We start from the raw sequence: 144,179 nt of genomic DNA, 5'->3' as shown, positions 1-144,179 counted from the left end.
GTTCAGTGGAAAATGTCAATCCTTTATTTGAAAATATGGGCTGCTGTCTTAAAACCTGGAAGGTTTTAGCAGATAAATTGTTGCAGCAAAATAGAAATTAATTTAGGTGAAATCAACAATCTATCAGAAATGTCAAAAGATTTCTTACCCTGACTGGATGTAGACTTTTTGGATTTCTTCTTCCTAAAGTGTATTGTACAGTCCTAAATCAACACACTTAAATACTGGCAAGCATTACCAACACTACATATGCTTTCATTTTACTATTAATGGCATTAATGCTAGAAAGAGCAAACTGTGCTCTTTTACATGTATCTGATTACTTCCACTTACAAATACGGATTTACTTTAATAGTATTCTTCTAGAACAGGACACACCCTTGAATGCTTCACACTTCCCCCCCCCCCCATAAATCATGTGTAAACTCTTTTCTCTGGCCAAAACCGTCTCTGTGCAATGCTGTTCCTGATCACTTCCACTATTTCTGATTTTTATCCACTCACTTGATACTATAGTGTCTGCAGACTATGAACGTCCTAGTGGTGTCAATCCAAAACAAAGCAATTGTGGATGAGTGAAAAAAAGCTCTGAGTCCACAGGGCCACAGATAATACTCTAAATACAACTGTGCAGCAGGCCAGTGGAATAGCTGAAAACTCTTTTTAGGTCAGTGAAGTTTGGGTAAAATTGGAGGCAAGCAAAGGCAGGCAAACAGTCTTTGGATTAAGCACATGGGTTTTTTCTCTATGATTTTGCCTCAGGTTCATTTTGAAGTTTACATGATTTTTTTAATTATAGCTCCAGTGTTTGAGGTTTCGTTGGGATTTGGGGGGTTTCTCTTACTTTTTTTTTTTTTTTTTTTTTTTTTTTTTTCCCTGGGTAAAAAGAATATTGGAATAGGATAAATGCTCAGGGAAACTGGGAGAAAATATTTCCTGAAACCAAGAGAAACAAAGATGAAGATAAAAGTACAACTCAAGTTGTGACTTAAGTCACTCCAGTGCTGAGGGTAACTGTTTTTTCATGAGGAACAAGAAGGAATGCAACATCTCTGAGGGACCAAGGACTAGCAATTGTACTGCCCAGTACATGAACTCCCATTAGCTCACTGCTAAATAGATGCATGGTGGGATGTATTTGAGTATCACACAACATCAAGAGAGCAACGAGTGCTTCAGAGATTGACTGTTGTGGAGTCTCCATCCTTGCAGAAACTCCAGACTCAGCTACATATGACCCTGAGCAACCTGATCTGACTTTGAAGTTGCATCTGACTTTGAAGTTGACTGTGCTGTGAGTGGGAGTTGGACCAGGTGACATTGAGAGGTCCCATCCATTCCAAGGTATTCTCTGATTCTCTCTAAAGCTTCTTAAATTAGTTACCCGTGCAGCTAGAGTGACACAAAGAAAGACAGAGAGAATGCTTTAGCACTGAAGTTAAAGGCATCAAAATGGGTAATATCTCTCTTTCCAAAGGTGAAGATGAGATGTGAGAGTTGCTAAAGTAATGATGATCCAACGATATAAACAAGACAGTTGTTTGGAAGGTAAGATAGTATCTTTTTATTAAGCCAACTGATAAGAGTGGAAAAACAGTGATAAGGTTTGGGGCATGTAAGCCTTTTTCAGGTCTGCTTTTTTCATGTCAGGTCATCTTCAGTTGATCTTGTAAATAATCATAATTACTGCAGTGCTCAACTATGGAGAGATAGTGACTCTATGCATATAATTACTCAAGAAAATGAAGAATGTGAGATTAAGTTTTAAAATGTGTGTTAAGAAGACATACAGCCTGTGGCAAAAGGAACATTGAGTTTGTTTTGAAATAAAATATAGTGTAAAGGGAAATTCTAGAAGTTGGATTTCAAAAGTAATTTTAATTTTCAGGGGGTTGTTTCATTTCCTTGGGATACTTCAGACTGCAAAACTACTGTTCAATTCACTGGAAATGGTGGTGTCTAATGAAGAGAAGCCCTCGCCTGGGACAGCAGAGGACGTTTTAGGTCAGAACTAAAAAAGTCCTTTGCTAGCAGTGATGGCCTTCAAAGAGCTTCCAAGAGCTGTGCTTGCCTCATGTCAGCCCTGTGAGTCACTCTTTTACACAAGCAATAAATGTATCCAGATTATATACACTTAATGCAAGAAACCTTGTTTTGTTAGAGATGTCTTATTTCCTCACCTGTTCAACATGAAGACATCACAAGCCTGTGTGGCAGCTGTGTATATCCTGCATTCAGAGAGCTGCCTGACTCGGTCAGGGCAGGTCTGTAGTTTAGGCAGATCCAAACCTCCCATATTTTTACCCTTAGATTACCCTCTAGATTATTAAAAAGTCCCTGCTGTTCCCCTGGTTCATGACTGTCTCCAGCTCCCTGCAGCTCAGTGCCCCTCTTCTGCTCCCTCTCACTCTGTGTGGATTAATGAAGGATGATATTATCTTGGCAGGGGGCTGGGGACTCTCCTGGGACTTGTTTCCCAGTGTTGGTATTTTTAAAGAATCCAAGGTTATATGAGGAGTGGGCTATACATGTCCAAAATAAGGTAGCAATTCTGAGAAAGTCAAGATGTGCTGTTTGGAAAAGGCACAAAGGACCCACATCCAAAGACCACCAGCTCAATGGAAGGATGTGAAACAAGCTAATCTGATGAAGCACAGGGCCATGAGACTCTCAGAACCTGAAGCCTTTGATACGTGAGCCCTGTAGCAAAGATTCCCTGGATGCCATGAAGGTGAATTGAGGTTAGCAGGGAGCAGATAAATACGGGAGGGCGCAGACTTCCATCCACCTGATGAGGGAGCACAGTTTTCTTTCATCTGAGCAGGGCCCTGTGTTTGCTAAACATTTCAGATGCTGCGTTCTTGTTTTGGTTTGGTTTTCATTATTAAAAACGCAGCAAATGAAGCCCCCAGAAAAGAAGCAGGAGGGAGAGCTGCTCCCACATTCTCACCTCTGGGTGGATTGCTTGACCCTGCCCACAGTCCCACCTCGAGTGACTACCAACAACATAAATCCCTGTGGGACACGGGAAGGTTCTGGTTTTACGTACCAGCAGAGCGTGCCTCAGGAAAAGGTATGAAATCATTGCCAAGGAATTTCAGCATTTATCTGCAGCTCCGAAGTAATCATCTTCTGTTTATTGCCTGGGTAAAACCCTTTATTTCTTGGGTGCTGCATATTTGAGTTTCTACCTATCACAGACAAAATAGACATTTTGTTCTTGCAGCTGCATCCTGTATACTCAGAGGTGCCCCGTGCTTTCTCAGATTTCCCCTCATTTTCTTTTTATTGGCATAATTTTCCTCATTGAAGAACCACAGTTACATTTTTTATGCCGGGGCTACCATGAACATCCTGTTATCTGTAAGAAATGCTCCCTATGCTTATTTTTGACAAAGACTATTTCAAAGTTTTCAGATCAAAATGGCTTGAAAACTCATTAGTTTAGATGAAGCTGTCCAGTCTTATCAGGCCTGATATTTCTCTGAGTATAAGCCTCTGAAATCCATCCTCAGTGAATTATGTCTGCACGGCATCAAGGGCCCTGTAGGGAGGGATGAAAGTTCCCCATAACTGGCAGCTCATGATTTAGGCAGGGACACCTGTACCAGGTACCCTGTCTGGAGAGCAGAGGCCAGTCAGGCAGCATAAACCACTCCATTCCTGTGTACATTTATCCCAAGTTTCATTGATGCACCAGGTTTAGCATGTTTTCTGCAAAACAACAGCTGATGGAGAACATCTTTTTGACACCTACACAGATTCCAAATCTTTACAAACATGGTATTTTCAGTATGAGATGACAAGCAGCATCTCAACTGACATGACTTGTGCCTAACTTGTGACTATCAGTCCTTGGATGCCAAGGCAAGAAGCACTCAGTCTGGGAAGATTGTCCATGTCCAAACCTATAAACACCTTCAGTCATGGCAATGGCAAATTAACTGAGTTGAGAATGTTACAGACAGAGACTCTATTCCTGGGAGCCACAGCAGACCTGAGCAGAGGTCAGGACTAAGCACAGTCGACTGGAGAGGTTTACTTGACCAACAAACCTGGTATTTTTTTATCACAAACAAGTTTTGCCCCAGATACTGCTTTAAAAAATCCAGATCCATCTGTGCGGATGATCTGGACAGCCATGGTGTAGTCCATCCACACATGGGTTTGTGCACCCCACTGTCACAGCTCAAGCTGTCCATGAAGTTTGTTGATTAATTTCTGCATGTCAGCCACTGGCTGGGTGAAGGTGGGGAGTGCAATTTGCAGAGACCACAGCACTCAGAGTGATTTGGGTCACCCTTTCAGCAGCGTGCTATGATGGGAATACTGTCAGACACTTTGTCAAACACAAGTGTGCACCGTGTGAATGTTACAACCACCAAATGTGTTCTGGGTCCCTGTGACTAACCAGAGCTCTAAGATTTAAATAGGTATTAAATTTTGTAGTATGTCCCAGGGGTATGTGGGAAAAGCATCCTTGGTATGATTCCTTAGACCTTAGGGGGAACTGAGATCTGTGTAAGTATTAATCCCAGGTAACTATTTTATAGGATTTTTCTAGAAGAAGGTACAGAGGTTTCATAGTTGAGCACTCTAAGACTAAGCAGAGCTGAGTTAAATGACCAATCTTCCCCAGACCCAGACTCATGGGTCCTATACATGGGCTGGGGACTGCCATCTCTTCCCTGTTTATACCCCAGCAGACTGGCAGGAATGACATGTCTGTCTGACCTCTGATTCTTCTGCTCCATCATCCACCTTCCCAGTCCAGTGCTCGCTGCCTGCAGCTGGAAATCCCAGGAGCTGTGGAAAAGCCTGCATACTTCATGGCTGTGCTCCTGGACATACTCCTGGTTTTAGGGGGCACAGTTGCAAAACACTGCTCTACCAAATTCATGAGGGTTGCAGTCTCACCCTCTGGCCGTGCCGTTTCCAAGGCACAAGGATAGGTTTGTTAACACTGCTCTAGCTACTATGATTTTAAAAAAATCACACCTTTTGCCTTGTGCTGGGAAATCTGTGGGCGTTGGAGCGAGATATATATATATATATGCACACATATGTTTGTGTGTATGTATGTGATAGAGATACTACATATCTATTATATATGTATCTGTATGGACTTACATATATGTGAACATGAACAGGTTAAGCCTTATCTGTAGAACAGGCTAATATGCCCCCTTTTTTCGAAAAACAAACATTTATTGCTGACTTGTCAGGCATATTCCTTTTTGTTGTTTTTTTAACTTGGCCAGTTCTTAGAGTACAATAGTACATTGGCCATCTGTGCAGAGGAGAAGAGGGGTTTAATGAATAGACAAAGCAGGGAATGATTGACTGATTGGGACTGTTTCCCAGTCTCATTCATACCAGCCATACAATGGAATCACTCCCCATTTACACCGCCAGAAGTGAAAGGAGAATCATGTCTGTTTTGAGTTCATTCCTCAGAAGCTCAGATCATCCTCCTGGGCGAAAGACATTAAAGCACGTGCTGCTGAAGCCAGGCTATCTAGTTTATTCAGAACATGCCCAAGCCTTTTATACGTGCTAGTAAAATTAGCTTCTCCTCTGCCCCTCTGATGGTGTCACGCAGCAGACGTGGCCTTTGTATAGGGCTAGGACAGTTTGTGTCCGGACAAACTTGTTTATGCAACCCAGAATGCCCCTTCCTTTTTTTGTCCCCATGTATAATGACAAAGTTCTAGGCATGTGGGCAGATCACTTACTTTCCCCTTTTGTCACAGTACAAATTTACAACAGCCTGTTTGCATACCGTGCGCTGGATTTTAATCAAGTTCACTGTAAGGAGAGATAATAAAAATGAGAACCATGATTACTTCACAGTTGATTTCATTTGAATAAAGAGCTGCTCAATGACAGATGGTTTCTAGAGCTGCTCTATATGTGAGCTGCCATGATGTTGAATAGTAAGGAGAACAAGAAAGTATGCTGCTGTGGTCTTTGGGTCCTTACTTTGTCTTATCTATATTCATGTTTTATTCAGAGAGGAAATTAGATTCCACACCATTTTTTATTCAGAAGAGAAGGTTGGAAAGGGATAATACACAGTATGCAAACCTGCCAGCTTCTCTCAGATCAGGTCCACATCCCTCTACTCTGCCAATACAGCTTTATAACAGTATTCTCCACCAGCAAAATGCCTTATTGTGAGTGTAGCTTATATCAGGGAAACTGCGCTTTTGGCAGTGTGACTTGTTTCACCTCCACCCTCAGCCCAGAGGCAAATGTGTTATCCCAGAAGAGCAGAGCAGGGGGGGGTTGCTTGTAAGACCTGTGTGAGGAAGGGATGTCTCTGTGCACTGCCGATGTGGCTACATCAGCAACTCTGCAGTGCAGACATGAGCTGTGAGTCTGTTTCCACTGGCTTTGCATTTGGTCACTTCTATAGGTTACTTTTGCCATGTCTAGTACAGTACTACACAAATTTTGAGGACTTTCTTCTCGGAGTTTTAGTCTGCAGCAGAAATGCCCCTCTGGCATATAATGAGGGAGAATATAACCTGTACAAAACAAAGATGCTTGGTGACGTATCCTTCTATGAATGAGTGGTCTTTCCTCAGCAACTCATAGTAATTTTAATGTTTTTAAAGAGAATATTGCTTGTCCTCCCCCACCTTTTCAGATCTCTCCCTGATTGCTTACCTGATCCCATCTGCATTATCCTGATTGACTCTTCTGAGCTGCAATGGAAAATCATTGACTTGATGAATTAAAATGCTGGGCTTGCTTTGCATTTGGAACAAGTTTTCCAGAAAATGCAAAAATCCACAATTTCTGAGCATCCAATAAATAGTTAGAAATGTCAAAATTTCTCAGGAGAAGGAATAGCTTTTATTAGACTACCTGTTGTTCTTGCAAGGGTTAGACAAGTTTTTAAGCACACCACCAAACTTCAGTTCAGAAAGTACCAATCTTCAAAAATAGGTACAGTTTGAAAACAGTTGCTTTGAAATCAGTTAATACATCAGGAAAAGATATGGCTTGAGATGAAAGGTAGTTGGTGCCTGTGGCTTGTTGGTGTCAGAAGGGACTGCTACTAAAAGCGGAGTCCTGAAGGGCATTAGCCCATGTGGTTCAGAGGGAGACAGGTAGTTTATCACCTCAGGAACACAGAGGTATTTGCTGAGAATAGTTACTGAGGGATTAGAACATACCATAAAACCACTGTCTTTATTGCATCCACAAATTTTGCATCCAATAGTGATTAAAGCCAAGAGGTAAATATTTCAGCTCCTCGGGCCTCATTAACGGGAGTCTTTCCAGTGGCTTTAAAATGCTTTGAATTGTGCTCACATAGAGCACATTCATCTTGTAAGCTTTTGGACTAAACTTTTTTGGCTGTTGAATCATGGGTTCAGCTAGTGGCCACCTGTGACTCTTGAGATCACTGTGATTATTAGCTTAGGCAAATGCACTTGCCTTCCATTCCTCCTTCCTGTCTCCATTTATCCTACCAGGGTATTCACCTGTTGTGTACTGTCTAAATCCTTGATTAGGAGGTCTCCGGGTCAGGGCTTGTCTTTGTGTCCTTTGTTAGATCTCTTCAGTATTAATCCCTTTCACATTGGCAGTATATGAAAGGTGGATTCCTCACAAATTCTTATTAAGTACCCAATTATTAAGAGCAAGAGCGTGTTAAGAGCACAGAACAGAGACAATGCTCCATTCAGATGCTGCATGAAATCTTGATGCTGATACTCTTATTCATGTGAAGTCTGCCTAGGGCTGGGGAAGAATCTCATGATAGCACTAGGAAAGGATTATTAACAGGACTGATCATTATTTATTTATTTATTTGTAATTCAGTGTGTATATAATGAAATAAAAATTACAACTCTTTCACTTGTTTTTCACTATGCACCATTTATATGGATTTTATTTTAGAAATTCAGACACAATTTGATCCTGAGAAAACAAGAAAAATTGGCTTAAACATTAGCCCCTGGACCTGAGCATAATCTGAGGCTTCATTCTGCTTTACGCCTTCTCTCAAAGTATACCACAACTCAGAGACTTTTATGGTCATTCAGAGGAACAGGCATCCTCTCCTGGGATATCTCTGTGTTTCTAAGGGACTCATCAGTTCCCATGTGCTGAAGGATTAGCAAAGTCCAGACATCAGACCCAAAATTCAAGTAGGGCAGAATACCTAAGAGCATCTAGGTATGCTTGTACCTAAGTGATCTAGTGAATTGCATCAACCTAGTAAATGGCATCCCTGCCCATGGCAGGGGGGTTGGAACTAGATGATCTTTAGGGTGCCTCCCAATTCAAACCATTCCATGATTCTGTGATCAGGAGGAACCTTGTGGCAGACAGGCACTGAATAAAAGTGGGTTGTATTAGTCTGAGAGACGATCTGGGAGCAAGATGACTCTTTGGGGTCAGTGACGACAGGGAATTGGCAAGGGCCAGCTGACCACGAGGGCAAGTAAGATGAAGGAAAAGATTCTGGCCCTACTGGTTGAGAAAAACTCCCGGATTTTACCTGAAATGCCAAATTAAATAAGATGCCAAGCTACAATATTTGCTTTCAGAATAGATGGCTACAAATTTCTGGAGGGAGGGTCACATCTAAGGTGGTTCCATACCAAGAGGTGCCAAGCTGTGAAACCTGGCTCTGCTTCCAGGCTCCTTCCCCTTGCAGGGCTCCGAGCTTCCTTCTTCCCTGGCTCCACGTCTCCACACACACAGACATCAGAAAGCACATGCAGTGCCCTGAGTTTCTGACTCTACCATGGCAGTGCCTTCAAAAAATATTCCCACGGTGCACCTCCGGCTGTGGATGTGAGGTGATGAAGGAAGGCCTCTGTGTGCTCCCAAAAGAGCTCCCAAAGATACTGGGTGCTCGTTTTGCCATTCATTGCCCTATAGAGCAGCCTTTAGGCTGCTCTGAATGGTAACAGGTGCTTTCTGGCCCCATTGTGCCGTCCCAGCTGTCAGGGATTTCTGGGGACCAGTGAGTGAGATTGTGTAGGAGTTGCTTTAGTGGCTCTTTGCCATTCAGGAATTCTTTTGCGCCAAGGGAATCCTCCAACAGCTGTTTGGGCTGGCTTGGTGACAGCTTTGTGCTGCCGGAGCTGGGCAAAGCAGCCCCAGCTGGGCCAAGTATCTGGCTCCTTGCGTGTAACTTGCTTATTTAGGCCTGTCGCCCTGTTTTGTAGGTAATCTCTGCTACTGTTGGTGAATGCAGCAAGCTGCTGAAGTCGGTGGCCTTTGCCAAAGAGCAAAATACCAACTGATGTAATTGGAATGTGAGATCTGCAACGCTTGAAAATTCTGCCAGAAACTGGCTAAATGGAGATGGCATCTCATTAAAGGGAAGAATGGGGTCTCTGTGCATGTGTTCTGTCCTTAGACAGGGCAATGGATCTCCAGCAAGTTTCCTCTGCAAAAGACAAGCATTTGAAAGAAAAGGATGAGGAAGAGCTGGATCTGTAGGTGCAGTGCACAGATTCAGACCTACTATATCCCAGGATGTGACATCCAGGTGCAGCCAATTAAGACCTGGCCGAAGGCTCCACATCCCTTATAAACAAAGATGTGCTTTGGCCATGCCACACTTTTGGTTGTGCATGTGACCTGAATGTCTGTCCTCATCCCTTTGTGCTATTGCCTATTCAGTGGCCACGAGGAACAAATCATAAGGCCAGCTAGAGACAGTGTCTCCATATCTACTGAGTCACGATTGGCAGTGCACGCCTCGAGCATCAGCTGTTTGATTATCCAGAGAGCATGTGGCTTCACTCAGCTGCTCCAAGCAAAAAAAGCCAAGAAGGACAACTGACTGATTGTCAAGAAGTGTGGACAATGAGGCAGGAGCGGGAATCCATGTGACTGGTTTCTGAGTACGGCCCTTCAGTACCCAGTCAAAACAGAATGGGCCTGAGCTAACTGATGACCTGCATATGTAAAAATATTTGTCCCTATTCAAAAGAGAGTGGGACAACATACACTGTGAATGGAACAATGCATGCAAGCATTTGGAAATCCAAGATGTGCCTTGTAGTTAAATCATATGAAATGACATTATCTCCCCCAGTGCGTTGTTGATGGGTAATCAGGTCCCAACAAAGCTGTGAGGAAAATGAAAATAGCACAAAACAAACTCCTTGCTAATGAGCAAGCCCATTATTTGTCTGCTGATAAATATGTAAATACTGAAGCAGATAAAGTAAGAAGCTTAAAAATAGATATTTTTCTGTTCATTTATCTATAGTTTGTAGCCTAATGGATTAAAGTGCAAAGCTGACAGGCTGCTTTAAAGAGATGTTCCTTGTGGGACATTAAAAAGTCTTCATGCATGGCACTAGACAAAACAACCACATCACTGTCTTTGCTCCAAGTGAAAAATTAGCTTTTTTGTCTCCTTTTTGTATTCAGCACTATTAAAGGATATGCTTTATTTTGCTAAGTAGACAAAGGAAGGATATGCAATAGAGTTAGATATCACCTAGAAATTACAGTATTTGCCATTAATTGAAATACATCTCCCTCAGGACCATTCACTTCCTTCACCTATGTTACAAACACAGTTACAGAATTATTTGGCCTAGATTCATCCACAAAAATAATGCCTTGAAGGGACCTTCCCAAGGGAGGAACAGTGATGCCAGGCTGCCCAACTATTTCCTTCTGGACCTTAGTGAAGACACTACCTGTAGATGGTGCACCTGCCAGGCTGGATGGGCCAAGGCAGGGCCACCAAGCAGGTTTGTCCCAGGACAGCCTTCCAAAGCTTATCAAGAAAAGACTGGAGCCCCACCACATCTCCAGGCTGGGGAGCAGAGGGGGGCATGTGGTGCCCAGCCCTTGTGGATGGGCCTGAATTTCCGTGGATCCCCTAGGATTTGTAAGATCCCTGGAAAGCCCTTGGTTGTGAATGGCCCACGTGTCTTCTTTCTCCAGTCCCAGTTGAGAGACTTCACCACATCAGTTCCATGATGGGTGGGAGGGCCCTGGGCTTGGATGATGGGCATGCTCCAGATGCTCCCTCGCCCAGGGCCTTTGGCATCCCCTTTTCCCTCTGCGGGGGAAGCCAGTGCCCACATCCGGGGAGCCAAGCTGGGGGGCAGTTTCCCACAGGAGGGGAGAGAGGCTGGGTTTGCAGCCAGGGCTTGCAGCCCAGAGCCAGCATGTGGAGGGGTTGGAGGGAGGGATGGACTCTCCCTGAGGTGATACCCTCCCTGCGAGGGACTCTCCAGGGTTTTTAAACGTAGGCTGCAGAAATCTTTTTGATTAGTAGATACATGTTGCTCTTCTTTGAAAGAAAACAACTGCCTTTTTTTTTTTCCCCTCTCCCTCCCTGGGCTTCTTTAAAATCTTCTTCTCCCATGAAGATTTCATCCAAAGATAAAAGATTCCTCATTTTATTAAAAAGAGCCCTTCTGGGTATGATCCAATGCACCAAATTCAAAATAAACCTGGAAAATATTGACAAAAATAATAATAATAATAAAGAACCTGTATGGTGTGAGCAAATTAAAATAGATCAATCCCACTGCCCCCACATGAGGAAATATGACAGCCCTGTGTGTGAAGGTTGGTGTGGATTTACCCTGCTCCAAAGTTAGAGCACAGCACAGATTAGAAAGAACAACTCCACGCTCCTCTGAGAGTCTGTGTCATCACAAGCTGCTACCCCAGGAAGAGGGACAGCTATTTATTATCTTTTTGTGCGGTGCTTTTTGTCAGCTTGAGTGTGAGTAATGTCAGCTCACTGATATTTTTCATGCTTTAATAAAATGCAACCAACACTTCAGGAACAGCATGCATCTACGTTTTTTTTTCCCCTCAGTCTCAAGCACCTTAAAAATCAGCAGTACCAAATGTTAGGCAGTTACCACGACTGACTTACAGTCACCGGTGATGATGGACCAGATAGGAGAGAGAGAGAATACTGTTTTCTCAACACCACTTTTATCTCATGCTTGAAACCCCCATCAAAGAATTTCATACATATTTCTCTACATATTGCAACTTGTTGCAGGGGCTGGACTTGGATTGTCTTTTTAGTTAATTGCTACTTCATGTTTTATTTAAAATACAGCAGTTCTAAGAAGTTCTACTAGGAGGTCATTCTCTCAGGTACTGCATAAATGTCAGCTACGTTTGCATTTACTCCTTTATTTCCTTTTTTTTTTGTTGTTAGGATTTTCCTCCAGGCCATTCCCCCTTTAGGTTCAGAGTTCTTGAACCTGTGTTTCAGCTCGTCTACTTTCCAGCTCGGCGCCCTACTATCATTAATGATGTAGTTCCAAAATCCACACATTCCTTGCAGCTAAGAATCATTCGGGTTTTCTATGAGTAGTTGCTCTACCTTTATCTTCATATGAAAACGTTGCCCTTCATGGGAAATAAATTTGCACCACTTTGATTCACAAATTCATCTCCCCTGTCCTTGTGGACTTAATTCTGTAACTGAATCCAGACACAGAAGCTACATGTACCCTGGTAAATTAAACATGGCCAGCAGTGTTCCCGGGCACTGTGGCCAGTTGGCATGGAAAAGGCAGTGTCTGTGCTAGGAAACTGCCTAGTTAAAACTGCTCACATGGTAACCACTTACTGGAAATAGTCCCTGGACTGGCCTAAGTTCTGTGCCTGAGAAGAGAGTTAGAATGGGCAAATGCCCAGAGAAGTTGTGGATGCCCCATCCCTGGAAGTGTTCAAGGCCAGGCTGGATGGGGCTTTGAGCAACCTGGTCTAGTGAAAGATGTCCCTCCCACAGCAAAGGGGTGGAAACTAGATGATCTTTATGGGCCCTTCCAACCCAAACCATTCTATGATTCTATAAGATTCGTGTCAGGGGTGGTCTAACAGTGTGCCAGTACAGGCACAGCTCAGCATCCAGGGATGCTACTGACACGCCTGAATTTCCTGGCATAGCCATCGCTGCCTGAGCCTCTTGCTACAGAGCCAGTGCTGTGGGAGCAGGATGCAGGGACCAGCCCACTACTTTATCTGGGTGAGCTGTAGTACCATGGTGCAAACCACATCTGCTGTGCATGACAGCACGCCACTGGTGGCTCAATTGCATGTGAAAGTGGATTTGTCTTTTATTACTGTAAGATACACCGTGAAGCTTAAGCCATTGCAAAATGACACATATTATCTGGATGCATAGGTGGGTAAGGTAGGTAGGTAGGTAGATAAATAGATAGATAGATAGATCAGGATTCTTCATCCTTGGCTCTCCTCCAATGTCTAATTAGAGGAAATGAGGTGGAAGGGACCTCAAAGGGATGTCAGTCCTCACTGCAGAGCATAGACATAAAAATCCTTACACAAGACCACCCATGAGTCCAGGTGCCCCAGGACCCTCTCTCTGGCAGTGACCTGCAGCAGATTTGTAGAGTCCAAAGCAGGGCATGATGCAATAATCCTCCTGTGGGCACAGCCTCCTCACAGCTTTTGGCAATCAACAACTTCCTCAACTTAGTAAGTTCTAAATTCCTCTAAAGGAATTTTTCATCATGAATGTTTCTGTTCCTTTCCTGAAACCAGTTATATTCTTGGCCTTCATAATACCCTGGCAAGGAGTTCCACCAACCCATTAGATGTGGTATGAAGCAGTATTTCTTCTTGTTTGACTTTGCTGCTTGATCATTTCTTTGCATGTGTCTCAGTTCTTCTATTGTAAGAACAGCTGTCTTTATTTACCTTTTCTGTGCCATTTGGGATGTAAAACATTTTTTTCTCAGATGTTGCCTTTCATCATCACTTTTTCTCTCATAAGGTAGATTCCATTCTACTTGTTCAGTCTTTCCATAGAAGTTGTTCCTCCATAAATATCACACCGTATTCTGTCACAGTTACAGGTCTACTGTAGTTCTGCTATGTGCTTTTGAGATGGGGTGACCAGACCATTTGAATGTACTTGGATTGAAGTAATGGCTTAATAATGTTATCTTTTTTTTTTTCCTGTATTGTCTTTCCAGTAATTACTAACATCCCATTTGCCTTTTTGATCGCTACTGAGCACTCACTGGTGGTGTGATAGTTTCATAGTACTGTCCCCAGCGACCCCAGTTTTCCTTTCCTGATTGGTAATTGGTATATTAGAAGCCCTCATTACCTATGTAATATTCAGACTGTTTTTCTCCGAAGTGCATTACTTTGCACTTTTCAACACTGAATTCCATTTTCTGCTTTATCATCTGATCACTCAGTAATGCCAACCTCTTCTGCAACTCTTTGCTGCCAGCTGTAGTTTTGACAGGCAGGAAAACATCCAAAGCTGACTCTTTATGGCACCTTTGATTCCTCTTTTTCAAAAAAAAAGTCAATTCCCAGAGGAGCCCATCCATCTCTTTGCAGATTTTCTTCAACCTACACGCTATTGCTGCTGTCCAGACAGCAAAGTCTTGTCATGGACCTGCCATTCTGCTCCAATTGAGGTTGAACTAATGAGTTAAATCTCTTATGCAAGTTGTTGGGAATAGGCCTGGGCTTCTCCTACTCTACAAGCAACACACTGTGCTCCATTGGCCCCCTGCAGCAGTTTTCATCTCCACACATCAAAGTACTTGCAAAGATGGGGGAGTATCAATGTCTCCAGGTGACAGCCAGGGAAACTGATACCCCTTTTAGCAGTAACAGTATGCACTGTTCTAGAGTGGCCTGAATGCTATTTGTTGAATAAATTAGTTAATGAGTAACAGCAATAGTTGCTAATTAACATACCCAATGAATATTTATGCTGGCATCTTGCCAGTTGTACATCTTATACAATGTGTCTTTCACTCTCACTTTCCCCTTATTTATTTCATACCATGAGCTCCCATCGGAAACGACCTATCCTGGCTCTGCCTCCCCAGCATCTGTCACAAGGAAAGCTGACTTCTTCTTCCCACCCTGCAATGGCCAATCATAATCAAATGTAAACCTCAAAAACCATCCCCAGTCTCACTGTGTCCCTACTTCACAATGTAGCAGTCAATCAATAGCTCCTCCACAGCACCCTTACGATTTACAGAGTCAAACTGTATTGGGGAAATAAGACCCCGGCTTATGGGATGAGGCAGAATCGACAAGTAACCTGCGGGATTCAAGGTCACACCTGCACATTTTTTGCCACTGCAAAAGACCAGCTTCAGAAGAGTTATGTCCTCAAAATGTAACTGCCCTGGGATATTTAAAGCTTCATAAAGAAAATCAATAGCTTAATTTCAACCTGGAATCCAATCTGCAGCCTGCCTAGCTCCAGGCTCATTGCTGTACCCCACAGCCTGAACTAACTCCAGTGCCTGGAATAGCCCCGAAGCGTGTGCATTACACTCAGCTCACTAATCAGGCATCTCAACTCTGTAGTACGATGAGGCAAGAACTGGTGTTTGTAATTCAAGAAATGAGGGAGTCTGTTGGTGTCATCTCTCCTTTTGAGATGTCCAACACGCCTTTGTTCCAGCAAAGAGCATCGTACAGGCACAAAACCTAAAGCCTGATGGCTTGTATCCAATACTACTCTCAGGGATGAGACTCTAAGCATTAGCCCTGTTTTGATCTTGCCCAGTTACTAAAAAGTTAAGGCTGACTTAAAACAGTAGAACAACTAGTGCTGGTTGTGAAGAGTCACAGGAAATCCCACTTTACCAGTGACTGCAATCTCACATTAGCAAATGAAATAGAAAATAAAAATTTCATGATAACAAATGCAAACTCATGCTTACAGAGAAAAATGCTCACCCTAACAATGTCTACACAGTAATGGACATTACATTAGTTATTTCCACTCAGGAAAGACATCCTGCAATCAGTGTGGATAGTGCTGGTAAGTACATAACTCAGGGTCCAGCAGCACTCAGAAAGAAAAATGAACATCAGCATTAGGAAAGAAACAGAGAAAAGAAAAAGACACCTGTTCTCATCCCTGTGTTGCTGTGTACATTGATGGTGTGTGCTCCTGCAGGCAGGACTGCTAGCTATGCCTCAGAAAAACAGAGCAGGACCAGAAAGGTTCACAGAAAATCGACAGGGGTGATCAAAGCTACGGAAAGGCTCCAAAATAAAGAAGCATCATATGGGCTGGGACTGCTCAGCTGAAAAAGAGACTACTGGGACAGCAGAGAGAGAGGTATGTGAAATCAGAAATGGCCTGGAGAATGTGATAAAAATGTGTCTCTCGTAGTGTGAGAACTGGGGAAACTTTATGTGATTAACTGTCAGGTTTAAAGCAAACACACCCAATGCATAAGCACATTGTGACACCCGCAGGATGTCATGGAGGCCAAAAGTATAAATGAGTTCAAAAAGCAATTAGAAAATTCTTGAAAGAAAAGTCCATCAAAGGCTCCTAGACTGCAGAGATGAAGATACTGCCCTGGCTCAGGAAGTCCCTAAACTCCAGATTGCCAGAAGCTGGAAGGATGAAGTGGAGGAAATATTGCTGTACTTGCCCTGCTCCTGTGCTCCTGTTGCTGAGCATCCGCTATGGGCTGGTCAGAGACAGGATATGGTCTAGGTGACCCCTCAGCCTGACTCAGCACTGCTGTTCCTGCAGCCTGGCTCCTCTCCAGCTGGGCTAATTCACATGATGGCTGCTCAGAGGCTGTATTTCTTCATGCCCTGCTGGCCTGTGTTATTCGGGTTATCCAGAAGACATAATTGTCTCTGCCAGCGGGGACAGACCCTCACTGGGATCAGAGCAACGGGCATAAATTTTTGGACACAATGATCAGAGCTGAGAAACTTGGTATTATGAGGTCAAGGGTCCTGGTGGAGCTGAAAAAGAAAAGCAATGACAAGGACAAGAGCTAAAACAGGCCCTGGGCCTGCCATGACTGGCTACGTCACTCTGGCAGGACCTCATTGAGGTGTAGGAAACTCATTTCTTTTGCGACAGGCCCAATCTCAAACCAGTACCATACAGAGTGGGAATATGGACATGTAAGGGATTTTGAGTCCACGCCATGCCCAGCACTTAAACAGTTTCTGACAACTTCATGTTCTACTGGGGCAGAGCAGTTCTGGGTTTTGCACTGGAGTTCCTCACTAAACAAAAGAGGGGGCAAGTGTTGCTCCAGGCTCCTACAGGCTCTTCTCCGAGAACTCCCAGCCTTCCCATGGCAGATACACAGAGCTGCAGGAGGTTCAGATAAGGCCTCACTCCAAAATGAAATAAAAAAGAAAGAAAAAAAAAAAAAAAAAAAAAAAGAAAAACCAGAAAACCAAACCACTTGAGCACCCAGGTAATGAGCAGCACCTGTGCACCTCAAGGCACACAGTGCTTCCCAGCCAAGCCCACAGAGCTGCTCCACGTGCCGGAGATGATGCCTGCACTTCAGCATTTTGCAGTATCAGGGTGTAAAACAGTGCAGAAAAGCTCTCCTTTGCCTCGCTTTGCAAAGCTGCAGCGTTTGTGAACAGCGTGCTGCAGATACGCAGTTTAGCTGCGTTGTAGCAGTCCGGCTCTTTTTGAATTACTAAAAATCTCATCACACAAGCTTTGTCTGTGATAAGCCTAATCTTCCCTTCTCATCATTATCGTGCTAGAAATCATGCTGGAGGCCTCTATAATCTGACTTTATTTTGCATTAACCATAATTGTGAGAACTTGCTTTCTGCATGCGTGTTTGGGCAGAGATTGTTTGCCAATGACTTTATACAATTATTTTACTCCCAGAAGTATGCCAGAATTAATTTCTTTTCCTTCATTTGGAAAGTAAAAAATGAATTATCACAGAGAAAAAAGAAAAGGAGAAGAAAAGAAAGTCCCTGTTGTACAGCATGACTCTGAAGTGTACAGTAACGGCCTTGGTGGCACGAGTTATGAAGTTAGAGATACTGAATAACCAGGCTTCACCAGTCAGCTTGGTCTGCACTGCTTCAGTGCACATTGCTGTGACAGTCCCAACACACCAGCTCTCAGTGGGGGACATATGCAATGACTTGCATTGCAGATGTATGGTCACCTTTGTTACTCTCTAATTAATACAGATACAATGTTGTGCTTGGACATTCTTTTCTTTTTCTTCCACTTCCACCAAAATCCACGCTGACTGTTCACTCATAACATTTTCCTTTACAGTGTGTCAGGAGTTTTCTTTACCTCTAGGGACTGATCCTTTTGAACCAACATGAGACTTTATGGGGGGGGGGGGGGGGGGACCACAGGCAGGGGTTGGGGGGGGGGCTGCAGAGGAAGCTCTGCACTGCACAGGGTGTGGAGCCTGAGCACAGGATAACAGCTCTCCAGAGTCAGTCAGGAGCTACAGGGCTCAAAGAGCAGAGCCAATATTTGCAGCTGCAAAGCAGACCTGATGCTGATCCCAACCCATTTAGATCCCAGTCTGATACGAGAAAAGAAATTTTCATAGTCTTTCCATTAAACACCTTATCAGTGATGTTAAGGCACCTGGAGTGACTGAGTGCTAAGGAGGAGACACTCATCATGAGACGTTTATAAAGAGGAACACCTAAGAACATGAAACAAAGATATTATTATGGCTAATGAAACAAAGGCATTTGATTAATTACTGACATTGCAGAAGTACATTTTTAAAAGTGATTACTATAACTAGAGATGTCGAACATGATAAGATGCACTAAACAACATACAGTAGGGCAGGAGAAGATTTATGGGATTCCCCTGCACCTTGACTGCAACAAAGTTCATCAAATCCCAGGAGTTCACAGGAAGAGACCTGAAGAGTTGTGAGTCGTCTCTGAACCCCTGGAGAGCCACATTAACTAGCCAGGACAGTCAGTGATACAGATAACATGATGGGAGTCACCCAGGAGGGGGAGAAGGCAGCAAGGCTGCTGGGCTGATAGCCTTTTCCCAGTACAGGGTTACGGGGGTTTGGCCTTGACCAGAATGTCCAAGGAATTGTCTAGAGGGGGTCATGGGAGCAATCGTGGTGCTCAGGCTCTGATGTGCCACTTTTTTCTGGCAGCCCTCATGGAGCAGTTTGGAGGTGGCAGGACATTGGGCCACCGAGGGGTAAAACTGAGTTTTCCTGAAGGGCTTCACCGTGGGAAGAATTCCAGTAGACATGAATCAAGCTGTCTGCTGGTGCTTTCCACCATCCTGGCCATGATAGTCCTATGGCCTCCCGCTCCTTTTACTTTGCATTCCAGCAGTTGGCCCTGGACAGTTTCCTTGGGGAATGCAATTATGCAGGAGCTTCCATTCGCTGCAGGGAAGGGAATGTATTCCACCTCCATTTGCTGCTACAACCACAAGGAGATGGGGACAAACTGGCCTAAGGAGGGGAAACCTCTGAAGATGGGCTCTTGTAGCCTCCTGCTTCTAGATCAGGATGTCTCCAAAAGCTGAGGACTGTTACGCGTAATATAGAAATAAGTATTGGGAAGTGGGTAATTTTTCATCACCACCTTATACATTACCACTCCTGGGTCAGATTAGTCACTGGTGGTTGGCAGAGCAGGCTGGAGACTATCAGCTATCTGCTGCCCTGCTATTATCCCCTTCCACAGACACCAGTCTCTGGCTGCTGTCAGAGAGCAGCAACATGTAGCCAAAACTCGGGTTACACATTGCATGTTAATTTGTAAGCTAATTTTGCTCTCTTGGCTCTGTTCGTGCTCTGGCTCTGAGTTCCTGCTCACAGTTAGAACTAGCCACGCATATTTAGACAGTGACGGTAAGGAGGGAGAGCTCAGGACAGGCAGGCAGCCGAGTCTTCAACATATCCACCTGCATTCAAGTTGAGGACATTACCTAGAAACACTGCTCCTCTCTGCATTCTGCATGGAAATATGGCTGTATTGATTACAGGGGGGCATATAAAGCGTTTATGAAATGGCAAAAAAATGGTGATCACAGAAAGAAAAACAAGTTACATAAAAATAAAGAATCAGATATAAGAAGGCAAGTTGCAACAGTGAACACTGGGGATTTGTCCAAGGGCCAAGAACTAACCCAGTGTTCGTAGGTGCTCTTGGACAACTGTAATGTAAAGGTTTGGAGCCAGATTCTCTGTCAGGATAAGTAAGTAGTGCAGTAAATTGCACTAATCTGATTTACAGCAACAGAGACTCTCTGCCATTAAAAGCACAGGTCCCTCCAGAAGAGCAAGGGCCGTCTTTGATGTGTTGCTGCATGACAGCAACTCCTTACACACTGGAGAAATATCTCAGTGATTTCACTGGCAGACACATGCCCGCAGGGGTGTTTCAAAAGGTGAAAAAAAAAATAACAATATCCTTAAGCTACCTATAACAATTGCTAATTTCCAGCTACTTTCTTTTTTAATCATTGACACTGGCATATGTTGACACTCCCCTATCATTGCTATTAATCAGATTTGGCTATCTCTGTTTAACTACCACCTTCATATGCCCTGTGGCATTTTTTTTGCATTTGTATGACAGCTCCATAACCTTAACTGTGTTGCCCTGCACTGACACCGAGTGTAATGCAACACCTTCAGACAGAGGTGCTAATAAAACCTGCTTGCAGATGCCCCGAACGCAGCGGTGTGGGAGGGAAATCACGCGTCCTGCCCTTGCCAGCAGAGGTCACTGCAGAATGGATGTGTGAGCACTCACCCGGAAACCATTTTAAATCAAATATCCAAAAAGAGTTTCCCTCTTCTCAGATAACTCACAAACAGTAAGTATTAAAAAAAAAAAAAAAATAAAAATTTAGACTTGAGGAGTTCCGAATCCAAACGGAGCCAAAACCTCCAGGTAGCACAGCACATCTCCTCAGAGCTCAAGTAACCAGACATGACATTCTTCTAACACTCACCTCTCCCACTAGGCCAGATCGCACTGGTTTTAGATGAGGGCACCCACTATAACCAAAATGATAAATTTTCTGAAAATAGCAATGCATTTTAACATAATTGCTAGCAGATTGGCTACTGTTGATAGCAGATCTATTGTGTGAAAGAAAAAGGAGGCTATTTCTTTTACTTATTCTTGTTCTTTATCTCAGTTTCAGAGGCACTGATGTTGAATGCTGTAATCTCAGTGAGATTTAATTCTGATTACCTAGTATGGAAACATTTCTCCCATTCATCTCTCTGGGGTATATAAACAGACTGTGAATATGGACTGTATGGATTTCCCAGTGCACCAGGGTCACACAGGGGTTGTCAGAGTAAGGACTAGAGGGGCTTGGCATGGAAGATCAACTCTGCTGTACATTCAGTTTTGCCATGGGAGCTTTCATGATGGTCATCTGACCTGCTGTGTAACCTTGATATAAAATCCTCTCCCATGAGCTCTTCTCCATCATCAGATGTTGCAGAGGAGATTTCAGGAAGCCATTCACCTTTGATTTGGAGGAGAAACTGAGAATCCAACTTTACTCCAGTAAGCAGTGGTTAATTACCTTCAATTTTTTTTACTTGCCTTCTTTTCTGGATGTATCCAGCATCAACAACCAACCACTAGATTTTATTATGGGTTTATTTTCTGCTTGGAACATCTGTTGTATTTTCCCCATGCTCATACTTGTAGACCACAAACAAGTCACCCCTCAGCCTTCCTTCAAACAGACAAATTCCACCGACTTCTCAGTCTCCTACCATAAAGTTTTCCAGATCTCAGACTGCTCGTGTACCTTTCCCTGATGCCTTTCCAACCTGTCAACATCTTTTTTTTTGAAGTGTGGACTTGAAAACAGGACAGAGAGTTCCTGTGGTTGCCCCATGCTGTTGTGCACAGAAATAAATCCAGGTCATGGCTCCCCTTGTGCGTGTTCAGGACATTCTGCACGGCAGCATCACACGAGGAGATGACATTCATCTGGTTACTTCCCATCACCCCTACATCCTTACAGATACCCTACAGCACATGGAATGGAGTCCTCTTCTTTTCCAGGGGATTTTTGACCCCCCAGCTCCATACACTGACGGTAATGAAAGGCCAGCCCTGAGCTCGGGGAAGAAAATGGCTCCCCCCTGATCCTTGGACCATTTGGCTTAGCACCAACCCCAGGTTTAAGTTAGAGCCTCAAGGGAGACTCCCCAGCTGCAGCAGCACAAAAAGGATGGAGCTGGGAGCAAGGGTGGAGCCTGCATTCCTCAATCTAAAAGGAGACTTTTAGTCTATTCCTCACCGGTTCTTTGAAACGTCTCTCAAGAGATGGTTAGAGAACAAAGCGAGGAATGAATAAAACACATATTATCAGTACTTTGCATGAGTCCTGCAGGGAAAGGTGGCAAGCTCCCTCTGTTTCTCCTCCCTTTCTTGTTCCTTCCTTGCCACAGTGACTCTCCCAGCCCCAGCTGGCTTGGCATCCTCCTTGCAATTCTTTGCAGATCTCCCCTTGGAGTCACCGGAGATCCTGACTCCCTTCTCAGATCTCTTTGCTGCTGCTAATTGGCATCCCAGCTAAAAATGCCTCAATTGGAATGACACAAATGGCAGGAGAGGAGGAAAACACACAAGAATGGGGACAAAATGCTGCACAATGATAAATGAAAAGCCAAAGACGTTGGGGGTGGTGCACACCACTGATTCACTGGGGAGCAAAACAGAGCCCTATCACTCACTGCTACCAGGAAAACCTGGAAGGACTAAAGTTACATCCTAGAACAATGATATTATTAAAATTAGTATATTCTTTCTTTTCTGTCTCTAGAAGCATACTTCTGAAAACTACATTGTCCAGTGCTGGATTACACACCATTTTTTTCCCATGGGATTTTAATTGAAATTGCTTCCTTCCCAACCCACAGTTTCTCCAAGTGTTGCACCATTACTGCCATGCAATGGAAAACCAGGCCCTACGGCTTGGACACATTGGTCAGAGTCATTTGTATAGGCCAGAAAATCTTTTGAATGCATTCTTTTATTAGCTGTTAGGGGGTTGTGCCTTTTCCAAGCAAGTCATGCAGAAGATGAGCATTTGCCAGCCTGGAATATGTCAGCATAGCTCCATGAAAGATGTAAAGCCAAATTTGTATAATGCCATTGGTGTTAATTTGCATCATTACTTAATATCATCCCAGAAAAGTTGGATAGGGATGGATTGTCAGTTGTCTTTTGCTGTACATGAACTGGGTTCAAAACAAGAAGCGGTCGTTTTGCATGTAATAGATAGTAGATCTGTGGAATTGTTTGCCAAAGGATATTGTGGGTGATACAAGTTTATAAAGGTTCAGTCAGTGACTGGACAAGTTCACAGTATAGAAATGCACTGAGGTTACCAAACAGACAAACCACACCTTGCTCAGGGAGTCCCTGACCTGAGAACAGCTGGATGCTGGAAGGGGAATGTATCTTAGAGATTTGCTTGTTCCTTACTCTTCCCAAGACATCTGCTTATGATTACAGTCCAAAACTAGATGCCAGGCTAGATGGACCTTGATGTGACCTGGTATGGCTGCTGTTCTGGTTTTATGTTTGTGGTACAGATAGTTGGGATAAGGATTCTATGATTTTATAGAAACATAGAATGGTTTGGGTTGGCAAAGACCTTAAGGATCATCTAGTTCCAGCTCCTCTGCCATGGGCAGGGACACATTCCACTAGACCAGGCTGCTCAATCCCATTTCCTGAAGTGTTTAGTTAAGAGAAAAATGACCTAGATATTTGTATTTATTTCTACCATTACAGTATGCTTTGGGTTATGCATGGCTTTCAAGAAGCAGTGTTGCTTAATGGTAATATTACTTATATTTTCTGTAGATAAGTTGTGTCTTCTTTATTCACATTCTCACAAGAAAATCAAGACAGTAAAAAAAAAAAAAAAGGAAAATGAAAAACAAAGAAATCAAGTACACGTGTTATTTTGACCCAAAACAAGTCCATGACAGCTTAGTACACACAGACATTTCAACAGGCATGTTGGCTTTATAATCCCTTTTTTGGCTTCAGCATAAGTGATGAAAGGTAGCCATGTGTCCAGATAACTCCAAATGAGTGATTAGAAAACCTGGTCATTTTTCCCATGGCACAGGCCCCTACCTGCCTTTTTAAAGACAGCCTTCATCCCAGATGCCTGATGAATGCCAGCTTGTTGCAGTGTCATATACCTGTGAACGTGCAGCCCAGCCTGGCAAGAAGCAAGTGCCAGGGAAGAGGATGAAAAGCAGACCTTAAAATACTCCAGATGGGCAGGCTGTCCCCAGGGAATAGCTCTCCTCTTGTTTCTATCAGCAAGCAGAGGGAAATATTTAAAAGAAACAGGCCTTGTTTGCATTAATATTTAGAGTGTTTTGCCCAAAATGTAGCTAAATAATGAATCTGAAGGTACTAAACACTGTTGTGTGAAGCTGGAGATCAGACCAAACAGAGGCAGAGAGGTGGCAGGAAGGCATCTTAGGCAGGCAGAGACTCTGCTTGGCCCTGTGTGCCATCAAGATCTTTCTGGAGGACTCCACAGAGATCAGATTGTGAGACCATGATGAACCTGACAGTGACCTCCAGAGGAAATGTTGGTGCCACATTAATGGCCACTGGAGAACTTCAGTGAAGCACCTAAGGACTGCAGCTTAGCTGAGAAAATCCAGTGAGGGCTTGTCTATCCAGCAGTCCAGAATCACCTTGGCTGAATTAACCAGTGAAAGCAGGAAAAGCATCGCTTCCCTGAAGGGATGGAGTTCATTTGGACTTCCCTAATGCTGGTCAACCGGGCAGTGAGGGAGGGACAGGAACTAAATGAAGGCTCCTATATGGGATGTTTCAACTACAGGTGGAGAACTGAGCTCAAAAACTACTGCCAAGATGCTGCTGGGGGTGGGAAACAGCGAATCTCACTTAGCAGCCATAGATTAGATCTAGATGCAGACACAGATATTGTTGGTTTATTAATGCCCCTGTTCTCGAGCTGGGTGGCAAGTCCCCCGGGGGGCTGGAGTGCACAGGGTTGAATAGTTTATTTCTGCGAGGGAGAAAGCAAGTCTGAAGAAAATCCCCCGCACTGCTTCCCTCTGTGTTCCTGCTGGGATCAACCAGAGTTGCTCCTCCAGGAAGCCAAGACCCACAGGCCACATCCGGCGTCCACGTGGATCCCCCGCCTCTGCATCGCCTGTCCTTCCCTGGCCAGGGACATACCCAACTGCTCTCACCATGGCCTTGGCTTTGGCCTGGCTGTGCTCCCAACCCTGCACCAAACAATCCCTGCTCGCTCAAATTAGGATATTTTCCCCGGGGACTGCTGTCTGACTGTCAGTTTTTCCAAGTTGGGTCTATGCCAGCTTGTATTTCCTTTTTCTTTCCTGATATGCTAACTCCAGCTTTGTCTGTGGGAAGCTTTCTCTCACAAAAGTACTCGGTGAAGATCCTAGTTTTCCTAGGCTTCCAGGCTAGGGCTTGGGCTGGTAGCCATTGCATCTGATGGAATAACTGGGCTTTTAAACCCATCTCTGCTGCTGCCAGGGGCAGCTGACAGAGGGGTTGCAATATCAGGGTATATGCTAGCAATTTATAACAAATGAATAATGTATAAAAACTGACCAAAGATTGAGCTTCCACATCTGATGCACTGCCAAGAAAGGTTGTCCACACTGATTAGCAATTCTGACCTTCTCCATTCACTGCCACCTATTTTATTTCTGTTCACACAAGTATTTAAGTTCGTTCGTCTGGTGCAAGAGGTCAGTCCTGCCTCTTGCTCAGGAGCGTGGTGCTGCCACAGTGATCTGTGCCCAGGGTAGAGGCAGAGAGCTCGTCCTCACCACCTGGGCACCTCAGCCTTGTATGAAGAGCATGGACACCCATCTGCCTGTGCTGCTTTAGTCATTGGTGTTCAAATTCTCCGTCAGTTCCTGCGTCATCTGGGTGCACTACCAGTGCAGAAAAGGTGTGAGGGTGGGTCAGAAGAAAGTTTTTTGGTATCTAGTGACTGGGTGCCAGCTGAGGTCCTATCAGAGCCCAGGGGTCTTCTATCACAGCCAAATGGTTGGGCAGGAGGTGCCACTGGGATTATCTGATGGGAAACTGAGGCCAGAGGTGGGTTTAGCGACCAACGAACAGATCAGTTCACCAGGGGCACATTACTGGAAGAGCATAAGTCATATAATAAGAAAGATCACCCAATGATGGGTGAAAGGGAGGAAGATATTCTGCCTCAACCTCTCCTGAGGATCACCACAGGTTTGACTCATGAGTGTAGGTTGGAAGAAGGCTCTTAATTTTGTGATGAGAAATGCAGAGATTGGATTTAATGCTGGAGAACTCACCACTGGAGAGCTGGTGACTTTCCATAAACAACCCCTGTAGGCAGAGCCTGACACGGCTTCACAAAGAGCTGAATTTCATTCTAACAGATATATTTGTTTTGGAAAGGTGTCTGTAAAGCTGAATGTGGTGCAAGTATGCTGCTGGCGGTGAATTTTCTGGCAGAGTCCCTCTTGGCATGCAGCAAAGTTACCAGTCCAGCCCCGTCATTCACGCCGGGCCTGAATCACCAGCGTGTTGCTGCAGCTTTGTGCTGGTACCATTCCAGAAAAACGGGTGAGAGGCTCCAGAGAGTTCCTGAGCCATGCCATGTCCTGCCTGTATGGCAAGGTCAGTGGCAAAGCTGCCTGCCAGAGGCTGGCTCTGTGCAGGAATGTCACTCCAGGCATGTCAGGATGCTCTTGGCGTCAGTTGCCATCTACCTGCCTGGGCCTTGTTTTCTCTCCTGGTCCTACACCAGGCTGGATGGGCAGGGAACAGCCAGTGAAAGGGATAAGAGGATGCTGTGTCTCCTGCGAACAGTAAGATCTGTGTCCCAGCTCTGCTGCAGAGTGGTGATGACAGGGAGACTACGGTGGAAATTGAGGAGAGGCACAGAACCCTGATGAAGTTTGCATGGGACCTGTGCTCAAGGTGAGTAGAGCCCTGCCTTACTGGAGGAAAGAGTCAAGTGGCTTAGAGATGTGCCTTAAACATACACAGAAAAAGTCATTTTGAAGCTAAGACGCTCAACAAAGGCTTGAAATAATGTGATTTAGTTCTCACCACTGTCACAATCTCGTGTGTCACCAAACAGTGTTATTTCTCTGTGTTTCAGTTCCTTCCCTCTGGAATGGGGAAATCTTCCTTCTCCTGTCCTTTGCTGCTCCTGGCTACTAGAACTGCAAGTTGTTTAGGCCAAGTGTAGTTTCCTACAAGGTGTACATACAGCACATACTCTATATATGCAGGAATAGAAATGAAAACTTAGGACTCCTCTAAAACTGACAGGTCCTGATAAGGACGTGCTCACCCTGCAGGCTGTGTCTACCAAGTGGCTGCATATGTGGTCAGCACTTTGAGAGGCTTTAATCTGATGTTTCCTCGTGCTCTCAGTCTCTTTGACTCCATGTGCTGCCAGACATCCGTGGCTACAGCAAGTCTCCCTCATCACTGGCTGCTGGCAAATACACAATCAGTCACCAGCCACTTTTGAAGCGTGCCAGACACATAGTGGAATATGTGCTCTTCTCAACCCATCTGCACAACAGGCTACAGATGCCAGCTGCTTTTCTTGGAGTGACATGGACGAGAGAGAAAGAAGGGAAAAGGAGAAAACAGGGTAACTGAAAATCACATTCCCCATGCTTCTTTTAACCCATTTGCCCCTTGCTTACCTATTGCTGTCTTGCTGTTGCCCCAGTTTTTCTGTCTTTTTCATTTTTCCACTGACTAATTAGGTTATCATAGGGTTAGTGAGGGTTTAATCTCATGACAATAAAATATGAGACGTTCCTAAAGTGTCTCCATACTGGTCTTTCAAAATAGAGGACTTTGATTCAACATGTCCTCTACTTGATGGTTTAGATCACTTGAATAGACTGACAAGAGCAGCCAGTTCAGAGAATCCCTCGGTGCAACTTACTCATCCTTCTCAGAGAAAATTGACATTCCAGTTTTCTTTAGGAATATCCCCAATTTAAACAAGGTTAAGATAGAAAAGACCACTGGGGATAATAAGCTTAACCTTGTTCTCCCTTATACTTTCCTGACACTGCTCTGACTTCACTTACCATGGTGAGAGTACTCCTGGTTGACGCTGGCCAGCAGCAATTCAGATGGAATTTGGGTAGGCTGGGATGAAATTTAGCTGGTCTACAGCTGGTCCATGTGAAAATGCAAATCTGCAAGTCCTGAGGCATGTTGGTATGGCAAACTGTTGGGAACAAGGTAAGTAGCCACTAGGTAAGTAGCTGATCACTATGTTGCAGCACTATTCACCGGGTGATCATTTCTCTGGGATTCTTGTGCAGGATCATACATATTTTGTGCCAATATTTTAGGAAGAAAATATACTTAAAACTCTTATCCTGCCAGTGAAAATCTACATGCAAATCCTCTTCCAAAAATAAACTGGGGTATGATTTTGCATATGAAGGCACTTGAGCCTGGATGAATCACCTGAATGAATTCCAGTTCAATGGGATTAAACTAGTAATACAAAACAAAGTGCATTGGAACACTTGGAAAAAAAAGGAAAGAGACTCTCACTGTGTGCAACTTTTCCTTTTTGAAAACAAAATGAATGAAAGCAAGCATTCCATGTGCCTTCAGATGAAAGGTGCTTGATGAACACAAGTCATTCTGGGAGTTTGTGTTGTTTTAGAGCATAACTTTTTGTGAAATTCTCAATTCCATCAGCATCTTCCACATCAAGCTCCCCAGCTTATCTAGGAGCCCTGCAGACCCTTCCCCCATGTGTAATGAATAAATAAAGATTGTGAACAGCAGAAGCCACGTTTCTTCTGAGTAAAGTCTGTCTGCACAGACACACCATATGAATGAAACCATTTTCAATTCACAACTCTTATTAATTTGGTGACAGAGGGGGAGAACTCAAGACTGGTGGGTACAATGAGCTAATTGGATAAAAGGCATGTGAAAACACCATACCTATAACGTACCTTGTTAGCATATGCAAATTAGATAATTATACAGGCTGATAGCAGTTAGGCACAGTAATACATGGTCCATGTGAACTGTCCACAAATACTTTTGAGATCAAGAAATGAAAGTAAATTCTTTAAACATCCTAATTGGTTGCCAAAAGGAAATTCATTCCAGCTAGAACTTAATTCAGTGTAAAGTAACGTAACTCATTTGATCTCAATGAAGATCAAAAAAACACAGCCATATCCAGACAATCTTGGATTAGAATGCATTGTTTGTATATATTTACTACATAAAGTTATTATGCAAAAAAAATCCAAACGAGATGAAAGGTCTGTGAAATCATTCATTACTATTTCTCATGTTATTAGTGAGTTGAACGCTGTCCTGTTCGTGCAAGGAGACAACAGGTCTTCCTAAAATCTGGGTTTGCATGCAGGATTTCTACAAGCCAAATGGATAGTCAGATGTTTCTCATTCCCTCAATTGCACTCAGTGATTTTGCACTTCAAATCCAGGCCAGCCTCTCACCTTTCAAACTATTAAGGTACCTCAGAGACATTTTCTAGGGAATTATTCAGGTAGACAACATTTTTTCTACTTGATTTGCTATGAAATGACAAGCACTGTTAAACCAAAGGTTAATCATTGATTAAGTTTAATAACACTAAAAGAAACAGGTCATGTGAGAAAGCAATTGCACTTTCATTTTTGCTGTCACAGGTCATTTATAGCTTTTGATTCAAATTCCACCCCACGCAAAGAGTTGCTAACAACATCCTACTTCAAATTCTAATGTACTACAACTGCAGAGCAAGCATGTGAGCTGGCAGTAATCAGGTCATTTGTAAAGCATACACAGATTCTTTCATTCATCATGGCCATTAAACTGTTTGAAAAGATTATTTTATTGTTCCGCATTAAGAGGCAGTGCTTTTGACAACTTGTTTTACAGAGAAGTGCCCCATTTTATTTGTATGCAAGACTTCTGCCATTTTCGTGCACCTTGTACTCATTATCACCTGCAGTTTTTCCCAGTTTGGTACGGACTCAGAACAAAAACCACCTACAAAAAAGGAAACGAGCTTGAAAATAGATAATTTTTTTTTTCTCTGTGACCAATAGCTCTTGTGCCCAAAAGTATATGAGGAGCTGAAAAGTCAACGGTAAGACTCTACAATTCTTTCAAGGGTGGCTACATCAGCAAGGAGCTGCTCAGAGCAGTAACAGAGATTGCTTCTGATCTCATCCTCCTTTGTACCCTCTCATATCCATTTGGTCCCACGACATGACTCTTCCTTTACTCCAGCACCAAGCAGATCGGAATCAAATCTTCCACCTGCTGAGGGAGAGTTAATGGGCATTGTTAATCCAATATGCCTCTATGCTTTGGCCTACTAGCCAAAATAATTAGCCCTCTAACAAAGAAAGGACCTTTTAAAAACTTAGACATGGGCAGGAAATAAGCAATAGAAGTAGACCATGAGGCTTACAAGGCTATATAAAGCCTCTATAAGCTTTCTTTTCTTCCTTTTCATCCATGTATAATATAAAAAAGAAGGGCCTACTGCTTTAAGCTTTTGGGCACTCACATCAGGACCCACATATTTTATGCAAAAATGTCAAAGAATTTTCAAAACTGACCTTGTCTGAAAGAAAAAACAATATAAAGTCAGTGCTATTGGCTTGACTTAAAAAGGCAGAGTTTCTGTTACCAAGAGCACTTACAGGCAAAGGAGACCCATGTTTCAAAAAAACTAATGGTAGGGGAAAAGAGAAGAGATTGTCTTTATTTGTAGATTTCTACATGAATTCAGGGGTGAGTCTGGCTCTTGGGAACCAGACTGTTGCCAGATGCAAAGCTGCAGAGAACAGTTTGTCTCTGAAGGGTAGCACTGAAGAATCTTCATGCAACGGGCAAACCACTCCAGGTGTGATTTGATGAAAATGGGCTGTTGTTATAGACCAGCTCCAGAGTATCACCAGAGCTCATATAAAAAATTGGCTTTAAAATGGTAGTAGAACCGATGCAACAAAAGGAATGCCTTGAAGTGTTAAAATATTTCTCTTTTGAAAGAATGCAGCAAGCATTGCTCAGATCTATAAAACATGAGAAGACTGCTCATTCTGCAATATCTACATGGTTTTTTTTTTCACTTTAAATCCAATTCAGGAATGGTCATAAAAAGTCAGCATTAGAAATTCTCATTTTCAGCAGAGTTGGACCATTGCCATCTCAGGCTTCTTGAAGAGTCAGTCGACATCCACGTCTATTTTCACCCTTTCAACCCAATTCTACATTGTTACTGCTGAGTGGTGGAGCTGCCTTTGAAAACATACAAAGCAGGTGATTTTCAATTGTGTAAAGCCGTGTTTGACTTCAGGCATTTGAGTTCATGGGAATAGCCTTTCAAAGTGCCTGGTCCAAAGCATAGTGGAGTCAACGGAAAATCTCCAGGTGACTTCACTGGGCCTTGGATCTGGTCCAAACTGTGGAGCCTCGAAGTCTGGAAGTCTCAGCTGGGCTTGAAGTTAGATTGTTCAAAAACAGAATAAGAATTTTGCAAGGTCAACCTCCTCACATGCTGTGCCCTATTTTGCAATGACGTGAGAGTCTCCTCCAGGGCTGCAGGTATTCAGCACCTTGCAAAATGACCTCCCATCTTAGGATAAACCTTCTCACAAAAGGCACTGCAGTAGATATCCAGTGGATTCATTACATTGTCTCAATCTGTCTCTGTCAAAATTCGTCCAGCTGTGCAATCTAGTCATTGTTAGCCACAAGTTGTGGTTGCAGCTCATCTGCTGAACTTAAAAAGCCACATGGAAATTCACTTCTAGGAGACTATTCCCTCCAGGGGTTGGCTAGGAAAAATAAATAAATAACCCCCCCCAAAAATACGAAAATTTAAATTAGAAGTGTGATCTGATCTCCAAAACAATTCTTTATCCATAAAGTTCCCACCCAAGGAACCAGTTACATGCATGTTTCAAGGAACTATATTGTTTAAAGAAACCGTAAATGTCACACAGTTAAAAGAGAGAGATGCAGCTAGATTTAGTTAAACAATTGACTAATAACTCAGTCAACATTATTCTTACCCTAGGTAGTAGTTATCAGCTTAGACAGCTGTTACAGTCTTTCACTGCAATACTTAAAAGGCAAACCACCAAATTCAATACCATATTGTTTGCGTAGTAGTGTTTGTTTAAAGGTAAATCACTCATAAAAGTGTAATTTCCTGCTGATACATAATGGCGGATAGCGGCAGGAAGCCGGGCCGAGCAGACAGACCCTGAGATATGCGCTGCTAAACCACCAGCAGTAGCTACCCCAGCTCTAAAATGATTGTGTTTTTACACCCAGTAACACCTAAATTAGCACCAGCATATTAGGCCTTCTTGCAGACGCCTCTTGTCTCTTTGTGCAACAGCACAAGATAAGAAAAACTGCTACAACCGACACAATGAAGTCATTTTTCTCCAAATAAAGATTCCTTCCCTGATGGGGAGACCCTGCTGGGCAAAATTCCCTCCCTAGTCTGTTTCTCTTACTGATTTGTTACAGAATCATGCTCATATTTTGGGTTTCCTTCTGCCTGCTTTCGGCTGACACACCACCTCATAGGATTTCATCATTTTTGGAACAGCTAATTGGAGCTCCCAAATTCACAGCATTTTGTTCTCTGGTTTCTGAGAGTCAGTGGCACAGAGAACAACTGCTGTTGGCTCTGGGAGACCTGCTCTAGATTCATGTCATTATAACCAAAACCCTAATTAACTTGCCAGCATGTACTAACTCCTCACCCAATAGCCCTTCAACCTGTGTAGGGCCTGGCAGCACAGGGGGATGCTCCTGGGGATCAAGCCTGAGACATGGACAGGGATAAAACCTGCCCCAAGAGGAATCACCTGTTGTTTCCATCTTGATCTTTGGAGCTGAACGCTCTTTGCCCAGCTTCACCTGACTAAATGACAGGTTGCTGAGTCCAAGCCAAATCACTACACAATTAAACTATAATCAGTGAGAAGAGAGGCAGAAGGCAATTCATGCTGTGCACTCCGTGTACCTTTCCTGGGCAGAATGAATCAGCACCCATCTCTCAGATGGTCCCTGGTGCCCAGGGCTGGTGGATACGTATTTTACTTTCCTGCATTTCTCTATGAGATTTCCTAGGATGCCATCACTATGCCTTGGTGGCCTGATGCCAGAGCACTCCCCATGTGCCATAAGAATGCACTGGATAAAATCTCACAGCCTGTAGCTCAAGCCCACGCAGAGTGGAGAGGAAAGGACTCTCACTGCATCTCTCGCCCTTTCTCTGCCAATGCCTAATTGCTCAGCCAGATTAGGAGAGGAAGAACAACTTGTGTCCTCTGCTCTCTCTTACCCGTCTGTACCTGAAAAGCTGGACCCAGGCAGACCTGGATCTAAGCCACAGCGTTCAGAGGAAGTTTTGACAGAGTGAGGATGTTGAGCCTCATTTGGTAGGAAGGGCAGTTCATGTGGAATTTGAACTGGGAGTCTCTCATTCCTTTGGACAGGAGAGACTTTTGATATGTGTATACACAGATATTTTTACAGAATTCCATTTAGCAGTCCATAGAAAGGAAATAGAAGTCCTACACAGATTTCAGAAAAGTGAATTACTATGCTAAATTTAAATTCATAAAACATTAATAGAAGGCTAAATTGGAAATCAGTTCCATCTTCCTCCATCTGCCAAGCTCTACTTTCTCAGCAGCAAAGCATGTAGCTCAGGGAAATTCTCCCATCTCTCTCCATAAGGGTTTGATGTAATCAGCTTTTTCCTGTCACATACAAAAAAATTACCTTTAATTAGCTCAGTTTACATCTACGCTACCCAGACTTGGAAACTTGTTTTGGGATATGAGGAATCAGTTGTCTTCTCAAGTGTCTTATGAATCATCATGAGCAATAAATACATCAAAGTCCTGTAGTTCAGGAGTATTGTCTGGCATAACTGAGGCCAGTGCTTATCCATGGAGATGGAGCTCCATTGCACATGCCATTCCTTTTGCACAGTCCCTCATCCAGTCCAGTTCTTCCATCCCTGCCCCTGGGCTATCTTAGCACTGAGAGGAACAAGAGCAAAAAGCTACCTTGCCTTCCTATGTCAGCAAGTGTATCCCAAATGATGACCTAGATAGAAGAATTGCTTGCCTAAAAATGCTTTATCTTTGGCCTAGTTTTGGTTGGTTTGGAGGTCTGTTTGTTTGGGTTTTTTGGGTGGGGGTTTTCTTGTTTGTTTTTTTCCTTAAACACAAATGCATTTAAGAACAAAAGTTTCCAGTGCAGTGTGAGCTGCTCACATTCCCTGAAGTTCAAGTTGTTAGAAATGAAGGGGAATTCATTTCCTGATAAGTTGAATAAAATCCTTTTGCACGTTGCATAGTTCACAACTAAATATAGTACTTGTCAATGCTTTCTTCACCCAGAGGAAGAGAAGATTGTCTATTGGTTTCCTCTTCATTAAGCAGTTGCTAAAATAAAATGTCTTTGTTTAATTGAATGCCTCTGCAGACCTAGTCAGGTGCAACTCCTATTTCTTCAAACAAAAAGATAACAAAGGAAACATGGAACTGCCATATAACCTTGTCATTTGCTTTGAGGGGAGGAAGAGTTACATGCCAGTCATACACTTCCCTCAGTGCTTCAAGGACAGAAGGAACAGCTGTCAGTCTGGGGGCAGCAGGATGAAGGAGGATCACACACTATATAAAAGCAGAATAGGATTTGGAGAGAAATTGTAATCAGCAGGGGAATAGTTTGGAAAAGGCTATGAGGGGCACGGTTTTGTCATGGCAATTCTCTCAGCTAGATCATCAGGTTTCTGCTGTGGTAGTTGGTTCCTCACTCAAAAAAATATCTTGAAGCCAAGAGAGAGTTTATAACGACCCTGGTGTTTGTGAAGATGCCATAATCTGGCATCACTTGTGCAAAAAGTACCTTTTTGGTATAAGGATTGAGCTACTGACCTGAGTCATGGATTGGGTAAATGTCTGTCCTTTAAAAAATAAATATTGTTCCTTATTATTGCTTGCACTGCAACCAGGAGCGAGAACAAGACCTCTTCATGCTTACAGAGGCAGATGCTGTCCCTTGCATTTGAAATCAGTGAGAGCTATGTGGTATACCAAAGATAACAGAAATGGAAAGGAAAGGATTAGATTGTCAGAAATCATGCAAGAGGTTAGTGGCTGTGCCTGAATGCTGATTTTAGGATGCTAATGATAGCAGCTAGGAATATGGGGAAATAATTAAGGAAATCTCCCAGATGTTCATTCCATAGTTGATGATAAAATTTAGGGTTTCTGAATAACACTCTGTGTTATTCATAATAACAGAATTCAGAATAACACACTGTCAATAACATACACAGAGCCATGTTTTTACAGTCTGTACTCCAAAAAAGCATAGGAATCTCAGACTTTTATTTTCTTAATTGATCATGAATTTGTTCTCCTTTCTGTTACAGCAGGGTCAACTTTGTGGGAAACCACTGAGTTATTCCAGACTGGAATTTGTCAGAGAGCAGATAAACAGCAGGTCACCTGCCACGCAGTTGCAGCAAGCCTGCCTGCATTGCTGCTGTGAGACACGTTTGCCAGCCTGTAAACTACTTCCACATGAGCCTGAATGTATCCCCTCGTCCCTTTCTCCCCATCTTAAACGGTACAGCACAGGCAAAGCCCCACAGGGATCTCTGGCTCTGGTAGCCCATGCACTCACAGCTCCCCAGGCCTGAATGCCTTCTCCAGCAACAGAAGCATCAATCTGGACAATGATTGCAATTCATGGATTTGTCATCACACAGATTTTGAGGCCAGAGAGGCTGTCATGATCTCGTGATCTGATAGTCTGACTTTTGGATTAACCCAAGGTGGAGAAACTCATGAAAAAGCTCCTGCTCAACCCTGTGGTGTCAATTTGAGGTTGCTGGTGGTTTAAAAACCATGCCTTGCTCCAGTCTCCTGATGATGGAGAACCACCACATCCCTGGTCAGGTATTGCTGTGGTTTGCTACACTCAGTGAGTCACTTCCACACAAATCCTCTTAAGCCTCACAGGCCTCCTATACGGATGCAAATCTGGAAACCAAGACATTTTGTAGATTCTGTTCCAGTACAATACAAATAAAAATCTGTTGGGTCTATTAGTCAGCCTAAAGCATCCACTAGAAATCACAATATATGGAACTTCTCTATAAAGTGCCACCTACTTTCTACCTCCATCACAAATTTATAAGTTGGTGTATTAGCCAACACAGACATTGTTGTTTAAGACACTTTGGTCTTAGAGAGAAGGTCTAACTTTGCCAAGAGGTTCCTAAGGACATGGAAACTGAATTTCTTTTCCTATTTGAAAACATCTCTCACTGAAACACTCTTTGAGGGAAATCACAAATGCAGGAAACAGCAGCTACAGTGCTGCATGTTTGTCTGTATAGAAGGAATGTGATGATATCATTTTGGAATGTGCTTTCTTTCTCAAGTTTTTGTTTTGGTGGTAGGAATGTCACTTTCTTAAAAAGTAAAGCACATTCTTGGCCGTTGTCTCCCTCCCCCTCCTTCCAAATTTTGCCTACAAATCAATATTCCCATCTCCTGCCATGTGTTTTTCCCAACCTGTCAGATACCGTTCTTATGTTACTAGTACAACCATCTGATGTCAGGCATCCCAACAGGCAATTATAAATAGTCATTTACTATTAGCTTAGAAGGTTTATTTCTATAGATATAAGCTTCAAGATGTTCTTTGCTATTTTAACATGAAAGCGTTGTTTATTTGCATTTGGCATAAAGGAATTGACCATTTAAAATTTGTCCTTTTCCACCACGCTGTAGTAAAACCACAAGACAAACCCTAGTCCTCTGAAATGAACTGCAAACACCTCATTCTATCAATTTTCAGAGGAACTCAAGGGCATATGATGTCCTGTTCTCCACAAGTCTGACCGGGTACCTCTTTTTTACAGCTCTGCCTGAGAGTGCTCATTTCCCTGTGGACATACCCTTAGAGCCAGAGTCAGTGCCGATGAAGCTGGCCAAACATGATCTCCTTTGCTACTCTTTTCTGTGGAACTGTCACTTTTTTCCCCGTTTATACCTAATCCACGTGCTATGCACCACTACTACATCCCCTATTTACCTCATGCTTTTACACTTCTACTTCCAGTTGTTATTAAGAATGACTTAAGGATAAGTGAGATCCTAAACCAGTTCCTCAATGCCCCAAAGGGACTGAGATGCTGGAGAACACACCTGCACTTCCAAGAGGCCAACTCTGCCTCATCATGCCAGGTTGTTGTCTCTGGGAGCGCCTTCCATCCCATGGAAGAAAGAAAATTCAAAATTATCCAGGAAACAAACCTTCAGACAGAAGAATCTGAGAGCTTAACAGTATTTTTGTCTTCTGAATTTGTCTCTCCCGGGGGATCTCAGAGTGCTTTGCAGATGATCAGGAAAGGAATTCTCCTTCCTGCAAAGAACATGGGAGAAACTCTCCATGGTTGGAAGGTTCCCTTGTCCACATGGGCATGATGAGCATAGCTTTCCCAAAAGACTACTCTGGTGCCTCAGGAGTTTGTCCTGCAGCAGTTTGGGACCTCTTCAAATGGCAAGTGGATCCTTGTTGGTTGGAAGGACAAAATGAGCTTCTTGTCCACTCCAGCAGGCGACACTGTGTTTAAACTTTGATATTGAGAAGGGCACATTGAAACAATGAGTTTCAAGAATCTTACTGATCCTTAAAAAACCCATGTTTTCAGCAATGAACATCTGGTAAAGAATACCGTGGAAGAAGAGCAGGGCACGGCCAACATGAGGCAATTCAAATGCTAAAATGCTAAACGCTGCGTAAATTAAGCTGACTCCTGAAAGATGCCTTGGAATCTCCTTGTCCTAGTATATCTCATGTCCCAGAGATGACAGGTGTGTTTTCTGGGTCTTTATTCTCAGAGAACAGCAGCATTAACATCAGTCAAACTGCAATTTCTGACCAGGATCATAACGTTGATAGTAATGAAGCAGCACTAGTGAAACCCAATTCACTGATCTAATGTTCTGTCTGATCTCCAGGGTCATTTGTAATGAATTCTACCGTGGTTTTTTATCATAGAAGTCCTCTTACTGAAGAATGTTTGACAAAATGCTAAGGGTCTGTAATTGGCCAGAGAATCAAAATTATCTATACAATCAAGGCCACTGCAAGATCAAATATTGACTTTGCATTAGCAAAGCCGTCACTACAAGTGAATTAAGAAGCCTGGCTGGGCAGATGTAATCATGCAAGCATCAGCCAATACATTTTTTTAAGTCTCTATACTGGCTACAAAATGCTTATGCAAAACCAGAGGCTTCCTACTGACTTAAATCAGGATTGTGTGTGGGTGTAAGGGTGTGCCTTCGCTGGAGCAATTTACATGTCAGGGGCCAGAAGCCCAACTCAACAAGTCTCTGTATTCTTTAACAATTAGATAAAGCAGTAATAAGTTCATAATTGCAATTCCACAAGGTAATTTCATGTGCCTGGGAGATGACAATATGCATACAATTAAAAGAAGAAAGCTTTTCATCCCTTCAAACTGTATTACTGAGTTCTACAGCCTTTTCTATTTGCAGCACTTGGGAGTCACCTTGCTCAGCGTGGAGGTAGCAGGAGGGGAAGAGGGAATCCTCAAGGCTGTAAATGCACTGAGTTCAATAGACAATATGGAAACACAGATCTCTCCTGTGCTACCTCTTAGCAATTTTCAGCTTTTTGGTTGCACGCAAGAGGAAACGTCCCGGAACAAGGTTCTTAGATCTAGTATAACAAATAGAGTATGAAATATCCCTTTTACTCCAGCCATATTTGAAATAACAAAGCAGCTCAATTTCTGAATTATTATATTTAAGCTGTCTTTCAAATTTCCTTTTTCCCCCGACAGCTTTAAATCTCTCTGTGGGTGGAGGTCTAATGTCAGCACATGCAATTCTATACTTTAATCATTTTTTAACTACAAGATCAAAGCAAGTAGGTTTTTATTACTCCAGCGTCCGATACTTCATAATTTAACTATTGAATGTCGAGCAACAGCTCTTTTCAATGAATGGCATTTAAATGAATCTTTCCAGCTACACTCCCCTGTGTATTACAGAATACGTATTAAAGGAAAAAAAAAAGAATATTTTATTAATCATATGAAAATCAGTAGTAGTACAGATGAAACATAACAAACTTGTTTCTACATTTACTCTGGGGCTGTGCAAGCAGCACGCTGCCTAAGAAGAAACCCTGCAGTGGACAACATTAATGTCTTCATCTTATTTTAATTTCTAACACTTTTCTTCACTTTCCCTGCTCCCGCACAGGAACCCAGAGAAATTAATACCTGGCCTGTGGCCAGACTGTCTGGGTGAGCAGTCCACTGGGATATTATTCCTCTGGCCATGGCAGCGCAGAGCCATCACACCAGAAGAATGTAGGAATCTTTTATCCCCCTGGTGTCATTCTCTCCCTGACTGTGCCTAAATCCTGTCTACAGTCTCTCTCCACTGCCCTGTTTATGGGAATTCTTCCCATCCATTTGCTAGTGTCTTACTCTCAAGGCTGGGTATCATGGGAATAAAGTTTTCCAAACTGGCTGCAGACTTGCTCGTTCTTTTGCTGACATCATCGACTTTGTGTTTGGGACAATAATTTCAAAAAACATGATCACTCCTTTATACTTCTGGAGAAAAGGTGTCACTTACAGTTATACATGGCTTATTAACGTTCTTCCTACTGTTCACAGGGAAGTGACATACTCTCGTTTAGTCCAGAGGAATCTTAACAGCGTCTTACTGTGATTACAGCATAAGCCCTGCACATGAATCTTTCTGCACATGAATCACTTTGGGCACCTGGGCAGTCCCACTGACCCTCACCATTCAGCTGCTCTGCTTGGACACGGATTTACCAGGCAGCATTTCCAACAGAGCCGAGCACACACAATGCTTGCACTTTGCTTTCCTCCCAGATACTTCTCTGTCACAAGCCATTCCAATTAAGAAGGCATGCAATAATACCCCTAATTACATTTTACTTTGATGAGAGATCTAGGCATTTTTTAAAAATGCCTGTTGTATAGGGTTAAGAGAATCTTCATTTCAATTCTTTGCATATTTTGGCACGAGCTGTGTCTCCGCCCTTCGTCGGGCTCCAGGCCCTGCGGGGCACGTGCATCTCTCCTCCTACTGCAGCCCAGGCCCCGGGTGCCAGACATGAGCAGAGCAACATGGGGCTAGTTTTTGCTGATTTACCCCAGTGCTAAATCTGTGAGCTCTGATAACTCCAACACAAGAAGACAAAAAGACTCTGAGCAGCCCAGGGGTCTGGATGGAGGGGGTCCCGCTGTAAAAATGCTCCCTCGGAGCCGTCAGGTACAAGCAAGCGCCCAGAATGAGATTTATATTTTGTTGATTACAACGGTAATAAGCCACAAACACAAATTCAAAGAGTAAGAGTGAACCAAACCCATGTTCTCTTTGAGTGAGATAGAATCTCTACCTTTTACACGCCTATCTGTTGATGTGTTCCTGGATAAAATGTGTGATTTTAATTAACTGAAAGTACCTGCCTTTTATATTGGACTTGGTGCTAAAAACAAAGAAAAACAGACAGCAAAAATGCCACGTTGGCTGACTGCATATTTCTTTTGTGCTGAGAAATTGGGACGTGCACTGCTTCCCTCTCAATCAATACACATTAGTGTGTAATTGGGGACTATAAAAATATCTGCATCACTTTGCTAATTCTCTTGCCAATTAGGCATAAGCATTTATGTGTTAAGCTTCTCTGCTGCAGGTTCCACAGATAAATTTCTTTCTATTAGTGAAGCAGCTAAGGGGAATGTAATTATCCCTAAAACAGGGAAGAAAAGAAAAAATCTAAAAACAAATGTGTTAATACAGAAACAAAGCACAAGGAAATTAAATTCTTACTGTAATTGCAAAATACTATACTAGTACGAAATATTTGTCTCTATTATTTAGACTATGTCAAAAGCATCTCCATTTAACACACATATTTGTAAGTATGGAGGTATATAGATTTGTCTTTTTATAACTCAAGAGTGCTGTGTTTTTGTTGGATCTCAGAATTACTTGGTCAGTTCAGATCCCTTGATCATACTAAAGATGAATTTTAGATCAAGAATTTATATTTACAGTGAACCAAATGTCTGAGCAAATGGGTATTTCATTAGAGCCAGCTTTTAATCTCCATCCAGGCCCAAATCTCAAACATTCCTTCCTGGATATCCTCTCTCTGCCCAAGGGTTTTGCCATCGCACTCTCTCTTTCAACACCACCCTGTTGTTTGGCTAGCAAGGCACGTTGTTTCTCTATCTCAACCAAGGATTTTGCCAAGTCCTGTTGCTTCCACTTCTGTAGCATATTTAGAATTCCTCCAGCCCTCTCTATCTTGAAATTCTTGGCCCTGCACAACTGTTTTATTTTGGCTGCTAGAAGCCCACACTAACCTAACCAGATTTTAGCTGGCAACACAGATCTTTTTAACCATGTCTGTTTTTCCATGGGCACATCCTTGTTTACTGAGTCTGGTGGTGGTGGAACCAATACAGCAATACTCAGCACATAAAGACACCAAGGAAAATCCATACTGAGTCTTTAAAACAAATAGAAGTGCCACAAAACAGAGTTGAGGACATGGCTTAGCCTAAGACTCAGGTTTTCTTTGTAGGTTTTTTTTTTTCTGAAGATACCTGTGTCTGTCTACTTAATACAGCTTCTTTTTACTGTTTCCAAAATGCAAGCATATGATGCACAGTTTTAATTTTTCCTGCCCAGTTTGCACGCAGGTGAATGCCCACAAGCAACTCTCTCTGGGTAATGGCAAACATGATGTAGAGACTTTGTGATTCTCCCATTAAATCTGACTGAACTGGGCTATTACAGCTAATAATGTCTGTTAATATGTTAGTAGACTGCTGGTTAATGTACATGGGTAGATAAATGTAGATGTTGGTATTGGTGATAGCAGTGATAAAAATATAACAGTACAAACACAGTCTTCTGCTGCAAATCACTTTTTCCTTTATTACCTTCCCCAAGTAAAATTCAGCTTTGATTCTAGTAGCAAGCCTTTAAGGAAGGCTCAGACAACACTTATCCCAAACCTTTTTTATCAGTATTATCCTCCTTCTCTGGTAGGTTAGACAGAGCACTAACTTCAAGAGTTCTCCTATATACAAGGTGCACAAGATTGTTTTCGTTGAAGAGTTGCTTCAGCGGTTTACTAAAAGACAGAGTTCATTTTTTTCTTTTTTTTTTTTTTTTTTTTTTTTTTTATTTTTTTTTTTTTTTTAGGGCTTTTTATAAAACCCATTTTTACTGCACTTGGAAAATGTGACTATACAATGGGAAAGGGCAGGCCCTCCTTTTTTTTTTTCTTGTCTGAACACAATGGCAGGATAAGGGAGGCACCGCTCATTACAAGGAATACACTTTAATCAAGTTGCCCAGCACCAAGTGTTTGTCTTCCACCACTCTAGATGCCAATGTTTGTTTTCTCTCTGGGACAAGAAACAGAAAACATTTTTTCATTTTAATAAAAATCTTTCAGAATGAAGCAAACAGATGACCTAATTTGGAGGATCCACTTTACTTGGTAAAGATGATTGGAGGTCTCCCATACAGTGTTGCTGGAGGAGATTTAACACTTTCCTGCTCAGTTTGCTAGCTGGGAACTGTGAGATTGATTGCAATGGTGTTTGATTCGACTCTTCCTGCTTCAGCAACATTGCCATTACTATCACATAAAGCTCAGCTTGAGTGGGAACTACAAAATATGCTGCTGTGACTAAAGCTGCAGTTGGAAAAGTGGGAATCTGGCTTTATTAAACACATGTGGGCGCCTGTTAAAATTACTTCTGCAGCTAAACCCAGGATTCACAGCAGTCTCATTCTCTGGTACGACAGCATCCAGCTTTAAAAAAACCAGCTGTTTCCAGATTCAAGGATACCAAAGCAAGTCTTCTGATATGTTTCTTTATCCTACAGGAATGGGTGTCTAAGTATACAAAGACAAGAAATCATAATCGTAAGAAAGACTCATCTTTCACCTAAATAATTCATTTCAAGCCTCCAAGTTTGCACAGAAAAGCTCAAAATCCTTAAAGACTCATAGTGCAGGGAAACTGAAATGCTTATTTATTGTGAAATCTCATTAAATCAACGCCAATTTCCAGGACTTGGAGCTCGAGTGCTACATTTTTTGTGCTGTTGGCTGACAGGAGACACTAACACTCAAGGGCTTCAAACATCTTGTCCTGTCTGGATGTAGCATCTGGTGACAGCAGAGACTGACTGTGTTCCCTGTGACCAGGCAGAAAGAACAGCCTGAAGGCTCCTGTTCTGTTCTAGGATTCATCTCTTTCAAAGCCAGATCTCTCATCCTTGTCTCCCAGCAGCACGGAACTCCCAAAATCAAGGGAGGTGAGGGTAAAAGGAAGGGTGAAGAGGCAGAAACATGAAACCTAAGTCCTCTTTCCCCTACATCACCTTGAATACCAAGGGAGCAGCCCTGTTGTCACCGAGCTGCAGGCACAAAAGGTGCCTGAAGTTTGTCTTCCTGAGACTCCCTGCTGGGAACACAGGAGGGACACCAGGGAAGAGGAGACAGGAGATAGTGGAGGACTGGAACCAATGTGTTTTTTGCCATGCACTTCTCCCCAGATAACCCCCCCACTTGCCTTGCATCACACAGTACATAACAGCTGAGATTTGGTAGAATCTATCAACTTGTCTATGAACTTCCAAAAAATAGCAAGTTAACTATCAGCCACCATGAAATGGTTTACCTTGGAAGTTGTACTCCAGTGGTGAATGAACTTCTCTTTTAAAGTTGCCTTTCTGTAGCTTCCTACTGCTAACTCTGCCTATTGCAATGCCATATGGCATCTCCCTGCAAGGGTGAATCAAGCAAAAATGAGGGACAAAATGATTTTTTGTGAGCACATTCTGGGACCTGCTCTTCTGCCTGCCTGCACTAGAACATAAAGCAGGTATTACTGACAGCCCAGGCTACCTGTGCAATGCAGCTACTGTGCAAAAATAAATGGTTTGTTGTAAGAATCTCATAACATCTGGCAAAACATACACTGGACACTGAACACCTTGAGGAGTGCATTGACTGATGACAAGCATGGCATTCAATCTTTGTCTCGGATCCATCTGTGAATGGATCAGTCCTCATTTTCATAAAATCACTGTTTATTGTACTGGCCCACTAATTGCTACTATTAAAGCAAATGGTACCATGTATGGTCTTGCAGAGTATCAACAACCTAGAGCTGTGAGGCACCTACCTAAGTGTGCTGGAAGGTGCTGCATGCAAATATCTACACTCATCAGATGGGCATTTCTTTGATTATTACTGTTTTACCTTTGCCATCTCTTAGGGCAGTTCCCCTCCATGGCATCCATGGATACCAGCTGCCTACCTGTTTTAGCCAGCAGCTGCTATCAGCTGTGTGCTATTCATTTGGCAGAGCTCTCACTCCTTAGCAGGTTGTTATGGTTATGGGCATTTTCCTGTGTTGGAAGGACCAGGAATGAATGTGCTTTCATGTGCTTTTGGCCCACATCGCCTCTGTGGCACATGGAATATCCAGCTCCCTGAAATCACATCCCCTGTTCATTGCTGACATTGGGGAATCATCTGGATTCAAGAGCACAAGATGTGATTTACTATGTATTTTTCCTCTTAAACACTGTAAACCACCTTGGGATTTATTTTACCATTTATTTTGCTATGACCAGGAGGATGTTGGATTAATATTTCCTCTACCAAAAGCAGCAACACTGTCAGCAGAGAGTTTGTCCCATAAACTGGATTGGAGCTGGACAAGCAGGACTCCTGGTGACATGAACAATGGATTGTTCTGGAGAATTATGTGCAGAAATCCTGCTATATCTCATCTACAGAGAAGTGTCAGAGATCCCAAGCTGGGGCTAAGGAGTAACCACTGGCACCCAGGACAGACTCCTGAAGACTTCACTACACATAAAGCAGGCACCAGGCTTATCCACTCCAACATAAGGGTTTCAGACATGTCAAAACAGTTCAAATCAAACATCTTGCCATTCATTAATCATGTTCTTTGCTCTCTCTTTTTTTTTTTTTCTTTTTGTAAAAAAATGTGCATAAAACAAGGGCAGAAGTATAAATTTATTGTCTATAGACTGGAAATCTTTTTTTTCCGGTCAGCTCTGTTCCTGAGTCAGCTATCATGTGCCAAAGGAAGTTGTCTATACAAAAGAAAGGGAGCACAAATCAACAGGAGAGAAAATTGGGTTTATCTTGAGCCACTGACAAAAACAAAGCTGTCAATGATGTGAAATGAGACAGAGCTCACTGCAGACTTGCATATTCTGTATTGATGATATCTAAGTTGCATGACTGCTTTGCAGCTCTTTTTCCTTCAATCCAAATAATATCAGACTTCAGATTTCTTCTCAGCCTATCTGTCTGCTTGCAAGACACTACTGCATTGATTTCCATCTGCTGCATGTTTTAAAAGTTTTCCTCACAACCCTAAGGATTAACTGCCCTTTTTTTTTACAGAACTTCGGATTCTGAAGCATGCTGAAGAAAACAATCACAGCAAAGAAGCACCAAATCTCTTGCAAACTCTCCCCTCATCACTGGGCATTCAAAGACGCACCAGCAGCTGTTAATGTAACGTTATGGATGATTAGCAGGACTTCCTGTACCTAATGAACATAGCTCTTTCAGAGAGGAGACACAGTGCAATGCTGTCCCAGGAAAATAAAAACGATGTAACGTTCAGTCAGGAATGCATTTACTACACGGCCCGGAATGGTGAATTGATCTCATGCTTCTGTAACAAAGATCTCATCTGTAGTCCCCATGCACTGCCGGCACTGGCACGGCTTCAGAACGAGCCCGACGATCCTGCTCCCAAAAGGAACTGATTAGGAGGGATGTTCCAGGAGCTATTCGATACAGGCAGCACAGTTCAGAATGCCATTTATAGAGTAAAAAAAAAAAAAACCAAAAACCAGCATACAGCAATCTTAAGTATTTTCATGTCTAGGAATGTCAACAGCATCCTCTGACAGTAAAAATGCAGGCTTTTTAAGCACTCCCATAACCACGGTGTTCCTGGACTTGAAGAAAGTAGAGCTGATGGACAGATGTTTTGGTGTGAGCATGGCACAGAAGAGAAAAAGGTTCTGTTTGTTTCCCACTCCTTTCCTCTTGATTTTAACTGGAATTATAAATGTAGATCCATTTAAAATCCCGCTGCTCATATCTCCATGTCTTGTTGCACACAACAAGGGTATCCAGGGATATGTGAAACAAAATGTAGAGTTGTCAGACGACCTAATGGTGATGGGAACAAGGATAACGTAAGTAACACAGGCAACTTGTATGAAAGGCTTTCAGCATCTTTTGCCGAATACCCAACTTATGGCAACAGCGCAAAAGTAAGGGAGTGAAAATGTACTTGGGAGTTTAGCTTCGTCAATACTATAAAATAAACTCAAGTTAAAATGGGTGTTGCCCAACCCAGTTGTCAAACATCGCTGCTGCAATACAAAGACAAATGTTTATTGGCTTAACTTTGAAACTGCAGTAAATGCTCTTCTATTCAATTAGATAAACAAATACAGGACTGAGTATATAATAGGGTCCTTTCAAGTAAATTATGCTTCCTAACACGTGTAAAAGAAAAATTACTTTAATGTTTATATTTCTGTAAAATAAAAAGCCATCAAGGCTCTCCTTCTGTTATATTCCAAATATAAAAAATAAAGAATGTTTAAATGATGTCCATTTTATGACAGTGTCAGCAAAGAAAAGCAAAGAAGTATAGTCAGGCTGACAATCTAGCTTTCCTTCTCACTATTAGGAGAGAGAGGGAGAAAAAAATTTACCATTCTGTTCTCATTTACAGTAGCACAAATTCCTAGGAACTGCACACACTTTGGTTAGTTATTTTGGATTTATGGCACACTGAAAGAGATTAGAATTTAGACATACATGAATGAAGAACAGAACATCCACGTTCACTCTAAACGCATTTCCCTTTCCCATGTACACAGAACAGCAATGCTGCCCTTAGCAGTGACAGATTATGTGCTGTTGGTTTACCTGCTTGCCTAGAGATATTTAAACAGGTACCAAGCAGGAAGCCTCAGTGAAGGAAGTGCTTAGTTACCCTCTCCAGCAAATACATCCCAATCTATGTCCAGGGAAAATTGCCTTCTCTACAGCATCAGGGCGCTAGGCAAGGGCTAACATGCATACACACACAGCATTATGCACCCAGTGATGAGAACCACCTGTTTGTGAGTCTGTTCTATTGTCTCTGCCAAAAATTGGCTCTAAGTCAGGACAATCTCTCATCCAGATATGTTAGCTTGCACGGATTTCATATCTTTAAAATACCAAGTAGAAAACTGTAGTTGTTATTATAGAACACTATGGTTAAAACAGTATATAATTCCTGACCTTGATGGAGGAGGGCATTTTGTTCATACAGTCTGCTTAGCTATGAGAATCTAGGATTTAGTCTAGGCAGAAAGGCAATGCACTAAGTAGCTCCCTATCAATTTGAAAGCAACGATATGCCCTGCACAGCACAAACCAACTTCATACACCTAACACCCCATTCCTTGTCTGCCTTGCTCAGCTGGGGTACAACATCCTCACACAAGAGCAGGTGGCCAAACAAACAGTGTCTTTCCTTTGGTTTTGATTCCCATCAACATTAAACACGTCCACCTCTTCCACTCTGCAGGCTTTCTAACGAAGTGGCTGCAGGCAAGGAAGAGGCATTAAGAGAGGGAGCATTGCAAAAATTAAGTGAGAATAGGCTGCTCCAGGAGATCGACAGAGATTAAGGTTGGATATCCCTGGGCTCGGTTTTACTGTGAGCATACTAATGCCCACATCTGCAATTGAAATGCTCTGGAAACCTTCACTGCAGCCTCCAAGAACACAGCGCAAAATAATAAATCCAGAAAGATGGTTCACAAATAGGAAAGAGGAGGAAGGGTTGATTTTTGTGGTTTTATTTTTTTCTGAACTATAACCAAAGAACTGAAAATGTCTAAATATGTAGAACGTTTATTAAAAAAAAATTGTCAAGGTTTCAAAGTCAAGCACTCACAAGTTAGGAAAATGTCAATGGCAACAGTTTTGAGAGTCCAGTATAAAATGCCTAGGATTTTGTTTTTCAGAACTTTGATTTTTATGGAGACCAAATCTCTTGGAGACCCAATCTTTTAAAGACCCAAACACTAACATTCCAGTGAGCTCTCAACAACAGATCAGCTCAACTTCTTGCAGGTTACTTGCTCAATCGCCTCAACTCAATCAGTCCAACCCTTATATTGCTTCCTGACTTCAAGTCACTGATAATGAAATCCTGCTGCTCTGTATCTCCAGCCCATATCCCTCACTGCCATAGCCAAATCATTGTCCATGCTGTCCTTCAATCACATGCTTTTTGATGAAAAGTTACAACCCCCCGAAGTAACTTGTGGAGCTCCTTCCTCTGAGCTCTCCTCCAATTCAGTTCTAACAAATCTCACTAAAGCATTTAGGCTATTTTGTTCTGTGATTTGATACCAATGATGAGCACAATAAAGTTCTGGATTCCTAAGTATTGGTACAACAGAAATAAATACGAAAATAATATAGTATGCCTAATGAAGAGGAAGCAGGAAAATGGCCAGTTGTGTCTCTTTACCTTTCTATCACATAAATCACACATACATATATTTATATTTAAATATATCAAAATAGAAGCCAGATACCTGCTCTCTACATCTGGTGGAATAAAACCCCTCTGACTATACTTTTCCTTTGGAATGTCTCAATTTACCAAACAGAAAGATTTCATCCAGACAAGTATTCAATTAAATTCCTTTGGAAAACAGGCAAGCTTCCACTGGAGCTACGCCAGCCCCAGCTTCTGAGCAGCCCAGCTGGTACTCTCCTGAGGACCAGGGTTTCCAGTTCCCACAGCTCCAACAAAACTGCCTGAAGATTAAGGACGCTTGGACTTTTAATGCCTACAGTCCAGGGCAGGCTACCAGGCACAGCACAGTGTCGTGGTCACTGGGGAGCTCAGAGATACCAGGGTCATGGCTAGAGCCATGGCCAACATTCAAGTATCCCACGGCTCGGGCTCCAGTCCCTTTTACAGGCAATTTCAAACTATTGGAACATCAAGGCTCCCTGAGAAATCAAAATACTTTTCTCCTTCCAGCTCTATTGCATACATATGTGGCAAACAAAAGAAGATTCTTCTTGATCTTTTCCTCTCCTTCAGCTGTTCCTTGTTACTGTATGTTCATCTTGTTTGTTCTTTTGTATGAATTAGTTTGCTGCTTTTTTTTTTTGTGAAAGACACCATTTTTCTACCTGTTTTTGAACAGTTTCCAGCATAATGAGATCCAGATATTAGTTGTGCGTGGTTTTGTAATGCAAGCAACACAGTGTTATCATTTTCTTTTTTCCCTCATTAGAGAGAAGTTAATTGAAAAATCAAAGCCTTCCCTCTAATCATTTTCACTCTGCTAGCTGTAGGCAACATTTGTTGGATAGTAATTAAAATAATATAAAAGTATCTAAATTTTGCATGCATATTGTTTCTTATTTTTTTCACAGGCTGTGTGTTTGTTCTTCCCCCAGCTGAAAAGCTAGAAATGAGAATTGACTTCCCAAGTTCTCACCCACCTCCCTCTATTTTATACCATATTGCAACTTGTCATATTACATTGTGAATATCTTAAGGACTATTTGACATATTAGTTGCATATTTATGTTGAAGAGCTTTTTCCCTCCAGTATTTTTAGATAGATCAATTTTACATGTCATGATATACATATCTATATTTATACTGAATATGTTTAATTTTTTTTTCTTACCATATTTAGTTCAAGGCTTTTAATGATGATATGCACTGAAAAAAGAGCTTTTAATCAGACCTTTATTTCACAAGGCAGATGGATACATGTCAGTTCTTCTGAGAAATCACGCTACTCTACCAGACACAGGTGAGTTTCCTACTACAGTCAGGAGACAGTACTTAACTTCACAAAGACCAAGATGGTTGCTCTCATTAAGAGAGACACACTTTGTGTTTCTCAAAACAAGGAGGAGCTAATGAAAACATCTAAGGCAAACAAACTGAAATATTTCTTTAACTCACTGTGGTGCACATCAGTGATAGATACCACGCCTGTCTTGCTCCTGCTGTCAGTCCTTACAAACCCAGTTCTGCAAATCCATACATGAATAATTGCTCCAGCTTCTTCAGATTGAGGCTATTCATGGGATTAAAGCAGCTCTGGACCAACTGATGGTGAACAAAATTGCTGCAACATAATGTTATGTACTGCAGTGCAGACCTCTAACTTTATATTTGGTAATTGAAATGTAAATAATTTATTAAAAAAAAAAAGGCGTCACTCAGAAAAGTTACTACTAAAATCAAAACAAATTTCTCTAGGGCTCTATTTACAATGCCAAAAGAATTGCATAAGCATGATTCCTGACTTTCATGAATGTAACCAGGGTGGTTATGCCCCAGAACTGAATAATAATTAAAAGTTAGATATTGGCAGCTTCAGGCTTGCTTTTCCACAGGAGCCTAAGGGGTAAACCTTAGAAGGCAAACTTCACAACAGCCACTTCATTATGGAAAGAACAAGCATCTGATACCAAGAAAGGCACTCAAAACTAACATCTCTGTGGCAATGCAAGGATGACCCACATGAAGAGGATAAGATTTCATGCTGTCAACTGTAAGGATTTCCAACATGAGTTTACAAAATATGCTGAATTTTGGACACTTCCACCCACCTTTCTCTCTAAGCATGTGCAGCAAAGGTGTCCAGCCTTCCTGATACCTTATGTGATCTTAACAAAAACTGCACATGGGAGCTGAGGAGGAAGTTCTGGAAGCAGCTTCCAGGCAGAGGGAAATGGTTTTGCTGGCATCCCAAGTCATCTGCAGCTGGACGGGCTGAACTGGGCACACAGCCGGATCCTGGGTCAGCCAGTGCCCCTTGGCTTCAGCAGCCTCTGCTGCCCAGAGCTGGGCATTCATGTTATCTGTCACCCCAACAGCAAAGCCCTTCTACCAAATATGTGGCATCACCTTGGCACAGGACCTGTGCTTAACAGCTCACAAACGACAGGTTCGTCATTGTTTCATTTCCCGCCCTTTTTTTTTTTTTCTGCAACCATGAGGGTTAGAAATTGTCTTTTAAAAATGAAAGCTGAGAATTGCAAGTCAGTGTGCCTCTAGTTCCTGAGGCTTCCATATTTGTAGTATCTTAGTAACTACTGTTACTACTACCATAACAACTCACAACTGTCAAAAGTTGTAAGAAAGTAATGATACTCTGCAATATCTCGAGGAGTCCTCTGGAGATAAGAAACGCTCAGGACCTGATGATTTTTTGTTCATGAGCCATGGCATGTCAAAGAGCAAAGTGATCCTGGCAGGGATTGATGGAGATTAAAAGCACATGCAGATGCTCACACACACAGAAATCGCTAAGGAAAACGTGCTGCCTAACTGTGCATGAATGAACCCAACAGCTCAGGCACCTCACTACGCTCCAGCAGGAAGAGGGAAGTACTGCAAGGGACATTCCTGGTTTTCCACTCACGGTAAACCTGCATGCAGGTGGAGGTGGGAGGGTGTGCTTGGCTCCCGGAGCCACCGCGAGCAGAAGGGCAGTAGCACCAGGCTCTGGACGGGAACGTTCCCGGTTGTGTCCCAAAGCAAACAGCAATAAAACAAACTGCTAATGAGGATGCAACCTGACCCTCTGCAGAGTGTATGCCCAAGGACTGTGTGACTGGAAGGGAAAGGGAAGGACTGTGTCGGTAGAAACTTAAAGCTCAAGGGGATTTTTTTAAAAGTGCAATGCAAAAAAAAAAAAAATATTTGGGTACTTTGCTGGTAATATAAGTTACTCACGAAGTAACACAGGGCAAACACTGCTTTGGAGAGAAGTCTGTTAAACAAAGAACCTTACCTTGCAGAAAGAACTCCTTTTTAACGCTAATGTTAACATTTCATTTCTTGTAAGAAATCCCTGTGAATCTTCCCTTGAGACTCTTCAGCTCCAGACAGGACACTTCTCCTTTTTCTCTCTCTGCCTGCTGACGTACTCTGCTGATCTTCCTTTCCAGGAAAGGAACAAAGTTCTACTCAGCTTTTTGCTTTCTTTATTAGGTTGTTTATTAGACTGTTACACAAACCATTCTCAGAGCCTTCAGAGCCTGTGTGGGTGAAACATCTAGATTTTAGTATTTTACAACAGGAGACCAGCAGCTCCAGGAAATAAAGAACTCATGAGGAAATCACTCACGGCAGCATTCACATCCTTACATCTGTTATTTTAAAATGCAAGAAAACAACATACAGCACAGAAGCCACTGTTAAGGGGGAAAAAGGAATGCATTTAATGTAATGAAATGCAACCTGTCATTCTGACACATTCCTGGTTTCTGGGAGTCAAATTAACAGTGTCACTTAGCAAGGAAGATGTGATGGCATGAGGCAGTTGGTTCGTGGAAGGATATCAGCGGTAGCTATTTCAATTAGGAGTGCAAAGGTAAACCTGGATAGTGCTCTGCAAAGAAGCTGTGACAGCCAAGAGTAATCCAGGATGTAAGAAGTTTGGGAACTGATGATTTAGGGACAGTATCATAGAAATGTAAATGATACTTAATGGAGTGGTGCTAATCAAATCCAAGAGATTTTGCAGGCAGTTAAATGTGAGCTTAAACTTAAGTATCATAATCTTCTCATTGAAGGTAATAGACATGAACAGAGTCATTGGACACTCTGGAATTATGGATGCCTGTTTTCCCAAGTTTCTGGAGGAACACCACTAGTACTGCTACTTTAAAAAGGAGCAGACACACAGGGATGTGAAGTAACACCCAACAGAGAAGCTGGGGCAGCGCTCGGACTGAGCAAACACGCCTGGTCTCTCCATTTCCTTTGGAATTAAGTTACTCCAGAAAAAGTGGTGTGTGCATGGTGGGCACATCCCCTGGTGGGACTTTATGTGGAAACAGAGCTCTCTCAACCCCTGAGTTGAGCTGCTGAGCAGCATCTCTGCATTGTATCATCTCATAATTATTGCTGTGAAGCCAGTGCACTTAGAGCTAGGCTGGAATCACTATTCCAGTCAGCAGAGGCAAGCCACGAAAGCAGTGAAAGGGAACAGGAAAGCAGGAGTGCATTTCACCCATCCAGAAGTTTTTCCCCCTTCGCTACTATCCATCTGAATAAGTGGGAACTTAGGGGAATTTCCTTCTTGGGATTGTTCTTGGACTAGCAAATGTAAAGGCACTTGCTGCACAGGTTAGCTAGGCCTTAATGAAGAACAGTAATGAAAATAAGGTCCAGGTGGTGAATGGTAGTCCCACTATGCAGGACATATTTTTCCTATTTATTTTCTCACTCAGATTTCACCTGTAAAATGGGAACACTAAGTCAGCTCCTCAGTCTCAGCCTGTTAAACCCTCAGTTCAGCTGGCATACTCACAAAGAAGATTTTCCAACAAAAAAATCGACAAGTCTAAGTTGCAACACCAGAGCACCCCAAAATGTGTTTTCCTGTGACAATGCACTCGACTGTTCCAGGTACATTAACAAGATCAGGTCTGTGACACATCACAACCCCAAAAGCTTCCCACCTAAGGCTAGGAATGGAATAAGCAATCCATCACACAGTATGACACGTTCCTCAAAACACACACACACTCAAAACCTGAAAGTGGTGTCAGAATGTTTATTGAAGAGGGCAATCTGAGTGGCTGAACCGACCTGGGTAGCCGGTAACTTTTAACATAAGCAAACAGAGATACTGTAAACCTGCTGTGCATGGAAACTGTGTTTATACTTAAATTGGACTTAGAAGACTGAAATAACTTACTAGAAAAATATAGCTTAAGTTCCCAGGAGCTCTGAATGACCTCAAGATCGTTCTGAAAAAAGCAGAAATATATGGACATATACAGTGATGCAGAGTTACACAAATATTTTCAAAGTCAGCTAATAAAATACATTTCCTTGCCTACTTTTTATGATAGCTTTGCAAACATACTTTTAAAACCACAGTTTTCAGCCCCACCAAACATTTTTTGCCACTTGTGTTATCAGAACTGATGGTAAGCATTCTGCAATGTAAGTGCTGCCTCATTTACTTCTTAGCGAGTTTTGTAATTGCTCGGTCTGTTCCTTTTAGCCAGACTGCTGGGATTCTTACTACCACAGGACAAGACAATAAACCTTCTTAGTGATGACGTGGAAGTACATTAGAAGACAAAAAAAGAAACATATGCAAGAAATTTCAGATTAGTCTCAGTGCAGTCGATACATTGACAAAATAATTTGATTTATACAGCAACCAAAATAGCTGTACACAGGAACATCTGCACGGAAAGTGACCACAAATCAGAGAGATAATGACCACTACAAATAGTGAGCTCTGTTGTTCATGAACCTAAAAAATCATTATTAGAAGCATTAAAACAACAAGGATAATCTAACCTGATGTTGCATAACAATGATCAAACTCCTATGAAAATCAGAAAACTGCTAAATCTAATAGTGATTTATTTAAGACAAAAATGAACTAAAGGGAGAGAGGGTAATTATTTTGTAACTTGGTTGAAAAAAGACAAAAGAATTTAATTGAGCCACATTTATTCTTCTGCCACGCGTTGGGTGTGTGGCCACGACTGGAAGCTGACCCTGAAAGGGAAAGTTGGGAGAAGCACCGAGTGATGCACTGCAGGCTACCAATGAATCTGTATTCACCCCTGCATTTTCCACACCACTCATACAACCCCCATTCTGACATGAAAGCACCACGCAGGCCGGCATAAGTGACTGTGCTTTTAACAGCAAGGTGCTCATCCTGCAAAGCCTCATGTATAATCAGGATCGGGATAACTTGTGGCAAAAAAGGTAGCACGCAGGTGGCATCCAGGCTTTGGAGGTTGGTTTCAGTTCAGTTCAGTGCAGGAACACCCCATCAATTTTGGTGTAATATGTGGAAATAACTGACCCCTAGAGCATGTGCCAACCTTCTGAGCAAACATCATCACCAATCGGTGTTTCTGGAGAACAATGCAACTACCTGAAGGCAGGTTGCAGTGCGGTGGTGGCCGGTCCCTTCTGCCGTGCCTGCAGTGAAAGGACGAGAGGAGATGGGCTTAGGCTGGCACAGGGGACATTCAGATCAGATATCAGAAAAAAAATTTTCATTGTTCGGGTGGTCAGGCACTGGAATAGGTTGCCCAGGGAGGTGATGGGCTCACCATCCCTGGAGGTGTTTAAGAGGCGTCTGGACCTGGCGCTGGGCGATGTGGTTTGGTGCTTTAGGGGTTACAGTGGCAGGGCTCGGTTGACGCTTGACTTGATCTTAAAGGTGTCTTCCAACCTTGACGATTCTACGGCTCTGTGAATAAAGGCGACGGGGCCCCTGTGTCCCCGTTTTGGGGGCGAAACGCAGCACTCACTGACCCCGGCTCTGCCAGAGGGCAGGACAGCGCCGCACCCGCGCCCCGTCAGCGCCCCGGGGCCGCTCCCGGCCCTGCCCGGCCCGGCTGCCGGCGGCTGCGCGCGCCTCCCCCCTTCCTCCCCTTCCTCCTCCCCTTCTCCCCCTCCTCCCCCGGCAGGGATGGAGGCCATCGAGGAGCTGGCGCTCCAGCCCTGCACCTCCTCTCTGTACCTGCGGCCTTTCCGCCTCTCTTACCGGCAGGTGAGTGGCGCCGCCGGCTCCCCCCGCCCCCTCCCGCCGGTGCCTTTCACCCCCCGCCTGCGCCATTTTGGGGCGGTGGCGGTGTCGCCTCATGGCGCCGCCCGCCCCGCTCCGCCCGCGGCGCCCCTGGGGCGGCTGCGCTGCCCCCGGCACCCCCTCGGCCCGCCCTGAGGTGGGGCTGGAGGTGGGCAGCCCGGTGGAGCGTGGGGTCACTGCTGTGCGGTGCCCCCTGTGCCCACTGCTCACCTGGGGCTGGCACTGTCGTCTTCACCCCGTGCTGGTTTTGTGGTTCACCTCACTCTTTGGGCCTTGCCTTGGTGCGGATAGTTCACATCCTGAGCCCGTTGCTGGCCAGCTCGTTGCTGACATCCACAAATCTTTAAGGGTCTGGAGCATCTCTCATAAGCAGAGACTGGGGGAGCTGGGACTGTTCGGCCTAGAGAAGACCGAGAGGGGATCTCATTCATTCATATAAATATCTCAAAGACAGGTGCTGAAATGATGCTGCCAGACTCTTGTTGGTGGTGCCTAGCAACAGGACAAGGAGCAATGGCCATAAACTAAAAGCCAAAAAGTTCCATCTCAACATGAGGAAGAACTTTACGTTGAGGGTGACAGAGCAGTGGAACAGCCTGCCCAGGGAGGTCATGGAGTCTCCCTCTCTGGAGACATTCCGAACCCACCTGGATGTGTTCCTGTGTTTCTGCCTTGGACTGGATGGTCTCCAGAGGTCCTTTCCAGTGCTAACAATTCTGTGATTCTGTGAATTACTCCACTGCTCTACCAGCCCAGCCGCAGCACCTGCAGTTGGGAAGCAGGAGAGGAACTCCTGTCCTTTATCATGTTTATATCAGCGTGAGTCACACAGGATCACAGAGAACTGGTACCTCCAACAGCGCCGGAAATGCAAGGTGTGAAAGGAAGGTTGCTTCTTGGAGTGCAAAGCGCTACATGTTCCTTGAACGCTTTCCTTGGACCTGCACAAAACCAGTTGTTTCTCTGGATGACTGGTCCAGGATGAGCTTTTATCCAGGCAGAGGGGTGGAAGGGGAAATGCATAAAAATTTGGACAGCCCTAGAAATACATGCTACAAAACACATCTCTTATTCTTTCTTTGCTTAGCTTCTGGACACCTCAGTTGGAAAGGCAGAACAGGAATGTATATGGAGGAAGTGTGTTTAAGTCCAACAGTGAGATACGGTACAGAAAAGGAAAAGCAAGGGTTCAAATAGATTGCACCAAAGCAGATGACCTGATTTTTTACCTTTTAAAAATACTTTTTGTATATTATTTTCATAAAGAAAGTTCTCCTTAGTCGGAATAACTAAAGTAATTTGTGAACAGCTGAGAGCTTTACACAGAATTAGTTATTTCTTTTTAGGTATCAGAAGTAAACCTAAGAACATTCTTTCATGTTCTGAATTTTTGCTGTCTTAGTTTACAAGTGACAGGTTTTACTGCTTAATTTCATTTTCGTTTCTGAGTCATACTCGATTTACATGAAAAATGGTATTTAATTAAAATGTACAAAACAGAATTACAAAATTACATTTAATTGAATAGATGTACCTTAAACGTGATGAGTATTGTAAAGAAGGAATAAGGATGTGTTCAGTCATGTGCTTTGACAGAGACCAGCATTGCCACCAAATGAAGTAGACTTGCTCTTCTTGCTGCTTCCTCTCCTTGCACAAGTGTTTGTGCAGCAACAGAGTGAGCTGGACCAGGATCAAACCTAATCTGGCCAAAAAAAAGGAAGTTAGTTTTAACCTAAACAAGATCAGTGATTCAGTTCATTATGCTGGCAGAGGGGAGGTGGTAATGTAGTGGTTAGGGATGAGTGTTTGGGGCCTGTTGAGGGCAGAGATTGTTTCTTTTGGCTGCAGCACTGTCTTAAAATGAACTTGACAATGTAGTTTCCATGGCATCTGTACAGAGTCTGGCTTGTGTCCAGCCTACTGAGAGCATAAGCTCAATGTGAGCACGACTGACTGCACCTGACCTGAGAGACAGGCCCTATGTTTATTAAAAACTCGTTTTGCATTTAAAAACTGACTTGCTAACCAGCGGAAATACAAAATATTTTCAATTATTTAACTAATTGTTTCAAAAGGATTTAGGTCTGCTGAAAACCCCATTAAACAGTCAAGTGTCTAATATCTAAGAGAGTTAGATGCCTGATCTGCTCTTTTAAAAATTCCACCACTCCTCTAAAACTAACAATTATTTCCAAAATCTAGCCCTTGATCTTAATGGTTTTATGGTGAATAGGGCTTCTCCTTGTCCAACATTTTTTAATTCACTAGCTGGAAAAAGAAAAGAAACTTTCCTTCTTCCCACTTTCTAATTGGTGCTGTATCTTACAGTAACATTAGTTTTGCCCTTCCATGAATTCCTTGAACTTGCTCGCTGATCTTAACCCAAATCTAATAAAAAAAGTCTTTCTAAATAACTAAATGCGGAAAACATAAATAATTTGTTTATTATTGCAAAACATTTGTTACACTGCGAAAACTGAACTGGTTTGGACGCTTACATTATGCAATATGGGGCATCATGCTGTAATTGGAAGGCTTGGAGTGGTCTTACAGGTACTTTTTGTGAAGTTGTAACATGCCCCCCACATCCCTACATGCACTGTACTCCAGGGGGGATTCCTTGATGCATTTTTTTGTGTTCATGTAATATTAATGAAGGATAATCTGGGCCTTGAAGACTGAGAATTTGAAATCTATTTTCAAACAGGTATGCTCCTAAAATAAGCATTGATATTTTAACATAAATCCTACGTCCAAGGACGAACATATAGTAAGAGGGTTTTTTATGCATTTGGTTTTTCATAACTACTGCTTTTCTGTACGAATAGGAAATTGAAAGAATTTTTTGATACAACATATGATTAAGTATTCATGAATGCTTAAGTTACAGCATAGATTTATAGGCATTTCATGTCAAAACTATGCTACTTATGTGGAGATAATTTGAATCCCACTGCTAGAGCTAAGACAGTTAAGTCTTCAGCAGTTAGACATAAATTTAGATAAATTTAGATAGATGATTTATATCACAGTTTATCCTGCTGATCTGATTTTATCCATTCAACCTGCACCCCACTGAGTTGTAAACCACTGTTCTAGCAGGTTTACAAACCACTCGAAATCTGCAAGACATCAGAAAGGGATTCATTTGGGGGCTGAAATCTAAACAAAATGCTCAGTAAATATTGTAAACCAACACAGGTTGCACATCTGAAGAAGATGATCACAGAAGAAGGGAGGAGCCACAGACTCCGATGGTCATCTGCCTGTGCTCAGAAGCACTTTACACATTTACAATTGCAGGCCCAAGGATTGGATTAGTGTTTTGGCCAGCTGAGTGTTTTCCTTGGACACATGATTGTTCAAACACGCACAGGAACAGGGTTGTATGTACACAGAATCAAGTCAGGCAGTTACTATCATGTTAGAGAAAACTCCAGCAGTGTCCTTGTAGGTTTGTGCTTGAGTCCAAAGTTCCCCTCTGTTGTAACAGATTCTGGCTACACAGCAGTAGTGAGGATTGTTGTAAGTCATGGCAGTTCCTGAAGTTACAGCAGTTTATGCCCACAGTGGATCAGCCTGTCCCATGGAGGGTCATGAGATTTTTTCATAGGAGGTCTTTCATTGTTCTCTTCCTCTGCCCACTGGTATTTTAAATGGAAGTGATGAGCTCTCAATTTTTCCTATGGAGCATAAAAGTGGGTGTACACCCTTCTGAAGGAATTGTAGGTTTTGAACCATACAGATGGAGGCACTGTGCAGCTTGGTGTTGGGCATCCAAGCTATGGGGAATAGCCTTGTTGGACACATCAGGGTACTAGTCACTTACTGAAATTATTTGTTCTGCTTTTGTATAGTGTAAAGCTAGAAATGGAAGTGCAGCCAAGGAGCTGTGGAATTCAGCAAACTGTTGTCAGATTTGGTTAGGGCCAATGTAGAGGGCCCTATGTTCTTCAAACTATGTTCTTCAAAATAGGCATATGACAGTACCTCAAAAGGGAATTCACTTTCTAGTTGGGATTTTCAGCTGTCAGCCCTGCTCCAGGTGGGGCCCTTGGTCAAATAAGCCATGTTCTTTAAGGTGAGGTAGCCTGGGGTTGAGACATGGATGAGGTACCTCAGCCTGAGGAATATCCTCTTTGTTCTGTCAGGAGGAACTCTATGTATGTATTTTTGTTCTGCTTGGTAGTGAGAGAAGAGAATTCATTTTTCCTCCATACAGGGCAGCATCTGGCTAGCTTTAATGTGTACTTGCCTCCAAAGTGCAAATTGATTTGTTATCTAAATTGGCTTTTTTTTTTTTTTTTTAAACATACATCGCCTTCTGAAGAATTGGCTTTTTTACCAGGAACTCCATGGTAAATCTCTTTTCACTTTTTCCTATTGAAGTTTTTTGCTTTTCATAAATAATTTATTCAAGAGACCAGAGGGATAGCTAATGAGAGATTAACTCAATGCCCAAGGGCTAGGGCATTTCCCTGGGATGTGGTAGAGTCAGCCTGCAAGATCTCACTTCAATTAATATTGCTTCCCACATCACAGGAGAGTGTGCTCACTGCTGGGAAACACATTTGTGTGTAAATCTTCAGCTCCCTTTTGTGTATGCTGGCCAGTCACTGGCCTGTATATTAGAAAAAAAAAATACCAAGTTTAAGAATTCTGCGGAGACTCCAAGTCATAAAGTAGACACACAGTTAAGGAGAGCTGTTAGGATTTTGGGTGGCATTAAGTATCCAAATGGGAAATTGGATTCAATGTATTCTTCTTAATTTGCACCTGAGCAGGGATTTCAGTGGTTCTGCATGTTGTATTTGGACCCTTGCAGGGGGTTTTGACCGAGCTATGGTGGATCTTCTTGTAGTATTTTAAGAAGTTACTGCATGCAATTTTTCCCCATGCTAATGGTTCTTACCCCTTGAGAATCAGCAGAGAATAGGTTTGCTCCAGCTCTTACTCTGCTGTTCCAGTTCAAACCCACCTCCATCAGCCCTCTAAGCCAAACCACTGAGCTTTACACAGAACGAAGTGAATTGCCTTTGCATATTCTTTTTGGTGACCTCTGTGCTAGGGAGAGTACCCTTCAAAGGGGAGGCAGAGCATGAGCTGGGGGGAAGCATCTGTCTCAGGGAATAATACCTTGAGCTGCTACAGAAACTTTTGTGCAGAGCTCACATATCAAAGCCTTTGTGGATCTCACCCAGACTCCTATACCTTTGTTTTTGAGGGTGGTTCTGGCAAGGGAGCTCTTGCCACTGTTTCCTTGCGTTGTATAAACATATATGTGCATTCTGCCCAGCAACTTTTAGAAATTTGCCACCAGACTAGAATCAATTGTCAGTGATTCTCCCAGTGTGTATGTATGTGAGTGAGTTTGTGTTTTGAACCTGTGGAATGGTGGCTGGGCATGTGTTTCAGTGATGTGGGATAACCCTCAAAAACTCCGTGCATATCGACTGAACCATGCAGTCAGTAGTGGTAAATTGGAACTATTTGCTCTTTTCTGAGCTTCACATTCCTTCCACACTTCAGAGTAGGCCAGTGCCTGAGCATCACATTACCTCTGTTGATTTAAGGTTTAGAATAATTCATTTTGAAGTTACACATGAAAAATGCTCCCTTCAAGTTCATACTAATGCACGATGTTTTCATTCACTGTTAAGGGAATTAAATTATTATATCTTTGAGTTTTCTCAGTCATTCTAAAGTAATATTCAAGGCTGCTGTAGATTTTAACTTATCATGACCTTTGTAATGGGTGCAAAATGTACTTCATGATCAGGGTTCAAACCATCAGTGAAGAAGGAATTTCCTATTTCAAACAGAAATTTGCTACTGCTTTCTTTTATGACTATGAGCACTGTTTCTGTGCCTTACAATTCAGCTGTCTTGGAGATGTCATGAAGATGAAAATATGTGTAGAAACAAGTGAGGCCCGATATCATTGATGTCATGAAAACTTTGAAGATGAATAAAGCAAAGCAGGGCAGTGCTACAATAATATTAGCATCTTATTTTGCATTCAGATTTTTTTATATAAGTTAATAGCAACATGAATGTGCCCAGCTGCCTGAAATATTCTCTGGAACTTCCGTCTGCTTTTTTATAAACATAAAACCTTCTTTTCTATTTTGACAGTTAAAAATAATGCTGTTTAGGGAGTAAACAGATTTTTGAGTTACTTGTTCAAACAAGTAAGTCTTCTGTTGAATCTTCAAAAGGTTCCAGTAGTAGGAAATATGTTACCAAGTAGTACATTTATTTGCAGTTCATTTTTTTCAAAGCAGTAGTGCACTGAAAGGAGATGCCATTTTTTGCTGCAAAGTTTGTCTCATTTCCTTCAGCTTGTCAAGTCTGATATGTCAGTATATAGTATTAATCTTAAATGGAAACATACTGCTGCTAGCTCAGGGACTCCCTGAGCTGCAAATTGCAGGAATCTGAGAGTGTTTTAACAATATATTCTTCCTTGGGCATCTTGTCAGAGGTAGGATCCTGGATAAGACTAATTTTTGATCTGACTGATCTGATTGCTGCTGTGTTAACTGGGAATTACAGTTGAAGTGCAGTATAATTCTTTTATATGGGTGAAAGGAAAGAAACATGAAGTTTTTGAAAAGACAGCATTAGGGAGTTAAATACAGAGGGAACATAATTTCCTTTGAGAGAAATGGTGTTCTCTGCAATTAGAGCACAGATTTAAGAAAAGGAATTAAGGAATCTAGGCGTATCTGCTTCTGGCTCTGCCATATGCTTTGAATCCAACTCTGGAAAATTGCACAAGTTATTTTTGTATGAGACATCTATGAATTACTAAAGGGGGAAATGAGAAACATTAGTTAATGAGAGTAGTAGTTGAAAAGAACACTGGTACTTGTTTTTGTTTCAGTGAATATTATGTCGTGTTAGTCTTAATTTCTTTATCCAGCGTGCTTTGACAAGTGAATGTAAGCTTCTTTGAAGTGCATGAAAAGTAGTTGGCAGTGACAAAACTTCATATTTTTAGGTCAATCATATTATAATTTAACACCCCTGACAGCAAATGCCACTGATTGGAAAGAATAAGGCTTTATTGAACATCTTTTGTAGCATCCTTGCAGAGGGGTGAAATGTGTCTGCTCTTGCATAAACGAACAGTAAGATCTCATTTAGTGCCATCAGTAGCCAGACTACTTGGGTTACTGCACAAGTATGAAATTAAGACCAAGTGTCAGGGGGAGGTACGTCAGCTGTAGTTAGTTTAAACCAGTACTTCTCGAGTTCTGATGTGTAGCTCACTAGTGAACCATTGGAATACTTGTAGATCATCCGTGTGAGCCAACTAAGGAAAGCAGATCAATTATCAGCAGATTTTAACGTGCTACCAAGGTCTGCAGCTTCGTTGTAAGATGTTTCCAGGTCTGCAGATGAAGAGGTTGAAAACCATCAGCTCTGACAATACCTCTCCAGTAGCCTCAACTGCAAGGGCTTGTCTACACAGGACTTTCCTGATTAACTCCGTGTCTCATTCTACAACAAAGAGTCTGGTTCTGTTTACGTTAAACCATTTTCAAAGTACGATTGCACTTTGAATTCGTACCCTACCTTAATCCATGTTAACTTTCCAGTGCGTGCCCTAAGGGAGCAGTAAACTAAACTGGATGACTGTGTCCACACTGGGGTTTAATGGAGTTTAAGTAGCAGAATTGAAGTTCATCAAGGTACTTATTTCAGATTCATTTTCTTGATGTCCTGGTATAGACAAGCCCTAAGAATAAAAGTGGTTTAGTTCTAAGCAAATGAACCATGTTATAAAATCCATCACTGAGGTTTTATTATACTTTTGTGTGCGAAATACAGCTACTGGAGGGTATAAAGTGGGCTCTTTTGTCCTGTTTGGTGCCATATTTTTTGCAGTAATTGCAGTTAGATCTAAGAAATAAAATAGTGTTCAGGTTCTTCAACAACTAAGCGCTTTATTTGTTTTTCAGTTTGTATCAAAATGCATGTGTTTGCTTAAACAGCAGAAACTTCTTTTTCCTTACAAAAAATCTGTCATCTGAATCACAGTCTCAGCTATGACATTATGTGTATTTGATGTGTTTTAAAGCAGATGAACACTGTAAAATTTTAAGTGTTTATAGCAAATCTGAATATTATGGAAATTAGACATTTTCTGTAAATGGCGGTATTCTTTAAAATGCCTGAGTTTTGTGGGATGAAACTATCCTGTTGTATTCCTGAAGATATAAGTGCGTTCTAAATAACAGTTTTACCTCAACTACTGCCGTATTTAAAATACATTTGTATTTTCATGTGTAACTCATAAAAAGTCAGCTCCTGTGCTTTGAAAACTCCGCACAAGTTTATACTGCATAAATAAGCATGTTTTACACAGCAGGCATGTAATGTTATCTTCCCCTCTGACTTGCACTCAGATTAATTATTCTTCATAATTTTTAACTAAAACAAGTTAAAGGACTTTGCTTTTTGGTCCTGTCCTTCAGACATTGATCAAAATCTTCTTAATAGAGTAACACTAAAGTTTGCCGAAGTTTAAACAAAGTGAAGCTCAGTTTTTCTTAGTGGTCGGCTCATGTCACACTAAAGCCCTGATCACTGATCAAAACAGCATTAATTATTTGTTTCACATTGCGGTTGCTGTGTCAAAATCCTTTAAATACCTCTTGGAGCAGAGAGGGAATCTTACGGCCTGTGACAGAGCAGCTGGTCTGGACATGGGCTGATGCCCCAGTTGACAGGTTGTTGGATTAGAAAGAATATCAAAGGCAGTGAGTAAGATTAGGGATAAGTGAACATCTGACAGCAGTTTGCAGCAGGGGAGAACAGATGATAAACAATGGGAGCGGGGTGCGTGGGGGGGGCGAGAGGTGAGAAGGCCATGGGAAAAGTGTGGCGGCAATCACTAAAGCTCCAGGTTGCTGAGCCTCATGAATAGAACAGGAAATGGGATTTGCTGGGACAGATGTGCTGAGCAGTGATGAATACATTATAGGGAAATGAGGCTAAACTCCTGAAGGTGAGAGATGTTCTTTCTCTGCAAGTAGAAAATATGGGAAAATAAAAGTTTACCCCCCCTGGAGAAGTAAACATTAATAATTGAAAAATAATATAGAAAAAAAGATGGTGATTTTAATAAATTATTATTCCACAGTAGCATTCACGATGAACTCTAGGTCATGTGCAGTCTTACAGTGCTATTGCATAGGTAGGATTGAAACTATTTATTTTAGTCATAAGATTGCACAAATGCTGGAATAGTTTGAATGATGGAACAGCCTGGGATAGAGGCTCTGACTGGATAATGCTTAGACACATATTCTGTATCTGGCATGTATTATATAGCACTCACATAACATATGTTTGATCCTGCCACCCTTAAGAGACTTGTACTGAGTGATCTTGTGAGGTCCTTCCAGCCTTAACATTTTTTCAATTCTGTAAAGTGATTGAATGCTTGCAGAAAATCATGCATAACTCTTCCTGTTCCTTAGGGTATTGTTTCTGTACTTCATTGACTTCCTTAGTTTATATTCTTGAGGGATCCTTTTCCAGTATTTATGATACATTTACCTCAGAAAGGCAACAGAAACATTTTGTATGTTTACTGATAGGACTGTATGTCAGTTCTCTGACTTAGAATTTCTTCTGTGGTTTTTTTTTTTACAATTTTTTAAAAGAAAAACTCCTTAAAAAACTTCTTGCACTAACATTTTAATAGTGTACTACTTCAGCTGAAGGGGGGAGGTGCAGAAAGGATGATTGTTGGTGTTGTTCTGAGAAGGTATCAATAAGATTTGTTCACAAAACGTATAGAAATTTATTCCACAATGTATTCTCCCAGTTTGAGTTACAAACACGAGCTTGCTAAAAGAATGTAGAAACACAAACTGTGAGAGTCACCAACTGGAAAACATAAAGCTCAACAGTGTAAGGACAAGAGGTGACCATCTGTCCTCCCTGACCTCAAATCCCTCATATGTGCTGCCTCTGTCCTCCAGATAAGGGGACGTTTAGCTGGCCTCCTTTAGTCCCTGTGTGCTCCTAGCCATGTGTACTGTAACTGTAGCTCTGGTTTTTAAAAGTGCAAGGGATTGTAACCAGAATTTGGGATTAATATGTCCTGTAGCCCCTGCTTCATGGAATTAGCTGTTCATGTTCCAGAAATCCTCTGTGTGGTATTTTGACCACAGCGACATCACTTGAATACAGCAGCTGTAGAGCTCAGGAGTTTCTGGAAGTTCCCCGGAATTATTGATCTACAAATTTTGTCCTTCAACTGACTGTAATCAAAGAAACAAATTGGTGGTGAGCACAGCAAACCTAGATTAAAAAATATGCTTTACTGATTCTGATCACCGTAAGTACTGCCCTAATAGTTCTGTTTTCCATAAAACTTTGATTTTGCATTGGCATTAGACTATAACCAAAGAATTTACCATTTGTTACAGCAGTTCCCATTTTTAAAAAGTGGTTGAAAATTATTTGCAGTTGGCTTGAATAGTTCTTTATATCTCAATATTGAAACTGCTGCAGCGTCACTGTCATCATAAAATTTCAGAAATACTGCAGTAACATATGGAACTGTATATAAATCACTAATCAGTTAATCACCAATTAATTCAGTTTATTGAATGCCAGCTGTACATGACTTTCAAGTAACAGGTACATTTCTGTGTAGTAGTGCTCTCTTTAGAGTGGGTGACAAGTTAGATGATGTTCACAAGTTCCCACAAATTACTTGGATCTTTCTGTGTATTATTTTTTTCCCAATGGGAAGATGAGATGACCACCTCTATGGGAATCAGATTTCAGTTGAGTCTATCAAAATGGAGAGGTAAAAGTGAAATTAAGAAAATAACAGAACCTGGAGCTAGTTGCATCTGTCACTTTGAACTGATTTTGGGGGGATGGGGAGAAAGGAGAGGATGAAAAGCCCTGAGGATCTTTGTGAGGAGGGTCTGTGAGAAAGTCTTAGGAGAAAAATCTAAAGATTGTTCCTAAGCTTTGGCTTCTGTTAGCCCCCTGCTGCTGTTCTTCATCAAGTTGTTTTAATGGCTTTCAAAGCAAGTGAGTGGAAAATGGTTTCTCTGGAACTTTAAGGAGCATGAACTGAAAACTGTCATTGCTTTATAAGTGAAACACATCAAAGATTGATGGAAGAATTGCTTGTTAAACACATTGTAGATTTAATTAAAAAAAATAGGACATATCATAAAAGAGACATCATATCATCATAACTACCTAAAGGTGAAAGTTTAATGGCTTGTCATCTGCTCAGGAACCTGTGTTAAGTATCTCTTTCATAGCTTTTTTGACCCTCTCTATGTCTGCAAGATTTTTTTTTTTCTGAGAATGTTTTTTTTCCCCAAAGTACAGAGGGAAAAGTACCCAAACATAAAAATGTACCTGGTGGTTACTGTGCTTTTTAATTTTCTTTCTGTGTTTAGGGATGCCTTCTTCTGGTAGTTTTAATTATCTAGTGCTTCAAATTCTTATCTATTTCTGAAATAGTTGGTTTTCTTTGTGTTGCAGTGCATAATATTTGTTCTGTGTGTTCAGTGTGTGCAAAGTGCATTTGTGTGTCATCTAGTAATTGTGTGTTTCTTCTGGAACCTGGTCCTCTCACTTTCCTGTCCTCTTCCCACCGTCTTTTCCCTCCACGATCCTCCCAGACAGTAAATAGTATGTTCTTGAGAGCTATGTAGTAATTATTTAAAAAAAAAAAAAAGTGTGCCTAGAAAACAGTGTTTCCACTGAAACTCTGAGCTTCATTTTGTTCAGCTAAATGCTTGTTCTGATGTCATGCTGCATGTGACCAAGGTGCACATTTTGGAAGCAAATGCAAACAATTGTTTTAAAAGGCTAGAAGAATTCCTCAGCAAGCTGATAAAGCACACTGTGCACAATTCACTGTCCATCTTCAGATTTCAAAGATATTCAATGTTTTAGTTCTAGTTTTAATTTGCAAGTTTTTTTCTGGAGTTAAACATCTGCATCTATGCATGATTCTGACTCTAGTTCTAATTCTTAATGTAAAAAATTGTTTTTCCCAAGAGCATAATACGTGATGATTGCAATTACTGGATTTTGTGCACGTGATAGGCTTAAAATTGTATTTATCATCAAAAATCATGGCATTATTTGGGTGATTCCGTAAGATTTTCGTGATGTATGAGACCATTTAAATAGGGAGTAAGAATATTGACTATGCAATCAACTACATAGGAATTGATAATTTGGTGTTATTGTTTTAAGGATTCTTTTCAATTATATTTGTCATTTTAGGTGATGTTTTAATTGGCTGTAATGGTTGTTTGTGAATTCAGAATGGAGGTAGCATTTTGATTTGCTGCATAAGGAGATTCGAGACTATAAATGGGCCTGGCCAGACATTAAGATCCTTAGCATGTATTTTTATAACCTCCTCAAACTCCAGCCTTGCTGAATAAATTGACAGTTTTGCTCCTTTTGTTGATGAGGCCAGGCCTTCCCTTGCATTGTTTCTACTCAGTCCTAGTTTAGGCGAATTCTAAAGTAATCTAACTTTTTCCTCTTTTTCTTTTTTTTTTTTTTTTAAACTTAATAAGGAAGGTGATTGGGGTAGCAGCAGTGCAATGCTTTTTGACCAGAAAATTATATGTTCTGACAAACTGAGCTGGAAGTCAAGATGTGGAAAAAATAGGGGAAAACAGTGAATTTGTATATTGACTGTAACATAGTAAATAATTAAAGAAAGTATTTAGGATATGAGCCTACACAGCTCTTGTATATATTCTTACCCAGAACTGCTGAAATAAACTATTACTGTTGTCTTTGTTCAGTTTCATTTTGGCTTTAAGACCTGCCTTTGTTATCATTTGGCTACTTAAACTTGTTGAGCTTTTGAACCAGCAGGCTTAGAAGAAAAAATTACCATCAAATCTTTTGGCAAATCTGTCTTAGAATTTCATGTGTATGTCTGCACTTAGCACTTTGCTTTCTGCATTGTAGTATTTCTGACACTTGAAAATATTGGACTTGGGCAATTTTTGGCTTACTTTGTGTGTAAGGCTTGTGTTGCTCTTCAGAGTGACATTTCCGTAGCACTGCAGTTTGCACAGTGTAAAATTTGATCTGTAACTCATCTGACTTGCACTGCTCATATAACTTAAAAAATAATGTGAGATAGTTTCATGTAATGATAAGACAAGGGAGAATGGCCTTAAACTGGAAGAAGATAGATTTAGATTAGATATTAGGAGGAAACTCTTTACTGTGACAGCAGCAAGGCAGTGGCACAAGGTGCCCAGAGAAGTTGTGGGTGGCTGCCCCATCCCTGGAAGTGTTCAAGGCTAGGTTGGATGGTGCTTTGAGCAACCTGGTCTAGTGTAAGGTGTCCCATGGCAGAGGGTTTGGAACTCAACGATCTTGAAGGTCCCTTCCAGCCCAAATCATTCTGTGATTACTGGCCTTCTATTCTGTGGAACCAGTCACTAATCATTAGTACAGAAATTCCTACTGTAATACTTTATGCGATAGTTCCGCCAAATTTGAAACCTCAATGTCTCCCTGACTGTTTCCGTAAACCATCCTTTTTTCTTGTCAAGGAGAGATGGTTGACCTGTCAGTCTGAAGAACCCTGTTTCTTTTTGTCTCATTACTTTCTCTTTGATCTGTCTAGGAGTTAAAACGTCTTGGCAGAACTCTCACAAGGCTCATGGGAACGTACAAGCCTCCCTAGAGCATTATGGTACACTCCATAGAGAAAGATTAATTTGTAAAAGTAATAATATAAATGTCAAGATTTAAGTGTAAGAATTATGTTGGGGGGTGGGAGAGTAGAGATTTAATCACACCTAGGGGCTGAAAAAAGTTAGTCAGGGAAACTATTTCACTAAACGGAAAAACTGTTGAAATATTTGCTTTTGAAGTGTTTCTCAAAAAAACTAGATGAATGCCGGTTGGCATTGTGTCTTCCCTCCCCTCTGTCTGTACATTCCCCTAGGATAGAGCAGTGTCATGCCTTCCAGTCCTGCATTAAGTGAGATGACAAACCACACCTAACAGTTGTGCCTTGGGGAGATGATGAAAGGGAAAAGAAACAACTTTCGGCTGTGCTATGTTTTGTATACTTTTTTGTCAGAAAAGTGTGTCTTGCTCTTGCAAGGGAAGGTGTGTAATTGTCTGTAACACTTGTGCATGTTAAATTTTCATTCTCAGACCAGCCCTGCTGACCCTGTGGAGTGAACTTGTGACCTTCATTCTTTGTCTAAGATTTTGGTCTCTTCTGTACATGCTGGGTTCATGCCATTGCATGCTCGGGATAAAGTCTTAAACTGTCTTGGTATTCTGTTGAAGGAGCCAACAGCAATGGCCAATAAATAGTTTAAACATGCTCACAGTATTCAGTACTGCTGAGGAGATATGCTCAAAATCCTGGGACCTTGTCTATGAACATCCTTGCAGGAAGCAGTAACCTGGAGTTCCTGTGAGCCACGGTGTGTAGGAGGTGTCCTTCCCTGCTCTTCCTTCACCATGGAGACACAGCAGTGCTGCACCTGCCTTTGTTCCCAAGTTGGATGAAACTTGGGGTCTCCCAAGTGCTGCCTAACTTGGGAGACTAACCTTGGTCAGTCTTGTTAATACTGTTCTTTGTTGGCATGTACCAGCCTGGTGTACTGGTTATTGAGCCAGTTATTGAGCTCTATTGTTCCTGCATTGGTTTTAATTCTGCATCAGAAATATTTTGTCCTTTATAAGTTATATATAAATGAACAGATTTATTAACTATTTTAAAATCATACTTACTTGACCCACACTACTGCTTTTAGGGTACATTTGGAAAACCAAGTAACTTTGGAGTTATGCATGATGGATTGCTTTCTGTGTTTTTGTTTTTGTTTTTTTAATTAATCCAATTTTAATGATACAACAGTCAATGCACAGGCTTTTTCTTATCAATATTCTGCTTTAGGTGATGTGGTCGGTAGCTTTTGTTTCTGAAATTAGAACAACATTCATCAACTGCATAGTTTTTGAATGCAGATTTATTATCTCTCTAAAAATGGAGTGGTCCAGTATTGTGGTAGAAGAGGGATAATTTTTTTTCCCTGCTGGCTCTTTGTCAGCCAGAGAAGATTTTAATCACATCCTATATAAGTTGCAGTGGATTGTTAGAATGACTAAAGAGCTAATGAGAAATATTAGACAATTGATGGTGGTGATTAGCTTTTGGCTGAAATACCAGTGGCAACTTAAACTGTGGTTTTATGGTGTTGTCAGTGTTGTTTTCCTGAATGGCATAGCAAAATTAGTGATGAAAGGACAGTTTCTTTCCTTCCTCTTTGGGATGAGGGTCATGACCTAGGGTAGCAAAGAAGAAGAAATTATGCTCGTAGGCGTAGTGGTTGCCTTGGGACTGATGATTTTAAGATTCATTTACTTCTTCTACTTACTATAGTTGTGTTTGCTTCTCTCCCTGCTGTGCCTGCAGACATGAGGTGAGAGCCCTAAATCCCAGCGAAGTCAGTGGGGTGAAAGTCTCTCCGAGTCAGAGATCCTACCTGAGGCAGCAGTCCCAGATGCCTGGGAGTGCTATACCCATCAGAGTAATCACAAGTTGTGGGAATGTGATGTGGACCAAAGCAGTGTTTGCCCAGTGTGTAGCATTTGGAGAGTCCTCTTCCTAAGGGGTTGAAAGGTTATTTTGACTAATGAGTGAACAGGATCTGTACAGGAAGGAGCTCAAGAATATTGAGTGAGAATTCTCATCAACTGTGGGGTCTCGGACTTGCAGTGGGTACTTTATATTGAATTTCACTCTGTCTTGAAACAGTTACTACAGACAGACATGATTGATTTAGGTATGTTATGATGAGTGCAGAATTATTTCCCTTGCTTGTCATTAAATATCACTAGTCTGAAATTTCAGTCAGGCCCTTTATCTTGGTAACTTTGTGGTCAAAAGAATCAGCAGTTATCTACGTCTTGGCAAAATTTAGCAGTTTGGAAAATGTTGTCTTCAGTAACTTAGGAGTTTAAGTGCTGTTTTCCAAAGGAATTTTCAGGAATCAGTCTCACTGAATTTCACTAAAGTCCCATCAGGATCAGGTAGAAATAGTTCTGTAATCTTAATCAAATATTGCAGTTTAAATCCCACCACAGAATATGACATTATTCAGTAAAGGTGTTTAGATGCTATTTGGGAGTTCTGGCATTTGGTTGAAATTACCGTAGTCCAGAGTAAAGTCTAAATTGTTCCACCTTTCCAGTGAGAACCTTAAAAGTGGAGATTTTTGAATGCTAAAAAGTGCTTTCTTAAATTTTATCTTTCATGAGTTGTTCATGAATTATTATAAATTGAAGTAGGGATATGAACCCATGTCTGTATTTTCCAGATTCATTTATTACTGAACTACAAAGGCCATGCTGTTTGTTTGTTTGTTTCTAACATTTCATAAATGAACATGCAACAATTCATACAGTTGGGGAAAACTCCAGAAAAAGAAATGAAGCAGGGAACACCCAGGAGCTCTCAGAAGCCTCTGGTTGAGGTAGTTACCTGGCTTTTATTCTCTGAGCTGGAGCCTCCTGGATCTGTGTTTCTCAGCCTCTTATTGTAGTTATTGCATATCATGGGAGATTTTTTTCTTTAACCTTACTAGAAAAATATCTGTAAAAGATTAGAGAAATGGCCTTTGCTGTGGAGGTTTTCAGCAAATATAGATAGAAGTGGTTGTGTGAGATCTGCAATACTTTGAAAGTACAGCACTTATTTACAGTAAAGTATTTTACTGTATTTTACTGTCACATCAGCTGAATGCACAGTTTTTGGAAATTATATTATCTCTGTTAAAACATCTTTCGTTATTAGGAATATATTCCTTAACCATGTCCAGTCAAAGTTTCAGGATTTATATTTTAATGTAATGTTGTGGGAAAAGTAGTGTTAGTAATTTTGTAACTATGGAAAGCATGTTTTCTTTTTATCCCTGCAAGATAAGCAAGTATGTCACAGACTTCCAAGGGAAAACAGTTTAGTGAAAATGGCAAAATACATGCAAAAAATTTCAATAACATGACAAGAATTTAAGTAAAAGAGTAGTTGAATACTAGCTTTACATTTTGTCATTTGTATACAATGACACTGGAATCTGAAAACTCCACCCGTTAGCAATTGGTTCCTTTGTGTAGAATTGAATTTAACTCAGTATTAGGAAGTCCCCATCTGTATCTCAACTTATAACCTTAAATTATATGCTGGCTTGGCAGTAAAATGATGTGAGAAAAGTCATAAATTTGACCTTTGTGCATATCATGTTTCTTAACACACGCACTGTGTCCTTACTCTTTGCAGTATAGATTTCAGTGTGCTACTGCAGATTTGCCTTGGAATACAGTGTCTTTGATCTGTATATGCAATTCTTGTTGATAATGGTGGATATCAAAAACAGAAAAACAAGGTTAGAAAGGAGATTTGACTTAATTTAGTGTACTTATATGTGCTTAATTCTCGTGTTTTCTAAATTTCATTCAAAGGTAAGCGATCTTACTGATAGCTGAATGCCAAGCTAAACTGCAACAACTCCATTGTTGAAAAGTACACACAAAAAACAAACTGTGACCTTAAAAGTAAACTTCCAGAGGATTATAGGAGAAAGTTTACTTACACATCAAGTATCTCAGTTGTAATTGTTCTGGCAGTTGATGTACATAAAATGAACAAAGTGGCTTGGCCCAGTACTGCATTAACAGTTGAATAAATTAATGCATTCTCCATTGTTTATCTTACCTCCCAAAGTGTGAAAAAATTGCACCTTTGAACAGTAAACTCTATTGCTATAACCATCTGTTTGCAGTTTCATTACAAACTCCTACCAGAATAACCCTCACTTTGAAGAGAAAATTGATATGGGTTGTAAAAATTACAGTCTATGACCTTAGGTTTTATGTCTCCTGAGGTATCCGTGGTGTGGTCTCCACTGGAATACGTTATGGTTTCTTCAAGAAGTGCCTTTATGTCTTCCAGCTAATTTCAGATAAGAAGCCCATGCATCAAAGAGTTGGCTGTCACACAGAGCTGAGCACTCCTGCCTCTTGTTCAAGGCCTAAAATGAGCATTGTGAGACCGCAGCAACTTTGTCCTGCCCTGCCCAGAACTGCTGTGTCAGCTGGGGCTGGCATGCCCTTCTTTAGTGTGCAGGATGATTTGTCCCCATGAGCTTTGCTAGCTCAGTCTTACCTCTGGAATTGTTATTATTGCCAATTAAAGCCAATTAGCGGAAGTAGTATTTGTGCTTCAGGTAAAATGTTCACTTTTGATGTTGTTAAAAAGTCATCCGTTTGTGTATTTTTGCGTGCATTAAACCCAGTCCTTTCTCACTGAAATATTTGAATAGGGAAGTTAAAAACTGCAAAATGCCATTATTTGTAATCATGATGCTTTTAAAATAAACACTCTGGATAGTTTAGTAATGAAATCTTGCAAGCTTTGTTTAAAAAGCAAACACTCCCCCCCTTCCTCTTGAGCTTAAACAGTGGCTTGTTTAAAAAAACAGTAAAATTCCATAACACTTAAACTCTTTTGAAGTAGTTTTTCAACATCAGCAAGTAATTCTGCAAATTGCTTTTGAAGATGAGGCTTCATTTACTCCAGCGTGTGCAGTCTGATGGAGTGGATTAGTGGGTGTGGAGTGAAATTGTAATTTAGGCTTTTTTGTGTGCATGTGTCTCTCTCTAGAACACTCCCTATTAGATACATCTCTGTCCTCTTGGAGTAGTTGTGGATAGACCAAGGCTGCTCTGTTTAGTAGTCACTGGTAAAACCTTACAATATATATAATGACATTACTTTCATGCTACTAAATACCATTTTTTAATTCAGGGTTTTTTTGTTTTGTTTTGTCTTGTTTTTTAATTAGGTCAGTTCCCAGAACCAGCTTCCTGTGTAGTTACACAAATGTCAGTGATGGGGTAGAGCAGAGATGTGCAGCTGGGGTAGCAAAAGGAGCAGCCTTGGTTTCCATTGACTTGCACTGTTTTGGGACTGCACCCCAGGACTGAGTGGGTTCAAGGCCAACACTTTGCATTTGAATTAGTAGTTATGTCATATGATAGCCCAGCATAAGACAGTACTGATGTATACATTCAAAAGGAAAAAAAAAAAGCCACTCAACTAATGCAAATTAAAATGATTTTATTGATTTTATTGGGGTTTTTTTAACTGTGTTGCATGGTTTCATGTCAGCTGAAAGTGCTTCCTTTCATTTTGAAAGATATGTAGTACTTTCTATGAAGTCTGTAATTATATAAAAAGAAGACAGCTTTCTTCCTGCTTGCCACAAATCAAACCTTTAAAGTAGACAAAAAAATTATGATATTTCAAACAGATTTCAGATGAAAAATAGTCTGTTCAGGACAGAGCTTTCCCTTGAGATGAAAAAGTTGAATATTAATTGTTGTATTTTTGACTGTTCATTTGCACTCTTTTTTTTGTGGATGAAGATCTTTCGGTACAGCATGGCAAGTCCTCTGGCTTCTATAAACAAAAAACCACCCCACTAATTCATTAATCCAAAAAAAAAATATTCAACAGGAAGTAATGGAACTTTAAAGTGTATGGAACAGGTATTTTATTTTATTCTTATCTGGAAAGCTTTAGAAGTCCAAACTTGTTTTAGCTGTCTTTCTGTTTGATTTCTGTTCTTCATACTGGTTTCACAGCATCATGATGACTACTAATGCTTTATTTCTTTAAAAAAATCCCAAACTCTGGATTTTTGGGGGTCAAAGCCGATGGTTTATTTATTTATTTATTCACAGAGTTTTTTGTATATGGCATGTGCTGAAAATACTGTGAAAAATGTTGAGGCAGTGCAAGGTAATTTGGTGAGTAATTGTCTGATAGGGAAGTGAAAAGCATAAAGTCCTGATTTTGTCCTGGAAGTGCAGCTTCTGTGGGCACTGGAAACATTATGTATTGATTCTGTGTAACAGAGAGTTATGGCATTAATAATTCAGCTGGCAAGAAATGGTTTATATTGGGTTGTAAATCCTCATATGTTTCTACTGAAAACCGCTACAGATGTGACATCAGGTTCCATTAAGCTGAAAAAAGAAATGTAACAAGGAAATCTCAACTGATAGCAGCATTTCTGTAGTGAGTGGAGAAAGGAAGGGGAAGGTTCATTTACAGAGGGGTGAGGGCTTGGCTTTTTTGGGTTTATCATAGGGGAAGTCCACTCTGTTTAGCCCATGAACTGTGACTTGAGAAGCAGCAGCTGATACACATCTTTCCCATTGTAGAACCATATATTTTATAAACCAAAAAGTACTGAATTACTGAGTTGCTTTTATTGCAAATTTATCTCTTGGCAGCTTTTACTGATCATAAAAAAGGGGAATATGGGTGAAAAGCATTAAGCTAAGACCACTTAAGGAAATAAAGGTGGTAGAAGGCAGCTGGAGCTGGCTGCATTGGTGCAGATTTTTGTCTGTCTCCAAGAGTCAGTTACTTGATTCCCCAGACACACTGATCATCTGGATTAACCTGATGAAAACCCATCTAATAAAGTGACAAGTTTGATGTTCTCTCACCATGCAGTTCTGGGCAGCAGGTAAACACCTCAGCAGGAGAACAGGTGGGGAGTTTCCAGATAGAGGCGTTGCTGTGCACATTGATACTAAATTGTGCAGATACACTTGTTGAAGATTGGTTGAATGTGAAAATAAGTGCAATAGAAAATCAAGTTTTACACAAATTTTTCAAGAAAAACATAACCCTCCTACCTTTAAAATTTTTTTCTGAGAACAGAAAAAAAGCAAAACCTCGTTATTCCTCTCGGGAATTTTACTGCCTTATTCCATGTAAATCATTAAACAGACTGCACACTTGCTTGGCTCTGCTGACTCTGGTTTAAGACCGTTATTTACCAATTAATTCTCTTATCTGTTTTTCTGTACCTGTAGTCTAATTATTTTATTACATGAATAATGCTCATTATCCTTTTGCATTAAGGACATTAACTGCTTTTGTGCCTTAGGACTGTGGAAACAGAGTAAATGGAGCAATAAGGACAGAGTTATTTTTATGTTATAATTGCTTCAACTTCTTAAATTGGATTTTTTCACAAATATGGAACATTTACTTCTTGGGTAACTGCTTTAAACCCAGTCCAACTGGTATAGACTAGGGGATATTGACTGTTGTTTGCCATTTTAACCCTCATAACTTCTGCACGTAGCTTATCTATACCATAACGTATTTGTCATTTTTCTTAACTGCCTCTGTTTGTTTACACCAACTTTTGTCTGGGCTCTAACTGAATTGTAAGATCATTGAACAGGAACTGTTCCCACTACATATGTTTAGTGCCTTTCACAATGGGTAGCCAAACGTCGTGTTGTCTGTCCTGCAATGTAAACAGTCAAGAGTTAATCATTGTCACGGGCAGATATTTTTCTTTCTTTTTTAGTGGCATATGTGAAGTTAATTTGCTTCTTTTGGACATATGTCTCCTGCATTTTGAGTGATCTGCCTGCGTGGCCTGTCACCATTCTCCTAAAAAATATGTAATACAAGGTATGAAGCCTTTTTGCTGAGGTGATTTTGGTGTAACTTTACAGTTCCTGGCCACTTAGACTTTGTCTGTCCAAGCAGATGTTTTCTGTGGATAAACATGGGAGATGACATAAGGCAGTGCCTTTAATTCGGTCACTTTCAAAATTGTTAAATAGTTCAATAAGACAAATAAGACAGGAGAAGCTTTAGGTAGATTTTGAGTAAAGATTGTTTCTGCTTCAATTATGCATTGTCTGTCCAGAGCTCATTGCAAGAAGTCATTAAATCAGTGCCAACCCAACATAAATTTTGTTTTTTTTGAATGGTCTGAACTCCCAACAGAGTAACAACAGGAAATCTGTGACTGTAAATCTGCATGCGGAGGATTTATTTTATGCACCCTTCTGTAGTGTTGTCAAACTACCATGACGTAGAGTTAAAGGAAACATTTAAAGAGGTTTTGTGAGTGTTCTTTCACCTGTTACACTAACACATTTCCAGTTTACTCTCCCAGGAGAGCTGTACACCTCAGCCAGACTGAGGGGGGTTGGTTTGTTTGAGCTGGGGGTTTTTTGAAGGCTCAGGATGGTATCAGCGTAACGCTGAGTATTGGTACCTGTGGAGACACGTCACCCCATGTATGAGCTGGTTCAAGAGCTTCTTGGGTGGCAGACTGTGCATGGGCCCTGCCCTCAAGGAAAAGGAGGAGGAAGGCATTCAAGCTGCCCCAAAATGAAGAGTAGAAATTCGCAGTAACTTGTGTCAGACCATATCCAGGGTCTGTCACATGTGGAGCACACCCAGTATCAGCATACAGTCAGTGCCAGGGGATGTTACTTCCTACATCATTAGCACACCATGTCCTTTTTCTCTTCTTTATGGGCCAGCCTGGATTAAATCTTAGACGAGTTTCTCTAGCAAGCAAAAGTTATCCTTTGCACAGGCATCCTGACAGCAATTTGACCTTGTTGTTCAGACACTATATTGCCTCAGGCGGTGGAGGAAAGCAAAGGACAGTGATATCCTTGGCACGGTGATTCTTAAGGCATTTTAGCCAGAGACAGACAGAGTGTAGGTGGGAAAAAGAATGGTGTTTTGATAGGCTGCAGACAAGTCTGACTTATCCATAACAGACGGTGTGAAGAGGCTCCTGCTTGTAATTATGGCACTGAGCAGATGCAGGAAGAGTCTTAGGAAAATGATTTAAAGGATAGAAGCAGGACAGAGAATATGAAGATCAAGTATGAGTGACATAAACAGCTCTGTGCAGGTAGGAGTCACATCTGCTGAACTTGCATCCACTGTCAACACTTGTATAGCAGAGAGCTCTTTGCAGTGCATGGTTGTCCTGGAATCACCTGATCCAAAAGGGGTCGATTCTCCTTGTGCAGATTGTCAAGCTTGGGAGTGTGCTGCTGCAATTCTGACTAAGTTATCAATGCCATTGCCGTGTCAGTCTTACAGAAAACATGAGCAGGACTTGTGACACACATTCAAGTAGTATAGAAATGGCTGTTTCTGCTTCCTTTTTGGGGGTCAGTGGAAGACTGTTTTATTTGGATGCATTTGGGGGGACTGTCTTTTGCCAGTCTTCAGATGCCTTTTGTCAAAGTCTTGGAAGAGTGTTCTGGGGAAGCATTGCTCTATGCTTTCCCTGTTCTTAAATTTTAGAGCCAGTATGCCAGACAGGATGGACATCTCATCTGACCTGATATGGCTTTCTTATGCAATTAGTACTTCTGTAAGTGATCTGTCTTCTGTGTAACCTGAAACTAAGTTGTCTCACATGCTGCCTCTCCTGGAATACAGCTTTATTAATTTACACATACTATATGCACTAGTTCAGCATTGCAACATCACAGAACCTGATCACTGAGCACAGAAGTAGATTACTTTGTGTAAGAAGTGTGATTACTTTGTGATTAAAGATTTACCAAATCGATTATGTGTTATACAAAGTTGTTGCAGTACCAGAACTGCTATTCTGAACAGATAAAAACAAGTATAAAATAATTTTGATGTATTTGTCTGTATAAAACATCACAGGGCATGTTTCCCGTTTGAAGAATAATTTTTAAGATCTTTCTCAAATGTAATTATATACTCCTTTCTACTTTCTGTCATCAGTGTTTAGATCTCCCAGCAATCGGTTATACTTATTTCTCTCACTGCATTGAAAGACACTGTGATTGTTCCCTTTAGACATTGGAGAATGGACTACTTTGTAATAATGCAATTATATATGTTTATTAAGATGAAGAGCATTACAAGTTTGAGACAGCTTTTGTCTTTCACAAGGATACTTCTGTTTTTCAGAAGTGATGTTGACCATTGATACTTTAATTTTCCAGCTGTCTGTAACTGCAATAACTGCTATTATTGCCTTGTCAAAGGCCAGTATATATGGAATGGAACAGTTTAACAAGTAATCATAGTTACTTGGCTTTTAAAAGCATGAATCTTGATCAGTCCAGCAATTAGTACTTTTGTCTTAAAGATAAGATAGAGATACTACATAGAGCTTGACATAGTTGGTTAGAAACTGGCTGGAATTAATGTTCTGTGAAGTATGTAAAGCACCATAAGAACCATTGGTAACTGTTTACATGCTATTAATAATTAGCAACCTTCCTACTAGTCTGTTAGGAAAGAACCATGCTTTGGGTACAATAGAAACTCAACTCCATACGGTTGGGTTCAAATTACATTTGACTTGGACAATAGGACATGAATGGGGCTCATTTGAGTTTCTGCCACTGTAAACAAAGAGATGTTGGAATGTTTCATTTGTTTATTGATTTATTTATTTGGACAGGTGCAGGTTGATCATATGAAGTAGGTTTTTTTATTCAGATATAGGCAGAAAATAGCTTTGTCCAGTAAGAGTGTATGATGCTAACCAACATCTTGACTGGACAGACTCAAAATAATTTAGCTTGTGGCTGGTTTTGAATTTGGGTCTTAAACTAATCAAATCATGTTCTAGAGAAAGCGTGTTACGTGGGCTTAGAAAATATGGATTTTATTTTCTTATTAGTTTCCTTTTAGGTACTAAGTTCTTTCTTTTACTTTCTGCTAAAAATTATGTGCATGTCTGTGAGGTAGATTCTGTTAATGGTAATGGAGCTCATCCTTGAGAACAGGTCATTCAAATCTGATGGATCCCATCTGGATGAGGATGAATCTCTAGGGTGTAATTTTCCTCAGCTATTTGACTCTCGTAAGTGCTCCAAAGCAATCAGGGTCTATAATTTGCAAAATGATGGCAGGAGCAAAGAGCCAGGAAGATTGTTGCTGGGATCGTGTGTTTGAAAGTAGTACCACAGGACTAACAGCCTCAATTAATGCAATGAGGGACTTGATTCAGGCTTTTTTTTGTCTTCTCCATCAGCTGGGCACCCACATTTCTCCCAAGTGGACACTACAAAGGTAGAATGGATGACAGTAGCACATTTTGGGCAGGGTAAGGTTGAAACTGGAGAAGCAATATGAAGTTACATGCAGAAGACATTATTCTTGGTCCACAGCTCTCCAACTCAAGTTAAATGGAAAATTGCCCAGCAATCTGCAAACAAGAGAAAATCCTGCCATACAGTTAGAAATAAACCTACAGAAGGATTGAGCTGACCTTACACATTTAATACCTTAAATTGTCTTACCATACAACACAGCCCATGCTATTACATTCCAGTGTTGCAAGTATGTGTTGTGTCATAGTCCTATCAAAGTTGTTCCTCCACCTCTACCCAGGTGGAATGGATTGGATAAGCACTCAGCTTTAATATTTCAGTTCACACTGAAAATTTGCTGTCTTTATTTCTCTTTCAACATTATATTGCATTTAAACCATGAGAGGGCTTCTCCCATAATGGAGACATTTGGTTGCTGTCAGTGCTCACAGAAGGTATGTGCAGGCACCAGTGGAAGCGAAGACTAGAGTTTCTCTTGAGGTGAACAACTGTTTATAATTAGAGTTGTGGGAATGAAGAAAAACCCAGCTAGCAAGCAAACAGTCACTCTTCCAAAAAGCTTGGTAAACTCATAAAGCTCGGGAGCTTAATCTCTGAACCAGAGTGCTTGTTATCTAATCCCCACCAGCTGTTGTGTACTTGGTAGCCATGACATCTGTAATAGAGCTGAAGGGCCTGTCTATATTGGTTGGCACCTTTACCACCAACTGAATTTGATTCTTCTTTCACTGCTCAACATTTACCTGCTTTAAATCATTAACCAGTTGCTCAGGGTTTGACCATCCGTTTAACCATACTTTATAATAGAAACCTAGTGCTGCTTTTCACATTAAGCATATTTTGGGTATGTAGGTTTTCAGCAGGTCTAGTTTTTGTGTTGCTAATAAGAAAAAGGTATCAACCACAAGAATTTCCTCTGGTTGCATTCTGATTCCTCATATAAACTTAAAACTGACCTGGGAGTGAAATCTCTTGACTTGTATTTCAGCTGAAATACATCACACCTCTAATAAGCAGGGTGAGGAATTATATACATGTCTCCAGCTGGTGTGTATGAATTGCTATAGGTGACTGTAGAAGCTATAAATGTAAGCAAGTGTATACCTGTTCATTATAACTGTCGAATAATACCTGTTTTCAGAGATGACTTTCAGCTGTGCTGTAGTGGATATCGTTCTTTTTAAGCCCATCTTGGGAAAATAATCCATTTTATGTCTCCTAGTTCTTGGGTGAGTGCTGTGACTTCAAACCTGTTGTTAGACAGTGCTCTCAGCACCACCAGCAGTGCAGAGGAACAGCTGCTGTGTAGAATGGAGTATGTTAGGTGTGGACAAAACTGCTATTTTAGGCCTTGTAAGGGGTGAGAGTGAAGGATGTCTTGTTCCTGGATCCCAAAGGAGTTTAGTTAGGAGGTAAATGCTGAGCTGTCCACTCCAGACCATTTCTGGACATGGAAAAACATAGATCTATGGGTTATTTTACAGTTTAAAACGTGGCTGTTTATAGCTTCCTGACACCTTGAATGATTAGCTTAGGCATCTGAATTGATGCTGTGGCCAAAATTGGGCCTGAAGACTACAGTAATCTGGCATTAGCTGTCATCATGATATTGTGGATCTGAGATTTTGAACTGTTCTGAGACAGTTCTCAGCACCTGTAATACTGTCAAAACAAAGAAGGATGGTCTCATAAATAAAACCAGCTATACTAAGTTTTTAAAGAAATGCCTGTTAAATTTTATTCAATTCCATTATAGTAATTTTTTCACTTGGAATTAATTTGACTGATGGATTTTTAATTTTTTTTTTTCTCCCCAGAATGGTACGAAGAAGTTCTGGGATTTCATGAGAACACATGACAGGTAACGATGGAATCACGTTATTTCCCATTGTCTTTATGTTGTATTTCGTGCTGTAGTCTCTTCCATTGATCAGCTGTTGATGTTTCTTCCCCTCCAAATTCCTCTTCAATTCTCACTTCTTTTGTTATAATTGCAGGTAGTCCTTCACTGTTTTAGACGGAATTGGCAGAAGTTTTAAAATCTCATGGTTTATTATGTTTTCAGTAAGTTTTGTCTGCGCCTGACTATTTAAATATTAGAGTTTTAGCACATGATGTACTGTACATTTTAGTGATTACAGAGAAGATACAAATGAAAGTTTCTTTTTTTGAGTGGGAATATATCACCTGAAGGAAGGACTTTCTTCTGTCTTTCTAATTGTATTTCTTCTGCTGGGGAAGAAAAGCAACTAACTCCTGACTTCAAAGATCAGTTCATCCAAGATTATAACAAATAAGGTATATATGAAACAGACCTAGTCTCAGAGTTATTAAAAACCAAAGTATTTATGTGTCTTTTAGAAAAAGACATATAAATAGTTTAGTTAATCTGCTCATGGAAGATAAAAATAAAAAACATAGGTAACAAAATTTTCCTAGAAAAAGCTTTTCTAAATTTATTAAATGTAAAAAGTGGTGCAAAACACTAATGGCAAAAAAACACTTGTGACATAACCAGAACCATGTCAAGAGATGTGTTTTTCTTGTGCATGAAGTAAGTAAAATCAGTTGCATTTTTGGACGTTGTGCTCTGTTGGAACCCTCTAAATCCTTCCATGAGTCTTTTTGTGTGTAGGTGCCTGTGAGGGACAAAAAAGGCTAACAACACTTTTTATCAATATAAAGATTATGAAAGTAAAATTTCCAGAAAGACTGGGAAAGTATTAACTAGACTAAAAATGCCTGTACTGCTTGAAACTAGGACAGAGTAGGGAGTGATATTTCATTACTGAACTTCACACTTGCTTTTGGAATTTTTCTGGAAGACAGTTCTGTCTTTGCACTTTGTCTGTCCATATGGGCATGTGCCTGAATTTATGATCACAGATACAAAGGCTGAAATGATAATTGATTGCTGGAAATCTAATATATGCCCATTGTAGCAAATGAATCCAGCCTCAAGTCACAGTGTTGGGAACATGACTTAAGGATGAATTTGTATTACTATTTTTGTTTAAACTTCAGCTTATCACTGTGTGATAACGTGTGAATATATGCAACTAACGGAGTGGGGTAAGTATTAAAGGATCAGTTTTCCATGAACTTCTTGGGAACAGTATTTCTGAAGGACTTTTGTGGGCATTTTTAAAATAGTTGAGAACATAACTTTATAAAAAGGCTACGGCCACATGTCATGCCAGTCATCTCTGGTCACATAACATTTGTTAGCTTCAGATGTACAACAGCTGCCACCCGAACTTATTAGTGACTACTGTTGAACTGCAGAATGTCTAACACTCTTTCATGAGGTAATTCATTGCAGCTTCTGACACCAGAGGTAATAATGTGAACTTTCTGTGTAGGAAATCTGTGGTTTCACATAAATTCTACTTGTGACTGGGAAGCCAATTATTATGAGATACATTAGTCAGGTTCAAAATCCCTTATAATGCATTAAAGCCCCACATTTTGCTGTATCTTAGTAGGGCAGCTGTGGTGCTTGTTATATGGAAAAGTCACATTAACTACTTGCTGAGGATTATAGAGGACTTCATACTTAGAGAGCTCTTAACCGTTCTTTACCCTTGATGAAGAATAAATCTTGAAGAAGAGGAGAGCTTTCCAGGACACATGTCCTGTTGGTCAGGATTTCCTAGTGCTTGTGTCTGCTTGAGGAAGATTGTAGATGTTTTTCCATAGATAAAATCCCTTTTTCTTAATATTTTTTCAGAAGTATTCAGAAGTTGTGCTGCCTCTGAAAGTGCTGTAATACTGTTAAATGCTCAAAGAAAAACAGCCTATTTTAATAAAGCTGTTTACCTAAATTGAACATATGCATTGGAATGTCAGATCTGTAAAGTACACATATGTATGTATTATACATTTGCATATAATTGATATGTAGAATGGATTTATTGATGCTGAAGAAAAAAACCTACAACTGTGCTAATAATATAAAACCAGATATTGTGTCTAACTCATGTCTTTGTCTGTCATCCTCTTTCAGCAGCACAAGTAAATGTGCTTAAGGCAGACTTCCTTGCTGTGTGACAGTGAACCCAGTGTGTGCTGGGTTCCTTTGGGACCCCAGTGTTCTTTCTCATTTCAAATTAGGTCAAGATAAGCCAATATTCAATAGATTTGTATCAGAAGATAGACTTGATACAGGAAAATATTTACCACGAGAGATTAAGTTATTGTCGTATAAATGTATCCTTTCCAACTGTTCAGATGAACAGCTGATTAAATTATATAAAGACAAAAACATGAGGACTGCAATAGTCACTTCATTTGCCTAAAGTGTGAGTCACCTTTTAAAATGTGACTATATATTGCAGTGCAGCAAGATCATTTAACTGTATGCAGGCTGGAGTACCACAAGCACGAGCTAAAATAGAAGAGTTGTTATTAGGTATTACAGGGGGAGGCTTTTTTCTTTTTTTTTTTTTCTTTTTATTTATTGCAGATCTGGGCATGAGTCTACAGTGTGTGGTTCCCAAGCTTTTGTAAGACCAACACCATTCAGAACTAGAGTATCAGTCCTGGAGTCACCTCTGTAATTTATGTTGAACAAGTAATTGCTTATTCTTAATTCCTCCATGCCACTTAGAAAAAAGTCTTCTGCAGTTTATTACTGGTCACACAATAAACTGTTGCCAAGGCAAACTTTCAAAACCTGTGCTGTCAGAAGACAACTGAGTCCATAGACAAAAGAAGCAGCATTTCTTACCATATTTAGGTTTAAATTGTAACAGAAGGAAGACTTAGGACACAAGGACATACCCATGGACAGTAGTTTAGTCCTGGAATGTTTTGCCCAGAGAGACTGAGGAACCCCCATCCTTGGAGAAATTCAAGCCTTGATTGGACAAGGCTCTGAGAAATCAGACCTAACTTAGAATTTAGCCTGATTTTGAGCAGGAGATTGGATCAGATGGTCTCCAAAAGTCTCTTCCCACCTGAAGGTTTCTACGATTTAAGTAGATTAATTACTTAATGAATGTTACAGTTCCCATCTGACAACTGTCAAAAATTTGCAAACTTGTCAAGAAATCTGTCAACTTCTAAGCCATTTTTTCTTTTGGAAAATAAGGAGTTTACTGCTGTCCTGTGGAGTTACATTTTAGTTAATCTTTCTTTGAAACATGCAGATGAACATTACCAGAGCTCATTATAAGGTTTTATTACATTGTTAGAAGCAACAGTGAAGTTTACTAAAAATGAACGAAAAAAAATAAAAATCTTTGATTACCTCTTTTCCAGTGTAATTATTGAACAAGTTTATTGAGGTGGTGCTTGTAAGCATTCCATAATTCTGGCCTGTTGTGTTAGGCAGTGACACACAGCAAAAGATGCTTTCTGCAGTTATTTAACGCACTGCTTACTTTTCCAATTAAGTGTAATTTTTCCTTTAATACTCAGCTGATGTGTTTGCTGATTAATAAACATATCCTTATGAAAATCAAGCAGAATGCAAACAATGAAAATTTAGATGCAAGGTGTATTTCAAGATTCTTTTTAGACCTGGGTCTGTCAGAACTGGTTATCAGTTTGTGGGGGTGTGATTTGCGGGGTGAGGAGTTGGTAATTTTTTTTAAGGACTCTGCTTTTAAAAATAAAAATCTTGATCAGGAGAACATTTGTGGTGATTTTCTGTTAGAAATAGAAACATACCAAATATTACAGAGTAACCATCGATACCTGTAACAAAAAATTATTCTCTAAAACCAGACTCAGGTTACAGTTATATTCTCCCTCATCCTAATTTTGCTATATTTAGTACAGTAAGAGCCTGAAATGTAATACTTAAGTTTTACATTCATCTACTTTATAAAGCAATAGACCAGGTTCGTTTCAGGTTTCAACAGCTCCCCTTAAACAGATTCAAGGCTTTTAAAAGACATAATTTGGGAACAGATGAAGGTCAGTGTACAGTCATGTGCTCCCTTCTGTGCTTTGAGTAATAACTCTTGAGAACAGGGACACAAGTGTACCTTTTGCTAGTTGACAACTACAAGGACAGTTTTCCAGTTGCACTGGGAATGGATATAAAGTAAAATTATTGCTACTTCTCCATTTAGAAGTATGAAAAATTCACTGTAAAGTTCATTACATTTACAAGAAACAAGTTCTGGGAGACTGGATTGTGTGCAAGATTATTATGTGAGTTCCTCTCAACTCTGAAAATATCATGTGACAAGGAAAAGGCATTTGGACTAAAAAACTTAAAACTCTCCACGTGCATTGAACCCTATTTATGCTGGACTTTTACCTTCAAAAACGTGTCACAGTAGCTCAGTAATAGTTCCTGACTTAAAAATTCTTAATGGAAAAAACTGAAAACCTTTTCTTATCTCTCTAAAAAGAGAACGGAAATAACATTCCTGCCTTATAAGATTGGCTTCTTTTAAGTAAAGAAATTAATTAATTTCATATTTTAAACAAACTAATTCCTAATTTAATTTGTTCGCTCAGAAAAAAAGGCTTAATACTGTATCAGTTGCAAAGACAACTGCAAAGTGTAGTTTTCCATCAGGAGGGAGTTTGCAGGGAGAAGGAAATCGAGTCAATCAGCACCTCTACGTGTTTTGTCCTGTGAGTACCAGCCCTGGGGGGCAAACAGAACAGGGTTCTCAAGGCAAGTTAAAAATGAACATAACTCAGAATGAGAGGATGAATTTATTCATCCATTCCCTCTGTGCTCTGGAGTTACCTGGCCGAGGTCTGGCTGTTGCTGAGGTCGGGGAGTGTGGCTGTACAGGGGAAGTGTGGAATGTGGCCACCCAACAGCTGCACCAGGAGCCTCCTGCATCCCAGCCCTGGCCATGGGAGCTGGCCAGGGGACGGGTCACCAGAGCTGGGAGAGTGACCTGGAGGAGCCAGGGTTGCTATTCTGGCTCGGTGGCTGTAGCAGGCAGCTATGGAGACAGGATGGAAGTCATGTGCCCTGACCACATTATAGGAGTGGATTAAATTCCTTCTCCTATTTCATATGCCAGATCATTTGGGCTTTATGGAAACTTAATCCTCTATGTATTTTTCTGGTTTATGTCCTAGTGTATTATAAGACACCATGAAATTTAACTCAGATGCTTCCTTTGTGCAAGAATTATCACAGCAGCTTTAAAATGGGTAAAATACTGCTTTATAACATCTTTATAGGTAAAAAAAAAGTCTTTCTTGGGTGGCATGTGCCTTTTACATGCACTGATGTGCTGTTGTGCTGTTGTGCTGTAAACCTTGTCTGTCTTTGTGATGTCTCCTCCAGGGTGTCAAAGATGTGGAATTTTCTTGATTATCTTCAAAGATAGTGCAGAAGATAATGCACTGTTTAAAATCAACTGGATGTAGTTCAACGAGCAAAAAAAACCCATGAAAAGTTTAGGGAAATAATAGCTGGGAGAAGGTAATGAGGGCTGGGCATGTTCATGCAAAGGATAACACAACTGAGGAGAAAAATTACTTCTTATCACAAAAATGTAAAGGAATGTTATAGAGCAGGCTGGAATAATTTAACTTCATCAGTGATCAATGACAGAACAAGAAATGTGGATCATGTGGAAAGTATTTCTTAAATTAAACACTAAGAAGATGTTTTTACCAATAAACAATAAGACAATCTGGGAAGGCATGTTTGGTAATTGCTGTCCTTGAAAACTTTCAGGTCTAGGCTTGATATCGGTCTATCAAGGATGCTATCAACATCATGATAATTTTCCTGGTATTAGCAGGAAAAAATGTAGTAGCCTATTAATTTCCTTCAACCCAAGTAATTACACACTATTTGTTTGCATATGATATTTGCAAATAAAATGCACTTAATGCTGTATTTTTTGTTGTTCATTTTTGGGTTTTTTTAAAGCAAAGACTTGACAGATCCTCTGCCTGTGTGCCAGGAATTCTGTAGGCATATTTACTGTCTTTTAAAATGTCTTATTATGTTGTTACCTTAGGATCCAATCTAAATAGAAGCATAGCAATGAGGCAAACATAACTGTATTCGATGCTGTAAAGTTATAAGAGAGAAAAACAAAATTGAAAGCCAAATTTTCAGATTCTCATTTCTCCTTTTAAAGTATTTGATAAGAAAGTATCATACAGCATATAAACTCTTCTCTGCTGTGCCACTGAAACAGGGTAGAAGGTCAGTAGCATCTCTGTTGAGGGCACTGCTTCACTGGGAAATTAAATGTTTGCCTAATTTTAAGGCTGTAATCCATGGAAATTCTTATAACTAGGCAGGTACACAAGAGTTCTGACTGATGAGTCATAAATTTCTAAATACATGTTTCTAATATCCAGATTACAAGCATCTTGGGTTTTTACAATTTTAGGGATTTAATCTATTAGTGTTTGCAGTAATACACAAAAGAAATGGATGTGTTTATTCTCTTAGAGTCACTGGAATCAGGGAGAGTCTTCCCTCTGCTTTGAGGTGATTTTGAAATAAACCAGTTCCTTCTGAAGAGTGCCAAAAGTTTTTGCATGGCCTAGAGACAGTAGCGTGGTTATGACCTGCATTTGGGATTGGTAAAAATAATCTTAGGAAAGCTAGGAAATGTTCTGTAATTGGAGTGCCTGTAGGTTTAGAATTTCAGCTGTATCTCTTGGAAAAGGGGAAACTGTTGAAACCATTATTCTAGAAATGGGAAAATGGGGGAAAATGTGAACAACTGCCAGTTTCTCAGTCTGTGTTTCTCACTGATGGTACTGAGACTGTGCAGTTTTACCTGGCCAGAGGTTGTGTTAGTCACCTCATATTTGGGTTTTGATACATGAGAAACGAAGTTGCTGGCTTCCCTTACCTTAGTTAGGGCAGAACACTTGAACTTTTTATTTTGCAAACTGTCCTTAAACCTGGTATTGTTTTAAAACTTTAATTTTTGCCATTTCAGAATGGAGTCATACTCAGGCCTTTTAGATGGATTATTTATTGGTCTCACTATGTGATAGCATTTATAAATGGCGGTTTCACAAATAATTAGGAATTGGAACAAAAGCCCATCAGGCTCTGACATCTGTTGCACATAATGCCCACAAAGCTTTATTTAATCAAATAAGTTAGCATAAAACCTGAATTTATTTATTAAAATATTTTGTTGAAAGAAACCCATTGAGATGCAATGTGTCATTTCCAAGGGTATCCTGGGATACTGGCCAAGATATGACACTTAAGGAATGTTATTGAGAGCAACGTGCTTTGATGTCTCATTTATTTTGCAGTTGAATTTGCTTTCTCCTTTTTTCTTTGTTATATGAAAACAGGGTGCTGGGAGGATTGTTTATTCTAAAGAAGTTGTCCTGATCATATTCTCTGGTTGGGTACAAATTGCTACTTTAAAAGTAGATCTAAATTATGTTTTAAAAGTGTACATATATGGGTTTGTTACCGCTTCTTAATTCATTCTTGTACTGGTCTGATGATCATATGCTTCCTGCTTTATGCTGTCATGAACAACTTCCTGCTGCAGTTCAGTTTACTGAAACCAATCTTCCTTCTGATTTTTTCCAGTGTAACATTTATTTTCTTAAGCATACCTGGCTCACCACTTTATTCTAGTTTTGCTTAGTATTAAATATTTACGTTGTATCCGAGAAAGCATTCAAGCTTCATCAGAATACAGAAGTCTTCTAGATGTCTCTAATTATCTTTTGCCAAATCCACTTTATCTGTGATTAGTATGAAAGGGTGAATGTTTTTGTCAGGAGCTTATAGCTTTGCTTTTGTAATAGGCTGCATTTTAAGCAGCCAATTGGATTGGTGTTGGCCTTTGAAAAATGTAAAACGCTTTGAAGGAAGACTTAAATGAACCAGTAAAGATTGTGCAAGCACACACATTTAATCTCAGGACTATCTACATTATAGTTAAAACTCTGGGATACTAAAGGAATTGCGCTGGAGAGTAATCAAAGGGTACAGCTTTATTACATGTCAGTTCTGAAAGTGAAGGGACTGTTCTCTCTGGCTTCAGGTACTGGGTGCTGTGCTGATAAAAGGAAGAAGACAGCGCTTTAGAGACCACATTAGAAGTTTCCAGGGACATGTCCAGCTGTGAAATGGATGGTTAATTTGAATACAGAAGTGACACGGGGGCTACATGCAGTTCTTTCTTGTGGACATCAAAAATAATTTTGAAATAAGATGAAGTAGGCCCTCCTGAAGGATGACTCCTCCCAAAGAATTACTTTGGAATGTTGGCTCAAACAAGTTTTGGGGTTTTTTTGATTATCACTTTAAAATTGGAAGCACAGTCATTTTAGATTTGAACAAGAAAAGGATGTGTGTTCACTAAGGTACTTTAATCCTGATCTGGGGTGTTTTTAAAAAGACTAGATGGAATTGTAGTCTTGACATGGAAAAGAGTATGAAAAATCATTTTGTCAACACTCTATGAACAAAGAAAGCCAAATTCATAGAAGTTGAAGAAGAAAAATTTATACTTTAAAGCTAAAAACAATTAGGAGACATCTAAATTATTTATTTACTTTCTTGCTTTCATTCTAGCATGATTTTTAAGTCTTGAGAATTTCTCCTTTATGAACCATATAGGCAAAAATATTGTATGTATGCTCTCCAGCTGAAATGAGTACATCTCTAAATATTTCTGTGGTTGCATAGTACATTTGATTTTTTTCTTCTGATTGTATCAAAGGGATTTTTAAAACCAAATATCTGTTGAGAGTCAAGGGAACTGATTAAATCACTTTCTTGCTTTATTCCTTTTTTGTGCCATTTTTGTGTCTCTTTTATTTGGAATCTGCCATTCTTTTGTCATTGTTTTCTTTGAGAATGGTAACAACTATTGCAGGCTCTGACAGCATTGCATGGGTTTGGGTGGTTTGGTTTGTTTGCTGTGTTTTTTTAAAAATCATATATCATTAGTTCCTAAAGTCTCCCCTATAAAGCTGAGATTATTGTTTGTAAGCAGCACTTAACAGTATTACAGACTTTAAACTACTTTTGAGATACTTTTTAACCTTTAAAAATAGGTTAAAGTGGCTGAGGCTAATAGCTGAGAAGTCTTTGCTTTCATTGTTAATGTCAGATCACAATTTGTGTATGACACACACATACACATGATTCAAGAAAGATTGGTTTCTTTACCTGTGTTACCTCAACAATTGTTTAAGCGTATTAGTATTTTAGTTATTAGTACAAGTTTGTCATTAAAAATCATCACCTCCAGCCTTGAGAGTCTTACTTCATCAACAAACACAAGACAGTCTTGTCCTTGTCTTTGCTATTACTATACTGTGGGGCATTTTTAAATTATTTTTTAGTTTTACAAATTCACTATTTTAAAGTCTGCATTAGGACCACATTTAAGAATAACAAAAGGCTGAATGAATCTTCATTTATTAAAGGATTTTGAAAGTTTGTCTCATGAAAAGCAATTAGTAAGTGTCAGCATTTGCTTGTGGATTAACTGTAGCTCAGGTTAACAACTGACAAATCATGCAGACAGATTACCAAACTGATGACTACAAGGTGAAATTAGATGTCTACCTGAAAAAAAACTCCAGCAACAAAGAGCAAAAAACCCTCTCAGACAAAAAAAAACAAAAAAACCACAAAACACAAAGAGACCCTAAACAAACCCCCTTATTCCCCACCCCCAAAACCTTCCTTCAAGTGTTCATGAAGCTGTGGCAAAGTTTACTTGCTGATCTTAATTGCTAGGATGTATTTCTAAATAATTGACTTTGCATGTGTCCATATGTGTGTGTGCACATTTTAACAGGATGTCAGTTTTCATCTGTCCCCTGCCTTGTAACTGCCGCGGTCAAATGTTTTACGTCGCTCCATGAAACACCACCTTCCTTTCTCAGGTTTGAGAGTGTGAAGTTGTAGTAGTATTTCTGTGTAAATAAATATCTGCTGGGCTGGAATGTCATAAAGCATCAGTTACCATGAGTTCAATAAATACAGAGCTGTGCTACGTTGGGGGAAGGAACAAATGTGGAAATAATGTTCTGTGGCACACAACGGAGTCATTTTCTAAACTCTTCCAAGAGGTGTTTTCAACTGTAAAGGTTGTATTCAGGTGGATATCTTGTCCTTCAGTAAGAGTCTTTGGAGAAGGAGGAGGAGGAATTAAACTTCTGGACTCCTGGGTTGCAGATGTCCATGGGTCAGTTGTATGTAATTTCTGCACTTCGATTTAGACATTTTAGGGAAGACAAATATCCATTAGAGAATGATAATATTTCTCTATTTCAGTAAGATTTTTCTTTGAAATTTAAATGGTTAAATGCTTTGTGAGAGCCTTGGCTGAATTACTGGAATCCCTCTCAGAACACATTGTGTTAGGTAACAAGACCAGACACACTTTAAATGTGAACTTGAGTACAATAAAAGCTCAAGTACAGGTTGGTTGCTCTTAGTAGGGATATCTTGCTGACATTTAGGTACATCTCTTTCTTAAAATATTTTAAGGCTACCCTAATTGTTCGTATATTTATAGAAAGAACAGCATCCTACACTATTGCACAGTATGCTGTTTACCTGCATGCCTCCTTTGGGAAAAACTGTGCTGTAATTGGAGTAGTGATTTATTGTATGTATAAAGTGATCAGGAATTACTGCAAGGGAAGCTGAGGAGGGGTTTGGCTGAAGGCTGAGCAGGCCTGTGGTCTCCACTAGCCCTGGAAGACTCTGCACAAACCCATGTCATCTCTTACTGTGTTCTTTCTCTGTTTGTGGTCCCTAATGCAGGCACTGACAGATGTGGTGTGGGGAAGCCAACTCTCCGTCACTGGTCAGGGTGCTCCATGTCTTACAGAAGCAAATTACAGCTCCAGAATGAAACCTAGAGCACATTTTTAAGGGATTCCTTCTCAGCCACCTCTTGCCTGCAGAGGTGTCAAGGCCCTGGCAGTGGCAGGTACCCAGTGTGACACTGGCATGCAGCAATTGTGCTGGGTGTGCTCCCTGAGTGCAGCTGCAGGTCTGTGGCTCATGGCATTCCCTTTGCATTAATGGGCTCCCCTTTTACACCAGCGATTTCCCTGAATGTCAGCTGCTGGGGGAAGAGTCAGCAAAGATGCACACCTGCGGAGTATGGTAAAAATTAGTAATCTGCCACACAAAATGAAAAGCTTAGCAGGTCTAAGCTGATAAAGTGTTTCCTTAGTGCAGAGGTGTCATAGCTTGTTTTAAGGAATGGCGGAAAGTTTAGGATTCATCGTGATCCTTTTATATCTGGGTATTCTTTTCCTTTGTAAAATCTAACAAAAAAGTGGTCTTGTGCTCCTGTTTGAGACAGAGGCACGTGAAGCCTGTTGCTACATTAGGACCTTTGATATCCATTTTAGATTAAATCCTCGACTAGGATTCCTGCCTTTTTTTAGGAAATGTGGCTGGGCTTTTTTTTTCTTTCTTTTCTAGCGCTTCTGTGTGTTTTTTCTCTAACATACAGCTTGGGCTTTGTTTCTGTTCTGTATCTTTTATATGTGGAGATGCTAACAAGTCCTTGTGAATGTTTTAATTTTTTATTTTATATGTTCACTCTTCACTTTAAAGCTTATAGATACATATCTAATACCCTAAATTAGGTTTGGTTGTAATAGTTTAAAGGGAATTGCCTTGAAACATCAAATACTTTTGTAGTGCCCTGTGGTATGATAGGACTGAAAGATGTATTTGGACCTACTAATGGATTTGTAGCAGTTCTTTTCTGTACCTGTATCATCTGTAAAAATAGTAATCTGAAACTAATTTTGTAGTAAATTCTTGGTATGATGGTTTAGAACTCTAGAAGATAAATACTTGATTTTTCTTACAGACCAGACCGAACAGCTGAACACGCATGTTTGGGTCATTGCAGCAATAAGGAAACCCATTGAAAGCAGTGGCTCAGAGGATCCTCCACTTAGATCTATTGAAATGTCTTGCTCTAACTTTGGGTAGTACTCAAAAAACTGTCCTAAGGGCAGCCTTAAATGGGTTTTCAGAAGTTACAGACCTGGTGACCTGTGGAAATATTTCATGTCATTTTGTTTCTTGTGGACTAAGAAACACCAAACAACATTCCCAGTGTCACGCTCCTCCTCAGAAGGTGCAATTCTTAACTTTTTCCTCTATGGCTCTCCAACTGTGACAGGAAATACTAGAACTTGTGTGTTGTGGTTTGTTAAAAAATGTAAATTTCTGTTCAAAATTGGTTGTCAGTCTCTCAGAAAATTAGAAGTAATTAAATAGAAAGTTCTACAGATTTGTGCCATTTCTGTACCCTCTCATCTCAAGATGGTGTGAGAAGCAGACAATTGAAATAACTTGCTGCTATTCCTTTCCAGCTAATTTGATCTTGTTCCTTAATTCTGACAGATTGTTTTTAATTTTCCCATCTGTTCCATAAAAATCTCAAGTGATTGACTCCTAGGAAAAAATAATGTCTAATAGCTGAGCCATTTTTAATGAGTTGGTATGAGTTATTTAATGAGACATGACGAAGAAGACAAGCCAAGGGGAAGATTGAGCCTGAGGTGGTGGATGTAAAGAAAGGTAAAGGGCAGCCATATGTTTCAGGAAGCTTTCACTCTTCATCCACAGCTTTAGGCTGCTGCTGTCTCCAGTTTCAGGCAGTGCACATCCTTAGGCTCGTGGACAAAACAACAGAGGCTCACTAGCAGTAATTCCTTTTCCCCTTTTATGTAGTGCAGTGTCTGCCCTCAGATAGTACCTATTGGGAAAGGAACAGTCAAGTAAAGAAAAAGAAAATACCAAAAAATAAAAGAATAATATTTAAGTAATCTTAAAAATATGACGGTCCGTGGTTTAACTTCATTTCTTCTGGCAATCTACACTTTAACTCCCAGATATTCTAGTCTAGGCCAGAAAGAACCCCTGTGCCAGTAAACAGAGCGAATGTTCTCCTCCAGCCTCTCTGAAGGCTAGAACATTTGCTTTAAAATTCCCTGCAAATGGCATCTCCTGGGGCAGGAAGGCATCAATATGCAGTACAGGTCTTTGAGAATAGCAACCATGAATATAAAAGTTAACATTTGGACTTGTCCCTTCTGTTTTGGTTTGTATATATTATTATAATAAACATTAACATGATTTTTAATAATCATCAAATAGCAGTTTCTCTGGCAGCTGGTGACTTCATTATTAAATCAAATAGTGAAAATAAATATAAAGGTCTTTTACAAGGAAAGTTGAAAGTTTGACTCAACCCTGCAAATATGCCATTGTTAGAATAAGCCATTGTAGAATTAATAGAATAATGAATTAACTTTCCAGTTGCATAGAGTGAGGCATAACAAATGAGAGAATGCTACCATGGTAATGAGCAAAATATACACTGTTTTTTGCAGGTGGCAGTGGGCTACCAACTAAGGAGGGAGATTTTTGTCTGCATTTTCTTAAACGAGTAAAATATGAGAGTGTGCAGAGAATATCAGTACTCCACATTTTTAGAGCATTTCTAAATACTCAACCTGTCGGGTTTCCCCATGGCAGGTATTTCAAAGAACCATTAATGTGGTAGCACTTGAAACTACTTCTAGTTTAAATCTGTTCAGAATTGAACTTGGATGGTGTCTAGTTTAAGGCCTTAGCTCAGCAAGCAGCTACAGAGACATGCTCTGTGCTTGTGCAGAAGTCTCTGGTCTGAATGACACTAGACTGTGCCTAAGATTTTGACTATCCTAATTTGGGATTGATATAAGAGTAGAAAATGCTTTTAATTTTGAGGATTTTTTTCTGTGTAATACCAGTGTTCTTAGACTGAAAGTTTTGGGTTTTTTTTTTTTCCTGTTGGGAAGAAGGAATTGATTGGTGCTTATTTTGCATGGCAGAAGACAAAAGAGACTTAATTTTTGGTAAATTCTCATGGGCTTTGGGAACATGACCCATTATCTATCCCTCTAGACAGATTTTGGACAAGCATCTTGCTGCATTGCACCTTTAGTAATAAATCTATGTATTTATGTAGTTAAAATTAAATTCACAAGATGTAAGTTTAATAGTTCTGCATTAATCCTTCATAAAGCATTGATCTTTTGGTTTTTTGTCTTCCTCCTCAGTGTGTCAATCCTGATCTTTAATACTTCCCGGCAGTGCTTTGTTTTGGTGAAGCAGTTCCGCCCAGGTAATCCTCTTTTTTAGATTTACTTTTGCTCTGTAGTGAAGCAAGCTTTTAAGGGTTTAGCAGTTAAAAGTTGGTGCATCTGTGGTGATAAAATCTTTGTTCTATATTCTGTTTCTTTCTATGATAGCCCGTCCTTTTCAGTTGGTCAGAATTTCTAACCAGGGAAATTTCCATTACAGATGAAACAAGTGATCAGGGTAGCCTTACATTCTGCTTTTGGGCTGGTTATTGAACTCTTTTGGATGAAATAACAAACAGCTCTACAATGACGATGCAAGAAATTGCTTTAATTTGAAGTTCCTTCTTGACCTATCTAGTATTTAGTAGGCAGCTTCTGAGCAGAAGCTGGTGTGTTGGGTTTTTTTTTAAATTTTGTCTTAAATATTCCTTTTTTTTACTGTCTTACTGTGCAGTGTATACTTGGGAATTTAAAATGAGAGAAATTCAGGACTGTATGATTTTTCATCAGTATGTACACAGCTTCATTTTACTAGTTGTTATTATGAATTTAAGTTAATATACTTTTTTTTCTGAGTCTTTATATCAGTTATTTGAATTCAAAGTAATATTTACTTTCTGGAATTTAAAGGAAATGCATATTCTCTGCATGTTAATTAAAAGAAATCACAAGATATTTCACTGACTGTTGCTAAGAGACTGTTTCAAGACTGTTCATGGTAGACTTTATAGGAAACTTTTCAGGGTAGTGTCACACTGCCCTTTCTTACTGCCAGCGATGGACAGCCTCTCCAGTGCTGTGCAGCACTGTTGCACTGGCAGTGCATGTGTCTCAGGAAGTGTTAATTGACTGTTAGAAAGTGTTTATTTGTTTGTCAATAATCCAATGTCTTTTATTTGACAGCCAAATAAAATGGCTCCTGTAGCTGTTGCTCTCTTCGAGGCAATCTTAGGCAGAAACCTTCATGCATGTGCATATATATATATATACATATACATGTCTACTAAGCAGCTAAACTTCAGCAGAAAAAATTCATTACATTATCTGTATAGAAGTGTCAAATCAGCCTCAAAAAACTGGACTATTCCTGGAGCTAAACCATTCCAGAGGCTGGAGCTGCTCAGAAACCTGCCCTTAGGGACAGTGACCAGTCAGATGCCCTATAGCAGTTCAGTGATCACAGCCATGCCCTGACATTACTCATATTCCTGTAATTATCATTATATTTCCATTCCATGGTTATTGTCTGCCTTGGTGCCTGTTCCACAAAGCAAAAACAAAGGCTGGGGCTTTTCTCATTGCTGGATCCTACCAGGGTCCCACCAGGAAGGCAACAGCTCCTTGCTTGTGAGCGAACAGCTGCCGCTCGCTCACCAGGCACGTCCCCTGCACGTGTGCTGGGTGACATGTGCTGGCCTTTCCTCGGGCTGTGGTGTTGTGGTCGAGTTTTCCCACTGATGTCTGTGATGCTTGTAAAGGCAGTCATCCCTCCTTGCCTGTACGTTCCCACCCCATTCCCTTATGCAGTGACACCACAGGTCCTGGATGGCTGCAAACAGAAAGTTTTGAGGACTAGGCAGCTCACCTGACTGGCCTGAAGGAGTTCATTCATGCTGACTTGAGGGGTGGCAGGAGCACACAGTGAGGCAGGACCATATTTTTCAGTGTACTCTGGGCTTAGATCATCTTGAATGATCATGAAATCACACATTTGGGTGGAGCAGAGAGAAGAAAGTTACATGCATATCGCAGTAGTTTCCATATCAGTTCCTTACTTGTGACTGATTGGCAAAGGTCTTGGGCAATTCTTATTTAGGTAGTCAATTGACCACCCATTTTCCAGTATAATAAAATTATATGTTCCAGGGAAGGGCGGGGGTAGCACCTATGAACACGCATCCTGGTTTTTATCACTGTAAGTATAATGCCCTTTCAGTGGGTTGTGATGTTTGGTTTTCTATTGACTTAAAATAAACAGTATCAAAGATTTGAATAATAAGCCATGTTCCATTTCAGGAGGTGCAAACCACCAGTGCTATAAAAGAGAATTCAGAAATTTAGAGAGGAGCTAGCATACATTCCCCAATCAGCCAAACTCCACTGACTCCTCAGTCTGTACTGTTCTTCCTCTTGGATAGCAAACAAGTCCTTGTATAAGTCACCTGACAAGGCTGCTTTGAATAACAGTTGTGATCTTATTTGCTGAGTTTGGTTGAGACATCTATCCTTTGTCCCAGCTTGCAGAAAGGAAGGCAAGTGTATCAGTTCTACTGAAGTTCCCACTCTGAGACTTTTTACAGCTGAGTAGCTCCAGGGTGAGTAGTCAATATGTTTAACAAGGGCCAGACAGTTGTTTGAGTTGTAGAATCACGGAGTCAGTAAGGTTGGAAAAGACCTCCAAGATCATCAAGTCTAACCTTTGACTGAACACCACCTTGTCAACTAAACCATAGCACTAAATAATGTAATGAAGTAATTCTCCCTGATGTCCAACTTGAACTTCTCCTGGCACAGCTTGGGAGTTCATGCTGCTGCTGCTTATGGCATGTGTCCATCTGACCGTGGAGGAGACTGCCTGGTGATGACAAAGTGGCAGTTTCTACCAGAGAAGCACAAGCCATTGGAAGATGAGAGCAATCTGGCACAGGACTGGTGGATGGGTGACTGTGCTGGGAGCTGAGCTCTTTCTTGTGATTTCTGCTCTCCAAACTCTTTATCACCCAGTGCATCACTTGTGCAGTCCATTTTACACCTTCAGGAGAGGTATGGGAAACTCTGTTCCCAAGCAGGCAGATTGGTTTTCTAGGCTTTGCTTATCTATGAGAGACAAACTGAGTTTGAATCTTTGCGAGCCAAGTGATATTAAATTCATAATCAGACTCCTTGGTGAATGCTCTAATATTTGGATTCTCACAGAAGTGGCTAGTATTGCTTCTTTTCTTCCTTATCTGCAGAGAAAAGCTGTTACTGGGCTTTAAGTGTCGCCATATCTCAGGACTTTGCTCTGAAGAGGACTGCTGGATTAGGTCCTTCTAGGAATGTAGGTTTTGATCTACGTGGAGCCCAGTTGTGCTGAGGGAGAAGGGGAATGGCAGGTGCCTGATGGAATGACAGGATGGGTTTCAATGGTACAACAGACTTATAATAGAGGGTTAGTCAGTCACAATTTCATATTTCTGTACCCTACACTCTTACCTGCATCCTGTTTTGATGCCCAGGGCTTTTAATGGGATGCATGTGTTGTTCCTTTTTTATTTTCTTGTATGGATACATCAGTACTAAAATAGAAATAAAACTTTGAGAGGATTTGGCTCATCTCAGAGAAATCTTGGACGTGGTTGTCATTTATGGTAATTGTCATAGCTTTTAGAAATTTTTGGAGTAATGACAATAGACACCCTTCAGGGATCTGTCCCTTAGAGTTGGAAGGGAATATTTTTTCTTTTCTGGCTTCACGCTGCATTTTAAAAAGAAAACTGAGCTCTAGTCATGTCTTTCAAGTGGAAATGGAGGCTCCTGTCCTTACCTGTTTGATTGAAAGGCCTGGATGTCCCTAAGACAAGCAGCTTTCAAAGTTCTAACTTCTGGAGAAAGATTAGGTTTTGGGCAATGGACTGATCTGGACATCTCCCTTTCAAGTGCTGATCTTGGTATTCTTCATTTCTGAGGTGTCAAAATGAGCATTGCAGAAGGAGCCTAGGCACTGATTTCTGGAGTGTAGACTCTGCCTCAGAGACCAGGGTCTTAAGAAGTTACTGTAGTACTTTACTGTTAAGCAACTTCACTTCTCTATAGACCTTGTTTTAAGAAATAACAAGCCAAATCCAGTACCTGGAAGGACAAAAAGCTGTCAATTAAACTTGAGTTCTTATATACCAGTTCTGTGAGATTTAGAATGGGAAATAAAAGGTAAACTCATTTGAAAACGATGTTATGCGTATGTGAAATATGCATGTAAAATATTTTAATGGAATGAAAATAGTCTCAGACTTTAAAATAATTTTATTCAGGGTGGTTTGTAACAGCCTCGTGGTAACTTCATGAAAAGCAAGGGGATAGACGTAAGGAAATTTCAAAGAAGAAACAAGTGGGTTTATACCTGTAAGTTAAAGTTACAGTGATCTTGAGTTGTCAGTGTTAACATCCAACCCTGCAGTTCTCACTCAGGCAAAATTTCTGTTGACATCAGTGAGAGTTTTGCTTAAATAAGAACTAAAATCTGGCATTTGCACTTTCTTTAGGAGTGCATTACAGTGGCAGCTGTTTGTAGATAAATTCAAGAAGTCTTTTTTAGACTCCACACAGGAATCTGTGCAAGGAACTATATGTTCAAAAGAGAATTTTTTTTTTTTCAAACAAACATAAATGCTTTTCATATCCTTTCTAAATAACAGCTGAATTGACAGGCTGAAAGACTTATCATTGTGCACATGGTACTTAATGTGCAACCCAACTTTTCTGTGAAATAACTGCATAGTTTAAATTAAATCCTGATATCCACATTGCCCAACAAATGGAAGCTGTATGGCACTTCTGGCACTTGAATTTCTTGGATGAACTAGCTTCCTTTTTCAATTTTTATTTATTTTAAGGTGTTCATGAATCCGTTCCAGATGATGTAAGCACAGATACAGCTTAAAGAAGAATTTTACAAACATGGCAAGAGAACCTTTGTTCTTTAAAATTCCAGTTTCGGTGTGTCATTATTTTAATAGATAACACAGCTGAATTCCTTGTTACTCTCAAGTGCTCTTATGGTTATAAATTTCCAGGCAAAATTTGTGTACCACCCTTTTTTCTATTTAATATGAATAAACTAATATACCCCCCTTGTTTCTTTTTCTTTTGTGTTTTGGGGGTTTTTTTAAAGCTGTTTATATGTGTGAAGTAGAAAGGCATCATCCTCAAGTCTTTCAGAATCAGGACAAGGAGAAGTTCTCTTGCCTGGAGGATCCTTTACCTGCTGCGGTTGGAGTGACCTATGAACTCTGTGCTGGCATTGTGGACAAACCAGACCTTTCTTTAGAAGAAATTGCATGTGAGGAAGTCCTGGAAGAGTGTGGCTATCACGTTTCTGCTGCAGACCTGAGGAGGATCACTTCTTACAGGTAAACAGCAGTAAAAAGTTAAACCCCTCTGCATTTCGTTGTTTCACAGGTTGCTGCAGTGTCCTGAATGTTCCCTCTTCCCTTATTTAAGCAGTGTGTTGGAGGAACGTGGATGTCTGAAAGTACATAAAAGGTGTAATTTTCAGCAAGTGAGAGGAGTATTCACAGAGACTTAAGGAATTATAAACTCATAATTATGGGATTGAATTCACAGGAAGAATCATACTATTGTGACTTATTCCAAAGACTGTTAGAACTGGGAAAAGTTGCATTTGGCTCTTCAAATCAGTTTGTTACAGCACTAGAAAACAATGCTTCTTTACTATATCTGGTGTTTTCCATCTCTGATTCTTATTATTCTGATTAACAGTAGAAACTGCCCAAGATGCTCTCTGATTAACCTTTAACATGACTTTGCAGAAGAATGAGAACTGTGCCATTAGATCTCTTCATAATATTTGGTTTGTGATTAAACCTTCTTTTAATTGGACAGTAATTACTGTTATATATGAAGATTTTGCTGATTTGACTGTGAAAATTTTACATTATATTTTTGCAGAGTTTCAAATAGTTATTGAAATAGGTTTTAAACACATTTTAAAACATTTATTAGGAGTAAGAGGAAATTTTAATATGTAAGTGGAAAAATACAAAATGTGAGTTGGGGGGGGCAAAACCCCTCAAGAGAAACTTTGCACACAGCTTTAATCCTATTATATCTCATTCCCAGCTTTTAGTATTGTTATCCAAAATGTATGTATGTTTGTATTTTACAGAGAAAGCAGCAGGATTTTTACTTTCTTTATTTTGCTTGACATCTCCATTGAACTAGGCCCTGTCATTGGTTTTTAATTTGGGAATTGAATACAAATCCACAGCTGTCAATCCTGGCAAATGTTATTTCCTGCTGGATTAACAAGCAGTGCTTCTGTTGAGGGGAGGGGGTGAATCACAGGAGCTGTCTTTTACAACTCATTGAAACCAGATTAAGGGTTTGTTCTACTGAAAGAAAAAGTGTCTTCTAGATTTATGAGCAAAAGCTGTCTATAGAATTTCATAGCTTGGGTGACACTGACAGGCTGTAGCATGCAGATATATGCATATGTATATGTATGTATATATGTGTATACAAATGCAAAACAGGAAAAGTAGAATATCATTTCTGTAGCTGTAGGAGGTTGTCTCTTGAGTTTATAAGTTTGACTCAATATTAGTGATTTATGTGTATCTAAAACTCTGTATGTTTTGGTGTTGATAAATGTCTTTGTATGTTACAGGTGGTTGTTCTTTCAGTTGCCTTTTTTTTTTTTTAATTGCACTGACTTGTGAAGAGTGTATACAATTGGAGTTTTCTTTGTTGAGACCCATGCAAGGGGCTCTTAATCCTCCATTGTCTATGTGGACACAGCTTTCTGCCCATGGAGATCCATGCTGAAGTCAGAAGGGCCTGTAGAGTATTTACTTTTTTAGATGAATGTGAAAGGTTGAAGCCTCAAAGATGGTATTTTACAATTCTTTTGTCTGACTTCCCATGCTCTGTATTAGAATTTTATTCTAAATGTCTTCCTGTTAAGAGTGTCCTGTTCTTCTTCCTTCAGTCAAGGATTGGAGAATTTTTCTGATCCTTGATGCAAAGACAGGAAGTAATTGGTTCTCTGATGGTCTGCTAAGGACATTTTTTTCTGTAATGGCTGTGTTACATATAAGAATTCCTGGGCCATTTCCAAGTGTAGCAGGTTTTTCCAAATGGTTTATGCTGCTGTTTCATGCTGTGACTGTCAATACAAAGCACTGGCATAAAGCATTACAGTAATGCATATACATGCCATTAGAATTACAGTGCATCATGTCCTTCTGCTCTTATCTGCCATTCCAGCGATCCGTGTAATAGTTGCTCTGCCTTATTTATTGATCCAGTGCATTGGGTCAGAGAAAAACCTTAGAAAACAGAATTGGAAGGAATTTTGGGGGGGCTCTCATCTAGACTGCTTCTCTTCCAAAACTCAGGCTCAGTTGTGACAAATGTGCATCTGTGCTTCCTCTAAAAATCTAATCATTCCATGGCCTCTCTTGGAGACTTTTGGCATTCTGTCTGAAGTGTCTTATCTGTCTGTACTATGACAAATTCTTTCCTCATGTCTTGCCTAAATTTTCCTTTCTTTGCTTAAAGTGCAAGACTTACTACCCTGTTTCCAGTGTACTTCTGCACCTTTCACCTCTTTCTTAGAACGTATCTCTATTTTATTTTTGCCTGTGCAAAGCTGTCTTAGTTGATTTAAGCTTTCTGTCTAGATCATGTTTTCTAGATATCTGATCATTCCTTCTGCTGTCCTCTGCCTTCTCTCCATCTGATCCACGTATTTCTTAAGAACTTAGTGCCCAAAGTGGAGCACAGTACTTTAGTGGGGGCTTTCCTGGATAGAGTGGAAGCATTATCTCCCTGCTCTTATGGCTAATTTTCTTTATACACTGTGGTATGTTGTTTGCCTTTTTTGCAGAGGCATTACATTGTTGACATATTCATCATCCACAATGCCTCCCCTCTCTCAAAACTAGGAGTTGTACTCAATAATCAGTGTGGGTCCCTTCCAGCTCAGAATATTCTGTGATTCTCTGGTACTGCATTGTCATTCATCTCCTGTCCATAGTTGTGCCATTCCTTGTTGCTGCCTGAACACACAGCCCTGAACTTGCCTTTACTGAATTGCTTACAGTTTTTTTCAGACCATTTCTCCAAGTTGTTGGGACAATTTTGAATTCTAATATTAATCTCTAGCTTCTTCTACATAATCTGTCTCAGCTTTGCTGTCTCAAATTCGTGTTTCAAAGGTAAAATATTTAATTATGTTGAATAAAGGATGGTCCTCAGTGGAATTCTGTTTAGTTTTATTTCCAATCTGACAGTGATATCCATTCTATGACTACCATTTTCTTACTAGCTTTGCACATATTTCACAGTTTCTTTAATTTCTAAGTGTATCATTATCTCCTAACTTCTTAATGAACCTGTCACATTAGACAGGGTTCAAAGCCCCAGTAAACTGAAGTTGTGTTGTTTGTGTTGCTGCCCCATCAACAAGACCAGTTGCCCAGTCGTAGCTGATGTTTGACTGCAGTTGATCCATTCCTGATAAATCTCTTAACTGTTGGTCCTTTCCTGACACAAATAAAACGGCATTAAAATATTTAGATAACTGTGATTAATAATTACTGAGTGAAGTCTATTAAATTTTTGTAGATAAAAACTCCTAATTGTGTGCACAGTGAAAAGGCTTCGTACAAACAAGAGTTTCTGTGTCATCACAGCGTTTGGTCTGAAAGCAAGGAGCTGTCTGCTGTTCCTGATGACAACCCCTTCTGCAATCATGGTTATGAGAAGGAAGTTGCCTGCCTAGAATAAAAGCAGGAGTTGATCTAGACCTGACAGAAGGACATGGAAAGCAGAAGACACATCAAATATAAAGGGAGAAATGGTTTTGGCTGGGGAAGTCAATACAGTTCTGTGGCTGATGGACTAAGAAGGGGAGGGCACAGACAATGCATAGGGAGAACTTAGACTATGGGTAAAAATGGAATAGAAAATCCTAGAGTGGAAAAAGAGGAAGAAAAGATGAAGGAACAATATAGAGAAAAACCATGGGCTGAGAACTAAATGGACCTGGGGAAAGTACTTTGTGTTGGAGAAGAATTCTCTGTAAGGAAATGAGGAAAGTACTTGGACTGTATTCAACAGAACTTTGCCCTGTTCTCAAGCAGTGGGAGCAGTACAGATTGGAGTCATCTGAAGGTAGCAGGGGTTTTCCTCATGTATTATCAGGGCCTGTAGCAGTGGTTTTGGGGAAATTTTTTTTTTAATGTTTCTCAGGTAACAGGAAAAGTTTGGCCACAATACTGGCACAGGTAATTCGTACACACATGCAAGTGACCCACTGGACCCCATTATTAAGCCCTGTCAAAGCCCCTGTGACATAATGCTTATCAGATGAAAGTCAGGCACTGAATTAAGCAGATCTCAGACTTAAGTACCTTGAATGATCCACGGCGTAGCTGTGGAATCAATGAGGAATCAGGAAAGAAGCCAGGAGTTGGGGAATTGATGCCAGTTGAGTAAGAGTCTTTGGAACAAGTTGTTCCAGCAGCAGGAGGACAGTATGGTGTGGGTGAATGAAGGAGGCTGGATTGGGGGAGGTAACAAGAAAGACAAACATATTAAGAGGGACTTGACTGGAGGAGGACAGAGGAATCACACTTTGAAAATCAGAAATATCTGCTCCTATTATAGAAAAATGCCAGACAGAAGATGAATTTAAATATAGGGGGTTCATGTTGCTGTGTAGACAGAGGCAGGGATGATTCTGAAAAAAAAATGTATTGTTTGCAGCCTGTTTGGTGAGTTTCCTCTTTCATCACCACTACACAAATTGCTACTTTTGTGCTTGGTATTCAGTAAGTAACCTTATTTTGATATTTCACAAAGTTTGTTTTCTATGCTGGCAGCAGCTAATCCACTTTTGGAGGCTTCCTGAAAGTTCCAGTGGCTACTGGTGTCCTGAGTTCTTGTCAACTGTAGGTATGGCATCAGTCAAAAATAGCATAGATGGCGGTGGTGAGTGATGTAAAAAAAACCACTTAGCTCAATAATAAAATGATGCTAATTCTGTGGTATTGTAATTATAAACTGAGGCTTCGTGAAAGTTGAAGGTTGCCAGTTAAACTGTCCATTTTTAAAAGCTCTGAAAGAAATCTGTGAACTTCCCTCAAGGTTTTGGGTTTTTTTCCCAAGTGCAAAATTTTGTAAGTGAATTACTTACTTTGGACTTACTCATATATCATATATAACAAATTTTCTATCTGTCATGGGATCCCAGCAGCCTTCATATTGAATCCACGTGAAATTCAACTGTGGGTTAGTTCCTTAGGTTGAAGTACTTCCAGCTATCTTCTTTGAGACTTGTTTCTTTACAAGACAGGGGCAGGGAAATATGTTGGGTTTTTTGTTGTTATTAAAGATGTTATTATTGCCATTGCAGAGTATTTTCTTTTAGTTGTTGAAAATGTTGGTTTTCTTGAAGAGTAGTTATAAAATGGACATAAATAGCACCTCAGATCATCAGGATGAAGTTGAACCAGAGCTTCTTGTTCAACTTCCTTTTCCCTTCATTCTTCATGTTTTCCCAGAGGTTGTAAAAAACTCTTGGCTATGAACCGGAGACAACAGGAGCTGTAGGGTATCAGCCCTGCTGCAAAGAAATCAGATGGATTAGTTTAAAGGCCTAACTATATTAACATAGGGACTTACTTTAATCTTCCTACATTTGATTTTTTTCCAAAAGTGTACAACAAAGAAGAGCATTCAGAGAATTAATATTGGATGTTCCAATTACTGTGCCATGGCTATTACCCTCTGTGCAATGAGGTAAAAATGGTTTGTATTCACAGGTTTTTATGTAGAAGGAATAATAGCCCTGAAAATGTTGGAGTGCATTATAATTAGAAAGATCACCTGCTAGTACACCTGTTGGGTGATGGCATAATGTAATATAATTTTATGTTAATTACCTCTATGCTTTTTTCCCTGCACCTGCTGTTTATAATGTCAGAACTGTACAAAGGTCCTAAGAAGTGACAATAGGAGCTGCGTGTCACTGATCATCAGTTTACATATTGCATGCCTAAATGGATCTTGATTTCAGCATGAATAACAGAGATTTGTGTCACATTTATTTGTAAACATGAATTATGTATTCACTATATACCCAAATTTTGCATTCAGATGGCTTAAATCTTGTAAAAGTACATATTGCATTCAGGAGTCTGCACTTTAACTATGTCAGATTAAAACACAAAAAAATGTATTTCTCGGCTGATAGGAGTGTTGATTGTTTACAGAATTTGTATTTGTTAAATATTAAGAAATTATGAGACATTTAGCTTTTAATTGCTGTCTGTCAGAAGTCTGAGTTAAGCTAATAAGTCTTCACAAGGATAAGTCAATCATTTGTTCCCCATGTTGCAGCAGAGTAGTAGAGTATAAAATATTGTTTCTTTTCTCATACACGCTTCTTCCTTCAAATTAAAAATGTAATATTTATGAATGTGTTAATTACGAATGCAAGAGGTGGTTGGCATAGGTGTGAGCATCCAGAGATGAAAAAAAGGCAGAGCTAATCTGAAATACTTGCTTTGAATTTTGACCCTGCTGACAAACGTGCATGTGTGTGCACACACTCAGTTTGAAGAAGAAACTCGCTGTTACTGAGTGTTGACAAACACATGACATGGACTCAGTCTCACTTGTGGCTTTTAGGCACTGCTGAGCCTTTATTTTATAAGCAATAAGAAACTGTTACCCACTTGGGATAAAAAAATGTGTGTACTGTATCTTTATGCTTATGAACTCAGATATGATAAGTGAAAAGCCCCATTTTATGAGCTCAATTTAATGTGCTGTGTATTTCCTCATGCATTTGATAAAAGGGAAGAGCTAAACAAAGGCTTTGTGGTAGCTGCTACTGCCGTGTTTCAAAAACAGATTGGAGTGACAATCTGTCTCTTGTGTTTTCCCTGGTCTAAGAAGGAAGTAGATAGAAATACTCTTAATTCCAGCCTTGTGCTGCCAGCCAGTCCCACCCCTGGGCAGGAGGTGAGGAGAAGCACTTCACAGCCATCCTGCAGAAACTCCTTCTCTGGTGTGGTGTTGCCTTCAAGTGTGTTGCCCAGGGTTTTTAAAGCCATCTCATGATTTAATCTCAGTGTTTGAGTGTTTTATTTAAAATGAAACATGGGAAGGCAGCATACAATCTTGTTTTGATGTGTTAAACTTATATTTAAGTTACCGTTGTGATGAAAACCATACCACTTTGGTATCCTTACTTTGACATGCTTACATTCCTAGACTTGCTGTTGTCAAAGGTAATGAAGGTTTCAAACTGTCTGAAGCAGTGCTGCAAGTGCTAATAGACTTTTGGTTTTAAAAAATCTCTCTGTTGAAGTTACAGGGCTTGTGAGCTTAAGCCCTAATGATTTGACAAAGATATTTGTCAGCCATGTAGCTGTTAATTGGAACTGTAAACTTCTCAGAGGAAACTGATCCTCACGATAAAGAGAGGAGGAAAACAGAGCTGTATTTTGTATAGACCATTTGCATTTGTCCCACAGTGGTAAATTGGAGCCAAGTACTGTACAGACACATCAAAATACATCTGGAACAATCAGCTAGGTCAAGCCAGGCTTAGTAGGTCTGGGTCAGTATGAGCCACGACGTGCTGGGTTTGGGCAGTGCAGTGCTAAACTTCAGACTGACACTGAAGCCCAAACTCTCACCATGGGCTGGTGCTGTGAGTTCAGACCCTGCTCACCCTCCCCCAAGCCAAGCCTGTCTTGTCCTGGGAAGGCACCTTTATCGGGAAGGTGGTTTTCCCAGGGTGAAACTCATCCCTTGCAGTTCGGGTGTGCTGACCCCTGTGATTTCCACAGATGCAGAGCTAATGAATACAGCTGTAATCTGTTAATAGGTGACTCATTTCAGACCACGGCAAAAGCATTTTATTTGTAGTGTGAAATACTGGGGTAAGGAAAAGCATGTGGCACAGACTTGTGACAGGGAAGATGGTAGCAGAAAAAGGAATATAGCCATTATTAAAGGCACAACAAAATTCCTTAAACATCATATTCAAAAAGTGCAAGTAGTTGTACAAAAGCATAGGAAGTTCATAGTGGCAGATAAACCTGAAAGCACAGCACAATCATCATAGTGCCTGTAGCCTATTTACCAGGCAGACCCACCTTCTCCCTCTCTGCTCTCTTCCACCTCTGCCCCAGTATCCAAAATCACCTGAAATGTATGATGTTTTCCAAGGGGGTGTGTTAAAATACTTTATTGCTCCAACCAGAAGAGCTTCAAAACAACAAACCTAACTTTTGATTTCTGTAAAAACCAAAGGTACTAATACAGATGAAATGTGAATAGCATTGATTTTTGGGCAATTTTCTAAGGACAAGCAGCATACATTAAGAGTCTGGAAATGTCGTCAAAGCAGTAAGGAATATTGGAGAACATTTAATTTAGTAAAGGGCATTCCATGTGGATCTATGCAAAAATGATCAACTGGCAGTGTAAGACAAAGCATCCATAGAAAGAAATACCAAGTAAAAAACGTTAAGAAATATGCCTCCTTTATGGATTCAAGCATATTTCTGCATCTTTCAACTTCTTTCTGAAACCATTGAAATGGACTTTTAGAATCATAGAATCATGGAATATGCTGGATTGGAAGGGACCCACAAGAATCATCGAGTCCAGCTCCTGGCCCTGTACAGGACATCCCAAGAGTCACACCATGTGCCTGAGAGTGTTCTCCAAACACTTCTTGAACTCTGTCAGGCTTGGTGCTGTGACCACTGCCCTGGGGAGCCTGTTCCAGTGCCCAACCACCCTTGGGGTGAATAATCTTTTTCTGATATCCAACCTATATCTCCCCTGATTCAGTTTCATGCTGTTTCCTTGGGTCTTGTCACTGGTCGCCAAAGAGAAGGAATCAGTGTCTGCTCCTCCACCTCCCCTCATGAGGATGTGGAAGACCCAAATGAGGCCTCTCCTCAGTCTCCTCTTCTCCAGGCTGAACAAACCAAGTGACCTCAGCTGCTCCTCACACGGCTTCCCCTCCAGACCCTTCACCATCTTTGTTGCCCTCCTTTGGACACTCTTTAATAGCTTTGTATCTTTTTTATATTGTGGTGCCCAAACCTGCACACAATATTCAAGGTGAGGCTGCACCAGTGCAGAGCAGAGCAGAGTGAGACAATCCCTTCCCCTGACCAGCTGGTGATGCTTTTCCTGATGCCCCCAGGACACAGTTGGCCCTCCTGGCTGCCAGGGCACTGCTGACTCATAATCAGGTTGTCATTGACCAGGACCCCCCACGTCCCTTTCCTCAGGGTTTCTCTCCAGCCTCTTGTTCCCCAGTCTGTACACACAGCCAGGGTTGCCCCATCCCAGGTGCAGAATCCAGCACTTGCCCTTGTTCAGCTTCATACAGTTGGTGATAGCCCATCCCTCTGATTTGCTGAGGACTCTCTGCCCTCAAGGGAGTCGTCAACTCCTCTCAGTTTAGTGTCATCAAATTAGGAGGAGCTGTCGACTCCCTTGAGGGAGTTTAGTTAGACAATAAATAAAAGCAGTGAATATGTTTATAAATAATGTCATGCAACAATTTGCAAAGTCACCATCTAAATGGTGAAGGGATTCTAAGTAGTCTTAGAGATGTTAGATTTGCTGGTTTTAGGAGGAAAGAGTAGGATAGAATGACATGAGTATAAATACCAGCATTGATTTTATTTATAGCTCATTTGGAAATTTTTATTAGTTTTTAATTAATACCTTATGGTAGAGTTGCACCAGAGGAAGATAAGTTAGATAATCAAGTAAAAAAAAAATGGTCATGTGGCTATGTCATCCTTTGAATGTATATTGTTACAATTCTCCTGTTGATTTCTGTTGCAAATTATGTGCAACATATATACATGAAGAAATGCCGTAACTTTGGGCATCATAACAAAGGGAAGATATTGATGTCCAGGGCTTTCATTTTTTAAAGTATATTCAGGGTAGTAGCCACTCCTGATGTATTTAGTTAATAAGAAGAGAAACACTGATTTAATACAAGTATCATGTGAATAAATACAATGAAATAACAGCATATGGAAATCACTCTGTGCTATTTGAGCTGTGGTGGCAAGAATCTGAATCTTACAGTGTAGCACCTTGGGAAGCAGTTTCCATTTACTTTAAAGAAAAAATGTATAGAAGGTGAACTCCTGTGATTTCCACAGCTGCAACTATTTCATAAGTAAATGGTCACAGGTGGTATGGAAGGAGATTATGCTGTAAATAATCAAGCCAGAACATTCTCAAAGAAGGGCTTCTTAAAAAAAGTCTCTATGTTTTTGTATATAACCTTTATTTAATATCAAGTGGACATAGAAGCACTCAATTTAGGATCATTTTCATTCTCCAGATGGGACACCCCAGATGAAGCTCAGACTTGACACTCATCAGAAATAACAGAACATTAAATATATTATGCTCAGTCCTGTGTGTTTTATGGTACCTGTGGAGACCACCAAGCTGCATTCTTTGTCTTGAAAATTTTACAGTACATGTGGTTTTTATTCTTACTATCAAGTATCAAAAAACAATCTCTGAACTCCAGGTTTCCTGTGTTTATTTAATTACTAAAAATGCAATTCTTGTAGAAAAAAAAAGAATAATGAGTAATCACTGTATACAGAGAAAAACAGATCTGGATCTCTAGTTGATTACAAAAATAAAAAGCCTCTCTACCTTCTCACACAAGAAAAGAAGAAGGAAAAGAGGCAACAAAAAATGAACAAATTCATCACAAATTCCATCACAAATACGTTCTCTCAGGGAGACTCCTTCCAGTGGTCGTAGCTGTGATAGTGAGGAGCAGGCAGCACATGGGTCAGTGGTCAGCCCTGGATGGATCTTTTGTTGGCAAACCATCTCTGACGGTTGTCAGAACAGAGCACAAATACCAAGGACAGTGGCTGCAGGAGAGAGGTCCTTAGGGAAAGTAAATATGGAATCAGATTGACTGAGGAAGGAGATCGTGTGGTTTGGTGAAGCGGCAGAGACATCTCACCCGCTGCTGTATCCTAGGAGGTCACATTTCATTGTTTAAAACATGTATCAAAAATCCCACCACTGGCATTGGAATAAAATGATGAGCCCAGAATGAAAGAAGTCCCATAGCAGCCTTCAGAGTTCCTGGAAGTGCCGAGGATGGTTAAGTTTCACTTCTCAAATGTTCAGGAAGGATCCTGAAGGGCTAAAACCTCTTGTCCAATGTTACAGAATGTATCAGAAATAATTTTAGGAAATAAATTCACTGGTATGCTCCCTACTCAGTATTAAAAAAAAACCCAAATGAGTCTATATCGATGCAATAAACCAGCTTCAATAGTCACTATTAATCCTCCAAACAAAATAATTGCCAGTGTTCTTAGAAAATTGAGAGACAAATGATTAATTCCTGCTGTGGGGTGTGATGTGTGCTGGATTAACTGAAAGATTTAGTTGACTAATGGTTGGGTAAGTCTGGATATATGCTCTTAAGATCATAACACTGCTACAGATCATAGAATCCTCTGTATGTGTAATAATATGGAAGCTAATTTTTCAGCTTGTCCTAACACCTCATTCATAGTTTCAGTGAACTTTGGATCCAGATTTAATGTGAAAAGTCACTGGTAATCATGTGAAATGAAGAAGTTGTGATTATAATGTGAATATTTTCTTGGAAGGACTAAATGAGTGGATTATGTTCTTATCCCTTATTTAATAATACCTAAATTAAATAGTCCTAAGGAAATGGAGGATTAACAAGTAAGAAGTATAATACACAGAAAGCAGTCTAGCTGAAGAAAGACTACATAATCTAAAATATCCTCAACTAAATCCACTGAAGCAAATTTAGCAGGGAGACTGAATTACTTGGGATATGTGCGTGCTTACAGTGGTCCATTTGGGTCAAGGCTAAAGTTCAGAAAGGATAGAGTCTCAGACTGCCTTTCTGCCCTTGTACCTATGCAGTCCATGAGCGGAGGACTCCAGCTGTGAATGGACATAATCTTCTTAAGAGTAAAAAATCTAAATATTTGTGTAAAAACAGGCAAACAAATGTAGCACGATAGCACACAGATACTCTGGGGGAGCTTCGTCCTGTTGTTTGTGCATCTCTGTGAGTCATCCTGCAGTTCTGCTCTCCCTGAGGTCAGCTGAAAAAACTTCTCTTCAGTATATGTAGAACAACAGTTCACCAATACAAAATTGTTTTTTTTTTTTTATTTTCTCCCAAACTCACATTTTTCCAAAGTTGTAGAATACATTTGAAGACGGATCCATTTCATATCCAGCTGTATTCAGAAGTGTTGGAATTTCTGCATGAAAGCTGCAATCAATTCCTGTCTTAACAGAATTGCAACTAGAGGTTCTAATTGACATTAGCAGAGAGTAAGGACATGCATTTTGATGTTGTTTAGTGACACATGTTAAGGACCCAGGTTTCCATCCTTGCTGCCTTCTTTTTATCTAAAACAGAGTTTCCTCTCCTCTTTTTTCCAGGTCTGGTGTTGGTCTGACGGGTTCTAGGCAGACACTGTTTTATGTAGAAGTAACAGACCAGATGAGAACCAGTGGAGGAGGTGGCCAGCCCGAGGAAGGAGAGCTGATTGAAGTTGTGGAAATACCTTTGGAAGAATCCATGAAGTTTGCTTATGATGAGACTTTCCCGAAGACAATGGGTGTCATCTTCAGCTTCACGTGGTTCCAAAACAACATAGCACCCAAACTACCAAAAAAGTAAAGCACTGTGATCTTGAGAAAAGCTTTCCTGCTGGTTCTGTGGATACAGAAAGCTGCAAATCTTCCTGCCTCCATCAGCTCAACTTCTCACAGAGCAAATATTTCTTGAAATAAATTTGGAAGTAAAATCTGAATTAAAATCCTGACCCAATCTCCATTATTAGCAAAACACTTACTGGCATCGGTGGGGCCACGATTTGCCTTTGAGAGGCAAATGCTGATTCTTGTGCAAAGGTTAAGTAAATGTGTCCAGTTCTCCTTTTTCACAGCACTGTTCTGAAGAGCTGCTCAGGCCCTCGCTGTGGCTGCCACACAAGCCTGTCACCGTGGTCTGTACATACTGGCAGCTGTGTATTCACTGCAGTTTTTGATATTTTTTGGAGGGAAGCAGCAAACCTGAATAGTGACAGATACCCTAACTGCGTTCCTGAGTTCTGCACAGCTTTCAGGGAGCAGCTTTCTCTGCGGAGTGTAGCTGCTGTGCAGAAGAGGCGTTTGCATTTCTGAACATGCAAACCTTTATCATAAGCAAACACGTCTGTAAATCCTTCTGCTATCGTGTCATTTTGACAATAGAGCAGCTGTAAGATTATGTGCTTCTGTTTGTTCCCACTACAATGCTGATCAGCAGTGATGGTGATAGAGGGGTGAAGGATGGGGGCTTCTGCTGGAACACATGCTCCTTTGTTTGCTTTATGGGTAATACTTGATTAATTAGATCAAACTTTGTCCTCTAGACCAGGACTAGAGAGGCCAAATTCTTTTAATTTGACTCAGAGGTGAGTACTACAAGTGATTTCTCTGAGGTCTCAGTTTCCTTATCACCCAAATTGGAAGAATGGAACTTACCCCTCAGATAACACTTCTTGGAATCTAATGATTGGAAGTGCTTTATTGTGATTTTATCATGATTTGTGCAGTTTACATGGAAGCCTGTGCAACCTGCACAGACGTACTGAGCAACACAATTTGATTTAATGAAGTGGCCTAATTAGAATGTATATTAGGTCTTCTATCAGCATAGTTTAGATGTGAACTATTTGTCATGTGAAACTGTTATGAGCATGAATGAAAGAGAATTGAGTCTGTCAATTTAATTATGCACTGGTTTATGTTATTCACTGATTTAATCAACATGCCTACATTGTATGTGCCTCCAGGAGTACTGAGGTGCTAAGTGTGTTTAGAAGATGAGGACTGCAAATGTGCAAACTTGAATTTAGCACCTGGAATAAATGCAGCACATCAGGTGCCTGATGGTGTCCAGTGGCTGATTTTAAATCACTGCATGTCTAAATAGGTGTATAAATAAATAATGTGGGTTTTTTAGAAAACGCTTTTAGAACTGCTACTTGCTGGTTCTTCTGCTGACTGGGAGGAAAGGTCCTTGGAAAGCCACTGAAGAAGGAGCAGCCTTTGTCTGTGAAGTCAGACACTTCTTGTGGAAGTTCAGGCACAGCTGTGTTGAGCTGGACTGGGTCTGTGGTGAGTCAAGGGCTGAGTTATTGTGAGAGGCAAATAAATTCTGTCTGTCTGATGTATTTACATTGGAAGGTGTTTTAAGGTGGGGTCTCCACTGCTCTGTCTAGTACAGTATGTCCTGATTGCTGCTGAGCCCTTTATGAACTACTACAGTCTATAGAATAAATAATGCCCGTGTCTGTGATGGGCATTCAGAGTGTGACTCATCAGACTAAATACACAGTTCATGGATTACCCTCTCTGGAAGTGCCTTCAAATCCCAACACCTGCATTTGTTTTGGGCTTGTCAGAGCACCCTGGGGAGGCAGGTCAGCCACTGCTGGGTCTCTTGTGCCACCACACAACGTGCACATCCTGGGCTGCCAGGGACAGCACATGGACAAACCCAGCGAGGAGAGCGGGCAAAGGTCCTAAAATCTCTGTGAGCATCACACAGTTGGTGCCAGCCAGTCATGCCGTGGCTGCACATCTTTGAGCTGGGCCGTTTGAAACACACATATTTTGCCCCCTCCAAGGCACTGTGGCTGTCCCTGTTATGTACCGAACTTCCCCAAGGGCAGTTCCAGGCTTGCCAAAATCTGTCCCAGACTCCTGTTGCTGGTCAGCAGAAGGTTGTCCCCCATCACTCGGCTGGGTGGAGGGCTTGCAAGCTGTGCATGCCCAAGAGGTGTTGCTTTACAGCCCGGAACTGGGGCCGTGCAGGATGACAGAGAGGAGCCACCACCTCCAGAGCAGCAGCAGAGGCTTCCCAGGTAGGAGAGTGGGAGGTCACAGTGTGGGAAGAGAGGGGCACGTGATGCAGCAGCCTGGAGGGGTGTGTGGGCAGGGAATCCACAGCCCTTGTGAGGACACAGGGATGACACTCCGCTTGCTCTGGGGTGACCTCACCCATACAAGCTACAGCCTTGGGACTGCCTTTATGCAATGGATACTTGTGGATAATGGTGATGGAGGGCAGTTGCATGAGCTGAGTAGTCCCTCAGCACTTCTCCAAAAGACCAGACAAAAAGTATTGGCCCCACCTCCCAGTCCACTCCTCCCCAGGGGTCTGCTGGGCACACACCTATAAAACCTGGAGGACTGCAGTGTCTCTGAAGCCTTTACACCCCAAGGGATGCTACACCCCATCCCTGTGCTCTGCCTGGCTGTCCACACAATATGCAATTCTCAAATAGAAACGAAAGTCACATGACTACTTTCATTTTCTTCCCCAATTTGGGAATTTTCCACAGAAACAGCAGTGATGCAATATAGTGAAAATTGTACACAAAGCAATGGAGTATCTGGTGTTTGGATTTGCAATATTAAATATAAACGTATCTTCAACCTTTACTTTTTCCATGTTAATTTTGGTGGGGATTTTTGTCAGTAATTAGGAAGGTTTGAGAATGTGGGAGAAAGGGCTTGAACTTTTTTTTTTCCCAAAACAGTAGATGATTCATATTTATAAAAATAAACCCAGAACAATTCAGATGTCACTTCTCTCATCAGGGCTCATTTCAAAGATCATAATTAGAGCAAATCCAATATACATCGGCCAAGCCTGGGCAGGAAAAAAGTTCTTCTAATGGAATCTTGAAATTGCGTCTGCATTTTAGATTCATCCTTCAGACGTGCCACCACACATACATCCATGGAGAGTGAACAGTTCAGCATCAAGCAGGGTCCCCATTTGTTGCTAATGAATACTGGCTCCAGCCTGCAGAACTCTGATCTGATCTCATCCCACCGTCCCTATGAGATCAGTGTCTTTCACTGAGTACAGCCGAGTGGTCTGCACTTATGATACAGATCTGAGCATCTCTGTCACCTCTGTGATGTGACTTGGAGATGTAAAAATAATCTAATGAACCCGAAGTTATGACTAAGGCTTCTAATGCATTAAGCATGAAATGATGAAATCTTGAATGCAGTGTCACTGTCGGGCTCACTATTAGGTGGCAGAAGAGACGTCCCCAGCACCTTGCAAGCACATGGGCCTCGTTTGTTACTGCTCTTTACGACCCTGTTTGTAAAGCGGCTGCAAGGCCTGAGCTACTCCCGGGTCTCATGGTTATTAAGCACTCAACAGTGATGTGATTAAAACGGCTTCTCTAAAAGCCTGACACTGTAAGTAAAGGACCTGAATTACACCGTGAGGTTGGTGGGGGCAGACACAGGGATGGGGCGCGGGGTCCCGGCTGCCCTCCTCCCCTGGGCACGCAGGGATGCTCCCTGTGCTGCTGGAAGTGCTGCCCTCGCAGGCGGCCGCTTGCCTTTTCCCGCTCCCTCATTACCATCCCTCCCCGCCGACCATAAAAGCCCCGTTCCCGACTCCCCACAGGGCTGCGGCCGGGGCCAGGCCAAGGGCAACCGAGATAATTGCTCCTGAAATACACGTGCCGACCGAGCAGGGCGACCCGCCGGACAAATAGGATTTCTGCTAAATTAGGACAATTGCCGAGCGCGCTCCATCCCCTCTCCGGGGCTCTATACATAGACGGAAGGCACGCCCAGTTGTGCAATCTGCTGCAGCGGCACACCTGGCGCTGTCTGCAAGTCTATTCACAACCGTCAGCAGGTGCGAGGTGGCCTTTGTGGCCATAAAAGTCCGGCTGGGCGGCCCCCGCTGCGCGCCCTGTGCCGCGACCGCCCCGCGCCGGGACAGGGGAGGCTCTCGCAGATTAATGCGGTTGTTTGAAGCTGCTGGGAGCCACCGCCCGAAGGCTTGTAGAGGCTTCGGGGGGATCAGAGTAAGGCCTGTGCACACAGAGATGGATTTGCAGCTCCCGTCTCGGTGTCAGCGCCGAGGTGGAGGTAACAGGCAGGGAAGTGCTGCTGCCTGAGCAGGGACATGGTACAAGAGCAACCTGAGCAGATGGAACGTGTCCCTGTCCATGTCAGGGGAGTTGTAAATAGATGATCTTTAAGGTCCCTTCCAACACAAACCATCCTATGATTCAGTGATACAGCAGGCCCCCGTTTCTGCAGCCCCAGGGGTACCCTGCCAGCAGGTACCAGTGATTTGCAATCGAGCCCCTGTTTGGGCTCAGCCTCTCCAAAAAAAAAGGATTTTGCTTGCTCTGCTTTGGGATGCTACATCTCACACAGCACAGCACTGAGGTGGAACTCCAAACCCCCCATCCCCAGTCCATGCTTGAATTTAATTTAAGGAAGGGCATGATGGACTTTGGAGCATGTTTTCACCAGGAGTTTTCACTCCCACTGCTTCACACAGGATTTTGCATGATAGAAATGAAAAAAAGGGATGCTCATACAAATCCTGCGCTGCTGCAAAGGTACTCCTCAATTAGTCTAGTCCTTCAGAGCCAGTCTCACTCTTTAATTGGGAAGGCATTTTTACAAGGACTTTAAATGCTCTTGAGATGAATCATGAGGGAAGAGAGGAAGAATTCATAGCAGCTAAATGGCCCAGATTTGTGGTTCTTGGGGCTCTCTGGCCTCAGGACTGGCTTCAGTGCAGTTCTCATAATTGGAAATATGATCAGATACATATTAAACCCCAACAACCATGCACTGTATTGCTCTGCTACTGACGTGCTCAATATCCTGTGCTGGCTTTGGTCTCTAATAAAGCATTCAAAAGCAGTAGTGCTCTGAGAAACCCCTTTTGGACACTTGGTTATGATGAAAATGGGCTGGAAATAGGCAATGGGGGAATGGCTGTCACCTGTCATTATTAATGGCTGCCATCATGCCCCAGAATCGTTAACAGAAAGATCCCTGGGCTCCTCTTGTGCCCACCTGTGGGCCAGTTCTCAGGGTATGGGTGTGATAGGTAGAGCATTCAATAGTGAGATAAATATGATTTGATAATTTTGCAAGAGCAAAATGTTGCTGTGCTGGCTATAAACATGCCTGTGGCAGCTGGGAGCCAGCCTGGGCTCGGCCACATCCGACCGACTGGGCATGGACCAGGTGCTGTGTGAGCCCTGAGCAGTGTGTGTGTGGGGGGAGGGATCAAAGCCAGCTGTGTGGAGAGCCTGACCCCTCCAAACAATGCCATCCGAGGGCATGTCCACCCCACTGTAAGCCCAGCCTAGTTTTAACCCTGTTCCTTTGGACTTGTGGAGAGGTGCTTAGAAAAAAAAAAAAAAAGAGCAATTCATCAATACCCCTGACAAATAAGCATAGGAGTACAACATCCCACCTGGCTCTAGGTGCAATGGAAACATTTCTGATGAGCCTTGATCCAGTGCCTTAGGGTATCTGGCATAGAACTGGCCCCATACCCAGCCTTTTCCGAAGTCCTCAACAGGTGATGGTGGGCACAAATGGGTTCTGTGCCCTATGAATGGCACAACTCAGCCACTACCTCCAAAGTCTCCCCTGGAGCTGCAAGGCAGGGGCTGGGGCCATGAGAATTGCTGTGCCTCAGCCTGTTGGTCCCCTCCAGAGCTGCAGCTGCTCCAGCTGCTCCTGTGAGCCTGGGGATAGGGATGGGTTTGGGGACCAGAGTCACTAATGGGGCTTCCAGTGCGCCTGAGCCTCTGACTCCTGCCCATCATGTGGGTCCCTCCAGTGGCCCTGCCCTGGCTTCTGGGGAGGGGGTGTTTGGGTAACACTTGCTCGTGCAGCAATCGCTAAAGTAACTGGACAAGGCACAGTCACGCACTTGAGAGTGCGAGAAACAATTTAAGAAATGTTCTTGGGACCAATGGCGGGCGCTGTGCAAACAGCTCCCCGGGCTTTGTGGAAGGGGCCCCGGCTGCCGGCCCACCTGGCCCCGCAGGAATGCACTCACACTGATAACCCACTCCACTCCTCCTGTAACCTCCTTCGTTTGGCCCTTCAGGCTCCCCCCACTCCCACCCTGGGCTTTTGGGGTCCTCCTTTTGCAATTAGATCAGGAAAACAAACCCAGAGGTATTGCAAGCCCATGTCATGCTATCATTAGTGCTTCTTTTCTATTCACTGTGAAAGCGAGGGGCTTTGTAAGGACTTCAGCACTCCCCATGGGTCTCCCTAGAGACAGAACTTGGGGTTTGCTGCTCCACAGATCCCCAGCTTCAGCAGACTTTCAACAGAAGCTCGCTGGCCTGGCTGGGTTTGTACTGCAGCCCAAGTGCTGCTGACCCTGGTGCAGCAGGGATGTGAAGGCTTGAGTTACAGCAATCCATCAGCTGCTAATCCACTCTGCCAGCCCCTACACTCTGTCCTGCTATCAATCATGTGCAGAGCACCAGGGCAGGTTTGCAGCCCAGTTGTTCCTGCTATGGCAGGTTAGCAGGGTGTCGGCAGCACAGGGGAGCCCCAGGCCTGGTGGGGACTAAATGCAGCCACCAGAGCTGGGACCTTCCAGAGGTGACAGAAGAGGGAGGGGGACATCGACAACACATCATCTTCATCTTTGAGACTGGCATCAGGATCTGTCCCATCTCTTCCTATTGTGGTCAGGATTACTGGGAGACAAGCATCAGGGCAACGCAGCTGAAATCACATTCAAGGTTTTTGCTCAGTCATGGAAGTGCTTCAGAAAACCCCATATTTATGAAATATCTGTAAAGAGCAGGGAGGGGTGTTTGCAACAGGCTCCCAGGACAAAAAAAGGAACAGGGTTAGACTGGTGCAGGGTGAGTATGAAAGTTGCACAGACTCACACTGGCCCTCCAAAGCAGCCTTGACCCTTTGCATCCCCAAACAGCTGATTTTGGAAGGGTGGAGGCTGTCCCAGCTGCAGCAGCAGCCATCATGCTGAGCAGCTTTTGGGCTGCCCAGAGCCAGAGCAATGTGCAGGAGATGGCCAAGGCAGGTACCAGCTTTGTACCCAATGTTCTCATCTGCTGCATCTTCCTGGTCATGCTGCCAGCTTCATTTTTCCAAATGGCTTTCTTTTACCTCTAATGTCTTTGTTCAGGGTATTTTTTTACTTCTATTTTTTTCTTTCTCTTAGTGCTCTTCCATGCAATCTGATCCCAGCCTCTCAGATGAGCACAGGCAAAATCACACCAATATATCACAATAATCAGATCTGATTCCAGGAGCTCTCTCGGAGCCAAGGCACTGAGTGAAGGCCAACGGGCTTATTGATCCCAGCAGAGCGACAGCTCTCTCTAGCACAGGATTTAGCTCCTAGATGGACTCTAATATGTAGATTTGTCTTTTCTCACTGGCAAAAGCATTGTGTAAATATTCTGCCGTTAGTGGTATAGGTCTGTTCCTAGGTTTGATAAACTGGGAAATGAAAAGATTGAAGTGGAGGTCTTGCCTTCTAAAGCCGCATGACTGATCCTAATGCCCTGTCCTTTTTCTATCAATCAAGGCTGATTGGCAAAGCTTTTTAATTCAAGTCTCTAAGCAGGATGATCAGCATTTACTTAGCTAGTGTTGATTTCTACTTGACCAGGCTGCTCTGGAGTAAGGTATCGTCTTATAGTGCAAACCTTCTTACAGGGGATAAAGAAAGTGAGACCACCTCGATCCTCCTCATTACTTCCTCAGTCCTAACAATCGTCCCGAGCGGCTCTTGGATTGGGTCAGGGGGTTCCACAGGAGCTGGGCAGGCACCCAGTGAGGAGCTTGGCTCTGAGGAAAGGGGGGCAGAGCACAGGGCATCACATGTGGCCCCAGCCCAGTTGCACTGTTTGGCTCGTGGCTGCTCAGCCCTGTGCCCCCCCATCCCCAGCCCTGGTTCCCAGGCACTGTGCGTGTCCTGGGATCGAGTCCCAGCGCTGCTGCAATATAAAACAAACCTGGCACTGGGAGCATGCAGCCTGTGGCATATCCCCCCCCGGCTATTTTTAGCTTCTTTTCCAGAGAAACAAGGCTTATGGAGCCTACCTCCAAGTGCAGGGACTCCAGCTAGTGCCCACCCCGACAACTCCACCTCTTGGATGGGTTAGTTGCTGCAGGATTGGTTTAATAATCCTATTGGAGAGGGCAAGCCCACAGATTTGCAACACGAGCATCCCACAGAGCCAGACCAGGAGCTCTTCTTCTTGCAGGGTGATACATTTCTCCCAGCATTTCTTCTGCCATCTGCACCTAAGCACCCACCCTGGGCTGCAAGCAAGGAGAGACAGGAGATGGAAACATGAAATGCAACCAGGTTAACATTAAACAAAATGACTCATTTTTATGTAGTGAATTTGTTTGCTCACAAAGCATGTTGTTCTGTAAGGTCCTGTTCCTGGACAAGATGAGAGAGGGTCTTGTGGGTCAGAGCTGAGCGTGGTTTGTCATTGCAGCCCTGGTGCTCCCACGGCTGGTTTTGCCTCACTGGCTTCATAAAGCTCATCCAGAATGTGCATACAGCAGTGTAGAATTAACCCTGAGCATTTAATCTTGATACAAAAAGGAGGAACTTTTTTTTCTTCAGGTACTATATTTAGATCTTTTATGTGGAATAAGAATTTGTTGGGTTTTTTTTTCAAGAAAAGTAGAGATTGCTGGAAGCAGGTGTGTCTGGGAGGGGAGTCTGGAGCCAGGCAAGACCACTCTAAATGTTTCAGGGGGCTCAGGACCTGCCTCCAGCCGAGATTACCACAGCATAAGGAAGCCTTCAGTGCTTGGGAAGAGTCCAGGAGGCTGTCAGGGCAGTAGTCTGGTGCTTTCATGCAAGGTGCCTGACCACTACAGCCATCCTCCAGCTGCAAATATCCATCCTATTCATTGTTCAAAACAAAAGCTAAGCACTTATCTACAGGACAGCAATCAAAGGCAGCTTGGGCCATTTTGCAGCCCCTCTCGTTTTTCCAGCAAAGCAGCACAAGCTCTGCCATGTAACACCAGGCTGAGCCATAGGGATGAGACAGGGGAGTTAACAGGAGCCATCTGTGCAGGTTAGGAACAATTTCCTTCCCTTTAACCAGTATTGGGCCAGCTGGGTCACTCTGAGGCACAAGGAAGTGTGCCTGCCCCTTTGTGCTGCCCGGAGATGATAGATCCCATGATACAGCTCCACAGTATTCCAGGTCATTAAACTGATGCAGTGCTCAGCCCGCCCATTTGTGTACAGATCACAGATGCTGTAGATCAAATAAATTCCTCTAAAATTTCTGTAATTTTCAGCATTTGTGTACATAAGTCCAACAAGTGAAAAACAATCAGCAAAGAAAACAAGATTTCAGGAACTGTGTTGCAGCAGGAAGGCTAGAATTGAATTTTCCTCTCTGCTCGTTTCTTTGATCCATCCATGTACACTCTGCCATGGGATCAAGCACTGACTTATTGGATGTGCCTCCAAAGAGGATGTGTCCTCTTTTCCAAATGACACCATTCAGCTGTTGCTGTTTAGTGTATTCACACACTCACAAACAAAGATTTTGTATCTCAGCTTGTAGCAGTCTTAGCTTACATTTAAAGCTTACCATTTAAATAAATGTAAATGCCAACAATAACAATATTAGACCATTCTTCTAAGCCTGTGTGTACGCTGATATTCCTGTTAGGCTACAAAACATAGTATTAAGCACAGAAAGACTATTGCACTAATACCCCTTATAAAACCAGCCTGAGTTTGAGTACCCAGAAAGCTGCTTATCTGTTCCTCTGGACTAAGAAGACTCAATGCCTTTCAATTATTAAGAGGGTTGAATTATGTCTTGGTCTAAACTTGGAAGTCAGACAAGCCACAGACCTCTTCAAGACCTCTGAAAGAAGTAAAGTCCTTTAAACTAAAGCTTTTCAGAAAGAGCATTTGACTTCAGGAGGGATCCCTCATTTGTGTGCTTGGTTGTTTTTTTTGTGTGTTTTCAACCAAGCTTATTTTCAAGTGCTTTGCATCAAACACCCTTTATGGGCTTGGGCTTTCCAGAGCTTCAAGAAAAGTCCCAGCCCAAAGCACTGTGCAATCCCAGGCAATAACAGATGGATGTGCAGGGAGGAACTCAGCTCACAAGGTCAGACACCCTCCCAACATCAAGCCACCAAACAGCCTTTTACAAGGGACACTGTTTTCACCTGAAAACCTGGAGACTGGGAGGCTCATTATGCTTAATTAGCCCACCCTAATGCAGCCCTGTACTCTTAGAGGTCTCTGCATCAAAGGCAATCATTTCACTGTCAAGCTGCAAAAGCTTAGTAAATTAAATATGTGCATGTGGAACACCAGCCCTGGGTAACAGCCAAGGTCCTGAAGGTTAAGGGATGATAGGGAAAGACAGCAGACCTCAAGGATACTGGATATATTTTCTATTTGCAGATTGATGTGTCTATCCTGGCATGTGGTTTTTGTTATGCATACAGCATGAACGCTGTATTTGACACTTTAAATCGAGGAACAAAGGACTATAACAGTAGAGGGGGCTAAATTGAATTGAATTAATTTGTTTATCCTGCAAATCAACATCTGCTCAGACCTATTTCTTTCAACTCTGAAGTTGTCATAACGGAGTATTTTGCCTTCTGCTCAGTCTAATTATAGATGCACGAGCCAAGAACTCTTAGTTTTGTTCACAGCCATCAGCAGGAGCTCTGCTGCCACACAGTTAAACCAAGGCTCTTTCTTAAGAAGGTGTTTTCCCCAGTAAGCTGTGTGTTGGTACCCATCTAAGGGGATGTTTTTACACTGAATTAATTGAAAACCTGCTTTTCGGCACCGATGAAAATCATTACAAAAGAAGACACAGAATCCCAAAGGATCAGGTCTGCTCAAACAGGGATGGGAGGAAAGCTCTTGGACACACACAGCTCTCTGTCATTGTCACCCTGCAGTGCTCAAGAGGACATGGACGTGTGCCACAGTACAAAGCACCCCCCACCACTGAGGGCCCCAGAAAGGATCATTACTCCATAAATATCAACCATGAAAACCTTTCCACCATCCTCACATCTTCATAGAATCCTAAAATGATATGTGTCAGAAAGGACCTTTGAGATCAGCTAGTTCCAACCCCCCTGCCATGGGCAAGGATGCCTTCCAGTAGACCAGGTTGCTCCAAATTCTATCCAACCTGGCCTTGAACATTTCCAGGAATGGGACATCCACCTACAACTTCTCTGGGCAACCTGTTCCAGAGCCTTTCCACTCTCCCAGTGTCACAGTGAAGAATATTTCAGGGTGGCTCCTGCAGGATGGAGGTGCCCAGGCTGGGGCAACCATGGGGCCTGTGGCTCCCCCGAGCCCAGCACAGACATGGCCATGGGTTCAGTGGCATCAGCCTGAGGAGCCTGAGCCTGGTGCAGGTTTGTCCCTACAGCTTCAACTGCAGCAAGTATGACCTTAGCAACCATGATCATGTTTGTGATCATCTCAAACTGTCACCTTTTTCTGCCACACCGTAAAGAAGTCCAGGTGTCCCACACTGTAATGATAAAGGAATGTGGTTTAATCCTTTAAGGTTTCATCAATTTTCTGGGAAATGTGAGGCATCTCTACTTCAAGAAGTCTCTGAAAGCAGAGGGTAATTTTCAGCTGCTCGCTGACAGAAATTACATGGTTTTATTTGCCACCTCAGGACCAAATCAGGGTGGATGTAAATAAATATACCTCTGTTGTTGCCAGAGAAGAGTCTCTGTTGACTTACACTGCACAGGAAGATAGAATGACTTTTCTTTGCCTTGATTGTTTTGGCACAGCTCTGAAAGCAACGTGTCCAGCTTACTAGGAACTGTCAACACCAAAATCCAGATCTGCTGCTGAGGAAAAGGAGCGCTCACAGGGTTCCCAGGACTTCTGACCACAGAGCCTACCAGAAAAAGGACATAGGGATGGATATGTGCAGAGGAACGACTCTTCCCTCTCTCCAGAGCCATACCTGTCTCTGAGCTCCCTGCAGCACCTTTTTGCAGTCAGGAAAAGTGTCTCCAGCATCTATGAGTGGCTGCTCCCCATAAGGTCCTGCCCTGAGGCTCCTCGAGATGTTGTCTACCTGCCTGCTGCTGCTGCTGCTTATCAGGAGCCCTGGCTTGAGGCTACCCCAGCAGTGCATGGCCATTATTTCTTCTGTAGAGTTGCAGAGTTGGGTAAAACAAGAAGCTTTTCCCAGCGTTTGATATTCGCAGCTGTGGGTTGCAAACTAATTAGCTCCCTTATCTAAAGTCATCTTCAGCACAGCGACTGGGGCTTCTTTAAGGAAGGCTCATTTAAAAAGAGCATCATTACCAGCATTGGGCCTCACACATTTAGAGTTTTTTTAAAAGAGGCTTGAGGAGATGAGGAGTTTTTGCCCTTAAGTCACAGTCTTCAGATTTGAGTGCTTTTCTCTCCTTTAGAAATATGGCCTGGAAAACACAGCTGCTGAATGCAATCCTTGTTCAGGGGTCTGTATTGGTGTACATATAGGAAGAGTCAGGATGGATGTTTAATGTCTCTCCATGTACCTGCAGCACCTTCCTTACCTACTCTCTCTGGACCCTCCAGCAGAGTGGTTGCTTCAAATATCTCACCCTTATACATGACATATCTCACCCTTATATATGACATTTTGGACCAGAACTTATGTCAAAAGTTTGATATTGACATTTAAATATAAAGACAATATTAAAATAATTAAAAAAAAAAAAAGCAAGCTCCCCTGAACACCAACCCACCCACTCACAGCAGGTAGCTCAGTTGCAGCCTCATCCTCCAGGATCCCTGGAAAGGCACAAGACCCCGACTGAGAGTAAACGCAGGCATGGTCCAGATGTTCCCTGTAAAATGCAGAATAAACAGCTGGAGGGCAGTTAGTGCTGTAGTTAACTACAGAGATTCTTCCTGGTAAATGGGCACAAAAGACCCAGGACAAAGGGACATGGAAAACATCCTTGTTCCTCCAGACACTGGTAAACGCATTTCTCTGACTGGTGCCTGGCTGGTCTGTTCAGTTGGATTTTAGGTTCTACTGAACAATGAAAAAAGGTGGGAAGTTGAGCAGGAATGTGCCTGGCAAAACCCTGGTCTATGCAAGTAAATCCACAAGTTTTTGTAGGGTCAGGATTTGACACTCTGCCAGCTGGCCTGTATCTGTAATGCCGTGTAAGGAGGGTGGCAGTGGCTGGATGTAGCTGCTGTGCCCCAGATATCTGCAGGACCTCCACTGCAAGCAGCACAGGCTTTCTCCAAGATGAAAGGCTTGGAAAACTAAGTATCGTCTCCCAGAGACTGAGCAGGAATTTGGAGCACTTGAACAGTCCCCAAAGAATCTTTTCCAGATCTGACTCTGATCCTGGTACATGCTGAGACAGGACTATGCAAATTCACAACCAGTGCTGTAGACATGATTTAAGACCCTATAATATGTATCTCACTATCACATCACAGTGCTTTGAATTGAGGAGCTCCAAGTATTGTATTTTCATGCATATAGCCTGCATCTCAGATAACTCACACCACTGTAAAAGACCTGTCCTTTCAAACAAGGACTTAGCTAATCTGCATCCTCAGATAACCCAAGGGTCACCTCAGAGTATCAGTTATGGGTATGGAACCACAGGTATAGGGGGGCAAGCAGCCATCCCCTCCTTCCTCTAAGCCTCCACCATCCCTTCCTGCTCCCACCTCCTTCCCTCAAAACAAGTTTTCTGCAGTCCTTGTCTCCTTCCTCGTGTGCAGCAGATGTGAGACAGGACAACAGAGCCAACGTTGAGCTGTTCACAGGTACTTTCTGGTCCAGTTTTGTCTCTACATGTAACTGGTGCTGAGCAAGGAGCACTCCAGGGGCTCCAGGGGACAGTCAGTGTGGTGGCGCCAGCAACTGATATGAGGAGGGTGGAAAGATGGGAAAAGTCACAAGGTTGGCCCTAAAACTGCAGTGAAAAACAAAACAACTAGTTCTTTCTCCATTGCCTGTGTTGCCCTCTCAGAGGGAGCTCCATCCAGACGATCTTCCTGCGTCTTTTTTTCTTATTCCCACTTGGAACACTGACAGTAAAACCTCCCTGATGCAAATTTCCACTCCAGCCTGCAGAAGTTTGGCAGAGAAACTGAGCATTTACAGGGATGCTTGCTGTAGCCAAGAGCCTAAAATTAGACTTTTAATGCCACCGCCAGCACCCAAGAGGTGACCTGGTTTTCAGAAGTGGGGGGAAATTTCAAAGCCTGGCCCATGTATGGCTCGATGCTCCATGGAAGCAGCTGAGCCTGCAGCTGCTCTGGTTCAGCTGCTTAAACCCTGGTCTGCACCAGTTGGGCAGGTCTGCAGCTTGTAAGGACTCCATGCATGGAAAACCCAACTGCCCTCTCTTTAGGGGACCTACATGCAGAGGTGTGTCATCTGTGGCAAATCCATTCACCCACCTTGCATCCTCCAAACCCTTTTCACTCACAAAAATGTCTGAATGTCTGATCACCCCGTTCAAGTTCTGCTGTTGAACAACATTGCACACATGTTTATTCGGCTGATGAGGTAACAGCATCATGTATTTACAAACATCAGCTCACAGGCACAGAAATTGGCCAGGCTATGGGGTTTATTTAAAACCACACATTGTGTTTCAGGATTTCCAAATGAGCCAAAGGAATAGCTCCCTGGCCATCAGCAGTGCTGCTGCTTGGTGTACCCAAGGCCAGCCAGCTTGGCAAGACAGTGACACATAAAACCTCTTTTATAACAAAACCTGTGAGTGTATCAACCCCCTTGCACATGCTGCACCTTGGGGCCTGTGTTTGTTTTTGACCAAGGTCATCAAATGAATTATATCCTCATTGCAGGGTTTGTTAGAGAGGTCTTTGAAAGCAGATGGGATTGTGAAACACTCTTTTACTACACCTAATGCATTGCAAATAGCAGTGAAAAAACTGACAGCAGGCTGGAATGCTGAGAAAATTGCTTTGATAAACTAAAGTGTTTAAAATAAACTTTAATGTTATTGATTTTAACCCATATCAGGAAGCTGAAGCGAGAAACATTCTTTCTAGTATAAATGAGTTCAGCTTCAAGTCTCTGTAAAATTGAAAAAAAATAGAAAGCAAAACCACAATACAGGGAGCAAGAATTAATTTGTGAAAAATTAGAGATGTGTAGGCCACAGCAGAAGTAAATAAACACAGGCTGGGCATCCCTTAACACTTGTTCTGGTTTTATTATTTTCTTTCACAGAGGAATATGAGCATCCTAGCTAATGTTGTGTGCCCCAGCTTGAGAAGGTGCTGGATGAGGGATACGGATCTGATATCCTTTGGGCAGGGAGAGCTCATGTAAAGCCTGTGCCAGGCAGCACTGAAGGGCCATTGCCTGTCCTGGGGCTGAGCCAGGACCTTTCCAGACAATGTGTTTTAGAAGACATCTCATTTGGTTCCTATTACAAAGCCACCTCTGTGACTTTGGTAGCTCCTGTAATTGCCACGGGGAGGTGGCAGTTCAGTCTCTGAAGCTGGGCTGGCACAAGCACGTTCAGCACCAGGCAAAGGCAGTGGGGAAGGGGGGGATGCTGTGATCACATCAAACTGTCCATTCAAGCTGTGAGATGAGAAATCAGCACTTTCTGGAGCAAGGCCTGCAGACAGTTGCTAAGTCTCTGGCCTTCATCTCATCCCACCTCATCCCCATCCCACTGGAGGTGTGGGAGTTGATTTTGTACCATGACAGACCTGGAGGAGCAACAGTGACAATCTCAGTCCGCGAGGTGGGGGTGGGATCGGGCTGTACAGGGGCGTTCCTGAACTCGAGGACACCTGAGCAGCAGTTCCGAGCCTCGTCAGGACTCAGCAGCTCTTGGCAGACAAAAAAGGGGAGGAGAGGGCGGTGCAGGGAGCATCCGAGGGAGACTTAACCAGCGCCAGGGAGCGCGGGCGACCTGGGGAGCGGCGAACAGGAGCGGGGCAGGGCAGGGCAGGGCAAGGCAAAGCAGTTGTTCCCCGGCAGTTTGCAGGGCAATTCGTGCAGGTGGGCTGAGCAAGAGGGGCTCCTTTCTGACCATCCAGGAGTAGCCAATAGAGGTGGCAAAGAGACTCAGTAGCTGATAAGAAAGAGCATGAAGAGATCCCTTCAGCCCCAGTCTTACCAGCGTACTGGTGTGAGCGTGGCTGCCCCATGGATACAGGGCTGGTGGCTGTGCCTTACTGGCAAGGACCAGTGTGTCTGGTGGGTCAGGCCCACTGCACACCAGTCCTGCCAAACAGACTGGAGGGGCAGCCCGACCCTGGGCACTGGGATACCCCCTGTGCTGGCTCACTGTGTCCTCTGGATCATCCCTCCTGCCCCAGAGGCCGGCACTGATGGAAGCTGCCAGGGCTTCTCTGGGCATGGCTGTTTCTTATGTAAGCAGCTGGTTACTTGCCTTCAGAGGTGAGAGCAGAACCTATTATTCTCTCCCAGGAGTTTTTCTGCTTCTTGACCTTCCTTTTATCCCATCCCCTCTTTCTGGCTGTGTAAGTTCCATTTCTGCTCAGGGATTTTGTTGTGTCCATCCATCTCCATTTGATGGTGGTCCAAACTGAAGACACAGCTTTTAAACAGTCAAAGAAACTCTATCAACAGCACAGGAAAGCTGGGAAAGTCTGCCTCCTGCCCAGGCCATGTCCCAGAGCTGGTCTGGGACTGGGGTCTTTGAACTGACCTTGGATTTGGGGCTTTAATGCCCCATCCTGCCCATTATCCCAATCTCCTTGAAGGGGCCCTGAACTGAATAGAGGGTCAGATTCAAAAAGGCAGCTTGCTTGCTTGTTTCTTTTTCCTGGAAATCTCCCAGCCAGCTGCTGCTGTGGCCTTGTCTTGTTTGGCTCACGAGGTCTGATAGGATCAGAGCCTGAGATAGTACAACCGCAGGCCAGAATTACTGGTGTCATCTGCTCCTCACTTGTAGGAACAAGCTCCCAAGGACCTGATGGTGGCAGGTCTGTGGGGTCCCTCTTTGGGGTCCTCCTGCCCACACCCTTCTCTGCAGGGAGGATGTTGCTGACACACCTTCTAGGTCCATCCTTTCAAAAGAGCACAAAATAACCCTGCATTTATCTCCAGGCTTTGATAGATATTGTAATGTAAAGCAGCTGCTTAGCCCCTGAGGGTTCTGTTCTCTCCTTTTGGCTCAGATCAGGACATGGAAGCAAGATAGAAGCAAAATCTCCTGATGAAACATCTCTTCTGGACTGAGGGACTGGGGACCCATGATAGGAGTGCAGAACACCCAGCCCCAGCCCCATCTTGCCTTGGGCATCACAGTGGTGTCATCCCCTGTTGTGACTTGATCTGTCTCTGCCAAAGCCCCACTCTACTTTCCTGCAGCAGCTGAGGGTTTGATTCTTTGCTTTTTGCGCATACCAACACAACCCCACTGGGTATTAAATCCTACCTCAGTTTTTAAAAATATGTATCAGTATGGACCATTTCTGAGAGTCTGTTGGCATCAGCAAAGCCCCTGGTGTTGGACTACAGGGGTATTTGAGGGGTAAATAATAACAATAATACTAAATCTCCAATGAACCTGTTTAGGATAATGACTATTCTGTGGGTGGTCACTGCAGGCAGGGCCCCATAGGACAACATCCCCCCATCCCAGCGTGTGCTGGTGGGCAGTGGGACTACCTACATTTGGAACCAAAGTGCCAAATGTGGGCCAAAAATGGCAGAGTGCAGCATAAAAACGAGGGTGTGATTTGGCCCTGGAGATGTATTTTTAGACTTTCTATTTCAGACTACTCATCTCCAGCATAACATCTGTTGGATCATTTTATAGCTGTGATTGTTTACTGGTGACCGGCTGACACTGACACTGCAGGGATTTGATAATAGTAGTTTTTCTGTGTAGCTGTGGATACACGTTACTGGAAGGCAGCAGGGATGGGTAAAAGAGCTGTGTTTAAACTCCACAGCAAAGGGAATAAATTTTTTAAATCAATCACTTTCTTGCTACTTGTGGGATTGTCTTGTCTGTAAAAGACAAAGGAAGTGATCTCTAGGCTTATGTTTGCTGTTCAGAGATTACCTTGAATTTGACCCTTCTGCTCAATTTACTCTGTCGAAGCTGCTGAAATTGTCATATCCAAAAGCCACAGAGTCAATTAATCCCGACTTTGCAGTTGCAACTCTGTCCAGGGACTCCGTGGTTTCTGCACTGTCAGTTCCTCTGAAAGCCTTATCTGTAGGGCTCATCAGACAAAGGAGAGTGAGGAGTTTTTAAATGATAAAACTGTGGTTTATTCCACCAAAAAAGGAGGGAGAGAGAGGCAGAGAGGCAGGGAGGACGGGCAGTTTACACGACAAGAGAATCAATCCGGGCAGAATTTCCAGCAGGGCACATTTAGAGGTGGTGTGTAATGGAGATTACATTGATTTTCCTCCATTTACTGTAAGGTAACTGCGAGTGAAACTGTAACGGGAAACTTAGAAATGCTCTTCACAGAAGCTATATTTAGGCAGACACACTGACATGATACCACTGAATAAAATAAACATGCAGGAGACAACCAGTCCTGAGAGACTTTCAGCTCCATCCGCCTGACATGAGCAAGGGGAATGCATTATTCCCAAGCCATCTATGCGACCTTTACTGTAGGATCCTATAGAAGCCAGCAGGCTACTGGGCAACAAGCTGGGTAAACTGAGAAGCATCTCCCTTAAATGCAAAGGTTTTTCCCCTCCCTGCAAAAACCAAACACCTGCTAGCTGGCTGGAGCACAGCTCCTCTGGCTGCTGTTCCCGTTTATAACGGGATAATTTGTAGCTTGTTGTCAATAGGAAGAGCAACAATTCTGCTTGCCATGCAGGCTGGAAGAGATGAGCTTTCTCAGAAGTCTAGGTGATTTTTGGAATCAGGAGGCAACTGCTTCTTTAAAGTCTCTGGCATCGTCTCCTGCATGAAATTAAGTTGTGCATGAGATCCAGCTGCCTGGGCTTGGTGATGCCATTGCAGTGTATGCAAGGGCCTGACTTTTTCATGGGGCACCCAAAGCTTTATCCAATTGCCTGTGCTGAACTCCCTATTGCTCCTTTCCCCCTGCCAAGGGACAGCTTTCCCCAAAAGGGTGGCTCCCAAAGCCCCAGCGAAAGAGAGCAGCCCTGTGCCCCAGGGGCCCTGACAGATTTTAGGTCCTGCTAGGGTCTTTCCAGAGCAGTCATGGAAAAGTCACTTAACTCCCCTGTAAGTGGGAGCGATGATGCTTTCCCTCCTCGCAGTCTGCACGTGACACACGCTATGTAAATATTTAGTATTTGAACCAACTAATGCTTGCCGGAGTGGCACAAGTGAAAATCAGATCTGCAAACATTACATCCAGGAATGCAGCTGAGAACACTGTTTATTTTTATGAGCTAAGTGCACACCTTCTCGCCTTGGCTGCAAAGTCTGCATGTGAAGGGAAGTGAAACCATAAAATGTCTGAACACCATCCCAAATTTCAACTTATTTCTCCTTGCACAGCATCCACATTCAAGTCATCCTCCACGACCTCCTCAGCTGCATCAGCTCTGCCTGCCCAGAGTCTGCTTTTGCAGTGGAGGAAAGGTGCAGCAGCAAATCCCACTGCTGATACAGCAGCCCCGTCTCTGTATCCAGCATGCCCACTCAGGTAGCACCAGATCCCTTGGGAGGGTATAGGGTGTCTGGTGCATTAAAGATATTTAGCATAAAAGAAAACTCCTTGAATTCCAGCTCTGAGATAAGACTCTCTGGGTGCAAATAGGCTTAATTTCTGATTAGAGCCAATTCAGTAGTATAGGTACAACAAGAAGTTGCACAATCCAGATTATGGAACAGTACATTTTATTGAAACAACAGGGAAGCAGGTTCTGAGGATCACTGAGGATAAATGCACTAACTACCTATTTGCTACTTATATATTAACTACTGTTAAAATCTGCATGTCTGTCCTCAGATGTGAGCCCCACAAGCACAGCTCTGTGTGTGAGGACTTCTTTCAACGGCAGCAAGCAGGAGTCCTTTGAGCCAATGTTGCAGGCCAGTGTACTCCTGCATGGCCCCCATGAGGGCTTCTGGATCTTCTTTTCTGTAGTGTCCAGTTCCAGGTAGAAGGCATGCCCTGGGAGGATTCAGGGGTACAAGCACATGCAACACAACATCCTCCACATGGCGACTCCAACCTTCAAATGCGCTTCCACCCTCATGGTTTGTTGTGGCACTGGGTAGAAACAATTTGACAGGTCGTGTCCAAAAGTACTTGTGAAGTTGTCCATCAGGTCAGGGATCATCACACAACCTCTGTTCAGGTCCAGAACAGGTCACTGTATGTGCTCCTCTAAGAGCCTTCCAAGTTTACTTTCAACACCATGGTCTTTGTCTTCATTTGCATCATATTTCCCTTCTTCATTTCCAACAGCATTGCCTTCCTGCACATTTGCATTGTCACTTACTTCTTCCTTTGTTTCCTCATTGCCTTCTTTTCCTCCATTTCCAACATGGTCTCCTTCATTTGTGACAACATTGCCTCCTTCCTCTCCATTTTCACCACCACTGTTCTCTTCCTCCACATTCACATCATTTGCTTCTGCATCATTTGCATCCTCATTGCCTTCTTCTCCTTCCTTTTCATAATCATCTTCTTGATTTGTGTCAATATTGACACCTTCTTCATTTCTACCCTTGCCCCTTCGTCCCCATCCCAGCTCAGTGACTTGTAATGGCCCTGGGCAACCAAAGCCCTGACACCCACAAAATGAACCCACCATTCTGGAATGGTCCCCCAGGGGCCCCCTTAACAAAGCAGGCAGAAGCCCCCCCCCATGCCCCCCATCAAATAGAAAATTGGGTGACGTGACCCACAGCTGCTTTGCTCCTTGTGATCCCCTCCAGTGAGATGGGATCTGTTCCCTTGGTGCTGACCTCTCTGCTTTTGGGGCGTTTGATACAAGGCCTCAAGTTTGATGCAATTCACAGGGAGGCCACCGGTGAAGGCAAAGAGACATCTCTGCCCTCTCTCTGGGGAACGTGTCTCCACAGCATCAGTAGCTTGATCCATGTGGTACCTGCTCCTTAGGAGCCCACATCCACTGGTGGCACTTGAATATCTTTAAATAGGAGGAAGAACATGGTCCAGTGGTTGCACCCCCAAGAGATGATGTGATGGGGCGTGATGTTGGGGGAGGGAATTGGAGCCTGGAGAAGGGTGAAATGTGTGTAAGGAGTTGCGGACACAACACAAGCCGTTGAGTGCCATCTGCTGCTATCTGGAGATCATGTTAGCTCTGGGAAGGGCACGACACTTAGGGGTCTGCCTAATATGGAAGAAAAAGCAGGAATGAGCTCAGTGGTGCTGCATCTGCTCTCCCAGGCTACGGTCGAGCAAGGAAGGGGTCTGGAAATTGTATAGATCCACTGGCTGGCTCAGCACAGCCCCGACGCAGAGCCCAGCCCTGCCCCTGCGCTGCAGAGGAGAGTGTTTCCCAGTGATGTTTTTCTCGCCACCAGACGTTAATAACGTGGTGTGAGGTCCTTGCAGACAAGCGACTGCTGCCCTTTCTCTCCTCACTGCAGAGCTCTGAGGTGATGTTTTTTGCTGCTGCAGGGATGGCGGGTTTTCCTGGCCCTTGCTGAAACCACACTGGGTCTTCAGCAGCAGAGAGGGAAGAGCAAGGCTGACAGGAGAAAAGCAGCAGCTGCAGCTCCCAAAAAAGTTGGATTCTGCCATTTTGGTCCCAGTGGGTCAAACCCAGCATTCATGCAGAGCAACTGGAAAGCTGTTGGGGCAGTGTTCACTGCTTACACAACCCTTCCTGGCCTTTTCCAGATGGATTGAGCTGCTGCACCAGGATGTGACCTTTGGGCCACCAAGAGAACTTCAATGCAAGAGGGTGTTTGACACACAAGTGCCTTCTCTCCTCTACCACAGCCCACAACAACCCAAATCATGCCTTAATCATGACAGGGCTTTGCCAGAAGACAGAGGACACATCCTGTAGCAACACCACAGCCTAAATCGCCTCTCCCTTGCCTGACTCAAAGAAATGCAACTCATTCCCTTGACTTCCTTCCTTCTCGAACTTTTGGTAAACGCAAAGGGAGGTCTGGCTCTGGTGTTCGTGTCTTGTCTCGAGGCATGGTGAGCTGTACCCACAGGGTTGAGGTTGCTGGATTACTTTACTCTCCGGCAATGCTGGATCTGCAATTTTTGAGCAAGTGCTCTGGTGATTATTTCACTACAGCATCGCGTGAGTTTGGCCCCTCCCATCATTCCCCTAAGAAAGACTGACTTGGTGTGGAGGGCAGGTTCATTTGTCAGTGCTGTAACAGCTGCAGTTAAACCCAGTTCTCATCCCCACTGTGCAGCTGACCAGCTTGTTCACAGGCCTGCCCTGGTCGCATCACCTGCTCCATGCAGTGCTCAGCACTGAAAATGGTGATTTCTGAAATTTAGATGCATTGCAGAAATGATGAGACAGTTTCTGAACGGAAAACGCTTCCATTTCTTATGCCAGAACCCCCCTTGTGCACTGCAAACCCTTTTCTTCCTCATCAAGAAGTAAAGCAAACAGCAAAATTGCTTTTTTTCCACAAGATGGATGTTTGAGTATCATGAGCTACTTCACAGCATCGTTTCCCTGAACCCACCAGCAGCAGGACAGGTCTGGGCAAAATCCATCTTCAACGCTGGGAATGGGGGATACCAGAGGAACAGCACTGGGGCTTGGTATGGAGGCAGGGGTGGAGGGACTGGCATGTGCTGGCTCTGCCAGCAGCACCTGCTCGCGTGTGAGTCAACTGCAGGGCGGGAGGCTCTTGAGAGAACATAAGAAGGAAAGCAGATATTTAAGAAATTAGTCACAAACATAATGGCTTAATCAAGAGCCTGTTGGAGGCATTTGGTCTCCGTTTCACCAGAGGCTGCTCCAGCCACCTGGGACAAGACGTGGGGGTGAGGGGTCTTGTCCAATAGCATGGCTGGTTCTTGGTGTCCCTGAATCTCTCCACACCTCGTCCCATGCCAGCACTAGGGAAAAACCCTCCTGCCACATACCTGCCCCTGTGGGGTCTTTGAGCCAGCCTAGGAAACTGATCCAGTTGGAAAATAACACAGGGAAGGAGAAAAGAAAAATTGCATTTTCCTCACAACCGGCTCCAATCTCTGCTGTTATCCTCACCAGACCCCAGTACCCTTCCAGAAACATGGCCAAGAGGATGGGGCAAGTATCTGGGAGGGAGGAGTGGGAAGGGTTGGTTTGGCTGAAACTCAGTGTGTCTGAAGCTAAGGAGCCCAGAGATGGGTTGCTGGCCCGGGGCGGTGCATCCGGGCACGTTGTCACACCACCCTGTGACACTCTGGTACCTGAGTCACCAAACTCATCCATGTGGGCATCACCTTCGGGCCTCCAAAGACTCCAAAAGAGACAACACAGCAGTGGCCTCCCCTCCCTCACACTCCCTGATGCTCCTGTAGCTGTTGCTGTTTATCAAAACATCAGGTCATATTTGTGTTCGTAACAAAAACCTGGGTACCACTCCAGTACAAACCAAGGGAACAGAGGGATGAGAGGCTGAAAAGCATTTGCGTGTTTATGCCGTTCATATTTGGCAACTTCAGTGCAAAAGGAACACTGAAGGTAAACCAAGTGCATGTCCTGAACAGGGAAATAAGGATTACTGCATGAACAAAGAAAATTCAAGAGGAATCATCTGAACATAAAAATTCAAAAGCTGAAACTATGTTGCATTAATAGCTGTCTACTTCATTTCAAGTTCTGTCTGGAATACATCCTACTAATAGATAGGATCAGAGGCACACTGCTATTAGTCAATTTAGTTGAAACATTTCTGCCGAGACATTTTTGCTAGCAGAAACTGTAAATTTTACGATAAAAAAAAAAGCATTTCTCTATTCCTATTCTCTATAAAAGAAACACGAGTTTTCCTGAGGAAAGCCAAAATGCTTCACTGCAGCTAAAACTTCACATCTCAGTTGGAAAAGGGCAGGAAGAGATAAGGAGAGGATTTTCTAAGTCTACTCTAGCCATTAGCCACTTTGTGGCTTGATATCTTGATTTCATGACATCTAATAAAAAGTTAAGCCATAGGACAAGGAAGAGTCCCTGCATGATGAAATAATTTTTTCTGTCTCTACAAAATGCTTCAATAAATGTTTGGCACAGTGCAAGAAGTCCTGATTAGAGATATTTTCAATAAATTCCCAGCTGCATGAGGATATAAACATAAAAACCAAGAATTACCAAAAAAAAAAAAAAAAGAAAAAAGGAAAAGAGTAATAATTTATGTTAAGAGCATTCAGGATGAAGAAAAGGTGGTTGCTGTAAACAAAGCTAGAGGTTTGAATTATATCTGTAGTTTGGTTAGTCCACCTACTTCAATCTGGCTCAGGAACTGAAGGCAGAATCTGGTTTTTCCAGTGTACATCTACCATTTGATTATCAGGTCTATGAAAATGTGCTATCAAACTTAAATTGTTACTTCTCATCTGTTGCCTGAACCCAAACCCTTTGCACAAAGAAGTAAGACTATATGGCTACATTTTCCTTACAGTAAAACAAATGGGAACAAGGAGGGAATAAAAGCCACCAGCAAAACCCACTCCTTCTGTTTAAAATTATATGTGTAAGCAAAGAGCCCAGGGAGCAGCCCATATTAGGCAAAGTGCACTCTTTTCTTGTAAAAAGTTTGAAGAATTGAAGGTCTGCTCTCCCCACTTACGATCTCAGCGTGCTTGTGTACTGGGAATGAAAACAAGAGGAGATGTGAGGATACGGGAGCAAAGGGAGGGGCTTTCAGACTGAGAGGAGGATGGGGAGATGAGACCTGCACAGAGGAAAATCAAAGGGCCACTCCAGCCTTGGCATGGTACCCATGGTATCACTGCTGTACCTGCCCTGCAACCAAGGGGGCACCTTTTGGCCAGGCTTCCCTGGAGAAGGAGCGGCTGCAGGGAGAGCCCCATCCCAGGGGCTTGTCCAGGTTGCCCAGCTCCGTGCTGCAGGTAGCACTGATGGGCCATGCTCAGCCCCACACCCCATGGGGCTCTGCTTGGTATCCCGGCAAAGAGCACCCTGAGCTCCCAAAGCAACATCACACAGACTGTGCACACCCAAGACACATCACCCTGCCTGTGATGACAAAATCAAAGCTTATTCTATCTCTGAGAGCCTCACCGTGCGTGACAGCACTGGATAACCCAGTGAGGACATGGTGAGCAATCAAACCTGCTCGAAGCACCGTGTCATGCTACACCTGGGTCAGGATCCCAGGTATGATTTCTGCCAGGTCTGCAGTTGAAAATGTGCTTTCTGGTGTCTGGTCTCTATCAAGCTTCAGGGATCAGATTGGTTTATGAGCCTGCTTATATTAAGAGCAAACAATTTATCACTGCGGATTTTCCGTGGAGTTGCCTCGCTGTTGTTCCTCTGGTTCCACAACTACCTGCCCCCAAGAGCTCAAACCTCGACCCACAGGAGCTGTGCAGCCTGGGGTGACTCCATGGCTACCTCTCCCTCCTTCTGCCCCCAAAGCACATCTCAGACTGGCATTTTTAATCTTTCTTTTTAATTTTCCTGTCATGCAAGGTGTTTTCAATCACAAACATCGCATAAAGGGTTCTAGTGTGTAATATGAGTGAGAATAGTGCACTCTCTACCCTTTACACACAGTTTCCTTCTTCACATGCCATGGCTTTTGGGTTGGTTACACCATGATCAATAAGGTGTGGGGTTTTTTTCCAGATAGATTCCACATACCATACAGTATGTTTAAAATTGCTGCATCAACAAATCAAAGTAAACAACCTTCTCTCCTCTCTGAGATGATGAAAAACATAAATTATGTAGTCTTTAAACAAATGGTAAAGAGTTTCCTTATTAGGCTTCAGGGTCCTGTGTGTGTATATGCCCATTGTAAAATCCTTGTCATTCCTGGGTCTGTAGGTCTGTATAATGTTCCTCACAGGTTCAATCGAGTGGTCAGCATACCAGGCTTGGGCTGGGGGATTTGACATAGACACACACACACACATATCCATGGAGATAGATAGATAGATGTATGTATATGTTCATAAACTACAGTGAAAAAGTTAAAATCTCTGCTGATTCTTTTGCAACAATTTTCTTGAGAGTGAAAGCTTGCCTTGATTTCAGGAGATTTTCTCTTCCATTCCCCTTCTGTAGTATTTTATCCATGTCTTGCCTTGCATAGAATTACCTCCTATGTTCAATCTTTTGTTTTACCAGGTAAGAAAAATACATCATCCCTGGCTGGGAAAACAACCTTGTCCTTCCCATCCACATGAGCTCTACTCCACCTCAGTGTCCCTCAGATGATGGACTCAGTCACACCCTCACCCACCACCTTCTCCTGGCCACAGCCACCAAGGCACCTGGAAACCAGGGGAGACCTTGGTTGAAAACTGAAAAAAGACACAGAAAACACTGACTAAAATTGTAACAACACGTTTACTCAGTCTCTCTGTGGCAAACTGGTCTGTGGCAGACATCTGGGTGAGCTTCCCAGGGGCAGCGAGCGAGAAGAGCCACAAGGCGCTGTGGTCACTGCCCCAGCCTGGCCATCACCTGTCCAAGAGTGCCTGTGACTGTGAGAGTCATGGCACAGCCATTCCCTTCATAAATAATTTTGCTTGAATAAATAGCACCTAGTTCGTTGTACTCGTTATGGGAATTATCTCGAATAAGGCAAATACTGAGGTTATCAGAGAGATATGTCTTATCTAAGGCAAGTGGCGATTTTTAGGGGGGTCATCACTGTTGGCTGATTAAACACGATCCTGATGGGATGTCTGGCATGTACTTATCCATAGAAATGCCTCACTTTTTCTGGATAGCCTTTGAGAACTAAAGCCCGAGCTGGTCTCTTGCCCAGCTTCTGTTTCCTATGCAATCACCTGTTATCTCAAAGCAAATGTACAAAAGAGAAGGAGAACCAACAAGAACTCTGCAAAAGGGGGTGCTGAACCACAGCTAGGCCTCCAAGTACTACAGCAGCACAAGTAAGAAGTGTACGTAGCCAAATGGACTCAATATCTCAACATCCTGGCCGTTCTCCACCTCCTTTCTACAGAAGCTTTAACCCCACAGTGTTGTTGTGTCTCCTCTGAGATGTAACTCACGTTAAAGATAGAAAATCTTTCAAGTTACTTTAACTGAGTCAATGAACAACCATTTCAGGATGAAGCCATGAAACTGCAGCCTGAGGATGTGTCCTAGTTAGGACAGCTGAGATCAGTTCATCATGGCATGGGTGTAACCCAAAACTGTGTATTCTATAGCCTTCCATGCCATTTCCCAGAAACTGTTGTCAATAGACTATTCGCACCCTCTGCCCATAGAGCCTGACTCCTCAGGCTATAAACTAGGTGTTAAGAGGTCTGTGAGATAGGAGGATGCTCTTGTCCTCACACCCTTTGTGGAACTCCCCGCCCTGAGGGAAGTACTGAACATTCCTACCTGAACTGGAGGATATATAATCTTGGAGTCTCAGAACATTTTCTAATCCACTCGTGGGATCCAGAGGAAGACTGCAGCTCATCGCTCTCAACCAGACTTAGACCACCACTGGACTGCAATCACCACTTTTGACCAGACTGCAACAGCTCTCCCACCAGCAGGTTCTTCCCCTCTCCCTTTACTTTGGACTCAAGTGGGGCCCAAGGAACAACACTTTGTTCATGCCCCAGGGTACTGGGTTATACATTTGGGTTTTGTGGGTTAAGACCAATTGTTTGTTTGTATGATTGTACTTACTGTATTATTTTAATAAATTGTTATTCTGACTTATAACCTCTCCTTTGAGTTGAGTTCATTTCCCCTGCTGGTTAACTCTTAAACCAGCACAGGATGATCTTCCCAACCCCCCCTTACTTCTCATGGGCTGGTAAGTTGCTGTTTATACATTTAAAACTATAAATAGGACCAGAAAACCAAGTACTGCACAGGTAAATCAGTAGCATTAAGGATGTCTTTAACTACATCATTACCTCAATATTCATGCCTCATTCATAACAATTGCTCTTTGCAGTAGCTGAGCAGGCTGCCAGCATTGAGGAGTCAACCAGCATGACTCCCTGAGAGACCTGGTGGCATTACCTCTTTTGGAAACCTGGAAAAAGGGGAAATTAGGACATTAAGATCAAAATTGCTACTTTCCCTATTACTGAGAGTGCTCAGCTTGAGTTTTTTCTGAATGCTCCATGTTTTATAGCACCAAGCAGACTTTGTGGTTTGAACATAAAGACTTTGCACTGCCTGTGATCACTCAGCCATCTGGAAATCTTAAGTCAAGTATTGATGCAGTGCTTGTGCCCTTACATCCCTACTGAAACACAGCCAGGTCAATGGATATCTCCCCTCTTCCCTCTCTTCCCTCCCCAGGTGCATGTGTACGTGCCTGTTCAGTGGACTCACAAAGGGACAGGAGAGACATGAGAGAAAAACCATGATGATCAGTGATGTCCAGGGACTTCACCTTGGCTCTCCACGTGGCACTCAGGTGCCATAAAGTGTGGTGGCAACGTATCACAGTGAAATAAATGAGCATCCCATGCTGGGCACAGAGAAAATGAGGAATACACTGAGAAAATTGCATGCGAGTAATTTGCCATGTACTTTGTACAACTTGGGAGGTGCAGGGAAGAACCAACTTCTCCAGCCTGGTTTTCAAACACCCTCCTCAGACCATCTGTTCTCCCTCATCTAACCCACCATCTGCTTTCTTCAGCAGTCAGTGGAAGAGCCCTCCAGATCCCTGTGCACTCCCAGTGAGCCCCTCCTGGAGCAGAAAGACCAAGAGGCTGGTGGGAATCAGCACAGAGCTCAGGAAATGAGTCTCCCACCTTCTCTTACAACCTCCAGCCAGCTGGATGCACCTCATATCCAGGAGTAAAGCACAAGGAAATCACTTCTGCCACTGCCACACAGCAGGGTTTGCCCCTTGCACCCCGTTTGGCTGCCTATCCACAGGTTGTGGGAGAAACCAGGGAACACATCACATGGACACCAAGTTGTTCACGGTGTCATGGGTATACTGGCCATGTGGGAGACATCCCAGCTGTGTGCTGAGTGTAGTTTTGGCCAGATGGCACAAGGTCTCGGTGGAAACCAGTCTATGAGTTTAGTTAAGGAGATAGTTTTCAACTAAATGGGCATTTTCTAAGGTGATGAGTAATTTGAAGGTGATTTTTGGGTTTGATTTCTTAGACATACTGCAGCTGGCTCCTTGAAATCACTGTTCTTTAAACACACCAAGGTAAGAATATACATAGTTTCTTCACTGCTTTTGGCACTATCAGTCTTTCATAGTGCCACATTATTTTTATCTGATGACTTCTAATCAGATGTCCCTGCCCATGGCAGGGGGATTGGAACTAGATGATCTTTAAGGTTCCTTCCAACCCAAACCATTCTGTGATTCTATGATTCTAATTTTACTTGTCCCCCTTTGTGAGAATCCCCTGGAGTATGAGCCCTCCCATCCACACCCTTGGCTCTGAAACAGAAAGGTTAATTATCCGGAAAAGTGAGCAAAAATTTATTTACTGGAAGAAAAAAAAAACAACAACCAAACAACACAACTCATGCAAGGAAAGTTAGAGATTAGCATTGAAAAATCTTAAATACCTGACATTTTACCTGAGTTGAAATTTTTCTGCCATGGCTGATTCAATGCAGTTTAACATAACATTAGGGACCTGAATCCTGTTCCATTTATCTCACTGAAAA

General features: G+C 42.0%; 1 protein-coding gene and 1 long non-coding RNA gene across 6 annotated transcripts; one reads left to right on the top strand and one right to left on the bottom strand.

The window, feature by feature from the left end:
- Nucleotides 1-42,191: 42,191 nt before the first annotated feature.
- On the bottom strand, nt 42,192-55,415 carry LOC113985685. Of its 5 annotated transcripts, none has more exons than XR_003539916.2 (5): nt 55,181-55,415; nt 53,791-55,046; nt 51,877-52,123; nt 46,750-46,828; nt 42,192-46,195 (listed from the first exon to the last, which is right to left on the bottom strand). It is a non-coding gene; the product is annotated as an uncharacterized LOC113985685 (long non-coding RNA). The 5 variants fall into 5 exon arrangements; XR_005562677.1 differs by lacking the exon at nt 46,750-46,828 and having other exon boundaries at nt 53,791-54,611; nt 55,000-55,046; XR_005562675.1 differs by lacking the exon at nt 46,750-46,828.
- An 89-nt stretch (nt 55,416-55,504) lies between these two features.
- On the top strand, nt 55,505-117,024 carry NUDT14 (nudix hydrolase 14). The gene is made up of 5 exons (XM_027716658.2): nt 55,505-55,623; nt 82,488-82,531; nt 96,700-96,764; nt 101,594-101,831; nt 113,977-117,024. The coding sequence occupies exons 1-5, from the start codon at nt 55,543-55,545 to the stop codon at nt 114,215-114,217; spliced, it is 669 nt and encodes a 222-aa protein (XP_027572459.1). The 5' UTR covers nt 55,505-55,542; the 3' UTR covers nt 114,218-117,024.
- Nucleotides 117,025-144,179: the final 27,155 nt, after the last annotated feature.

The sequence above is a fragment of the Pipra filicauda genome, unplaced genomic scaffold (assembly GCF_003945595.2).
Source record: "Pipra filicauda isolate LSUMZ 115617 unplaced genomic scaffold, ASM394559v2 scaffold151_size3305965_pilon, whole genome shotgun sequence".
NCBI lineage: Eukaryota > Metazoa > Chordata > Aves > Passeriformes > Pipridae > Pipra > Pipra filicauda.
The sequence above is the reverse complement of the archived record's forward strand: the minus strand, read 5'-3'. Positions and strand labels throughout refer to the sequence as shown.

Excerpts from the sequence above, each read along its gene's own strand:
- NUDT14 (XM_027716658.2), top strand. The coding sequence starts at position 55,543 with ATGGAGGCCATCGAGGAGCTGGCGCTCCAGCCCTGCACCTCCTCTCTG. Across the intron at positions 96,765-101,593 it reads GGTGAAGCAGTTCCGCCCAG|CTGTTTATATGTGTGAAGTA; the intron begins GTAATCCTCTTT and ends GTTTTTTTAAAG. Across the intron at positions 101,832-113,976 it reads AGGAGGATCACTTCTTACAG|GTCTGGTGTTGGTCTGACGG; the intron begins GTAAACAGCAGT and ends TCTTTTTTCCAG.